The sequence below is a fragment of the Enoplosus armatus genome, chromosome 3 (assembly GCF_043641665.1).
Source record: "Enoplosus armatus isolate fEnoArm2 chromosome 3, fEnoArm2.hap1, whole genome shotgun sequence".
NCBI lineage: Eukaryota > Metazoa > Chordata > Actinopteri > Centrarchiformes > Enoplosidae > Enoplosus > Enoplosus armatus.
Window position 1 is genome coordinate 23,250,135 of NC_092182.1, and position 121,896 is coordinate 23,372,030.

A 121,896-nucleotide genomic window follows, 5' to 3' on the forward strand; every position below is an offset into this window, starting at 1 on the left:
TGACCCAGTTTCTTGAAGAAATGTTGATTTTGCTGTAAGCAGCCCAAACTCAATTCACGGATATCTCCAAACTTGGACAAATAAACCCAAACTATCTGACTGGAGAGAGATAATACTAGCGGGCAGAGAGAATATGAATGCACTGACCCTTTAAGAGACACCACACCAGCTGTAAGAAAGTCCTCTTAAAAAGCCTTTAATCTGCCACTGGTCACGTTCCTCCGGCCAGCAGTGGAGATGACTCGGAGGCTTCACGTTTGTGGTGATGCGACGCTGCGACGCCACCGTGTGGCCAGTCGTACAGGTGGCTGCCCTGCAAATCTGCTTCGGCTCGCAAATTGATTTTCTTCATTAAAAAAAAGAAAAAGAAGAAGAAACAAACAAACATTAAAAAAAAAATTCAGGAAATATTCAGTTTGTCAAATCTGATCATTAATAGGACCTTTAAAAGGAATAGTTCAACATTTTGTGAAATATACTTATTCTCTTTGTTTCAGATAATGAGGTGTTCAGATGTCAATCTTGTGTCTGTGTGTTAAGTACGGATGTGGTTAGCCTAGCTTAGCATAAAGACTGGAAGCAGGGGAAACGGCTAGCCTGGCTCTGTCCAAGGTAAAAACAACACAGACTAGACCGTCAACAGCAGCTGTGTGGGTGACAAGATGAGACAAAGTACCTGGAAATCTCTGATGTAGGTGAGGAAGAAGCTGATGAAGGAGAAGGCCAGAGACCATTCAGACACGGTGCTGATGAAGTGAGCCGTGTAGCCCTGAAAAAAGCCAAGTTACAAACCTAAACATTGTGCAGAGAGCTGCGTTACCAACTTAAAATGTGTAATTATTTTATTTAGTTCTTTTATAGCTGCTTGTGCTCAGACAACATTTAACATCTGAGAAGTAAAAACATGTTTATATTTCCCAAAGTAAGGCATCATATTTAGTATCAGAACTGAACCTTAGATATTATATCAGACTACTGACCGTCTCTCCAGGGGTCCAGTGCAGTTTGTTAGGTACGTCCACTCCCGGCAGACTGCTGTACATGATGACTGATGATACGAACACTGACAGGAGAGGATGCTGTTAAGGATCACAGCTCGGCAAAGCGGCATTAATACAACAGGACGTGTGTTTAGCTAAACACTGCAAACACTGTGTTTGAATTTACAGCTGATATTCTGAATATCCAACATGCATGTTTTGATGTCTTGTTATTTATCGTCTATGTAAAATGTGTGCACGGTGTTGGGGACTACACTACAGAGGTATTTTTAAAATCATTCAACATGATTTGAAGGTATGAAGCAGAGAGAGAGACCCAGACCGGCAGCTGACCTGTCCTGATACAGGTCTTTTTTACTACCTCTAAGTCTGAGGTTCCTATAACCTGAACTTTTAAGAACCTCTAAAACTTTGGTTCTGCCTTGGGTTTCCATTGTGTTTCAAATGCATTATTGAAAGGGTGCCATCGGCTCATTACTAATTGTGGTGTTTGCCATGTTTCAAACAAGCAAACAAACATTTCTTTCTCACCAAGAGTACCTGGGACTTGGATTTCATCTCCTGAGCTTAAAAGTTCTTAAAAGTTCAGGTTCTAGGAAGCTCCAAATCAGACATCTTCCCACTGGCTTTGTATACAGCCAGTCACAAATCTCTTGGCGTTCAGTCTGAACACACCTTCAGGACGAGTTTGATTTAAATATATAATATAAATAATAAAACCTTACTCACTGAGTAATTATGATCTCACTACTAACTCTGGGTTCCATCACAGCTGGACTCGTGTTTCCAGCTGTCACCATGTTAAAGGATACTGCTGATGATGCTGCTCAGGGTCCAGACTCCGATGCCGAAGCGGACCAGGTAGGTGGTCTTGCTGTGGACGTGAGGCTGCATGTGGAATGAGAGCAGCGTCTGAACCAGGATGTAGAGAGCCCCGACCCCGAAGGTCAGCACCGCCCCCACCAGGTGCATGGAGAACAGCGTAGTTTTCTGCTCACACACACACACACACACACACAAACACAGATTCACTGCTGACACGTTCAACACTTCACACACTGCCCAGGTGTGAACTGATCCAGGACCAGCAGCACTCACCTGGAAGTTGGCTACCACGCACATCCCGAAGGAGCTGACCAGGCCGAGCAGCAGCCCGAAGCGGTTCAGTCTGTTGAGTCTGACCTCCTCCGCACCTGTCAGAGCCTCCACCTGTTTGTAACGCACATACACCGTCGCCATACCTACACACACACACACACACACACACACACACACACACACACACACACACACACACACACACACACACACACACACACACACACACATCAATCAATCAATCAAAATCGTCGAAGTCCAATAACATATCATCTCTCAAATTCAGTAAATAAAGAATAAGTTTTAAGACAGAATAACAGCTTTAAATGTGTCACTGTACCCGCTGTGAAAATAAAACAGGTTAAACCTGGAAATTACTGATAAACTGTATGATATCTGTTTAAATGATTTACTTACAAAATCATAAACTATTGATAAATTGTTTGGATAAAAATATGGATAAAATGTAATAATTTAGCACCTATTTACTGAATGAAATTAATTAGTTAATCTAATCTAATAAGGTTACATTACACTGCTTGTAATTTACTTTTTACCTCTACTGCTTTATGTACTTCCTGCACTATTTTTATTCACTTAAAATATATTTATTGTTTAAATAATTTTCTAACGATGTCCTTGGATATTAGTTTTGAAATCGTCTGCATTGTTGGGAAAGCTTAAAGCCTGCAATGGCTTCCACGCCTGTAATTGTGAAGGAAGCAAACCAAATCATCACAACCAGAACACTAAATGAGATTGTTTAACACAATATAGTTTCACATTGTGTGTGTGTGTGTGTGTGTGTGTGTGTGTGTGTGTGTGTGTGTGTGTGTGTGTGTGTTTACCTAAAAAGGCCGACACATCCAGCATGATGCCAAACACACACCTCTCTGGTGCCATCGTTCCTGTGTCGCTGCAACACACAACAAAGTTCATTAGAAGTTTGGCTTATTTTGTTAAACAGGAAAAAAAAGGCTCCTTATCAAAAATGTATGACATGAAAAAGATAAATTCTGGTGTCAGTACTGAAACTCATGTACCACATATTGGCATCAGTGTCCGAATTGTGTCTACTTCTGTCTGAAATCAAGGACCCATCGTTTCAAAAATTAGTAGAAATTATAAAAGCTAAATCTGCTGCCGTCATCATTGTTAACTGCAACAACTGTAAGATTGAGAGATTAAGTAGCAACTGTAACTTGTATTTTTAACTATTCTCAAACGTTGGTTTGACTTAACAGCTGGCCAATTACTTTATTGTACACAATTATGCATTTACAGAATTAAGATTAAAATGATGACAGCCCTCCTTAAAGCTACATTTGAAAAGAAAAACTCAGACAGACGCACAGACTTCAGAGGCGACAGTTATGTATGCGTGTGTCCAGACTCGGACCTGATGTACGGCACCAGAGGATCCACATGTCTCAGCACCACCGCTGTGATGTAAGCGAAGATGAAGGACGCAGCCGTCCAGACGACCAGCGCTGCGGGCAGGAAGCACAGACCCTGCTGGAACCACCACATGGTCTCCTCACTGTGCGTGTGTGTGTGTGTGCTGGTTCACTCTGTCCTGTATGTACAACAGTAGTGATACACACATTGTGAAGCACACACATATACTGTACACAATGGCCATCATCATCATCATCATCATCTGTGCTGCTGTCTCATTGTATTCTTGAGAACATTCCTTAAATATAATAACAAATAAATTACAAAATGAATTGTCATTTTTGAGTGTTGATGCTATCATTAATGTTTATTTTCTGTTTGTCTAACTGGTAAAAACATACAATTTGAACATTAACAATCAAAGCCGAATGCTGCCGTCGACACTGCTCAAAACATCACCTCTGTGTTGCTGAAACCATTAATTGGCGAGCAAATCAACGATTTTGATCCGAGGCCTGTGCAGAATTGATCACAGCACATGCAATCACATGCTGGTTAGATTTCAGTCTGAATGGATCCCGACACAAGATGAAGGCAGCTGCAGTTTTCAGGAAGTGAAGCTGCTGCTTTCCACCAACTGCAAGACCTCAACACTCTTTGTTTTTTACTATGAAAGTTTATTCTATTAAAAGAATGAATGTTTTTATGAGCCTGGAAAAATCTGTCCAAAATAACAGAACTTTAAAAGGTATCTATTCATTGTGATAAAGATGTTGAGCCCTAACTGTCTAATAATACCTGTCAGAACAGATTAATCAATTAGTGGATTAGTTGAAAATTAATGAGCAACTATTCATCAACTATTCATGATCATAAAATAACCAATTTAGTCACTGCTCAAGTAAAAATGCTCTTCTTACATGTGAGTATTTATGCTTTTTTATGTTTTATTGTGGAGTCAATCTGTATGGGTTTTGAGCTGTGTTGGTTGGACATTTGAAGATGTCACCTTGGAAACTGTGATAGACATGTTTTACTATTTCCTGACATTTAATAGACAAAATGATTAGTTGATGCATTGACAAAATAATCTGCAGATTTCTCAATTAACAGCCTATAATTTAACAAATATGAAGGTTAAGGAATAAACACTGTCATTATTATCACCACAGATCATTTTAATATGCTGATCTATCATATGACATCAGTTAAAACGCCAGTTATTGGAGACTGAGTAGACATTGGACAGATTAGGCTGATAAATGATTAATTCATTCGGGATCTGTTTGTGTGACTTCCCGAGGGGGAAAATTCATCTCTCAAATGGGCCTAACAAGAAGCTCCTCCACATACAGCTTCATCTGGGACTTTAGACGTTAATTTACGGTAATATAAATGTAAAAGCCGTTTAGGAAAGTCCCCGTGTTCTCACTGAGGAAGTGAGACAGAGAAAGTCAGAGTTAAGTATTTAAAATTAGCTGTTTCGCAGCTAACCTTGCCGATATAGGGAACCAGTGACCAAACATAAAAACTGACAGTTTACGCTTATTCAAAAACTAAGATTACACATCTCACACAGTACCATTATTTAACTACTTGAGACAATATCATAAACCAAACGACAGCCCACACTGAACTTTTTCCTTGCATATAACAAAACACTTAGTAAGATTAAGCTAATTGGTTAACGACTACGGATGAATGCATTTATAACAACGATCAAAAAATTACGATTAAAGCTAACAGTGAGCTAGCTAGAGTTAGCTAAGCCGATAGCCTTCACCGACAAATGTCAACGTTATATTTCAACGTTTCTTCACTTTTACCTGTTGGACCCTGGGCCACACTGCTGCTAGACGAGGAAATAACGTCACGTGAACCAGTCACACTGACAGAAAGTCTGTTTTTAACATAATGACACTCACGTTATTCGAGTCCTCATGCAACCAAACTGCTTAAATCACCTATTTCCGAACCCGAATCTGGTTTTTCGGATCTCCGCCAAATGCCGCTAATCGTCGGTGTACCACAGGGCTCGTGGGCCACGCTTCCATTCAAAAATAAAGTTTAAAAGTTGTCACAGCGTCGTTTAGTAGCTCAGTCCAGGGTGAACCACGCATGCGCAGGTCGAAGAGAAAATAAATAGGGGACCATCTGTCCTGAGATCTGCCTCGCAGGCGGGAACAGGAACAGCGCGAGGTGTGGCCTCAGTCGAAACTGCAGGTCAAAGGAAGACCATAGAGGTGTTCAGAGACATTTAATGTACTTATATTGATCATTTCAGGATATTCAACAAAGGATATGCAACCCAAATAACATTAATCTGCAAATCTGCACAATTTGTACACACTTTATATTTTCCGTGTATATATTTATTTTTGTCCCCCATATTTTTTATATCTGTATTTATTATTTTATATATTGTTTTTCTTTTTAAAAAAATACTTCTAATTCTTATTGACACAGTGCTTGTCTGCTGTGTTTCTGCACCTTTCTGTCTTTGCTGCTGTGACTTGTAAATGTCCGGCTGTAGGATTAATAAAGTCTAAGTCTAATAATTGTAAATGTTTTGTGTATGATCATGAAACTAGCACATAATACATTGTGCTCCAATTAGTCCTCCAGCCACAAGGAAGTATTAACAATCCTCAAACATAAAGGAAAAATAAATGATTTTATTCTTAATCATATACTGAACGTGAACCCTCTTTTGCATCTTTCACTGAGAAATGTTCATCAAGTCTGTCTGCAGTTTTACACTCACGTTTGTTGATTTTGTTCTGTTCTTGGTGTCTCTCTTCACTTAAGTCAGGCATTAAAACATGACAGCCTCAAAGAGAGGAGGGGGTTCTTCTCATAAGCACTGTCGTACATACTACATTCAATTATTGTGTATTATGGAATTGGGACACAGTTTAAGACAAAAGTTTGACATTTTGGGAAATACACTTTCTGGCAGAGAGTTAGATGAGAAGATTGACACCACTCTCATGTTTGTCTGATAAACATGAAGCTAGCAGCCCGTTAGCTTAGCTTAGCTTAGCACAAAGACTGGAAACAGGGGGAAATAGCTAGCCTGGCTCTGTCCAAAGTTAACAAAATCCACATACCAGTACCTCTAAAATTAACACATTATATCTCAATGGCTTAATCTGTACAAAAACAAGAGAGTAAAAAATACAATTTGCTATGTTGGACTATTAACTGAGCTGTTGCCAGGCAACCGTCAGAGACTCCAGGAAGTTACCAGTCATGGCCAAGAAATAGTCCGGTACATAAGACCCCTGTGAGATGGCAAATGTGCTTTTTTGCTCTTTAGTTTTTATATCATGTTAATTAGAGGTGCTGGTAGGTGGATTTTGTTACCATTGTTATCATTTTGAGCAAGGCTAGCGGTGTCCCTCTTTTTCCAATCTTTGTGCTAAACTAAGCTAACTAGCTGCTAGCCGTAGCCTTATATTTAACAAACAGGAGAACAGAAACAGTGTCTTCTTGTCCAACGCTCTGCCACAAAGAAAACTAAAACTGTTGAAGTATTCCTTTAAGTCTCATGTTGTTGACACAAGATAAAAACATACCATCCTTTGGAACTTGAGGAGCTTCGTACTGAATGTTGTTTTCAGCGGCATCATAAGTGGTTTTCCACAGACGACACAAAGGTGCAGGGACGAGGATGTGAATCCGTCAGTTTGACCGTTTCCAGTAAAACACAAGTAGAAACCTGGTTCCAGGTGGGAGTATGAAATTTATTTGCATTGGTAGGTGAAGGAGAGATTGTCAGGTGATGTTGTCTACTGTATTTGTCTAGGAACACACTGTTCTGCACACTGGTGATATACCTGAGTCTGGCCAACAGAAGACAAACTTTTACACAAACTTTCGAGAGAGAGAGAGAGAGAGAGAGACACACACACACACACACACACACACACACAGTGACAACATGCTCATCGTGAAAGACTTCATCTCTGTACAAAACAATAGAAAACAAACTTGTTTAAGGCAAAATTTTACTAGTAACAATGAGAGACATCAGTAACTATATGCACATGAGCCTCTGCTGTTGATGCTGTATCTCATTATGTTATGAAAAGTTGTTCAGTTGTGGGTTTCAGGTCGTGGGTTATACAAAGAATCTCCAGCTATAGTACAAACTGTACAGCAGTTTAGTACACATGCAGATTAGGGCATCAGTCCAGTTCCCATTTTCTCCTGAAACACCCAGAGTGAACAGACGTGACTGTACAGAGACATCCACTGCAGAAAATAAAGGATTAAAGAAAAACCTAAATGTGACATTCTGGGATCGGCTGTAGTTAACACTGTTGTTTAATGCATAACGTACCATTTACACCCATGTGAGCTGTCAAATTAAAACACCTTAATAGAAATGGACCTTATGTCAACATTGAGCTGTGTTTAAAGGGTCAGTTCACACAAATCACAAAAATAATTTACCCACTAAACACCCTGTCGAGTTCTTAAAATCTCATAAGATTTCAGCCTTCAAGACAAAGACGACGTAGGTGAATGGAATTTAGTTTGTGGTGCTCAACATATTGGAAAATCACATTTAAAAAAATCTTTTCAGAAGCAATATCTCATAAAGTTACAACTTTATTCTCAATATACTGACTTTATTTCTATGACTAATCCTACAACTGTCTTCTCAAAATTACAACTATAGTCTCATGACTTATTTTCTCAAATTATTTTGGGTGTATTCTCCAAATATTGCAACTTTCTTTGTAACAATTACAACTTTATCTTTATCTTTATTCTCATGATTTTACTTTTTTCCTCCAAATATGTCTAAAAATTATATTTCTTTTTTTCCTATTGGCAGTGGGCCTTTCCAGACACGATTATTTCTCATTAAATTATTACTTCCTTCTCAGTGTCACATCATTCTCAAACTTTCTTCTCGTTTCTTTTTTCATACTATTTGGAATTTTTCCTAAAAACATACAACTACACTTTAATAATATTTTGACAAAATTCCAACTATGGTCTCATGATGACTCTTCTCTCAAAGTATTTTAAATCAAATATTACAACTTATGTTATGTCATATTATATTGTCTTCATTTTCGTTTTTTCTCATAAATTCCAGCTTCATTTTATAAATATTTTATATGCCTTACATTTTATTTTTTTTACTAAAAACTACTTTATTTGAATGAAACACAACTTTTTTTTCTCAGAATATTACATCTTTATTCTATAAATCTCATAATATTCCTAATATTTCATTTTAAGATACCACAAGGCATTTGAGGACAAATGTGTTTGTAATTTGGATGAAGTGACCCTTTAACACTAGTGCGTTTGTTTTTCTGTGAATAAGACCAACAGCGTTCAGGTAACTGTGGTTTACGACCAAACCAGGCAGAACCTGAACTCGTCCAGTTAAGACAACGACACTGTTCTGACGCTGTTGTACATCAATGACTCTCACTACAGTCAACACTTGGCATTGTAGATCTTCTTTTACATTTTTAAAACAAACTGTAGCAGCTTAGTACAGATTCTGCAGATGTAACTGTTCCACGAAATATAAATAAAGCAGGCACAATATGCAAAAGCAAGAAACTAATCTCCGTTAAGGACAAACATGACCTCCACATTAACACAGGCCATCACCACAGGTTCTCCTCAGAAGCAGCAACATTAAACACTCAGTCAGTATGTGGCGCTGCAACAGCATCAGGATGATGATGATGGTAGATGTGGAGGCGGAGTGAGCAGCAGCCACTTCAAATAAAACAGGTTTTTATTAACGGTCAGGGACAAAAGTTTGATCTGATTCTCATCAGTCACCACCTTAAAAACTGTGATGTCATCGTGTGACCTCATCTCCTACACGTTCAGTCCATGTGCACCTGTTCTGCTGCAGCAGGTATGTTTTGGGGGAAACACAATGTCAACCAGATTATGTCATTAATAAATACACTTTTTTTTTTAAACCGGGGATTCGATTAAGTAGCGGCGTCTGTCGGCAACACAAGGAGGAGTGTGACGTTCACATGAATAACCGTCATGGCGGCACATAGTCGTTCATTTTAAAAAGGATAAGTCTGGTGATAATTTCTTATATTCAACATATCCCATGGAAAGATCAAAACCCTGTGTGTCCAAAGCCTGATGCATCTTATTCCTCTGAGCCATAGAGCTCCTTTGTTGTCCAAAAACTATTAAAACACATCAATGATGCACTGTTGCACTGATTGTTCATTACCACAAAACACACACTGTACTTTATTTTGACTCACTGTCCCGCTGCCCCAAATACTCACTAGAGCAGCAAATGTGAATTCATCCACTGCTGAAAATAATTCATCCAGTTTAAGTAACATTTGTTAAAAACTCAGTAACCAGCTGTTTTAGTTTTGAGTCTCTTTTTTTTTTTTAAATGAAACTATATATTTGTGAGGTGTTTTTTACATCTTCAGTAGGAATCAATGAGCTTGAGGCTGAGAGCCACAGACAGAGTAGGAAAGTCAGAAAGCTCTGAGAGACAAACTAACACATTGTTGGTTTTGGTCTTTCCATGAGATTTGTTGACATTAAGAAAAATACAGAATAATAATACCAGGGGAGACGAGGAGTGACAGAAAGCAGAGTGACGGCTGGCGGAGTGATCTGTAACTCTGATTGAATGCAGCCACAGCCAGAGGGAAGGACAGACACGTTCACATCAGGCTGCTTCACTGTAAAACATCTTTGTTCCTATAAACTGCAAAATGGCCTGCCTGACCTTTCATCCACATAGCTCTTAATGGTAGTAAGTGGACCTTTGAGTTTAGATATTTTTGTCACATGTGAAAAAAAACTGATTGTGGTTGTCGTGTCTTTCCCTCTTGTGTATGGCGTGTCTTTATCTATTTACAACAAAAAGAAATAAAGTGTAGAGGAAGCCAAACTCCATGACGAATTAACCAAACTATCAACTTCATAATGAATATATTAGCAAATAACATTACACATGACAATAAATACACAATAAATCCATACCCAGACTTGAATAGCCCCCCAAAAAATTCCATGTGTCGTTTTAACGAAGTGCTTTCAGTTGACAAACTAAACGAAAAACGTTGGCAGTGAATATTTTGCAGAAGAACATTCTGATGTGTAAACGAAAAGCGTAATAAAGTCGACTAAAGTTTCCCCCAAAACCGCATTTTTGCTGATGTGAAACAGTTGCACAGCTTCGTGTAATGTGCAGGAGATACAGTTTTAAAATCATATACATGAAGGAAAGGGTTTATAAATGTGTCAAAGCAGGAGTTTTAAATTAAAAGAGAAGCAAAGACACCGTAACAGTTTGGTATTTACAATAGCAAAAGGTAAAGTTATGCAAATATTACAAAAATTATAATCATGAAAAGCAAAGAGTTTGATTCATTTCCTATACATGTTCTTTGCACATGAAACGTTAAAACACACTTAAGTTTCTCTCCTTGAACATACTGAGTAGCACCTGTACTCTCCTGAAATATTTGCTCTGTGTAGCCATGAGTTTGTCAGAAGGAGATTTCTTATTACTGGGGGCAGAAGATGAAACTGGTACAAATTCAATTCTGCACTGGTGAAAAAAACAAAACAATGACAGTAATACTCCAGTATCTTAATATATATTATTTGTCCTCACATTCAGTTGGCAGAAGCACATACTTTACACCACGTCATCCCCTGCATCGCTACGTGGAAAACAGAGGGAAGAAAAGATGAGTGCGACTAACAGGAAGGGACAGAGTCAGTAATGGCCGGCGTGTCCTCAGTGAGGAGCTGAACTGAGCACTGAACAAGGCTTGATTTTGAAAACAAAAATGTGAAGATGGCAGGCAATCTGGTTGCAAACACTGACACAGTAACGCACCAAGTCAAAAAAGGAAATGATCTGCAGGAGAGAAAGAAACACCATCACTCTTTTCAAGCAGAAAAACAGGAGCTGTGCACATCGTGGAAACACAGTACTACTCTCATAGTCATAAAATCATTCATTAGGATTAACCTCTTGAGATGAACCATCTCGTTTTAATTTGAACTCTGTATATTAGTCTAATTGTAAGTTAGTATTTCATCTATAGTACTTCAGCCTCATAATTTTGACTTGGTATGTAAGATTTTTGAAGTTAGTGATAAAATGGACTTAGTGTGTCATACATTTAACTTCGTCTTACTAAGTCAACATACTTTGACTTAGTGTCTCAAGCTTTTGACTTTTGACTCCCATTTTGTCCCATTATTTTAACTTAGTATGTCATACTTTTACTTAATACCTTATAGTCTTATACTTTTTATTTGTATTTCAGTCTTTCAGTATAGTCTTGACAATCTCCATTTCTACTTCGTTTCAACTCGGTTTTTCAGTCTCATTACTTTTAGTTAGTATCTCATAATTTTGACTTTGTGTCTCATAATTGATGTACAGTGTATTTTAGTTTTTGTCATTCCTAACAAGTATTCCATATCACACGAACAACCGCTCACTGTGAAAGTGTAACAATGACTGAGTCAATATCACTGATTAAACATGACCTTAACTGACTACATATATACATAAACTGTATATATATATACACCATGACTGAATACATTTAACCAAAGCTAGCATCATATGTGTACTTACCAATGCAATCCACAGCACCAGGTACTCATCAATAAAACTATTGAAATACTGATCCAGGAACAGTAGTCCTGGTCCCAGGAAGGCTAAATCGTGGAGATGCATCTCACTTTTTGTCATATGTGCTACCTGTGGACAAACAGACAGGGAAAAAAAACAAACACACACAGTCTTAAAGCTTTAAAGGGAAGTTAAGTTCCGGTTTAACACATACATGTTAACTTTCTCAGTCACGGTTTGGTTTGGTAGTCAGACCACCGAACGGACGCACTGAACTCAGATACCAACAACTTTGTCGTGATGGCAATAAAGTTTAACTCATCATGATAACTAATGTGGCAAACACAGGAGGTCAACTGCAAACTGAAAACAAAGATGTACACCAGTTCAAATGGCAACTGGTGTCATTATTGTCTTTTGCCAGATGTTCCACTTTCTCTACCAGCTAGTCGCTAACTTTGTCAACAGTCCCATATTTTCTATGGTCTAAGTCCTCGACCAAGAACTGTTGTTTCATAATCTAAGAAAAGTTTATTAGTTTAATTTTATGGTAAAATTGCTCAATATTGTGTGGCCTCAATTTCCTTAATCACAGCTTAAACTCTGTTGGTATAAAAGTTTTTAAAGCTAAACAAATCAGACAGCTTTGGATTCGTTAGAAGGAGATTTTCTTTTTCTCGCTAAGCTAGCAGTTTCCTCTCCTCCCAGTATTTGTACCAAGCTACACTGAACACGCCCTGGAGCTCTACAGCAGACACACACAGATGAAACTCAAACATTTCAGAACGCTACTTTTTAATTTTACTATCTGAGTATTTGCACTCAGGAGAACAAATTGGCTGTGAACTGTTTCACTAAACTCTTCTGACATGGTTTTGAACATCTGTCCCTTTCCAGGATAAAGCAGTCACCATAAAAACGTATGGACTATTGGGTGATGAAATGGTTTTTATTTTTAGAGTATCCTTCCTGTGACCACAACATTATATTTGACCTCCCTCTTATAAAAAGTAGACTTGACTTACAACTAATTTATTGGTGATTTTGGCCGAGACGAAGCCAAACGCCAGGATGTAAAGACACGGATGTTTCTCGAAGAGCTGGACAGCAGACTTCTTGTATATCATCATCGCCAAAATTATAACTGAACCAATATGTAAGACTGGAGAGAGGACGCTGGTTCCCTGAGGACGGAGACACAAAGACACAACGAAGACACAGATGTTTAATGTCAGTAGAAACATACAGTAGAGCTATACTGGCACATTGTATTTATACAGTTAAGTCCTGGATTGCCTGGGAGGGGGTCAAATGGACCCACTGAATTACATTAAAAAGTACCATAGTATTTAGCAATGACTGCTATATAGACATCAACTCTATTTTCTAAATATCTGAACAATACAGAGTGGTATTGCAAACAGACACTGGCTTGTGATGAATGTTTAACTGACATAATTAATGATAATTAACTACAGCTAATAAAACCTAACAGTCAGCCTAACAGCTTTGACATCCAAGAGGGTGTCGAGACGCAACCCTAAAGGGGGTTTCAATGGCTCGCTCTGGATCAAACTCTACACAGTATTTATAATCAATCTATTAAAGATTTCTCATTAAATAATCAAAGATGTGCGCAGCAGGAGGGTAAACATCTCATTGCGACAAGCACTCTGAGGCAAATTTGTGATTTGGGTTAAATAAATAAAACTGACATCTTGCATATAGACATTTTCAGTATTTGAAAAAATGTTCTGCTGGCTCTGGCTAGCTAACAGCACAATAGCTTGTAGCTGTGATAATGCTAAACAAAACTACACAAAGTTAGCTCTGCAAGTAGTAAGAAACTAACTGTGTGTGTGCCAAACCATCAATGTGTGGCACGGGTTAAAAGCATAAGCATTACTTTTGCGATTCCTGCAGGTTATGGCACAAAAACACCTCTCCTCCCCTCTCTCTCTCCTCATAAGCTCTTGGTCATTGCGGTTTGTTTCCTCCCCCTACATGGCGCACATCTCACGTTGACACGGCTTGTAAGCATTTCTACACCGATTTATCTGAGGTGAAACAATATCCGCCCCCTCTGATATGTCCGGCTCTGGGTGACAGGGCTGCAATCCGTTCTTGGATCACTAACTTATCAGGAAGTTTTCAGACTTACTGCTATTGTGGATCCGTTTTTGCCCACACCTCCCGTAAATATAACTCTGAAGTAATTGGTGCAGGAGAAGATGGCTCCTAAAAAAGTGCAGATGGCAGGAACCATTTTCATCTGGATATTTAGGATCGGAATCTAGAAATCAAGACATTCACACACTAAAATTAAGGAGTGCTAATACAACACAGACATTTACATCAAAAGGTGTGTTGATCATACTGTAATTTTCCAGCTATGGTTGTAATTCGTGAGTTCATTCATCTTTACATCCACAAAGAAAGCATCATGAGTAATGTAAGAGAAAAAGCATGCAGAGTGACACTCTCTGTATTTCTGATAACAATTATAGTAAAACAGTCAAAATAAGAATGTTAGGGCAGAATTTAAGCACCAATATAAACATCATTATACAGTTACGGCATCATCAGTCTCATTAATCTTAATCTGTAGGAATTAGAACCGATCACAATTACCAGTGACTGCCAAAAAGCAGATCCTCCCACGGCGGCCAGCAAATACATGATTATTATGAAGATTTGCACCTCAGTCACATCAATGCTGAGTGGGAGGAGAAAGCAGAGAGTTTACAGTGAGGATTAGTGACGTCTACCAGCACACAGTCATCCTACAGCCTTCTTCCACAACACACTGCTGGAGCTGATGGGACGCTGTTGTGTTCTTCTGCACAACACAAGTTTAATTTGGAGGTTAAAGATCCAACAGGAAAGTAGCTGCATTAAAGATGCAATCAGTAATAATTCACCGGCTCTCTTAACAAAAAGGACTTGGTCACACTCCTCTGTTCCCTCTATGACTGCTGATGTATTTTAGAGTCTTGTCATCACTGTGATGTTGCCAGGAAACCAGAGGACACTCCAGGAAGTCACTGCACCCACTCGAACAGGCTAGGCTACCCACATCCTGTACTGAACACCTTACTCTCAGAAAGAAAGAGAATAAGTAACAGATATAGCCTGTCTGGATGTGTGTGTTTACGAGGGCTGCAACTAACAAACACATTCATAATCAATTAGTCTATAAAACATCAGAAATTAGTGAAAAATGCCTGTCAGAGTTTCCCTGAGCTCAAGAGAAAGTGTTTACTTTGTCCAACCAAAATATACTCAGTTTAGAATGATATAAAACAGAGAAAAGCAGCAAATCATCCCGTCTTGATAGATGATGTAACATAGTATGTTATTCACTAACGTTCAGCAGGTGTCTCATTGCCGTCTTGGTGGTGTTTGGAATTAAATGAATTAAAAAGATGAAACTTTGAATATTAGTATACCTACTTTAGCATTTCCTGCTGGCTTAAGTCTCCTCTGTCAGTCTGAACTTTGTCTTGATATTTGTCAGAGTCTACTTCTTTGGACTAGTTGGGAGTTTTGGCAGAGACTACGCAGACCTGATGTTACTGCAGAGCTGTATTTTACTGACTGCACCTTTAAGCAGAGCAGACTGAATTCAAATTCTCCATGCGACTCCACGGAGGTCAGCGGTCATTGTGGAGGGAGGCAGCAGTGAGCCATGCAGCAACAGCCAGGAGGTTTACCATCATGTTCCACAGGCAGGGACCCACAGTGGCTGTGAGCATCTGTAATCCTGCTAGACAGATCTGCACCTCTGTTATGTCAAATCTACACACAGAATATATCCATATTTACTACAGCTCACCTGCACACGTAACCGCTATAATCTAATGAAATCACTAACACTGAAGTATAGCTAGTTGCTATCCACTTTTCAATGTTTTCAATGTTCAAAAAGTGAACAAAACGTGTTTTCAGATTTGATAAATGCACTTTTCTTGTTATTCAAAAGGTTTCCAGGCACCTGAAAACACTGAAAACCTTTTCATGTCCATGTTGCAGGTCTGTGTGTTAACTCAATATTTCAATGTCCTTTTATTCAGCACTGCACTTAGTCTGTTTAGCCAAACCCACAGGTGAGCTCACTGAATTTGGCAATATACTGGTTTGACTTTTTGAATGTTGAGTGTAATAATAATAATAATTATTTAATAATTATTTAATTAATTATATTAATAATAATAATAATTATTATTATTATTATTATTATTATTATTATTATTATTATTATATGTAGATGGATGACTTGTTGGTTTAACTGAATCAGACTGGGGGGACTTTAAGTGTTTATCTTAACAATATAGAACCACGGCAACAGAAAACTAAGAAAATACCACAACCAAAACGCAGAGAGGCACCGAGCTGTTAACACTTAGCAGCTGCTGCACTGAATGTAAGTCTTGTTTACTTATTTTGGATCAGATGTTTCCAGATTTAAATCATCACTCTGCTCATTTAGACAAAGTTATTCGACTGGTTTTTGTCTTTAGATTATATTAAATACTGATGCATCTGATATATTTCAATATTTTGTTGAATGCAAAATGAATGGAATCAGCACTGAAACCCAGGTATCGTGTTGGTGGCAGTACTGAAAAATAGCAACACTCAGACTGAATTGTAACTCCTGAGATGAGCTTCTTATTAGACAAATGAATGGAAATTATCTTCTTGCTTTTAAAAAAAAGACAACAACAAACAAACAAACAAAAAAACCCAAACAAGCAGCTTTTGTTGACTCACATGCCGAAACGCAGCGTTCCCGACACATATGTTTGCCAGTGGGCACAGTAGAACATAAACATCCCGGCGAAGCAGCAGAAGAACATCCAGTCAGGGTTGGTACCCATTTGCACTGCTATACTGGTTCCCAACACCACAAACACTGCAGAGACAAACGCATGAACACAGAAAGTGTTAAAAGGGCTTCAGATTCACTGAAACACAGTAGATCAAAGTCAAACAGGAAAACACTGACCGGTGGAGAGGGAGTCACAGCCGTGGTCAAACAGCTCGCCCAGCGGAGAGCTGCTATTGGTGCGTCTGGCCTGCTTCCCGTCGATGGCGTCCAATGACTGATAGATAAACAGACCCACAGCACACAGCAGGTATGCCCAGAGAGGAGCCTGAAACAATACACACACACACACACTCATATGGAGTAGGGGTCACGCTGCCATGAAGCCCGCAGACATACAGCTGAATCGCAAGAGCTCCAGTTTCAGAGCGGGCAGCTTCAGATCAGTTTAACCCTGAGCCATATACAGTGTGCAGTGATACTGATGAATAGAGACACACTCTCTGGTCAGTCTCCTTTGAACTTAAATTAATGTATTATTATAGTACTAGCACCATGAGTCCACATATCCCAGGCTGCATAGGGTCTGCATCATAACCCCCCCCGTCACTAGCCTCGATATACTCCCCAGGCTGCCATGAGGACAAGGTCACGAAGAAGGGCATGTATGGCTCTTTATGCTACCTTGTCTTCTTCTCTAAACACCAAAATCCAGCCAGAACCAGTTTCCTTCAAGCATATCGCAACTGAGACACCCCAATGTCGTCTAATTTTTATGACTGGACAGTCTCAACCTTCTCTCACATCAAAAGGTTGCAATGCCCCTTGTGACTTATTCAACAGATTATTTAATGGTGATTCAGCAATTTTACATACACGTTTCAGTTATTTTCTACCACAGATACCCTATGACAAATCAGGGGTCCCTTGTCATTGTTGTGTTGGAAGTCTGTTTCCCAGAACTGCCCCATTAATATAAGACTTGCTGTGACTGTCCCTGTAATCAAATATGCCCAGAGCTGGCCGCTGGGCAGCAGAGGCAAAAGCTCAGGACCCACGACGGCCGGCTCGATACGTTCATTCACTAACCTTGTATGACACACAGGTGAGCTGTTCCAAAAGATTTTATTTGGAGCAAAGAAGACAACTTTTTTACTTTAAGCAAACCCAACTTTGTTTTGTTTGTTCCTTCATATTACTCACTACTCTGCCATCTCTTTTTAATAAAAATGTGTTTTTTTACTCATGAATCAATTCTAATTTCTTCTCATTTTTTCACTACTGTTCAGTTACAATAAAGAAAAACATAATGAAAACCTCCTGCAGATGTTTCACATTAAAATCCCTCCAGCAGCTAAAAATAATCCCTCCCTTTCCTGGTAATCTGTTAACGGGAAACATTTGCAGTATCTTAATACATGCACAAAACAGCAAAGTAGAAGCAGCTGATTTAATTAGTGAATGAAAACAGTATTTGTGTTAACATGAATTGTAGCATGTTTAATTTTGTTTTGACAAGAAAACATTGTTGTTGTAGCTACTGACTAACCTGCTCAGTGGCAGTTGGGCAGTAGTAGATGAGCACGAGGGTGGTGAAGACGTTGGTTGCCAGGCCGATGATGGTGATGAGGTTGGGGGCAATCCAGGAAGGGACTCGTCCCACCAACCATTCCCAGTAACGCTGCATCAGAGGCTCCAGCAGGGAGCGCCCAGCACTGCTGTACCTGCAGGGACGGACAACAGCCAAGTGAGCAGATGGTGACTTTACCCTGGAGACTTATCTCACCCCCAGGAAGGACCAGATGATGACATAATATTGGAATCATGACTAGGGCTGGGTGGTAATTTATATGACAGTTGTTGACTTTCATTAGGGCTGAGCTGTAGCAAGAGACAGCTCAAGCCGGCAACCTTGGATTTCATCAATTTCAGACAGGTAGCAGGTAGCTGTGCAGTGTAACTGACAGACAGCTAGCGGACAGAAATGTCAGAATCTCCTGTTAAACCTTTAATCACATCATATCAGCGTTTTAAACTGATCACCTTAAACGCTCTGAATTGAGAACTCCAGGATTCAGAGCTGTGAAGTTAACGTGAGCTCACGCAGCTGCAGAGCCATCAGTTCATTTAGGTGTCGTCAGTCTAATATCAAATCATTGTCAGACCTGACAGTTTTTTATTTTGACCACAATTGACAACTGTGCAACTGTTATCAATAAACACAGTGCTACTTTTGAATGTCATATTTGAATATTATTTAGTCATGTTACATATACCACGAATGCTATATCCTAATAAATGTGAGCTAAAGTGGTTAGTTTCTCTGACTGACTCTGGAAGGACTGAAACAATAAACAACTGCATTATTTTACTTGATTCTATTCAAGTTGAATCAGAAGTTTGTGAAAATACTTCACCACAATCGTATCTTGATTCGACCTGTGTAGACCACAAAAACCGACCTGGAGTTTAATGAAGATTTTGATTGAGATTGAAGATTTAATTAAATTAAAGATGTCACAATTTAAACAACTAAATTTGAAGTGTCCATTCTGACAAAACTTGATGATGTCACAAACACCCCTTTCATACAGCCACATATGACGCCATCTACTCATCACACACTGAACCCATCAATACCAAACTGCTTAACCTCTGGGCGTTACTGTACAGTTCCATACATATCACATAACATTAAATAACCCCACATAAGATAAAGTTTTACTTGAGTTGGTTTCAGTCAGCAGAGCAGGGATCTGTGTTACCTGTGCTCCTCCAGTCTCTTGAGTTGGTGACGGGACAGGGGGGGTGAGGGCAGCTCGATCAGTCTGCGCAGCACTCCGGGGGCCAGCCAGCAGGCCGCCTCCATGCCCATGCCCTGCCCAGGGTCCTTGTCCCGGCCAAGGCCTCGGCGAGAGCGCAGCCCCCCCGCCTGCTGCTGCCCCGTCGTGCTCATGGAGCCCTTCTGCCTGCTGGTCTGGTCCCCGACGGCTCTGGCTCTGCCTCTGCCACTGTCCTGCCGGAGGGGCTAAAGATCCACAGTGGGGCTGGGTGAGGCTGGACAATACCTAAGAAAAAACAATATCACAACACTTTCCTGCAAGAATATCACAATATATGAATATAGCTTCTCAAAACCCATGAATCATTTTACTCAGGCTGCAACTAATGATTGTTTTCATCACTGATCAATCTGATGATTATTCTCTCTGATTATTAATTGCTAATCATTTGGTCATCATTTAGTTCAAAATCCAAAGATATTCAGTTTACTATGACATGAAACAGAGAAGCAGCAAACCCTCACATAGGAGAAGCTGCAGGCAGAGAATTGTTGGTTCTTTTGCTTTAAAAATGACTGACACGATTAATCGATAATCAAAAATGATCAAAGATCAGTCCCCTCGGGGGCGCCAGTGGACGTCAGCCCAAGAGGAGCAAAAGGGTGAGAAACTGCCCTGAACTGTCACGCGTGTTATTGTCAAATGTTATTGCAATGTGATTGATTCCATCAGGAGTGTACTGGTGGTTCACACTACTGTAACAGGTACCATCTATGACGAGCCAATAACAGCATTTAATCAGTTAACTGATGACACTGTACAAACCAAGGACCGTGTGAAAGATCCACTTGATGCAACCGTATCACTGTTACTAAACTATTTCTTGTGACTGTCAGCAACACATGAGATACTGACAACAAACAACCCGCTTCAACGGTTTGCTAACGCTGGCTAGCATACTTGCTATTAGCTAACTTAACATCAGTATTGCTGATGTTGAAGATTAGCATTAGCTGGGCTGGTTGTAACGTTTGCTCAGCGAGAAGCTACGGAAGTCTAGTGTCAGTTTGGTAATTTAAAGTTACTTGCTTGCTGTTAGCTTATTATCACTTCTTCATACTTGAATTACTGAAAATATCATTTCCCGTTTAAGATACTGATTAAATCAGACTATAATACTGACACCTCCCGTGAAGACTGCGGCTAGCTTAAGCTAGCCTGACTAGCTAACCCAAAGACAGCTAGCGAGGTGCTGAACTGACGGATGTAACACCGACTGACCTGGCCGATTAAAGGACGAGAGCCGCGGACAGTCCGAGGGGCGGTGAGGGCGCTTCAAGCCGACAGATAGTACCCCTCTGTGGGTGGTCAGTTTAGAGTTTCTCTTTAGGACTCAGAATACCAGAGGGACGTTTGCAGCTGTAGGTGGATCACCACGACCGGTGTCACTGTGGTTGTCACAGCAAGCTAGTTAACGTTAGCCATCACGGAAATCTCGCGAAGCTGTGTTGTTCAGAGACTTGGCACCCTGAGTCGGGTCTCCCAGGCAGACATCCTCCTCCTCCTTCTTTTCTTTTTTTTGGCAGCTTAGACTCTACAGTACACATTTCTGCTCTCTGCAGGACAAACACTGTACTACTTCAATCACCATTCAGTCTCTCAGATATGGACATGTAGTGTGTATGAACAGTGTTTCCATTTGGATTATAGATAGAGTCTTTAGTAATTCTCAGGGGTCAAAGTGATGGACGATGAAGCTGAAACTGAAGGAGGCTAAAACAAACTAAACAGGAGAACCTGTGAGAAGGTCCATGTGAGCTGAATGTAAACAGAACCTCACAATTCATTCTTTGTTTATTATCACGTCAGCAGGTATGTACATACTTTAGCTGGACATGCAAATGTTAGCATCTTATGTTAGAACAGATAAACACACAGTTTGATCCATTTCTTATCCTTTTGCTCTTTTGTTTTTGGAAAACAATTAAAAAGACACGACCCTCTAAACTCTTTGTACACAGAGGATCTCTCTTACTACAGCTCTACACACCCGATTCAACATGCGGAGATTTCCAAAAATAACTGACAGACCTATTGTGTAAAGTCATGATTGCTAAGTTATTTGACTGGGGTTCAGCAAATGGTAAGCTAAACAAAAATGTTTAAGCAAAAAGATGACGCACAAACACATTAAACAAAGTTTAATAGAAATTTTCAAAAATGAAAATTACAGGCATTCAAATCACTGTTATACAACCACACATCTCTTTATACATGCGCAAAGAGAATTAATCAGACACTTGGTATTCATTTACATCATTCCATACATCGAGCGTGATCTAGTCTCTAAGTTCAGACCGCACTATGGACTGTGCATATTAAACTCTACACTGAATAAGAGAAGTGAAGATGATTCAATCACTAATTAAAAGTAGTAATCAGAGTATCCTACTGGAGAAACAAATGTAGCATGAAGACAGACTCGACTACACATGGATATTATCATACGCTAAGCAATAACTACAGCCAAGGAAAGATTAATAAACAACATGCACAATTCAGACATGCTGACAGCTGCATTAAGTTGCATAAAATCCAATGGCGATGATGGAAAATATTTAATACACAAACAAGATCTGAACGATTTATACTGTATATCAGTTCCCTCCTGTCTTCTGCCTCGCACACACGACTGCATCAGCTGCAGCTTTAACTACTCTTATCTTAATACAACACTCACATTCTCAGATCTATATATTAAGACTTGTTGGTGTCTGTAATCGTTCCTCCCGTCCACATCTCTCCGTAACACAACTACACTGTAAAATCCATCAGTGTGACGATGAGGTGACGATGAAGCAACCCTGTGTCCTAGAAATTACATATATATACCACTAGTTTGCCAAATTGGTTTTTATTATGATTATGTTCAGGGGTAATGGTTTTCCAGGTAAAGGAAATACTAGTGTTTCTTGTACGACACACAAGTCATAGGAAGGTGGTCAAAGTGGATGATGGACATACAAGGTCCAGGACTAACGCTGAATCCTGAGTGTGGTAAGTTTAGGTTTAGGTTTAGGCTGGAATTATGGTTCTCCAAAGAGATTGGTTGATTCAACCCCTGTCGAGCGGCAGATTTAAAACAGAGACTGTTCTACAAGTATGAAATAAATATCCAAGCGACCCTGTGCACGTTCGCCTCCGTGCAGCCCGGAGAAGCATAGCTCCAGCCCTCACCCTGGTCTTTTTCAGACCCTCATCTTCCCTCAACTGTGCCTCAACTTAACCGTAAAATCACAAAACCATAAAACTGTTTATAATTTTTTAGTCGCTACAAGTGGATATAGTTTTGAAATATTGTACTGAAGATTGGACTTTAGGAAAACAAATGAAATGTGTTGTTTTGCTTATTAATTCATTAAAAAGGGATTCTCATTATGTTTTTTAAGAGACAGGTTTAAACGAAGAGATGCAGCCTGTTACTCTTTCTCTAATGTCACTAAAAGTACGTTCACGTTAGCCTTCTGTCCAACAAAACTGCCCTGAAAATGATGTGAGGTCACATGTCTGATGTGAGGTAATAAATAAAGGTTGAGCAGAGCGATCACAGACTGTGAACTGTGTATGAAAGCGATGCTGCAGTTTGTAGTCTGGTAGAGCGTTAAAACGACAACTTCTTCATTTCCAAACACAGTGTTTCTATTGGCTGAACTGTGAACACGCTTGAATTTGTTTTCAATTGAAGAGAATGAGAAATGGAGCAGATGTAAGTATGCTAACAGTAGGGCTGGGCGATATATATCAAATTAATTCGAGCAATTCAAATTTTACTTTTTGTATGATGTGAAAAATACAAATCAAATGCAGATTCTGCTTCTTGTTCACTCTGTCCCTGACGTCTTAGCTGCGTAGCTAACACCAGCAAGCCATCTGTCTGCAGATATCTGCTGATGTCACGAAACACGAACGGAGCAGATGAATCAGCGAGCGGCCTGTCTGCTGATTGTTGAAGTGGATGTTAGTGCTAAACTTAGTTGAAGCATCTGGTCCTGACAGTCTGTGTGGGATAACCTCTAATTCCGTTTGGAGCAGGTCTTTTATTGTTCCTGCTCTGTTTTGCACATGTAGGCCTAAATATATATGTTTTAGTCTTACTGTGACTTATTTAGGAAAGAAATCGTGAATTGTCTCATGCTTGAAAACATTTTATTTTTTGGTTGTATCGCCCAGCCCTTGACGTATACATTAAGACGAACAGTGTTTTTTTTTAGGGCCGCTGCTAAACTACCTTCAGGCAGCTCAAACTCAAATAATTCACAGCTAATCTGCTTTTAAACTCTTGGAGACATTTGTCCTCGTCTGCAGTTGAATGGGTGTCTTGGCACTAAAGATGTTCTTGTCGTTTTGCTTTTACCCGTTTTATTGTTCAAACGATGGACACATATAAATGTTAAATGTTTTAAATCATGAATGTGTACAGTAGCTTCATGTCTGTGCGTCAGTGTGATGTTAGGGCTCTCTGTCGGACAGTTGAGTCAGGTAGGGATTAAAGAAGTCTCTCAGGAGGCTCTGCACCCGGGCGGGCTGGGGGCTCTCAGCAGCAGGGACCAGTGCTGGATTCAGAGCCAGGTTCAGGGCCTTTGTGGGGTTGAAAGCAGCAGAGCGAGTCTGGGCAGTGTGGAGACCCTCGATGGCGCTGGACAGCCAGATGAGTCTCTTGAGACTCTGGATGTTTCGGCCGCGGTCGTGCATCAGCTGGTGTTCAGTCACAGCTCGGCGACTGTAGGGAAACAGAGGTCTGTTAGTCAGGACCGCTACAGGTCAGGACTCAGTACACGTCAGGACTTAGTACAGGTCAGGACTCCGTACAGGTCAGGACTCCGTACAGGCCAGGACTCAGTACAGGTCAGGACTCAGTGCAGGCCAGGACTCAGTACAGGTCAGGACTCAGTACAGGTCAGGACTCAGTACAGGCCAGGACTCAGTGCAGGCCAGGACTCAGTACAGGTCAGGACTCAGTACAGGCCAGGACTCAGTACACACAGTACGTTACTATTCAATCTACAGAAAATACCAGTATGGAAGAAAAAAAGTCCAGAAAGATTAGAATCTCATTAGCAACTGAATACCTATTCAGTCAATGTTGAAATTTAAATACCGCTGAATTTATGACATTTAAGTATTTTAATTTGAAAACCATCTATCTAAATGAATGTGGTTTGACTTGACTTCAAGTTGCGCAACTTTGAAAACATCAGCAGACATGAATCAAATATCACCAAACATACAAAGTGATATTTCAAGAAATCACATTTCATCGTTTTCACATTTCACTTAAAGGCAGAATGAGTTGCATTTCCCTAAAAAACAATGTATAGACAAAAATAATCAGTCTTTGGGCAGCGGGTGTGAAGCCCCCAGCCAGGTGTGAGGGCAGGAAAACGCAGCGACCAGGTGTCAGATTGTGAGCACCATCCAAGAGGAAACTACGAGGCGGGAGGAGGATCCAACTTTCAACATTGCATCCGACAAATCCAACTCATTCTGCCTGACGTTCTGTTTTTGTGATATTGCTCAGTAGTGACCCAAAAAATGCCTGAATTTGGATGCTTTAATGTAACACACATTTTCAACCAGTCATTTAGCCACACAATGAGAATAACGGTGATGTTATGGTTCTGTTTGTAAACAGGGACATTTTGTTGTTTTGCTGTGATTCTGGGTCTCCATGTATTTGAAAATATAATTTTCAGTCGAGTATTCCTTAAAGCTACAGCTGATGCACACCGAACATTTTGCTACTGCTACACTTCTTAAGGTACTCGTTCAAAATCATTCACATCCTGTAAAAATGTTCTCACCTCTCGTTCTGTTGACACTGGCCAGTTGTAAAGATGACAAGAAGCATGACGGCGAGCCACTGCACAGGTCTGTGGAACATCTGCATCTTCTGTAACAAAACAGCAACAAACACTCGCATGTAACAGACAAAAGGACGGGGAGCATCAAGAAACATTTCGTTTTTTAGATTCATGTCAGCTGTTTAGTGACCGTCATTGGTTACATGTCTACCGGTTGTTATTGCCATATGTGAGTTCTCAGGAAGTGAAATCACCCACAAGAAAAGCACAAAGATGTGAGAAAATTCTGTATAGCAGAGATACATAAAACACTATGTGAGCTCCTAGAAATGCAGATGTCCTTTAATAAATAGTGACAAACACAACTTGACTGTTTAGCTCCAAATACAAAGTGAATGTCCCTGATTGAATCTAAATATGCTGGAATCAGTTTTGTTTCTGTGGATGTTTTCAGACCTGGAGGTTTGCAGCTATGATGTCAGCAGGATGTCATTAAAATTGTGCTTATTAACATCCTGGTCTTTAGTCATTTTGACTATTTGCCTGATAAAGTTGTGTAAAGTAAAACATTTTGGCAGCTTTAATCCAGAACATTTTGTCGGGGCTGAACGCGCTCCAAGTGTGACGATGGGAAAGAAGAGCAGCCCCACCAGCCAATCAGAGGCTTAGGTTCCTCCCCTCTCTGGCAGGAATTACGTTTTACCCGAAGACACGTGTAAACATCTCTGCAGGTCTACGCAGAGAAAGGTATTATGGGTAACTGTAGGTCACAGAGGAACCGAAGAGCACACCTCCTAAATCTCAACAATAAATCATGTGAACCTGAGCAGCAAGGAAGCTGAAGAATATATAGAACTCCTGTCGTTCACAACGGAAAAGAAAAACACGTAAACTTTAAAACAGCCACGTGAGCGTCTCAGAATGACGCCTGTTCAGTCAATCAACGAAACCCACAAATAGAAACGGACACTACTCTGATTTTCTATTCCTCAATTTTCCATTTTTTTTAAACAAAAAACACAATTTTAGAAAGTTAAATTCAATTTTAAAGTTCTCTATTAGTGATGTTTTTTTTCATGGAAAATGCATCACATATAAAGTCATTCTTTTTTAACAGGAAAATGTGTTCGTTCTGACGAGTGGAACATAAACCACCACATTTATAGAAGTAACTTTTAAAAGAAGAGAATAAAAACACAGATCACAGAAGTTAAACTAAAAGATAAAACTAGGAGAAAAACTAGCAAATTAAAATAAAAACCACACTTTGAGCTTTGTTAAGTGATGACGAACGAGTACTTACATTGTCCCTGTTGGTGACAGCAGCTCCTCTAATGATCAGACACTAAACTGACTTCAGGTTCGACCTCCAGACCTTTTATAAAGCCCCCTGACACACACACACACACACACACACACACACACACACACACACACACACACACACACACACACACACACACACACACACACTTGTTCAGACCTCCCACAGGCTTAAGAGTCACAACAAATTCAAAGTGGGCTGTTTGATTTGCCAATGAAACAAACGTCAGCACCGTCATCTCTCTGACATGTGATTCTGTGTCTGCAGAGGGAAAATATCAAACAGTTTCCAGGTTATTTGTGTTAATACAATCCCAAACAGCCTCCTGCACCTCAGTGTGACAGAGGAGGAGGTTTACACACTCGCTGATACTCTTTACATAATCAGGTGTTTTGAAAAGAAGGATGAAATTCAATTGAGGGATTATCATTTTTCTATTTTCTGGTCTAATCCGCCGCGTTCCTCCCGGAGAGATTCAGGCGTCTGACAAAGAGGAATTTAGAAAAATGGGCGCCTGAATGGTTTTATTGATGTTGAGGCTGCAGACAAACAGGAATGAGTCAGTGTGGATAAACTGAACGTCAGCAAACTGTCTGTCACTTCAGGTTTAAACTTTTCTCAACACTTTCTCTCTCTGTAGTTAAGATGCTTGTCGCCTGGAGCTCTTCTCCAGCTCCTTGACATTACAACCACCACACTAATGAACCCAAATAAACTGGAGTCCCTGGTTGCCGCGGTGTCACCACAGTCTCCGTCAGAAACCCAGTCGTCTTGACAACACCTTCCAGGACGAGTTTCCCTCAGCGAGAAATGTAGGCTGCCGTCAGAGGCTCGTGGGTGGAGAGACGGAGCAGAGGAGGAGAGATTTAGTCCATTAGAGAGTAAATGTGAAGAAATCCTGACAAATGAATTCAGATGGACTGAAGAAAGAGAGAAATAATGAAGCTGGAAAAGACAAGAAACTATGGAGGTAAACATTCGTCACAGCAGGAAGCAAAGGGGCAGATCAGCTTAGGCTCTGATCAAGTTCAGACACAATGTTCAAGTTGTGTTTTACAGATTAAATCAGAGCCTGAACTTGAACAACTTTCACTCCTGCTTGCAAATTTAGGAATAAAAACTGTTGATCAAATTTCTTACAACTTAGAGATACTCTTGAATGTGAGAGAGCTCCAGATCCAAGATGGCTGCAGAGCACAAACAGACTTTCTGACACACATGTTTTAGAGTGAACGTATAAAACATCACTGTAATAATAATAATAATACAATAATATGTTATGAAGCCATTATTAGCCACTATTTCAATTGAATTTGAACATTTGATAGGATGTTGCAGTACTTTTTTTATCAGGGGTGCAAACAACACAAATAAAGCTGCACTGATGATCATCATAATTATTGATGCACTAATGTTTGAGCATCGCCTCAATGTTGCAGCTGCTCAGTAATATTTCAGTTTGATTAATAATCTGACGATATTGTTTATGGTGATATTTTTGGCTACAATAATCGTGTGAAGATTTTATAGCAGCACATCCCCACAGCACATTTTATTTATTATTTTGTAATGTTGGTTGGACAAATATTGTGACGGCGTTTCTCACTATTTTCAAATTTCAGGGTACATTTTTCTGTATTGAGTACTTTTAATACTTTAAGTACATTTTCCTGATTATACCTACATATGTTTACAAGTAACATTTCAATGCAGGGCTTTTACCTGTAACAGAGCATTTTGACAGTGTGCTGTTAGTACTTGTACTGAAGTAAAGGTTCTGAATACTTCCTGCACCTTTGTCCAAACCTGGTGGACAGAGCAGCCATGAGGGAGACAGACTGACTGCAGTAATGGTGCTCATCTGAGTGGAGTACTGGGTCGTGGTACTCTGCTGACAAACGGTGGATTATTCTCCTTTTGGGTTGTGAAGGAGTTCTAGTATCTCGGGATCAGTAGAGAGTTAACACAGAGACGAGTTGTCAAAGCTCTTGATTTACAAATCTCAAGCGATGCTACTTTATACTTCTACTCCACCCACATCTCAGAGGTAAATATTGTATATTTTACTCCACCGTGTTTGTCTGACAGCTTTAGTTACTTCTCAGATTACTTTTTCATCCCCTTCCTGTTGAGTGGAAACCACGTATGTCCAAATGTGGTGATTTTGAATTTGAATGTTTCTCATAAACTGAAGGATGAAGTGTTCTTTTATGGTTTGAGTAAATTCTCTTACTTCTTAAACTAAGTAAAACATTTAAAACCCTCCTTGGATCAGCTGGAAGATGCATCGTTATAAAGCTGATTTTGATTTGAGTTTTTAGAGATATGTTGTTCTCACAGGACAGTGATACTACACATACATGATGATCTTATAGAATATGATACATCGCTGTGGATTAAACTACCCAACAGTAAAGTAGTTCAAATGAGCACCTGAACCTAAAACAACTACAGCAGAAATATTCATCCAGAAACATCAGACATAATAAAACACTGACAGGGAACATTGTAGTGCAGAAAGAAGCCAAGTTGTTTATTTACAGGATACAGTTTACAGCTTCGATCTGTAAATCTGGACTAATGCAGCAGGAGGTCCCTCCGGTGTAAAGCAGCCTGTGTCCACATGGTGGCAGTGTTGCACTGAGCAGCCGAGCGAAGGAAGTCTTGTTTCCCCACAACTGGAGACTAAAAACACCAAATCTGTCTTATGTGTAATGGCTGATACCAGACTGCCCTCTCTATTTCTTCTTTTAAGATCCACTGCATTTTGGATCAGGTTTTTTTTACCCTCAAGTCCAGTTCGGACCGGATCTGACTGACTGTCCTCGGGTCCCTTTCAGTCAAATGAATCTATATTCAATCTATAAAGTTCAAGTTCAGGAAGAATTTTTTCATGAGTCTTGTGTGTCTGAGTCTAAAGACCTCTAGTGTGTCCAGAAAGAGAAAATGCACAAACTTGTCAGAAAGGAAATGTCCCTCACTGGCTTCCCCCCACCAACACGACTACCTAGTGGAGTTGGAAACATAGAGAATACATAATAAAACATTTTTTTTGTTGATAATACTTTTACTTAAGTAAAGGATCTGAATCTATATCTGTATCTGACACTTGAGAAAGACCAAGTGTGGCTGAAACGTCGGTAACAAAATCCTTGGAGCTCAGGGTGCAGTCGTCCTTTCATACATATTTCAACACATGACCAGCACCTAGTCTCCTAGTCTGGAGTGCATTCACCAGACAACTCTCACTGACCCCTTTATAGCCAAGAGACATACTTACTCATGACCCTCCATCAAAGGTTGCATATGTCTGCGAGCAACGAGCACTTCAACCAAACACTGATGTTCCCTCCTCAGGTTCAGTCACGAAAGAGGTAAAAATATCAGAATCTTTACATGAAAAAGTCGGATGAAAACTCTATTTTGTGCTGTAAAAGAAGCATTTTTCTTCCTGTGTGAGAATATCAACATCTGGCCAGAAGTTGTTGAGATGTTCCTCTGATCCAAAGTGTTGAACTCACCAACATCATCATCCTCCTAATCGGTGGGAACAGAAGCTATTTAATGGCGTACAGGAATACTCTCTCAGTATTATTGCTCATTGTAACAGGTGTTGATCACAGCTGGGTTTCCATGGTAATGTAGCGATCCAAGATGTTTGGGTTTGAGTCCTGCACAGGAGCTCTCCGCTGCTTATCAGCCTTCACTCTCCTCTCTGGGAAAATTATCTTTTTTAACGTTTTATTCATAACATAAAACACATAACAAAAAGATAAAAGACAGACAAAGAAGGACAGTTAAAAATAGGCAGTAAGAGTAGTCACCGCGGTGCCATCGTGGGGGAAATAACTCAGTAATTAGTTTTTTAAATGACTTAAATGCCAACCACAAATCATTTTGATCATAAATTATTCAGTTGAAACGTGACACACACAATGAGAACAGCTAATGAGGACATTACAAAATAAACCTGTTCAAAGTAAATAAAATCAGTCAGGCTGTTCACTTAAAAAGGTTCTTATTTAAGGCTTAGTCCGCTTTTATTCTATATTTTTCTTACTGTCAACAAATCTCATGAAAAGAACAAAACCAGCGATGTGCTAGTTTGTCTCTTAATACTTTCTGACTTCCTGTCTGGAGGGTCTCAGCCTGATTGGTTCCTACCGAAGATTTAAATCTTTAATAAACAGCCTACAAATACGAAGTTTCATTTTAAAACAGAACTAATTTAAGACTCATTAATTTCCTAAAACAGCTGGTCACTGTAGTTTTTAACAAACGCTACTCCAACTGGAGTAAATACAGAATTTGTTGGGGACTATTTTCAGTGGCGTATTAATCCACATTTGGCGCTAAAAGTTGCTCTCTTTATAGACAGTAAGTCTAATAAGTCTTTAGGTCTCGTTCATGACTAAAGTATCCAGTTTTCTGTGATTTCCAGTTCAAAGTGCACTGACACATTTAATAATTACCATGTACCGTGAAGAAAAAGTCTTGAGGAAAAAAAATCTGTATGAAAATACACTTTAAAAAAAACAACAAAATCACAAATTGACACGGCTTTATTTCAAATTCCAATGGCTTTATTTTATGTATATAGATTTGTATATATTTATATATATTTATATATTTTATATATATATACTTATGTAACAACTTTTACCCAGTTGCTTGATTATCATCTTTTGTTCAGCTTAAGTTCAAACGACATGACACTAAGACCAAGGCATTCCACACGATCATATCTTACAAAAGAGTAAAGAAAACAACATGAGTGTGTGCACCTGTCGCACACACACACATACATACATACATCAATGTACAGGTATCGTGGTTCTGTTTGTAGAAAGAACTGAAAAATAAAAAGTAGATAAAGACGGAGACGAGCAGACAGAGTGAGAGCGAGAGGGAGAGAAAGTGAGAAACCAGATGAACCGCTGGAACTGGAGGATTCTGTTGCATAGATTGAAGCAAACAGGAGGACGATGTTTGATAGAGACGGACAGGATGGGAGTGAACGAGGGAGAAGGTGACACACACACTGAGGAAACACACCTTCGCAGAGCCAACCTGACACACACACACACACACACACACACACACATACAGGGAAGCACAGGAAGTTTTATTTTGGCTCACAAACGAATCACTGCTGAGGCTCAGAATCTGCCAGACAGGAGCGAAGACACCGAGGTCATGTCCTCTGTATGTTAGCATTATGATGACAATGCTAACACGCTGATGTTTGGCAGGTTTGATATTCACCATCTTAGTTTAGCCTGTTAGCACGCTAACATTGGCTAATTAGCACTAAACACAAAGTACAGCCGAGGATGAACGTCACTAGTTTTTAAGGAATTTGGTCATTAAAAAAAAAAAAAAAAGTACTGGACAAATAAAAAAAAATTGGCGCTAGATGAAAAGTCAAAGGATCACTTTTCTGGAGAACATGAATGTTTGTACAAAATTATGACAATCCATCAACTAGTTATTGAAATATTTCCGTCTTTATCTGAAGAACAAATAAAGGATTTACTCTGTTCTCACCAGAACTGTATTCCTGGCAGTGAAGAAGACTTTGAAACAACACTTAAACCTCCATGTTGGGGAATAAACTGCATAGAAGCTGAATAACTGAACACATAAAACAACGTAATTCCAAATAATTAAAAGGGCGACACTACTGTCTCGACACACTCGGTGCATTTTAACGTGACTGAAGTCCAACATTCATTTCCATATCGATGCAAAACTTTAATGCTGTCAACACTGTCACCATGACGGTCACTTCTTCAGCTTGATGGAAACTAAATAGTCAGAAAGTCAATAAATGCATGTTTTTATACAGATTTCTGTAACTGCTCAAGTGTGTTGCTGTTTGTTAATAAAATCTTAAAGTAACATTTTATGAATTACGAGATGTTCGGCTTCACCTCCGTGCGTCCGGTACGTGGATAGGACAAGGTCATGACTAGCCTAGCTTAGCACAAAGACTGGACGCAGAGGGAAACTGTTAGCCTGCCTCCATCAAAAGAGAAACAACTTTAAAGCTTTCTGATTTACATGTTGTGTGTTGTTTATAGTTCAGGTGTAGAAATCTAAATCTAAAGCAAGCAAAGAAATCTAAGCAGTTGTTTTGGTGTCTTGAGGTTTCCATAAAGTTTTAGACTTTAAAATCCAAAGGAAACATTATTTATCTTATCACATCACAACAATACGGCTCTGAACAGTCAGTGATGTGAATTAGAGCCTGATCAATACTGATGTAAAATCTTAATTTCCTGTTGATTAATTAATGAGCAATTATATGTATTTTAATAATCAATTAACGTCAAATATTCTCTGATTTCAGCTTCTCAAAACGTGATGATTTGCTGCTTTTCTTTGTCCCATATGAAGGTAAACTCAGCATCTTTGGGTTTCACTCTGGGAAATCACAACACACTTTTTCCACTATTTCTATAGACAAAATTATATATTGATCAATTAAAAAAAAAGGCAGATTAATCAGTATTGAATAGTTACAGTTGAAGAATAACCTCATCAGTGCGCTCGTTCTGGTGGACAAACTCAATTTCTAAATGGCCATTTCTGTACCAGCCAACACACTGACTTACAGATGAACACAGACATTTTACAGGTGAACAACAAACTCCATCATCCTCATTTTTCTCCCCGACCCGACCCAGCCCGACCCGCGGAGAGAGGCAGGAGCATGATGGATCATGGAGATCAATGGATGTGATTAGTGAGATGATGACACCTGCAGAGCCGAAGCCTACCTGAACCACATGCTGAGTGTTTCAGGCCTGTTAACTGTCACGGTCTCCCTCCTCCTCTCACTGCACGGATGAGTGGGTGATGAGTTCAGGAGAATCTGTAAATCTGAGTGTTTGTATGTATTTGTGTGTGTGTGTGGGTTGTGGGACGGGAGGATGAAACAGGCGGATGAGCGGACAGATCAGTTAGCTATTTTGTTTTTGGATAAATGAGACGATGGAAACAAAAATCATCTTTCATCAATCCATCCATCAGAAGTCACACACGTTTAATTTCCTCAGTGTGTTTCACCTCACAGTGCAAATACGTGTGTGTGTGTGTGTGTGTGTGTGTGTGTGCGTGTGTGTGTGTGTGTGTGTGTCTTTGGGTTTGTGTGTGTTTGTGTAATGTTGCATGTGTTTGGGGCGAGTATTTGAGATTCATTTGGAAAAACAAGTCAACATTTGGGATGTTTCATTCCATACTAAAACATGCAGAACACAGAACATTGAACACATATACCGAACAGTTAGTTTTATCCAAATGCAGTTTCTCTTTTTTTTTTATATATATATCTCTTTTCGCACAGAGTGGCTTTAGGCTACACAGAACACGACAGAACCAATCGCACCAGGTTGGACATATTGCTTTAAACCACCAAAGTTTGTATATATGTCATGCATGCCACATAGATGATATTATGTTTATACAAAAATAACACCAACGCCTATTACTGTGTATCATAGTAATTACAGAAAACAAATCTTTTTCAGTCTTTTTTGCAATGAAGTTCAACTGAGAAACCATATATATATCTATGTACTTATATCTAATACATACATATAAATATATACATATTAGATATAAATACATAGAGATAATATATAAATATATAGATATATATGTTAAGTGGTTATGACTTTTCCAACTGTGATATTCCAGTTCGTTTGAACCCTTTTTTTATTTGTGAATTTTGAAGTGGATGTGAAGGTTCTCCAAAGAATTCCTTAATATCCGACGACAGGAAGCTGTTCTGAGAAAGGCAGTGCTCTGAAGAGGAAGCAGTCAAAATGTAACTGGATAAGAAGCGAGTTCCTTTTCCGTACAGAACTTCTTCTAAACTCCACACAATAAAAAAAAGAAAAAAAAAGAAGAGCCTTCAGGAAAGTAAAACCAGGTGAAGATTTTCAGTCCGCTGCCGAGTCTCGTCCAGACTGTTTTATTTGTGATGCGGCTGACACCAGAACCACAAACAGGTCTGGAGCCTCTGATGGCTGTACTGCGCACCTGGTATGAGACGTGAGGGCAACCAGTCCAACCAGTCCAACAGACGACTACAGCCACACCAAGGCAAGAGCAGAGGGACAATCTTATCCGGGGGGGAAGGGGGGAAGGGAGGAAGGGTGGGGGGGAGGGTGGGGGATCATGTGACTGCAAACTTTCTAAACAAACTTGTGCAGAAGAAGAAATGAAAACAGAGAACGACTTTGGCAGAACATTCTTAAAGCTTTGCTGGGTGATGATTGGCTGATTGCCCCCTCTCCCATTTCCTGCCACCGACAGCGACAGCAGGTACACTTCATTCACTTATATGACAATATTTACATTGACTGTAGGAGCAAAGGTGTTCTGTCAGATTCAGCAGTCGAACAAAACAAAGAGGAAAACGCATCGCCGTTTGTGTCTCATTTATAACCAACGGACACACGGCAGGAAGAGGAAGTGATGTCACGAGCGCTTTAACAGTCCTGCTCTCTTCCCGGGAAAAGTTTCTGAAGTTGGTAGTTGTATAAAATGGCAACGGCATCTACAGCTGCAGCTGCGTCCTGTCACAGGCTCCGCCTCCTTCAATGTCCCAATGACCGAATAAAAAAATTAATTATGAAGCTGAAAAATGTGGCGTCCTTTCCTCCTGGACAACCTGTGATCCAGGGCCGGCCCGAGCCTTTTTGGGGCCCTCGTCATGATTAGACAGCCCCCCCCCCCCTCCCAGTATGTAAACGTGTGCAGCAACAGTTAACTACAATTTATGACGATCAAATCAGAGAAAGGAAAATTAAACCTGTTCTGACCAGAGCTGTTGTTCAAACGTTCAAATACCAAAATTAAAATTGTAACAAACACAAAACTTATTACAGCTGCTGTTCACAGTAATTAATCGTATCTTTAAAGACTGAAATTACAACAAATCGGTTTCTAGCAACTGTGACCCGATTCAAAACCCAAGTCGAGCTGGGTCCAAATTATATTCAGTATTGCAGCAGGTTTCAGATCACTTTTTTGGAGCGTCTCTAATCGTCCTCATACCTGGGTCCAACTTTCCTCGAGTCCCTTTTGGACTCATGGACATACAATGGGACTAAGATCTTTTTAGCCTTAAGATGCTTTTGGGAAACAGGTCCTAGGCCTGTTGTATTATGCACACTGGAAAGGTTTTTGTCGTGGGTCCACTTTGAAGACCTCTAGGCTCAAAGCAACTCATTGGTTTGTTTGTGTGATTCGGGCCGGCTCTGCTTTGGTCCTCAGGTTACTTTCTCAGGTTTGGTCTGTCTGAAGGGATTGGAGCTCGTTTAGGGCGAGGGCGGACACACCTTCATAGGCCACGCCCCTTTCAAAGGAGGCAGGGCCTGAAACGGGACACAGCTTTGATCCTCTTTAAAGTCGTCAGCTCCGACAAAAGCCAGTTGGAAAACAGCATCATTCCACTCATTCAAAGAAAGCAGTCGTAGTAGCTTCAAAGTACAGAAACAAAGAAACCCAGAGGTTGGATAAATAATTATACACTCCCATTTAATGTTTGATACAGTTAGCTGTATTCATGTTGCATTTGCTGAACTCTAATGGAGTTGGATAACTGCGAAATCACATAGCGTGTAGTGTATCACAACATCTTAGATAAAGTGAATATGCTCATGTAAAAGGGGGCTGATGAGACTAGATTGTTGAGATTCCAATTGAACGGCCAACAGGAAGTAAACAAGTCACTGCAGGTTTCTGAGCCCTAACATCAGGTGACCAAGACGACACACGTGGCATAAATATTTAGAGAGCTGTAAAAAGACAGAGTCCACGTTAGATTCATCTCATTCATGTACTGTACTGTCACCAAACTCTTCAGCCTATACATATATATTCATATATCTCCAAAATATTAAAAAGTACTTAATATAAAAATACAGAAGAATTGTAAAAAATGAGCAAAACATTGAATTTTATATGAAAACCATGCAAGAAAGATTCCCCATTTAGTTAAATAGTAACTCTAAGATTCAGGAAAGCAAGGGAATGAAAGGGAAGTGGTCGGATGAGAGAAGCGCAGGCGAACTGCCACCCACTTGCTTTTCATGTAAACATTGTAGAGGTCCTTTAAACTTGGTTCGGCAGTGACGACTGAAGATTTTCTCCTTGCTTTTTGGTCGTGTTTGGAGTAAAGGGCCAGGGGAGGGAGAGGGAGTGGGGAGGGGTCAGGGGTGAGAAAGTCCAAAGGAAACCTCGATAACAATGAGATAAAAAACAATACAGACAACCTATAAAATATGGCTCTGAGTTACATAGAAAAAGCTCATCAGAGGGGAAGAGGAAGAACCTAGTCATGACAAAAAGTTGGAAATATGGCAGTAGTAGCACATTACTTCAATAACGTGTCCTAGTTCATAGATAGGTTGATGGCTGCTAGTCAGACTAAGAGGGGATAAGACGCATCGCTGCTTCTGATTGGAAGATGATTCCTTCTTCTTTTAAGACAGTAATCTGCGGACTACGGCAGGCAGGAAGTACTGAGCGGCAGCGGGGACACACAGTGGATTTAACTCTACAGGCCGACTGGTGACATCATCAGTCTCCCATAAACCTCAGCGTTGGCCGCCACACCGACGTCTGTCAATCAAACACAGCAGGAGCGGAGAGGGACGGCGGTCAAACGCCTTCTCTGCTGCTGGCTGTGTGATGTCACGGACAGCTGATTTAGTTTCTGCTCATAAAATCTGACAAACAAGAGAGTAAAAACTTCAGAACTGGTGCTAAACACAAACAGGCGGTCCAGACCCCGTTCAAAGATCCATTAACTTCCTGTCTGTTGAACTGAACTTGAACAGACCCAAAACAGACCTTTTGATACTGGAGTCATTCCCCTTTTAACGCGTGTAAAGCTAATTTCAGGAGGTGGTGAGATGACATATAAAGTAAACAGAAAGACCCATGTGAGAATGCACTAGTGGACTCGGGGGGGGCAATTACCTGCCCCGTCCCCCCGGTTACAGATGTTCGAAAGGCAGCAAAAGTGCCCTCTTGGCTGTTCCCTCGAGAGTACCCTTCCAGTGGAGATAACGTGATGCAGTGCCAGACAGGCTGCCCTACATGCTAGTAAATGTGTTGGCCTCTACGTGTCTCTATATGATTAAATACTTAATAGTTCCCTGTGTATTTTTATTACAGATGTGTCGTAGTTATACTTTAAATTCAAGTCACAATTCTAATCTTCTGTTTCACCATAAACGCATCACGACTTTCTGCTCGCTGTTGCCCCACCGCATGCAGCTGGTGCCCTTTTGATTTTGTTTCACCCCTGCCCCTCAGACAGCCTGAATCCGCCACTGTGAGCTCTGGGTGGTGCAAACTGAGACAAAGGCCTGAGGTGAAATGGAGGGGAAGGCGAAGGCCAGGAGCACGGAGTAGAACCACTGTCAGCTGAGGGGGTTTACCATCTGATCGGGAGGCCTCCCTGTGGCCGTATACTGGGCACGTCCAACGGGGGAGGAGGCCTGCAGGAATTGTACATCCTGTGTGGTCTGGGAACACCTCGGGATCCACCAGGAGGAGCTTGAGGATACGTACGGGGAGAAGACGTGATAAGCTGGGGCTGCCTTGTTTAGATCGAAATAAGAGGTGGAAAATGGACAGATGAATAAATAAGAACGTATGGACTTATTCTGAGGAGACAAAGGGATGAGTACTTCCTCATCCTGTGGCAGTAGAGTTCAGTTTGGAGAGTCCAAACCTGAAAGAAGTGAGCTTAATGTTTCGTCGACTCTTGACACCGTGTCGGAAAGCAGAGCAGAGCGTCCACGTGACATATTGTCACCTGCGAGGACGGCACAGTGGGGCAGTGGTTAGCGGGGGTCGCCTCACAGTGTCACGGTCACGAGTTGTGATTTTTGATTGGTTGCCAAACTTCAAGAGGGTGGGTCTCATCTAATATGAGTCTGTCGGGGGGTGGGCTGTGTGTGTGTGTGTGTGTGTGGGGGGACTGCATCCTTTCTTGTTCATTTTATCAGTGCTCCCTCTGCCGTGACAACAGCAAGAAAGATACCGCTGGCCGACTGGGGTGCCTTTGGCGGGATGAGGTCCAGTATGGGCGAATCACAAAACTTAGGACCACATGGACTGAACGCAGATTGTCCCCGTATGCAGACACCCACTGTAGTACTTATTTCAGGGCTTTCACTGGCCTGCTACAGTTTTCTCTACGTGAGCTGAGTGTTGATGAGTCCGTTTTCGTCCTGTTGCGGTAACAGGAGGTTCAGTCCTACAGACAGGAAGCTAATGGAGCTCTGAACAGACGCTGCTGCAGACTAACACACATGTCTAAGCAGAATCCCAAATATTCATTCCTAAGTTATCATGCGACTCAACACGAATGAAACATAACATGCATCCTACTAGAGGGGGAAACATGAACCACGCTCCCGTTTCCTACTGACACTGTGGACGTACTGGGGGAGGGGCGGAGAGGACCAGAACCCTGACTGGATGAGATGAGGTCAGGCCCCCATTGAGCAGACAGCGAACCCTCTCTGGACGCTGCCATGTTAGATATTTTTGGGTAGTAAACATTCTGTCCTTCCACATGCAGGTAAAGAAAAAACCAACACATATAGACACGATAAAGGGAAGAACATCTTTTTTAACAGTTGAACCTTAGAGACTGTAGTGTCACACTCACAAAACATTCTCAGGAGTTTGAATCAACCATCAATTAACAATTGTTAGAGGTTTTAAAAACAAACAAAAAAAAAAACATGTGCATTTGCCTAAAAACTCTTCTGATCACCAAACCGGGCTGTTAGCTGTGTGGAGGAGCGAAAGCGTATGTACATGAGAGTCACTGCACTCTTTTTTGAAAAGTTCGGTGCCGTTTCTGAGAGCGTTAACGCAGGAATGAAGCGAGTACAGAACACGACATGCTGCTGCGAGTCCCACAAAGATCGAACCCAACGTAGTTTAAAAGCTTTTCAAAAAGGATCATCAAGTAAAAAATATACATGAATGGACAAGGACAGGCCTTCCACAGTGGAGACTCTGGACTCCACCCTCTACTGATACATGTGTGTGGTGGTGGTGGTGGTGGAGGAGGGACGAACTTACAGGCAGAGCGACGCCACAGTCAGTATGAAAAACAGAACATGGCAGGAATGACTGAGGGGGGTGAAGACGACGTGAAGCATGTGTGTGTGCAGAATGAGGGGATGAGCAGAGTGACGACTTCCCTCCTCAGTGCGACAGTTCAGTTGGTGGGATGACAGATGATGCTGATAGTGAGGAGGAGGAGGAGGAGGACGAGGAGGAGGGAGGAGCTCAGATGGATGACTCGCAGCTGTGGGGGAAGGCGCTGGGCGGCTCTCCTCCTCCCCCCGCCCCAGAGGAGGCGCTGGGGAGGGGGTCGGGGTCGATCTCGTCTCCAGTCTCCTCGATGGGGGGGATGCGAGCCTCCTCCTCGGACAGGGGGACGAACTCAGGATGGGCCATGAAGCTGTGGATGGAGCTACGGGACTCTGGGCTCTCCAGCCCGGCGTACAGGGAGCTACGGAACGCGTTCACCACCTTAATCTGAAACAAAGAAAGAAAAGAAACGTCAGAGGACGAGCACATCGACAGCCACAGACTCCATTTTTATGAAGGGGTCACGTCAAACAGGCAGCAGGGGCTGATGGGACACATGGAGGTCGTGCGTCTGAATCTGGGCGGGGAGGTGCAAAACCACAAAACACAACGTTAACAAGTGAAACAGAAGTCGGCTGGATGAGAACATGACGGGAGAACCAAAAAATAATGTCCACAAAGCATCAACACAAAAGGTCAAAGAAAGGTCAACACGATGTTGGAGGCACCAACAGGCGGCTGAATGTGGAGGGGCATCAAATCACCACGGCTACAACACACACACACACACACACACACACACACACACACACACACACACACACACACACACACAGTCGTGTTGCCATCACTTCAGAGGACATTACATTGACTTACATTCATTTCCTGGAGACTTAACCTAACCATAACGACTACTTGCCTAACTCTAACCTTAAACCAAGTCTTCCCCCTAAGATGTAATGATTTACGTTATGGGGACTTCTGTTTTGTCCCCCAAAGGAAGGTGAGTCCCCACAATGTGACTGTGTAAACAGATTTATGTCCCCATAACACAAGTAATACATGTCCACACACACACTCACTCACTCACTCACTCACTCACACAGTTTTTATCTTTGGCAGGAGTCAGATACACTGACGTTATTTAAATTCAACACAGATGAATGATGTGCCTCCACTCTTCTGGATCCAGACTTTGGACCTTGGCTGCAGGGATTTGCTCCCATTCAGTCACAAGAGCATCAGTGAGGTTGGACACTGATGTTGAGAGATAAGGTCTGGCTCAGATTTGGCGTTTCAGTTTATCCCAGAGGTGCTGGATGGGGTTGAGGTCAGTGCTCTGTGCAGTCAAGTTCTTCCACACCCAACTGGGAAAAACATTCTTTATGCAGCTGGCTTTGAGCGCCGGGGCATTGTCATGTTGAAACAGGAAATGGTCAAGAGTTCAGCCTGCGGGGACAGACTCTTCTGTCCTCGGAGGGTAAACAAGTCCTTAAAGTGTAACTGTGGTGTCGGGTGCGTGACCTCACAAAACAATGAACTCCCAGCAAACATTAAGGACTTGTACTGAACCTCAATACTTTTTTGGCACTGATGGAAAACAGTATCAAAGACCAACAAAGACCGACAAGTCAGATTCAAAATCTTGTTGACTTCTTCTTTGATCAGATCGTTTCTGATTTACATAAAAGGTTTCGTGTTCTTGGATCATTATGATTTTGCTAGTTTTAGACTGTATTTAGTTAAACAAAGTTCTTGCAGAAAAACAAGCGAGTTAAAAAGTATAGTTTTGGTATCCACACTCAATGAACACCCAGCAAACATTAGGGCTGGGTACTGAACCTCAATACGTTTATGGTTAAGAGAGAAATGAGTATAATGAGTATGAAAACCTGAAGTCAGATTCATCATCTCGCCGACTTGAACTCTGATCAGATAGTTCCCGATTTTCCTATTTTCTGTTCAAGTTCTTGTCCAGCTGCAAAAGGTTATCTGATGAAGCAGATCTGTTGATATTACACGTCAGCGTGCAACTTCAGGGCAAATATGAAATGAATCAAATACTGGTGTGTAAATAAATATGTATAAATACTAAAAAACAATTGACATTACTTTCTGGGCCAATGGGGATCTTTGCCAACTAGTAATTCAGCCTCGATGGCGTCAGCACTAGTATAGAACATTTTCAAACGATCCCCGGCCCCAGTAAACAACACACACACACACTCGGGGAAAAACAACAAACGCATGCACACTGTTAAGTATTTATAATCATATTCGGAGCCAGAATCGTTTTGTCCTCTAGCTGCTCTCTTCTCTCTGCCTTAAGTCGTTTCCTCTGTCATGAATCCACAGAGGCTGCAGCTGATCACACTGATTTATACGCACCAGCAGACACTCTTCATCATAATTAATAACCCTGCAGTTCAAAGCTCTCTATTACTGAACCACAGGAGAGCTGCTGGCTTAGAGCATACATGCAACAATCACACACACACACACACACACACACACACACACACACACACACACACACACACACACACACACACACACACACACACACACACACACACACACAAGCTCACAAGTTAAAAAGCTCTTGGCTGTTAAACCATGAGAGACTTGCTGAGCCTGACAGATTTAACCCTGCTCAGGATTAACCCATTAAATTATCTTTCTGCCCAGGCTGTCGCCTCAGAGAAAAAGAGAGAAAACAACAAAGAAAAGAGAAGAGGGATTTTGTTTTTCTCTCTGTCACGAATCAGAACGACTCACAGCTTCTGTCTCTTCTCGTCGGCCAACAGTTGTGATCTGTCATCGACTCGTCAGGCAGCAAGTCACATCAGGGTTAATAGATGCATGTTAAGAGTTTAAATCTCCACGACATGCAGGAGGAGAAGCAGCAGGCCGAGAGGGAAGCGATGAAAGGTATTAAAAAAAAAAAAGCAGGAGGAGATTAAGATGGAGAAAAAAAAAAAAAGCTACAGCAGAGGAAGGTGAAGTAGGAAGCACAGAGACAGTGTGGAGCTCAGAGAAGGAAACACAGATCAGGTGTTCAGGTTGTCTGCACGTTCACTTTTTAGAGCTTTTACATGGTTTTTGGAATAAAGCTGGCCATATTCTGTATGGTTCTTACACATCCCATGAAAAGACCAAAACTAACAACAATGTGTTAGATAATCTCTCAATACTTTGAAGCCTACTGGTTCCTTCTGAAGACGTATAAATTAAAAAATGGCTCGCAAATATATAATTAAATCTATAAAAAGGCACAGTAATTTTATTCATGTTAATGGTTTTGATTAAACATACAAGACACAACATGTTAATTTGTGAGCTTCAGATGTGCTGGTAGGTGTATTTTTGAGCATTGGACAGAGCCAGGCTAGTCTTTATGCTAAGCTAGGCTAACCACGTACTGACTCCAGCTTTGTATTAACACACAGACATGAGATTAAAATCCTTCTTCTCATCTCACTCTCAAAAATAAAGAGAATGAGAAGTGTTCTTCCCAAAATGTGGAGCTATTTCTTTAAAAATCTTGCTTCGTTCAGGTCTCAGTACTTCTGCATCTCTGTGGTTCTTATTACTGCTCACTTATTGTTTTCCTACAGCTGTTTCAGAGGTTTGAATTCATGCGAATGCAAACTGAGTGTTTCCTGCTGTTGCTGCTTCACATTAAAATCTTTCCAATGGAAAACCTTTGGGAGGCTTTTATTGTGAAGCAGCTGTAGACACTGATACTGGTGGAGCTTAAATAAGTGAAACGGTATTTCTTACTATTTTGTCAGCGGATCAGTTTGAAATATTGCCAGTTTTATGTACATTACTATCATGTTTTGTCAGCCACTTATTAAAAATAATCGCTAAGATATCAGATCCTTCAGATATTTCAGATTCAGGATGTGCAGACACCTGCTGACAGAGTTAGTGAGTCATGCAGCGTTCAGTGTTTCATGCAGTTCAAACAGAGAAAAAGAGTCCAGCCGGGTGAAGCGTGGCGTTAGCTGGCCTCTGGTCACCGACTCACTGCCTGCAGTAGAGGAGGAAGCAGCAGCAGCAGCAGGGGGCGGAGCCCCGGCCGAGTTGGTGAGAGAGGAGGAGGAGCTAAGCCCTACGTGGGTGGGGCTAGAGAGAGTTTTGGCGGCAGTGGCGTCATTGTGCTGGCTGACGACGGACGGCTGGCGGCGCAGGGCACCGGGCACCGGCGCCTGGCCCGTCTGGAAGGTATAGACCACATCCATCTGAAGGAAGGACACCCACAACACACCGTTAGATAGCAGAGAGACAGAGGAAACAGGAAAAGGAAAGACTTCTGGAGAGGTTAGAGGTTATTTGTCCTTTCCAGAGGAAGTGCTCCTCTGTAGCTTTTTGACGAGCAGTTTGAGATAGCAGGAAGAGGCGGGGTCTTGTGATCTTTCAACATTTGGTGGATTTTATCGTGAACTAGCGCTCCTCCAGATGTGGTCAAATCTGATTGTTATGTGTTCTGCTGCATTTACACCTGCATTACCATGAGTGGTTCCTGATCTAGATAAGAAATCCAGATACAGATCACATATTAATACCAAGTGGAGATTAAGTCATATTCCCAGATTAAAATTTTATTTAACAGTTTTTCAGGAAAATGTCTTCTGTTTTCAGCAGAAAGAACAGGAGCATGAAGACTAGACCCATTTACTAAAAACTCATCTTCTCGTGGGATAACCTACACAGCAGTGATCTGTCCTGCAGCAGAAAGACACCATCAAGTCGATAGAAAGTGGGAACAGAGACACAGACGGACGTGAGACAGAAACAAAGACGAGAAGAAGTGGACGAGGGAGAGATCAGGAGTGAGGAGGGGAGGAGGAAAGTTTGAGAGAGAAACAAAGAGAGAGAAAGCTGTCGTTTAGTGAGTGAAAGACAGAATGTGAAAATCCAGAAGAAGCTCTGATCGAACTAAGGGATGAAGGAAGAAACGCAACAATGAATAAAGAGCTTTTGAATCAGGCTGAAAGCACTCTGGGAGGAGGAGGAGAAGAAGCGGAGACAGGAGAAAGAGGAGAAAATGTGTCACTTGGAACGACTGATAAAGTTTCGGCAGTGAGGTGCTGCTTGTACCAATTATTCCCCCACTGTGTTTGACTGTCGAGGCGTTGAGCGGCACAACGCTGCCCACCAGGATTAGAGAGGAGGAGGACAGGAAGAGGAGCGTGGAGAGATAAGAACCTAATTAGCTTGCAGCCTTTCGTTGCCTCCCCCCTCATCCTCCCATCCTCCCATCCTCCCATCCCAGGAGGATGACAGACTGATATAACAGATACACAGACATGAAGAGAAAAGAGAGAGCTTCCTCTTTTCTTTGCCGTGTGTCTGATGGTGGAGAAACAGAAGAGGGCACGAGCTTTATTTCTGTTCCTCCTCGCGTCACTTCCCTCTTTCATGAAGCTCAGCGGCTTCACGAAGGCCACAAGGTTACTTTCTGACACTCTACACATCAGAATCAGGGTTTCCACCTCGACTGAAATCAAGCCTGCGCCCGCCCGTCCGTTTGTGGCTCGTGATCATATCACACGATCTTAACCAGCAGATGAAGTTGTCATGTAATTGTTTTTTTTCTGAACACTTGAAGGACTTCTCATCCAGCTTCTACGGTTTCTTAACTATTGTTTCCAGGTCAAGAATGAGCTTTGAACAGTTGCTTATTTACACAACCAGCAGGAGCAACATTATCATTCTTTTGGAGTCATGTCTGCGGCCAACTGGTGAATTAAAGTCCAACATTCACTCTCTTTTAGTTCTGTTTCATAATATATCTGGCTCTTCAGCTGCTAAATGCTCCAGTATGTTCACCAGCTAGTCTCTAACTGTGTCTGTCTGCTGTTTGGTGCTGAGCAGGTCGAGCAGGTGAAGCTGTAGCCGGATAGATAAACGATGAGCTGAAACTCACTATGAAGCTGAGGGGAGCTGAAGATTCAGGTGATAATTCATCAATACGAGTGACACCTTTCACAAATTGTTATTATAAAAATATAATTTATGGCCACTTTAAATAAAAAGTTAAGTATGATGTTGCAGAAACAGTGACTTAAGGTATCAGAAAAGACACTGTTGGTTGTTTCTGGAAAGGACACAGTTGGAACAATATTAAAACGCCAGTCACAGTCTGATATTCTGTCAGTTAGTTTTCAGAGAGTCTGTGTGAAGCTCCAGCAAAGGTCAAGCAGAAGAAGATATTAAGTTATTATTAATTCAGATGCGTTTACCCTCCGGCCACAATAAGTACAAGTGAGTCCTCGGCTGAGAGGAAAACACCTGACCTCTCTGCCCGACTGAGTGTGTGTGAGTGTGTGTGGGAGCAGAACGTCGGCTGCTGTTACTGCAGGTGGGTGTTAGCATAGAGGCTAATGAACCCCATAGGGAAAGAATGGGACTGCCTGTGGACATGCTAATGCTCAGTGAGTGTTGATCTATCCTGTAGGAGGAGGATAACACACACACACACACACAGTAAAGTCCCAGACTGTGAGATGAGTCACAGGGGAAGACAGAGCTGCGAAGGTGCTGCTGGAGACTGGAGAGTAAAAATATCCGGTAAGCTTTTTGTCCCACGCTGGATGCCGTCTTTAATTTCTCTGTTTTAATAAAGTGGTTCTGTACTGAAGCTCTGCAGCAGAGTGTGAAATTAACTCGACAACAACCGCAGTGTGTGTGAGTGTGTGTTAAATATCACCAGTTTAACCTCCACACACTCCACTGTGTGTTAATGTCTCTCCAACACAAACATGATGAACATGTTGAATGTGGAGGACAGTAACAACAGTTACTGCAACAGTAAACCGGTCCGATTGTCTGAACCGGAGGACAGAGTTTACCGGCTTCATCCAGAGTCTGACCTGAGGACAGATGTGAGCAGTGAATGTAAACCAAAGAAACGTATACGTCACACTTAGTCTGGAAATATTCAAGAGAAAATAAGCAGAGTTCAGCTAAGTGAGTCCTCACTAAAGTAGTAACCTCTAATCCAAAATACATTTAAGATGTGTGCATGTTTCATTCAGCCTCTGGTGTTCAGTTACATAAACACGTTGAAGTTTGTGCATGTGCCTTTTCTCTCGAGGACAGAGAAACACTTGTGCGATCAACCGTCATGTCTGTGTTTGACTCCGGAGACATCCTGTACTCTCGTGCTGCTCATTCCACCTTAAAAAAGACTTGATGCCGTTTGTCACTGTGCCCTGTGGTTCATGTGTACTGATGGGGAAGTAGGCTGGTCCTCACCAGCAACAAGAAGAGAACTACACACTCTTCACACCTCTTGTTTTATAAATGTCTCTTACTAAAGCTGCCTCAGTTTATTGCGTCTCTTCTCAAATGTAAAACTACTGTTCATCAGAGCTGATCCCAGAGCTGTTCAACTCTAGTTACCCCAGGAGAAAATAACGGACTTGGGAGGACTTCCTTCTTGTACCTTGCACCTTATAAATGCAATGACTTAAAAAAGGATTTTAAAACTTCCTTTGAATGTTTAATTTTGGATCTTTTTACAGGTGTGTGTGATCGTTTCTGATGCTGTCTACATGTGTGTGAGAGACTTGCTGTGTTTTGCTGTGGCTCTTATTTGATGCGGGTTTGACAGCATCACATTGAATCTGATTAATTTCGAATCCCTTATTGAATCTTTTTAGGTCGTTTGTTTGGTGGAGCACGAAGACTTCTCTTCATAAGAAAGTGTTATTATTTCACTCATACATCATACCTAAACCACAGAGATTCTGCAGTGCTGACAGGGTTTTAGTGCTTTCACTGCATGTTTTATCACTGCTCTGTGATATTCATTAACTCTGTCTTGACTCATTCTTTCCTTTCGCTGTGAGGGAAAACAGTGTTTGCTCCTCACTGAGGGGCTGAGCAGCAGCTGCAGGAGCTGTAGAAGATTAAGTCAAAACAACACAGTGGAAATAATATTAATTCTACTTCATCGTTCAGCAAATATCAACTAAACATATCGTGTTTGTATACGTCAGCAGTTTTTTTGCTGTACTCTGATCGCAATGAGACTAATAATGATTAAAATATGGTGTAGTCGTCTGATCACAGCATTAGTCTCTTTAGAGAGCGTCACTGTGTCAGATTAGAGAGTAAATTCTTGCCGTGAGTTAGAAGTGAAACATGGCAGACTACAGGTTGAACCCAGATTCAACGGACAACAGAGACGATCAGGTGTCTTCAGGCGTCAGAGGCCGACTTCACTGACATCATCTGTGCTCCTGTTCGTCACCAAACATGTCGCAGAAGTTGTCAAACTCTGCATGAGAAGACACGAAACTTCTGACCTGCTCGGCTTCTTGTCCGAGCGTCGTCCCCCACGTCTGTCGGTCTGTTGGTAGTTTTCAAACCATTATATCTGCTACTTTTTTAGTCTGTAATAACAATAATAATAATAGTAATAATAATAATAAGTAAAAAATCGTTTTTTTGTGCCTCTTTAATATAATATAATAAGATACTGTGCTTATCCATTTCTGCATGAATGTTTGCAGTGAATCAAGTCCCTCCTCGCTGTCTTGATGAACGTCTCTGCTGAGACATTTTGACTCTCAGGTCCAGCGGACGTTTGTTAGATTTTGGGAGAATGAAGGCGGGGAGGAGGGTGCAGCTGAATTTGGTTTAAAGTTTGTTTTGTGGGTGACAGCGATCAGAAGTTTACCTGGACAGCTTCAAAAAGGTTTAAACAACAATTCTGACCAGTAATCTTTTTTCTTCTTTCCTCCTGCATCACCATGGCAACTGATGTTTTCGGCAGCTCTCGTGACAGAACAGATATTTGAGCCATGTTATAATCTTCAAATATAATAGATATCAGGAAAACCTTTGAATGAAAAGTGAAGTTAGGGATAAAGTTAGACTCAGGTGAGGCGCGGCGGTCGTACCTGCGTCTGGATGCGGTTCAGGCCTCTGAACCAGAGGATCTGGCCTCTCCTCAGCTCCATCTCGGCGTGGTCGATCTCGTCGGCGCCCTCTGTCAACTCCTCCTCGTGGATCTCCTCCTTCGTGCTGCCGTGACCCGCCTCCTTCAGGAACTTCAGGTGGTGGGTGGGGATGGCCGAGATCAGCTGAAAGAAAAAATATAAACGTTGTTTAAGGACTGATTTTACACATGAATGGTTCGTTCTACTCTCGATAAAACTACAACACTCAAATCACTGGAGAGCGGCGATGAGCAACATCATGAAGAAAGTTTTTCCTGAATTTCAGGGGACATTTGACAACTTAGTTTAATTGTATTTTACTTAAGAAATCCGAACAAATCAACTAATTTTTAGGTCCGTTTTGTTTCATATTACTTCCACAATTCTTTATCAACAAGGAATCATTAAGCTGAACTAATTATTATTATCAGACCTCAAACTTCAAATATAACATATGAGAGCTACAAAAAAAAGTTGCATTGTTCATTTATTTTTATCTTATTATGTTTACATATTTAATCGTATTATTAATCATATAGACATCTGATGTAATGCTCTATTGTATTTACGGTACATTATATTGTATTACCTATTGTAATAAAACATCTTTTTATGATTGGCTTTTGTGTAGTTGTTTGTTCAAATAAATAAAGAGACATCAGCTTTTTATATTTCTGTCACCTTCTCTCTCTGTTAGAAACAAAAGGTGCTTTACCTCTAAAACAAACCACAGACCTCAGATCAGCCTGTTTCTGTCAGCATCTTTCTGTCTCTCTGTTCTCTCTGCCCTCCAAATGAACCCACCAGCCTTCTTATGACTGAACTTTTTCTTTTTTTTTCTCTCTGTAATATATGCTTTCTAAGCCTCTGTGTGTGTGTGTGTGTGTGTGTGTGTACACATGTTAACAGGATCATGCATGTGATGGTGTGTTTGTGTGTGTCCACAGAGGGACTGACACGCTGGGTTTGTTTTCCCTCTGTGCTCGTAAACAGGAGTCGCGCTGCTTTCATGTGCTGAGCTCATTACCATGGCGATGGTCGTGATGGCAACGCTGCAGCAGCGCAAGTGTGACAGGCAACAGTTTGCTGCCACAAACCTCACGTATCCACCTCTTCATCTTCTCCTCTGTACATGCTGTTTATTCACATTCGGCTCTGACGCCGTTTGTTCAGAACAGAACACCTGCGGTTCTGGTTCCGGTTCTGGTCTCACCTGTCCCCACAGCAGCTCGCCCACACCGATGAACACACACCACAGCCACTGGTCGATGGTCAGAGCCGTGCAGGAGAACGGCTTCCCTCCGAACTGCACAATGACAATCTGGGGAGGAAAGGAAACAGCTGAGTGAACAAGTGATGGTCCACGTTTTTTCTTATTGTGAAGCCTGAATAAACACTTCAAACTAACTTCAGCCCGGTGATTATGAAGCCGACTTCAGCCTGGTAAAACTTACTAACAGATCCTGACACATCTCGTCTCATGACCAATTTAGTTAATAGGTTACATCCTCATTAAATACGTGGCCTCTGACATTAGCGTCTTTATATTAGGTGACATGTCGCTATAATAAGCTTCAAGAAGTCCTGAGAAGTTCATAGTGGATGTGAACGACTATTTAAAGACAAAAAATTCCAATCAAAATGTGGACAATGCTTCATGCTGTCCCGGACTTCATGGCTCATCATTGGCCCTGTGTAGGCAGGCCTCTGAGGTCTTTGGCTGGTTTGTCTTATGTCGGCACCAGGGGCGTTTCTAGGAGTTGACAAGGTCTGCGGCTAAGCCCAGACCATCTGGGGCTGAGGTCAGTGTGTGTGCGTGCCCTGAGTGTCAAATCTTTTTTAGGAGGTCCCTTCTGTTCTGCCTGGAACACTGCCGCTTACATTTAATTTAATTTTACTGAATTGTATGACTACTTCGAACATTAAATTTGAAATGTAATGAAATTTTTAATAGTTATGTTAAGAGAATTGCTCTGATCAAAATGGACATCTGCAGGGAAGCTGAGGATTCTCAAAGCACCAGTGTTTAATTGCTACTTTCCTTTTTTATTCTGTTTTAACAGCTTTATTTGATTACTGTAATGTTTGGCATTTTGTGTTGTACAAAAAAAAATAAACCAGCAGCCTGATGACTATTTTTGTACAACCATTTAGGGAATATCGGGTGTTTTGACCATCTCCATGAGCCACGTTCTCCCGCAAAAACGTCAGAATGCACCAGCAGCAGATCACAGATATGTAGTTAGGGATTTCTTAGCTGCATTAGTCAATAAACCAGTGGTTCTCACATCTAGGCGCAGCGCGGTCGCTAGTGGGACTTCTGTTTATACTTTCGTTTTTGGTGTAGCGTTGTTGCTGCTGCGTGAGCCCGACAGCCGAGCAGAAGCAGCATTGCACGCTGCAGATGCACTGACTGAGTGTCGTATACAAGAGGACGTTACCCACCCACTCCCTCAGTCTCTCTACATCCACACGCAGGCAGCAGCAAGGGTTGGGGGTGGTCGGGAATTAAATCATTTATATTTCGTGATGATTATAGATATTTTTCCTCTGTCAAAAAACATTCACAGCCACAGAAGCCCGAAGTTGACAACGCTGTTGTCCAGGGCTATTATATTATTCTTTTTTTGGGGGGGGGGTCCGGGGTTTTTCATAAATCATTCGAGCCGTAGCCTCAGACGCTCAGGCCTAACGATGCCGCCGGTCGGCACGGCACTCAGGATGCAAGTGAACGCCTTCCTTTCTCCCTTTATATCAATGATCTAATTTTAACCAAAAAGAAGGGTGTGAAAAGTTTGTGAATCACTGCATTAGATGATGATGTATGATGATGATGATGGGGTTACCTGCAGGGCGAAGGTCCCCAGTACGACGCTGCAGAAGATGGGGTTCCTGTAGATGCCCTCGAACACGTTCCTCTCTCCGTGGATCTTCCTGGCGTTGATTTCGTTGAAGAGCTGCATCATGACGAACACGTTGAACACGATGGTGTAGTGCTCCGATGGCGGCGAGTGCAGGGGAGTGTTGCGGCCGTTGTCAATGTCGAAAATCGTCTCACCTGAGAGACAACGTAGGAAAAGATCCTCAAAACAAATCTAAATTCTTTTGACAACAAACAACAATGTCCTCTGAAATGGATTTACATACTGAACAATAATTCTAATAAAGACCTCCGACCAGGTACAGTCTACCTCATGAACGTTGTTAGTTGTTTAACTCACCAGCGAAGAGCAGGGTGAAGATGATGACGAGCTGGTACACGGCGTGGCCCAGGATGTTCTTCATCATGGTCCTGGAGATTAGAGGCTTGTTGCGGCCATACGGTCTACGTAACAGCAGAGACTCAGTGGGCGGTTCGGTGGCCAGAGCGAGAGACGCCAGAGTGTCCATGATGAGGTTGACCCAGAGCATCTGGACGGCCTTCAGAGGGGAGTCCTGCAGGAGGAGGAGGAGGAGGAGGAGGAGGAGGAGGAGAGGTCAGAAGTTTGATTTACAGGAAGGAAGGGAAATCTGATCGAGCAAACAACAGGAAAAAAATAACAACCAATAACACGTCTTGTTCTTTCTGTCATTTCCCTCCAGTGTCTCGTCTTTTTCTTCTTGCCTCTGCACGTTGTGAGTGGAGTAATACAGCTTTTCTAAGCACTTTTCACTTTTTTTCTCAAATAAATAATTTTCAACGCCTCTTCACCTCAGTTCACGTTGCTCAGTGCAAAATCTTTGTCTTTGCATTGACTTTACATGCAATTGTGATGTGATGTCTGCAGCCCCTGGTGGTGTCCGCCTTTGGACCCCCGCCGGGCCGACACAGAGAGATTTAAAGACAGATTTGAACATGTAAGCCAAATGTACAGTATATGTGAAGCACAATGTTACTGCATATTGGGGCTGTTGGTTCCATCCAAGCGCATCATTTCCAAGAGGTACATGTGTTGTTGACGTTGTTGACGCCAAAAGCAAAAAGGAGCTGAAGATGTGCAGACACTACTCAGGACTGAAAAAATTACTTTCACCTTGTCTGCATGTTTTTAAGGAAGAAAGAAATGATTTATATTGTTTTTACAGAACATATTCTCCTATAAAGATGAAAAGACGACAGTGCTCATTGTAGTTAGTATGCAAACACAACATTATCTATCAGAAGAGATCAGGTCTCTGTCGAGGAAACTAAACATGATTTTCAAAGAGTTCTCTGATTTAGCACCCGATGGACAGTTTTTAAAACCTGGCATGGGCATTACCCACAATGCAACTCGACTGTCGACAGTTATGCTAGTAGCGGCTAATGGTAATGTTAAGCTTTCAAACACCACACCTCCAAACTTTCAGTCTTCAGCCCCGCTGCACGACGCTGGCTCAAGTACTTCGTACTCGTGTAAACGTAGAGTTCCCCTCTGAGTAGGGTTAGTGCTTTAACAATACAGAGATTTATATAGCATTTCTATTTTATTTTGTTATACTGCCATCATTAAGCACAATAACCAAACAATAATAAAAATATGTTTTAGTTCAGTTTCCAGTTTAGAAAACCTTATTGTCCTCAAAGAGCCACTTTGTGTTACCGCACAGTGCTAGTACAGGCAGGTCAACACATGGACACGTCACAAAAACTACATAGAACAAATATAAAACAGCAGCAACAACAAAACACTGCATCCACGGTCAAGGCAATTCAAATCATGAATAAATACATGACCCCCCCCCCTCAGCATCCTAAAATGGTGAATAAATAAATATCTAAACTGCAGTCTGCCCGTATGATAAAATCATGAATACATACATAAATTGCAGACTCTACCATCTTATTAAACTGCGTTTTTATTTTTTAGACGGTTGGCCCTTGTTTTGGGGGTATCTGTACTGCGGTCAGAAACTGTACTGCTAGTGGACGGGAATGATCCTGGCAGACCTCGTCAGCCTTCACAGTCGGCCTGGTCAGGTACAGGTGGTACAGGTCCGTCTGCTGCATCCCCATGATTTTTCCACAGTCCGAGCTGTTGTCTGACAGACTGATTCAAATGCACATAAACACAAACACACACACACACAAACTTCATCGGACCCCCTCCACATCTGAGACCAAACCTACGACATTCCTCTGTTTATACAATAAAGACATAAATCAGTTCACCATCGTTTAATGATCTGTGCCAACGAAACCAAGCGCTGGATGATCAGTGAGTATAAACTCAGCGCAGAGACCGCAGACCTGCTGAGTCCCTGTTATATTTCAGGATTATGATGGTGACGTGTTGCCATGGTTTCAGGCTGTATCTTAGCCTACTTTGTGCTCTCTACTCTGTAGACGAGTTAGTTATCTGTCCTGCCAGCTGTGAGCCTTTCAATTAATACACAGCCGCAAGTTACTTTTTTTTTTTTTTTATTGTGTCAGGAGTTCAGTTTCCTGATTAGAGACACATTATGAAACAAAAAAAAAAGTGACACGGCTGCCTCGCCTCCTCACAGCGCTGAGGCGGTCACATCAAAATAAAAATGATTTGATCAAAAAGAAATGTACTGATGTAGTTTAAGAGCAGATGCATCAAACGCAAAAGTAAGCCTCAAAATTAAATACAACAATCAAGACACAAGCTTCAGCTCATGTTCAGTCCACAGAGAAGGTAGAAACACTGAGCAGGATGCAGCGCCGCCACCACAGTTCACACAACTCACACAAATGGCAGGGACATGAACCATTTAAACCTGGTGATATTAAAGCTTAAAGTCTGTGGAGGAACATTTAGACTTTTTATAGATCTCAAATGTAGGAAGTCAGACTGAGCTTTAAAACTTTTACAGGCAGGAGGGTCAAAAAAATATAGATTTCCTGTTGTCAAAGAAATGCAGAGTATTTCTTGTCTCTAAATGTGTCTGGAGGGAATATTTCTTTAACCATTGATGAGTTGACCAGACTTAGAAATGCATAATTCCTTCCAAGATGAAAAATAAATGACCCTGAAATTAAAAATGAAACTGAATTTTTCAAACTGGCAGACAAGGGGGAACCTAAATTTGAAAATTACATTTTTATTTGAATTTTGTCCCGAATATGAGTTCAGTGAAAATTAACAGAAAATATTTAATTTAATGGTCCTTTTCATAAAGGCAGGATTCTCCCAGGCCTCTTTGAACAGTCAAAGTCATCCGTCAAAACCACCGGACAGGAAGTTAACATCCGATGGCTGGATGACACCAATCAGAGGACACCATCACACTGCTCTGATTCCTGGCCAGATGTGCCACATCTGTCCATTAGTTTATTTTAAAGTTTACACAAACAATAAGTTAAAAATGGGATTTTTACAATTTGTAGATTATGTGCACACAAATGTGCGAAAACAAAATTTAAATTTGATCATTGATTCATGATGACTTCATTTTGATATTGGCAGCCCTGAACTTCCATAAAAACACCAGCGACACCAGCTGTGACTGAATGGTCGGTTATAAACCGTCATGAGGGAATTGATTGAATTAAACGCGTCACGCCTCCAACCTGCTGGTTAAGTTCAGTTTTAATCCCACATAAACTTCAGTGTGCAGCCTTCAGCCTACCTGTGTGATGCAGGCGCCGGTGAACGCCACGATCACGGCCACCACGTTGACGGTCAGCTGGAACTGCAGGAACTTGGAGATGCTGTCGTACACGTTCCTTCCCCACATGACGGCCTTGACGATGCTCGTGAAGTTGTCGTCAGTCAGGATGATGTCAGACGCCTCCTTTGCCACATCTGTGCCGGCGATTCCCTGACAGGAGGCAGAGGGGGACGGTCAGATTTATGATTTTAGATGAAAACTCAGAATAACAAGCAGCTGAGGCCGAGCTTCTAAAAGGGATAAAAAAGACTTAAGACAAGGCGCTTGGGAGTTTCACTCCCCTGAACAACTACAAACTAAGTGCTCTTAAATAAGGCACTGAACCACAAACTGGTCGTACTGGGAATGTGAGGACGGAGGATGATGGTTAAAAAGAAGGAACATCCACGCTGAACTAAACCTCTTTTCTAAATAAAATCATCAAGAAACACATTCTTAGAGAGAACGAGCTGGCCAGTAGCCCCCTGGTGATTTTAAAGTTTAAAGGATAATGCAGCTAAAGTGTGCAAAGCTCTAAGTGAGAATATGCTGAACCCAATCAACTGACGCAGTGGTAAAACTAAAAAGAGGAGTCTCAGTCTCGTGTTAACAGTAACCATAAAGATATGTGATATGAGTTTCTGAGCCTCTCTGCAGACTCAGACTCTACCAGACGGACGGAGGTGGATCGCTCTCTGTTTTCCAGCTGAACAGGTGATAATTGAACAGGGACACAATGCACAGTGCAAACTGAAAATATTCCAAATGGGACACATTAGGGCTGGAAGGTCACTGGTTTAAATCCCCAGACTGCTTCTGTGATGTGTTTAGGAACAGTAAGTACTGCCAGAGTGCTGTTTGACAGCACAGCAGCTGCTCAGCAGCCTGCAGGAGACACTGGTGTTCAGATGACTTTCCTTAGTAAATAAAGGTCACAACAACACACAGAGGAGGCAGCTGATGTTACTGAGCTCATCCACAGGCCCTGTGCTGTGCTTTTGATCGATCAGTATCAGCTATAACAAATATATTTGTTCAGTGAAACAACGCGCTGTGAATCTTTTCTGATCTAATGAACAAATGATCATCAGCAGCTGAAACATTCAAACATTACATGATGACAAACGCAGACAGTGAGCAGAGCTGCTGCAGAATTCAATCAGTCTCTTTGTCTCAGTATCGTCGCTGTATTTCTCAGGTGAACCACGTGTTGCTGCTGGTTCACAACTGCATCAGAACCCGCAAACCCCTTATTTACATGCTTAATCACAGTCACGACGTGTCTTAGGTAGGCATGTCATATATTATCATTTTCAGACTATGTCGGGCTCTGAGAAACATGTGAGTGCCACACATGTTCTAGGACAGTTTTATAAATGTCCACAGGTTTTCAACACACAGTAAATATCTGAGTGTCAGAGTTTGAATGACACACCAACAGGTGTTATGTTCACTGCGATGGATTATACAACTCAAACAGGTTTCATGAGTTATGCTTATTGTACAGAAAAAAAAGTGTCCAGGATGTAAGACTGATATTATTTACTGTATGTAAGACAAAAATCTAAAGGACGGAACCAGTCTCCCTGTTGTCCCCCTCCGTGTGTTGGTCTTTGGAGAGCAGGCACAGTAATGTGGTTTATTATCCCATTTCACAGCTATCTTAATGAATCCACGGCATTAAAATCAAGAGTTACTGAGTGGATGACGTTTACAGAAAATACCTATTTCATGGCTGCATTAGAAATGTAATTAACTTAAAGAGCTGCGGGACGAAGACGACAGAAAGAAAAGCGAAAGAATGAAGGAGTGGTTACCATGGCAAAGCCGACATCAGCTTTCTTGAGGGCAGGGCCGTCGTTGGTCCCGTCTCCTGTCACTGCCACCACCTGTCGCGTTTCACCCACCGTGCTGTCAATGATGCCTGATCAACAGAGAGGAACAAAAAAAAAAAGAGAACAATTACAACGAAGGCGAATGAAGGAACAAATGAATTTCCTCCTTCTGTCAGAGCTTTAAAAACACAAACAAGTACACAAGGACAAACAAACACGTAAGCAGCAGTAAAACATGTTCAACATCACATGTTGTACATCATGTAACACTGAATCCCTGTTAGAGTGAACCCACCTTTGACCAGAGTGTGTTTGTCTGTCGGCGAGGAACGAGCCAGAACGCGCAGTTTGGGCCAAACTTTGTCCAGACGCTCTTGTTCCACCTAAAAACGAAAAACATGAAAAACTGTTTCATCAAATTCTTCTTACACATTATGGACCAAATACTGACCAATTACAACCCCTGTCTCTGTAATGAATTTATGAAAGAATAAAACCTTCATACATTTAAAGATAACCCGCCTCTTTATTTGTTTATTTACTTTCTAGTATAATGGAGAAAACAAAAACAAAACAATAATTCATTGACAGCGGAGGAAAAGTAGTCTGGGCTTCATCTCACACATCAAACCAGGATCAAACTACCCGAGAATACTGAACTGACACTGGACAAATAATGAGAAACAGCAGCTAAACGAGAGTCGGGCCGATAAATCAGCCGATATTAGCTTATTGCAGATGTATCGTATCTGTGCATATATTGGCTAATAGTTAACAGAACAGTTGTTTTAAAGCTAAAGTCCACTCTAATCAAAACATTGTCACAGAGAGTGACGCTTTAGCATTCAGGTGAAGGGAGATAAAAACTGAGACTAGTGATTAAGAGATCTACAATAGACACATTTATTAAAACAGAATAATAAGTAATGTATGCTTTCCTGTGTGAACTAGCCAACATATGATACTAAATGTCTGTTACCTCATTAATAATACAAGGATCACTTATCGCTCTGTTCTATGGGGAGTATGGCTGTATCACACATAAATATTATAACAATACCATACGTTTCTGTTACAAGTAAATGCAGCATAAAAATAAAAAGGAAATTTTCCTCTCGTTACTATTTTTATAACTGCTCAGGAGGGTTTATGTTTTAAGATCTATTTGAACTGTGTTGTGAATAATTGACATTTAAGGAAGAAGTGTAACTCCCACAGTACGATCAACCTAACTTACACACAGCCTGCTGGACTCGCCTGGGATGCCCATGTTGCTCTCTCCGCAGTTTTTTGATAGCAAGCCAAAACTACATCCAGGCTCAGTTGCTGGGAGTCATCGTGTGGTATAAAAACTTTAGATACATTTTTTATGACATACTTGTTGGCTACGGTAGTGCAGTAAAACGTTTCTGTACTCGTCTCACCTCTCCCTGGTCGTTTCTGATCTGCTGGTTGAACTCTTTGCCCTCCAGACACAGGAAGTCCTCCCCGGGCAGAATGATGCCACACTTGGTTGCGATGGCGCGGGCGGTGTTGATGTTGTCTCCTGTCACCATACGCACAGTGATGCCTGCACGCTGGCACTTAGAAATAGCCTCAGGTACCTGGAAGAGTGTCAGAAAAAAAGAAATGTCATGAAACCTGAAAGAGGAGTACAGATGTTAACGGAGTCCAGCTTCTCTTCCTGATCCATCCATCGCTTTAAAGATTATTTTGACAACTGTAGCCTAAAAGGAAGCTCACTCATCTTCAAACCAAGGTTGGGTTTCTACCAGCAGCTTCTACCTGAGATCCCACTGTGTTCATCTCAGACACCAGAGTGAATAAAAAGAGACGGACCACTGTGAGGAGTCCGTGGTGACATTATGGTCAGCTGACAATCAGAGAGCTGTTGGCTACTTCCCCTTCTCAACAGGTGGCTCAACTGGCATTTGACGGAGACCAACAGGAGTTCTGTATTTGCTTACAAATCCACACATCACATCTTTGATTCATGCAGAGGGGAGTCTTGACCTGAGTGAAGGAGTGAAGGGGTTGGATTGTCAGTCTTCAGATTTAGGTTTTGAAGAGGTGTTCAAGTGGCTGCAGTGAGAGTGTTTAGGGGTGCTGTCCATCAACTGGTGAGGATGCAGACGTTTTACCTGGGACCTGTTAGCTTTAGCTTCAGTCTGTTAGCATAATATCATGCATGTAGCCATCAAGTGCATATCTAAGATCTTTTTACAGGGTTCTTCAGAGTCAGCGTCAGAGCAAACGCTAATTAGCTGGTTTGCAACAGCTGATCAAATCTGCTAGCAACAGTTCAGAAAAATTGACGCTCACTGGCTAAATTGAGAAACTGCTCAGGTTAACTTCCGTCTGAAATCAGGGACCCATTGTTTCACTTTGAATTTTGATGGTAAATCTGCCGCCGTTATCATCTTCAACTCAGTATGTGCTTAGAATGGAAAGCTTCCAGGCATAGCACCAGTAACTAGGGGAGGGGGGGGGGCTTCCTGGGACCCCTGGGACACTCCGGCCACCGTACAGACAGATGAGGAAGTCGAGGTTCAGGCAGATTCAAGCTGCTTTACTGACTAATTGCCGTGTCGTCAAAATGGCGCCAGCGTGTTTTGCCCTTTAAGTCAAGGAACTGTCTATTAATTGCAAGTGGCTTTACAAGGGCTCTGCTCTTTGATGGTGGAATTAGTCCCTTATACTTATATAATGACAGTATTTTGTGCAGACTGCACTCCGTCAGGTCACAGCTACATACATGTTTCATGCTTCAGAATATGAACAGTAAGAATAAGAGTTTTGCGTCCATCACATCACAGCTCGAGTAGAGATAAACGCTGAGCTGCTGACTGACTCCTGCTGCTCTACATTTACAGGATGCAGCCTGGGGGACGGCAGGCTTTTCATCCGGCCTTGATGATGAAATATTACAGGAAGTGCTTTCAGATGGATGTGTGTGGGCGGGGGTTAAATGTGCTCTGTACCTCATGTCTGACGGGGTCCTCGATGCCGACCACGACGATGCAGGTGAGCTCGTTCAGGATGTCGTTCTCGTTGTCCCACTGCGGCTCTCCGGCCTCGGCGGGAAAGTCCCTGTAAGCCACGCAGATGGTCCTCAACCCGTCGCACGCCATCGGCTCGATCACCTTACGCACCATCTCGTCGCGGTCCTTCGGCTTGAAGACGCGAGGCTGACCCTGGGCGTCCAAGATACGAGAGCATCTGGGAGAAGAGAGTAGAGAGAGACAGAGGAGCGGGAGGGAGATTATTAGGTAAGGAGGTAAGGAAATACGTTCCATTACTCGATCCATCCATCCGCCCCTCTTCCCTCAGACAGATTTTCTCTTTTCTTACTTTCTCAGGACGATCTCTGACGCCCCTTTGCTGTACATGCGGAAGCCTCCATCAGCGTTTTTCAGCACCGTGCTCATGGACTTGCGGGAGGAGTTGAAGGTATAAACCTTGTAGAGTTTCTCTTCGGGGACCTCCTCTCTGATCGGCTGGTAGTCCCTCTTCAGGTCCAGCACCAGGCCCAGCAGAGCACACTCCGTCTTGTTGCCCACGTGGCGGGGCAGGCCGCCTTCTTTCTCCGGAGGCTGAGAGGGGACAAAAGGTTTTAATGTGATATTGGAGTTTAAATCAGTTTCGTGTCATCACAGGCAATGAGGGGCACCAAGACTACTTCTGTATGTAAAGGTTGGGTTTGATTTTAATGTGTGTACCCGGAGTTGGGTTCTGACAGCTGGTTTGATTAGTGTATTAGTGTCGTTGTTAGATGTGGCGATGAAGGTCTCACCAGGATCTTGGTGGTGTACGCAGAGTTGATGGAGATGCTGTTGACCATCACCTCCAGAGTCTCTGATTTGATGGCGTCGGGTTCAGGGACGGCTTTGTAGTGCGTGTCGCCGATGTACGCCTGCACCACCGTCATGCGGTTCATGGTCAGCGTGCCTGTCTTGTCCGAGCAGATGGCCGTGGCGTTGCCCATGGTCTCGCAGGCGTCCAGGTGACGCACCAGGTTGTTGTCCTTCATCATTTTCTAAAATATGGAGAACGAGGTTAGAGGCTGAGATTTTATACATAGTTTTGAAAACTACATGACTTAGCCTTAAGGTTAATGAAATGTCTGATAAGAGTAGTTATCAAATCCTCAACAAACATGATCCTCTGAATAGTTAAAAATCTATTAATCTTACATTTCCTACAATCCCCTTCGCTTCCCATCCTGCTTACCTTGACAGAGTAGGCCAGAGAGATGGTGACGGCGAGCGGCAGCCCCTCAGGAACGGCCACCACCAGCACCGTCACGCCGATGATGAAGAACTTGACGAAGTACTGGATGTAGATGGGGGTGCACTCGGCCACCCAGGACCGTCCCTGGACCCCGAAGGTGTCGATCACAAAGTAGAGGATGAGGATGATGACGGTCACAGCCGACATGATCAGACCTGGTTAGAATTAATAAAATTACAGTGATTAGCTTATGTTTCTTGTCATAGTTTTAGTTGCTGTGACACTTTTAAAACATGTCGTGGTGCATTCAGGGACAATCTGATGCCCAATAACTTATTGCAGTTTGCTGAGGCAATGAGGACTCATATTGTTGGAAAATGTATTTAGATAGTTAAAATGTGATCTTGGTTGTTTTGTGTATAAAAAGGTTTGTGGACATGCGTCCCTGTGTCAAAGCAGTCTCAGACTCTTACTATGTAATCACAGCTGGTTTGATTCAGAGCAGGGACCCTTGTTGCTCTCTCTCCATGTTCTATGTCTAAAAAATATATGTAAAAAGTTTAAAAGCATACATTTATGCATGCAACATTTGAATATATCAGGCTTTTAAGAGGCTTATAAGACACACTGAAATCACGGAGGAATCATGGTTAAAAAGTATTATTGGTTTATATTTTAGCGAGGCAGTGAGGTCTGGATGCAAAACAAAGGCAAAAATGTTGTCAGGAAGCGTCAGCACTTAACAATACAAAAGAAAAAAAAGGTTATTTATCTGTAAGTCAGACAACTTCCTGTAAAATCAGAAGCAGGTGAAACAGAAAACTGCTCGTGTTTTTCTGCTTCATCTCTCCCGTCAGTCACCTCCTGTCAAAGAGTTTTGGCCCAAATTCTATTTCTGTCCAGTAATGAGGGGCATTATGAGGGGCATTACCCCCCCTACCGCCCCAGCCTCCACTCTGCCCTGAAAGCCCCTCAGTGTATTAAGGTCAATTGAAATGACACGCAAAATACCTTCAATTCCGGGATGAATCATGTTCCCAATAAAACATCTATCCAATAAAACTGAGTGCATTCTGACCTTCAGCCTCTCAGTCCCCTCACTGCCTGATCACTTTGTGTGCTATAAAAGGAACAGTCCCACATTTCTGGAAATCTTCTTGTTCTTTGTCTTCCAACAACTCCAAAGCGGTTTAATTCATTAACGTTGTCGGTTTTAAGCTAACAAGCTATCACCACTTCATCCTGACAGCAGAGTTAAGACAGAGCTGGCCACCTCACAATGAGCTGCCGGCAGCTATAGAAGATTAATGGAGGCGTGATCAATGACTTTGCAAACATGAGCATGTTAGCGTGCTGACGTTAGCATTTAGCTAGCACAGCCTCACAGAGCTGCTAGCATGGCTGTAGAGATAAGCTGGAGGGGAGGGTCTTGATTCATCATTTTATAACTGTGTTTGAGTGCCCTTAATTATAACATGACAATGAGGTTGCTTTAACATCGTCTATTACGATTATTTATCCATTTATTTTCGTATTTTGGTGAATAAATACGTTTTTAAATGTGCTCCATAAGTAAACTGACCTGACCTGATTGTCCTGGACATATTCCTGTACTGGACACACAGAGACTAAACTGATATGATGTGTGTGTGTGTGTGTGTGTGTGTGTGTGTGTATGTGTGTGTGTGTGTGTGTGTGTGTGTGTGTGTGTGTGTGTGTGTGTGTGTGTATGTGTGTGTGTGTATGTGTGTGTGTGTGTGTGTGTGTGCGCTCCTCACCAGCCTTCCCGATCTGTACAGCCAGTCTGGTCAGTTTGCCCTGCAGCACCGACTTCTCCTTCTTGGTCACGTTGACCTTCTTCACTGGTTTGGCCTCCTCTTTCTCCTCCTTCTCCTCCGACTCGGCAGCCTCATCGCTCTTCAGCGGCTGGATCTCCAGGGCGATGCCGTCCTGGGTTTTGGCTGTGGGGGGCAGGGGGGGGTAAGGTGGTGGTTGTGGGGTAAAAGGAGGAGGAGGAGGCAGGTTTTAAGGGATAAATGGGTGAGGAGAAGAGAGATGAGGAGGTTTAGATTTGAAGAAGAGGTAAAGGTGAAAGAAGAGGACAGAGTAATGGACAGGAGGGAGAAAACAGAATGTGAAAGAGGCAGAAGGTTGTATTTTTAAGAATGAAGATGGAAGAGAGGAAAGTTTGGTGTCGGGAGCAGAGGATGAGTGGAGGCCGGACGGGTTGACAAAAGGTGAATGAATTAAATCAATAAATTATAATAAATTACAAAACAAAACAAAAAGAAGGAGGGAGCAGGGTTCAGGAGTGGTTTGGGGATGAAGGGTAGAGAGGCAGAGAAAACGTTACAGATTCAGTCGCAGGGAAAGCTGAAAACGACCGGACGAGTTTTCTCAGAGATCAGAAAAGACCTCTGACTCTTTATCATTAACATGGTGACCCTTTGGCTGAATGCAGAAAGTAGCATTTCATCAATTTATGATCAAAGAACATTCATGGAAAAAGGTCCAGGTAGCTTTCAGAGAGAGCAGCAGTTCATAATGAAGAGCAGCAGACAGAACAGAGAACAGCAGATACAACAGAGAGGATTTAACCGTGGGGCTGTCAATCACACACACACACACACACACACACACACACACACACACACACACACACACACACACACACACACACACACACACAGTGTTTGTTCTGAAGTCTGACATGGCGTCTGGTTTCACGTCCTGCTCGGCGGCTCCTCATTTGCATAAACAAACTGTGTATTTGCATTTCACTTCATCAGCTGGGATCCTGTTTGGACTGTAGTACTGAACGTGGAGCTTTTTAATCTGTTTGATCTCCGCTGAACAGCTTACACTGAATTCAGCTGCGCTCCCTCCATCCACTGCTGTTTGTGTCATATTTCCATACCAAAGAAATGTGAGCAGGTGATGAATGGAAACAGAACAGATCTACTCTAATCTGACACGCTGAGTTTTGATACGCTGTTTGTTCTCGTGAACAACTGAGCTGACAACGCTGACTGAAGCTGGGATGATTTTTATCTCAAAATCCCCTCAATTCCTTGTTGGTTCATTAACATTAACTACTGGAAATGATCTGACTGGGTCGTTAAATTAATACACAAATACTCAAACGTCGTTCATCTGCTAACTGTATTTTCCCATATTAAACTCCACTGGAGAGTCACTGCTGGTAACAATGTCAAATTCACTTCTGGAACCAACAATACCAACAGATCATGGACATAAAGCAGGTTTAGATTCCTGGATGACCGATAAGAAGTTTCTAAATAACAAGAGAAACTTCAGGTGTTCACTGCAAAACTCTGCCCAGGTTATCTCAAATGTAACCAGGGAATTCAAATAACATTAAAAAGCGACGGGTCAAATGTCTGTCCCTATTTTTGTTACCTACTGAGGTGTCAAGTAATGAAGTCTGTTGAGATCAGATCTATTCCATCTTTTGGTTTCTGCTAGAGAAGATCAAAATAATACGGGCTGGAATCTGGACTGTTTGAGAGTAGAAACCATACAGTCCTCTTTTTGTGCCGTTTCCTCAGTGAGTTTTCAGCAGTGACTTGAAATTAAATTGTGTTAGAACAAACTGACTGATTGGACCTCATGCAAGAACCTCAAGCTGAATGTTCTGAAGTGATTTAAGTGAGAACGTCGTTAAATGACGATTCATATGCAGATACAGTTACTGTGTTACGCTGCGAGGTTTACCGAGGGAAAGCTCAGACTTGTGTATGTACATGTATTTTCCGGGTTAGTGAGCATGTTTTTATTCTTCTATTAATGTGAAAAAGAGGTTGTGGCCAAAGTACTAATGTAGACTTGGAAACCTACATTCAGTGGCCACTTGATTCATTATATTTTACATTGTTTTAATCCCTTTAAATCCTATTTGTGTGTCTTTTTATTGTTATGTTATATTCCCTTGTGTTTCTTTTATATCTTGTCTTAATGCCTTTATGTCTTATGTAAAGCACTTTGCTGAATTGTTAAATGGTGCTATCCAAACAGATTTGCCTCGCCTTGCCTTACATGTACAAGCTAATGAATCCAATACAACTGTTCTGCCATAAATCCTACTTTTATGATGCCTACATAAAGATGGTGTTGGACTGTTTCTAATTATGTGTCCTCCCTTTTTATTAGTGAGATTACACATGAGTGAGGCAGAATATTAGAAACACCTCTCAATATAATGCAGTCCAGTACAACACCACCTTTAACTATGACCTCAACGCTAAAACATATCATTTAATTAACACCTCTATGACAGAAACAAAGCTATCATAGAGGTGCTAGTCCATTGTAAACTGACTGGCCAATTAAGGCGTAACTCCCTGTTGTGTGGTGTGACAATCTTTCCAGTGATTTTCTGATTTTCACCAAGTTGCATAACATATTGCGAAGTATCTTGGTCTGGGAGTTTGACACGTTTCTTTACTGATGTCTGACAGCACGACTTGAAGCTCAACAGTGTGAACTTTTTCTTTTTACACTTGGGTGACATTTTTGTAAATTAAACTTGTCTACAAATGCAGCAAATGCTAATGAGCAAACGTACACCTCCTCATGAACAGGGGGTATCCGTCAAGTTAAAACGAGGGATTTACAACGAGGGACGTTTGCACTCAAGTTCGAACACTCGTACAAACAAACCTGATGGGAAAATGAGATTTAGAATACCAAAATGTTCTTGCATGGGGCTCAATGTCTCTGAAAAAGAAATCTGCTAAAACGACCGACATTTCCACCCAACTCACTGTTCAAGCATCCACAGAGACGTTGAGGAACTTCAAAGATTTAGGGGTGCTACAGCAAAACCAGGGAGTGCATCTTCAGCGTGTAGTAATGTGATTTTTGGACACTTTTATCCCAAAACTCCTTCGCTGTCATCGTCACTGCCTCACTCTGAGTTCCATCAGGTTCATAATGAGAAGTTCCCACAAAGAATTTCGCTAAAAGGGACCTCAATTCATGTCAGCACAACCTCAACATGACATTTAGACAGATTCTGAGTGTGAGGGTGAGTCAGTGTCAAACCAGGAAGCTGTGGAGCTTTATGTACATGGTCCACTCTGGAGACAAGCCACAACATAGAACTAACTGACACAGCTTCACATGAACAGGACTGAGACCCACTGACCAACCACAGAACTGTAAACAGGCGCAGCACTGAACCATGGGAGAGCGCACGGCGGGCAGAGGGGAGGGGGTGTCTGACAATCAAAAAGAAAGCAAGTCAACAAACAGAAGACGAACTGAAAGGATCACCCCAAAAAAACAAAAAAAACGACAGCGATGCAGAACCACGACAGAGAGAGACAGGAGGAGGTAGAGGAGGCTGCAGAGCTGTGGAGGCTGCAGGAGACTTCAGCAAGACATAAAAATAACAGAGGGAGAGAGTCAAACAGTGATTACAAGACAACATGAAGTCCTGAGCAACACCCTGCAAGGAGGCAACAGTGAGAGAAATGAGAGGAGTCAAAGGCGAAAAGAAAAGAAACACAAACAGAACAGACGACAGCCCACAGCCCACTAATACTGCAAGGGTGCAACTCCCACACACACTGACAGCCTCGCTTCAGCCAAAAAACATCACGGCACTGTTTGAATCAGTTGGTTTTTCTCAACAGTGTCAACAGAAAGTCACATTCATCAGAGGATAATAAATGTGTTGAGATGTGTGATGGGAAAACTGAACATGTAGAATTTTTAAATCCTTCACAAATTCTCAAATACAACGTTTTCTTTATCGCCGTCGACTAAACTCAACACTTCCTGCACAGATGTTTCACATTCTTTTATTTGTCTTCCAGCAGCTCAAAAGACAAAGCCCACCCCCCCCCCCTTTCCTGGTAGGCTTTTAATGTGAAACATCTACAGGAAGTGTTGAGATTCATTGATGTTAATTTAACATTAATTGAGGAAACAACAAAGCAAAGTAGAGTGAATGAAAACAGTGTTGGTGTTAACAAGAGAAAGTGAGGGCAGCAGAGTGGTGAGTATGACATGACTACTTCCATCAGTTCAACAACAGTGCATTACATAAATCTGCTGCTCTCACCTTCTCTTTCTAACATTAAAACTGTTTTCATTCACTCATTTTTTTTCATGCTGCTTCTATTTTGCTGTTTTTTCTATCGCCGAGTTACTGTCAATTAAACTTCCTGCACAGATGTTTCACTTTAAAAGCTTCTCAGCAGCTCAAAGGGGCATAATTCCTCCTAGAGCTTAAACGAGTAGTCGATGAATCAACTAGCCCATTTATAGAAAATTAATTGGTAACTATTTTGATAATGGATTAATTATTGAAAGTTATATTTCAAGCAAAAACATTAGTTCTAGCTTCTCATTTGTGAGGATTTGTTGCTTTTGTCTTCTGATAGTAAACAGAATATCTTTGGTTTTTAGATAGTTGGCCAGAAAAAATAAGCAATTTTGAGATGTCAAATTGGGCTTTAGGAAATCCTGATGGACAGATTAATCGTCAATGAAAAGAAACCTTATTTGCAGCCCTTATAGCCCCTTTTTCTTTGTAGGCTTTTATACTGAAGCATCTGCAGGAAATGTTGAGGTTCATTGATAGTAGCTTTACAGTGATCCAAAAAAAAAACGCAAAGGAGAAGCGTTTTTCAAGGTATCAGAAAAGTATCCGTACCTTGTGGTGTGTAAAAGGGCATGAATTGATTTTTTTGGCCACTAGGGGGCAGAACAACTCCACCATGAGCTGACGGATACACAATCCTGTTACAAAGTACAAACAGCTGCCTACTTCTACATCCAGCAGACACAAAGAAACATCATCATCCCATTGGAGTCGTGTGAGAACAGCTGCCTGCTGCTGGTGGAAACGTGACGAGAGCGCTGAAACTAAACCAAACAGTAAATCTGCAGTGAAACCAAAACTCGGAGCTAAAAGAGGCTAAAAGGAATGAAGTCTCTGTGGGCTCAGAGCTCTAAAGCTACAAAGCAGTCCATGCGAATGGAGGCGTTTCTGCAGATTTTATGGGGTTTTTTTTATGTGTTTTTCTTGGAGGTCATCTGTGAATTATTTCTGTGTGCAAAAGTGTGATGAGCATCCAAGAGCAAAGAGTGTGTGTGTGTGTGTGTGTGTGTGTGTGTGTGTGTGTGTGTGTGTGTGTGTGTGTGTGAGTGTGTTTCTGTGTACATCAAGAAGCATTCTGTCTGCAGCAGATGCTTAACCCATGGGAGGTCGGGAGGAGGGGAGCTGTGTGTGTGTGTGTGTGTGTGTGTGTGTGTGTGTGTGTGTGTGCGTGTTGTGCGTGTTGTGACAGCTTGCAGAGGAAGTCGGACATGTGTTGGATCACACGGGACATGGAGGACGGTTGGCTGGTCGAGTTTGGAGGTTGGAGCACTGATGTCATCAACACAAACACACAGTCATCAAATCCATTAAATATCTAATATTTAAAAAGGCACTGATGGAGCGCTTGATTTCCACACAGCGTCACCCACGAAGGACACCTTGGAGGTCAGACTGGTATGTTAGAGTGACCCTCACTGGTGGAGTTATGTTTGTGTCTCTATTCGTAGAGCCCGATGGGACATTTTGAGGGCAGAAAAAGAGCTTTTGCAACCACATAAATTATATTTTGTAGAGAAATTATTATCACTCAAAGAATAATTTTGTTTTGTATTCAATAAATATATTTCGTGTCAGATATTATCACTCTGTTTTACTCATTTGCACTCTCTCAATCTCCCTGCTCTGCACGCTCGCTCAACATAAGCAGTTTATACACTTCTGTTTGCATATCTTGTTCATTTATTAAATTCTGTCTGGACGTTAATGTGTATGTTATCAGCTTGAAGCCTACTTGATCATTGCCGGTTACACAGCCAAGGAATTATAATCACTGAAGTGGTTCCTTGATGGTTGAGTGTAATATTTATATAGCTAACTGGTACACTAAATACTATTAACCACCCTAGGGCTGCAAATAACGAATATTTTCATTATGAAATATGAATATTTTTTTGATTAATCATTAAGTCTACCAATATCCCAAAGCCCAACTGAACATATTAACGTTGCTTGTTTTGTCCGACCAACAGTCAGCAACAGTCGCCGTCATAGAAGAGCAAATATTCACAGTCGGGAAACTGAAACCAACTAAGTTCTAGCTTTTATTAGCTTAAAAAATGATTTCTACAATTAATTGATTATGAAAATAGTTTCAATCAATTGACTAATATGTTCGTTGACAAATCGTTTCGCCTCTAAACCTCCTTATCGCATGCTTTTAAAATGAAATGCAGCACATCAAAATAATTTCTTATGATTGAGATTTATCTCAAATTCAGAGGCACAGTTAAAGTTCATTGTTTTAATGGAACTACATTAATGATTATAATGCGCTGGGGCTAGCCAAGCAGCCGAGTTGGAGAGCAAATGACTAAAACTGAGTGAGAGAGATTATTTTAGTAGCAAACACATATTTATTGGGCACAATGTATATTTTTGTTCTCTCAAATTAAATTATTCTCTGAGTGATAATTTCTCTACAAAACATAATCTATGTGGTTGCAAAAAACTCAGACAGAATTCAAAAAAGGCACAAATATAATTCCACAGCCACCCTATGACAGTTACCATGACAACTGTGGACGCTGTGATTGGCTGTCAAAGACTCGAAGGTTGAGAGTTGCACCCTTTTACAGGTAAAGCAAGGCGAGAGAACGTCCCCCTTTATACAGCAGAGAGAGAGAGAGATGGACTGGACACCCTCCTCCTGCCGCTGGGTGGAGGGTGAGGAGGGGGTGAGTAACAGGGAGGATGGAGGGACAGAGAGGGACAGATGGATGAATGGAGGGGTTACCTTTGTTGCGATTTTCGGGGGGTCCTTGTTTTTTACCTGTTCGGACAGAGAGAGAGGGCGGAATGCTGATAAGATGGCTCAAAGGAAAAATAAGATCAAATCAAACTGAGGGAGAACACAAAGTTCAAACTGATAGAAACCCACAGGTGTGTGTGTGTCGTGTGTGTGTTGTGGGCAGGAATGGACCAATCAGAGGAGAGAGAGACGCACGACTTCCTGCAGCGGAGAACCAGCGGCCACAATGTTTGACAGCAGAAACCGCATCAATTTATCAGCATCTCAGCAATCGAAATCAATAAAAATGTTCAAATGAATGTTGAACTATAATGTATTAAACAAATGTACATTATTGGTTTGTACATGTGGACAGTTTTAAACATACTAGCGTATTGTTTATATGGTATAATGGTCATCAGTGTACCTACTCTATACTGTTTGTCCTTCATCTATGCAATGACAATAAAGTTAGATGTAACCTTAAGTTTGATTTAATCAATTCATATCAACATAGTCACACATTTCAGATCAGGTTTGTTGAGACTGTCGCAGCCCAATATGCTTTCTGAAGAATCTGTCAGCCGCATGGATCGCTGTGACATTGTGAACAGACATTCGTGGTGCCCTGAGGAGGGCTTGTAATAACTGATGATACGATGACTTCTCATCATGTCAAGATTTTAATTTGTCCAGTGCTTCAGTTTATGACCAAATACATTCAGGTGACATTCAGGTGACATTCAGGTGAACAGGTCACCCTGGTGGCCCAGTGGTTAAGGTGCTGACCATGAATCAGGGGACCAATGCTGCATGCCGTTGTCTCTCATTTCATTTCCTGTCGTCTCTGCTGTCGACTTTCTAATAAAAGGCGGCAAATGATTTGATTTGTTGAGGTCGAGGTTTGATTTTATGTGAATTGGTCAACTCTGCAATTATTCTTCCAACTTAAACATTTATTGTGAAAATACTGAACAAAACAGCGCGTTCATACACTGTGTGGACTGGTTCCGGTTGTGTTAGCTGTGACAGTGACTGACGGATTTAGTTGCAGATATCTGAACTCTGGGCTTTATGGCTGTTTACATGTGTACATGTGAATCTTAACATCTGTTATTGATCCTTGTCAGCTGTCATGTATTGATCAAATGTATGTGACAGTATGTGACAGGTGCAGGTCAGGTGCATTTGCCTCGTCAGGGACATTAACTTCCTGTTGCCCTAATGTGGAGCTCTCTGCTTTTATTGTGAAAGGAGGTGTGGCAAGGTCAAAGCCAACATGAACACACGCACACACACACACACACACAAACACAGCTCTTTGTTATTCAGCTGGTGGTTTGTGATTGATGACAGAGACTAAAGTGTGTGTGTGTGTGTGTCTGTGTTTGCACATAGTGGAGACTCTTATGCTTGTAAGATAACCAATGGGTGTGACTTTACAAGAATGCATGAGTGTGTGTGTGTGTGTGTGTGTGTGTGTGTGTGTGTGTATGTGTGTGTGTGTGTGTGTGTGTGTGTGTGTGTGTGTACAGCAGGTTGATGCAGCCATTTGTGACAGTAAAGTCTGCTGTGTGTCTCCTGTTACCAGAACACAAGAGAAAGACAACAATGCTTGTACTTCTATCTTTGTGAGGACCCATTGAAGTTTCAGACTTGGTAGGTGTGGACATGAGGACATTTTTGGAAAATTAGGACATTTTGTGTAGTCCTCATGTGTTTCGAGGGCTTTTTGAGGGTTCAGTCTTTGTTTTAGGATTATGGTTAGAATCAGATATAGATAAGAGTTGTGGTTAGAGGCCAGGCCATCTATTTTGTCAATGAAGGCCCTCACAATTTTCAGTCTAATTTCAGTTGAATCTGAAGATTTGTCTTGTGGTTCTCCTCATTAGGAATTCATTACTGGTTTGATTTTTAAAATCAGTGACTGGAGGCCGAAACGTAAACCTGAGCGTCTCTCTCCGCTGAGCTGGTACATTCAGCCAGTTCACAATGAATGCCTGACAAACTCAAACTTTAGCCAATAAAACAAATGATCAGACAAAAACAAACTAAAGAAAAAGACATGAGTAAAAGGGGGTTAGCATGATCACAAGCAAATCAAAAGCAATAGAGACCGACTGCAGAAGCCTGTTGGTTTACATCAAACTGCTCTGTGATACGAGGATCATCAGGACTTTGGCTTTTGAAGGGTTCCACTTCGAAAAGCAACTGCATGTAAACAAAGGAAGGTACGTTTTGCATTTGTAACCAACATTACATCACTGTCAAATCAATACCACAGTACAGTGGCCATAAACTACCATGAATAAATGAGACCAGGATGTAGTGTTTATTCAGGTGACCAGCCCAACTGATTCTTTGTATTTTAGTGGATTATTTTGTCCTTGACTGACTGAAACGTCCACAACGATGCATTCATTTGCAAGAGTACAACAAAAAATACAAATTTGATTACTGTTGCTACACCTGTCAAACTTCCCATCGAGCACTTATTTAGTTTACAATGATAACAGTGACAGATTAACCATTAAAATAATTAGTCATTTTGAAACTATAGGTCCTTGATTTTAGACAAAAGTAAAAAATTAAAGTAAATTTATCCAGCGACCAACGATTTTGCTGAAATAACAAAATCACCGGCAGACTTTATCAGCTCTAGCTACCTTGCTAACTTACGTTAACTCCCCTCAGTTACTTGAAAACTCTCATTTGATTCTAGTTTTTTTAATGTTTCCAACTGATTCTTGAGAAGTTGAAAAGTTCAAATGAGAATCTCCTAAATACGCATTTAATTGCCATAAACATATTGCGATAACTCAGCATCATGTAATGATGCAAAACAGACTGAGGCTAAAGCTAACAGGTCCCAGGTACAGATACAACATCCACCAGCTGATGATCCATGTACAAGACGTGGAAATAAAGGAGCACCAGTTTATTACTATATTGCAGGAACAGTTTAACAAGGAAAAAGTTATGATCAGATACATTCCTTTCAGTCAAAGCCTCGACTACAACTGTAGGTAGTAAGCTAGTTAGCCAGGCATGCTAACTTAGCAATGACGCCACCATACAAACTGTATCACTTACTACAACCCCATGTAAACCGCATTAACATGTGGCGAACTCCAAACGCTGCCATGCCTTGTTGTGCTTGCTAAGCTATGATTGGTCAATCACTGTTTAGGGGAGGGGTTTAGTGAACGGTCAAGTAGAAGAAAACTTGTGAACTTGTTGCTGTTGTTTAGCAGATATGATCACTACAGGTGAACTCATCCATGGTCTCATTTAATCACTGATGATGTTTTGTGATCAGATTGAAGCTCACTAATGTTAAGATATTATAGTTAGACCCTTCAAACAGCTCAGCTGTTATCAGCTCAGACTGGATGAACTCTACCTGCTGACAGAGTCGGCTTGTAGGACAGGAGAAACTTCAAATCAACACCAGCCGATAAAAAAAAACGTGCAAATATTTCCAATCTGCACTGTTCGCACAGTAGAGTAGAAATATTCAGAAGCTGACACGGTGATAGTCGTCTTTCTAGCCGAACTTTCCTCCCAACACTTCACACACAGAGTCCTCGTATGACCTTCAACACTTCAACATTTTCTGAGACATGGGTGACAGGATTTGTCTCGTGTCTTACTTTTCTTGACCTTCTTCTCTTCGTCGTTCTCGCTGGCGCCCAGCAGAGTAAAGATGATGCCGGTTTGGGAGTTGAGGCCGACGGCTGACACCACCATCCTGCCTGATCCTTCCATTACATGGGTCCCTGAGGAAAGATTCAAAAAGTCACAACTGGAACTTGGTTTTAAACTGTCACTGTGTTACTGTCATTTCTTTATCATTTCATCTGTCTAATCTTTTCTTCAGCTGCATCACTGAATAATTTAAAAGACCGCTGTTGGCATTTTTGTTTGTCGATATCAACTTGCCGAGTTCCCAAAGGATAAATCTTAGACACAGTATCAATAATTGCTCTTTTTAAATTTTTGATATGAGTGCCTGGATGTCACAAAACATCTTACAGCTCAACAAGGATAAACCAGACATTTTGGTTAAAGGTTCTGAGTCTCAGAGAGAGAAATCACGGTTGCCAACTTTCATGCTTTTGGCATGAGACACTGGCTTTTATCTAGAAAAATAAAGCTATAAAGCTTATATAAGTTACCTCCAATATCTGAATGTCACACATTTTCCATATTTCAGCACCATGACTGGTCCATAAATATTATGAATCTACATTACGGACACACAAACACAAAGACCTCTCCAAAACATCTTTCGTGTATGTTGAGGTTTTCCTCTTTCATTGAACTCCACAATTCTGCATCTATTAGAGATTGAAATGTCCATCAAAAAACATATTTTATACAGTTAGATTATCAAAGTACAAGTACGTTTAATGTGATTTAGAAGAACAAACAACAAAACAGAAGCAAAAAAAAATCAAAATCTCACTCCAGCAAGTTGACGAAAATGGACAAGCCTGGAGAAACTGACCATAAAATGAGATTCTCCAGGACTTGCCTTTGTTCTATTTTGAGACACTGACTTTTTTTTTATCTTTAAGTGATTTGATTTCTTTTTATCCTCATGCATTAGTCTCCAATTGTTTTACTGTTTATATTTGTACCTGCCCGGTGATATGGACATAATGCACACTGATCAATAACCAGATCTGGTTCCACATCCTGCTTCAGAGGATTTTCCTTCCAGACAAGAATCAAACAGAAACAATGATGTGTTTGTTTAAGGGCAGTGAACATCGGCAGAGTCCCTTCAAAGATGAATCATCGCTGTGGGCCCACGAGATGAGACTGTGAGCAGGCACTCACCAGACAGCAGCATGGGGTCCTTCTCCAGAGACTTGCGGACCTGATCGGACTCTCCGGTCAGAGAGCTTTCGTCAATCTTCAGGTCATTGCCTTGGATCAGGATCCCGTCAGCAGGCAGCAGGTCTCCTGCAGGCACAGAGGTCAGAGGGTGCGTTTCATTTATTTTTGCTCTTTGCCGCAGTCCTCTCATGCTCTGACGAAGGCCGAACACCAAAACATTAAACACTTCTACCAAACTGCTGAGCACATACGTTTAACTCTCCTATTAATGTGAAAGACATATTTCATTGTAAGAAATAAAAAAATCCACAGCGCTCTCATGCACCACCCAGTCAGTGAGGCTTCAGACCAGAGTTTAACAACACAGACGACGGAGGTCTTAGAGGTCACTTTTTAACTTGGATTCAAATTTTCTTTCATCCCCTTTAAATATGTAATTATGATGCATCACTTTCTGTGTATATGAAGATTTCCCATCAGCCGATAGGACCCCGTACACATACTTGGTCTAGGGAAATCTTAATGCTCCAGCATACAATGATGTTTTACAATGATGTGTGCTTCCAGCTTTGTGACAACAGTTTGGGGATGGTCTTTTCCGGTTTGAGATGGGTCTTGGTAAAACTCTCAAGATGTGCGTCAATGTAGAAACAATCAGAATGAACATTAAACAGAAAATGACAAAAAGCAGGAACCATCCAGTCGTGTTTGAGTCTGCCGTTAAACTTGTGAGGCCGTTATTAATGTCACAGGTTTCGTATTTTCGTCTGGTGTCTGTGGTCTTGTACCGTATTTGATCTGAGCGATGTCTCCCACTACGATCTCGGCCACAGGGATCTGGATGACCTGGCCTTTACGGATGACGGTGAACTTTTGTTCCTGCTCGATGCGACTTTGCAGCCCGCGGAACTGCTTCTCCTTGGACCAATCGTTGAAGGCCGTCACCAAGACCACGATGATGACCGAGAACAGGATGGCGGCGCCCTCGATCCAGCCGGCCTGGGCCTCGCCCTCGTCCTCGACGCCGCCTGCAACCTGACCACATGCTGCGAGAAGACGAGGACACGATGAATTCAAATCACTTTCACCAAACAAATATATCCAAACAGGTCAGAGCAGCTCTGTCAAACTAAAACTGTGCTACTATATTACAGCTTCAAATAGGTTTTATTTTAATACTAGTTTTAACAACAATGTTTTCAACACAAACTTTACTTTTTCTATTTTCTTTTTCTTTTGTAAATTCAATCCCAAGCTAATTATTACCATTTGTAGATAAAAAAACATATTTATCTAATCATTTTGCACAGGGCTGTAGCCAGGATTTTATAAATACTGAGGTCAAATTATATTGCTGATGGGTAAATTAATATAAAATAAATATATGAATAAAGAAAGAAAGGGACGGATACAAATGAATAAAAAACAAATATAACAAACACAACAAATAACTTATTCTATAAAAATATACAGTAAATGAAAAATTACAATTCTATAAAAATATTACATACTGAGTCCCCCCCCCCAAAAAAAATGGATTGTTAAAATAAAATATAACATAATTATAAAAAAAAAAGAAAGAAATCAGATTACCAGAAATTACAGATTTCATTTATTCTGTTAACTATCAATTATATTTTCTGAACATTTTATTTCCCTAAACATGAAGGTCTAAATGGTGTTTCAAGGAATGAAATTCTGGTGGCGAAATACTGAAACCTTGATTTCTGTATTATGCTGTTGGCCCAACAGTGATCAAATTTAAATACATAGAGTCTAAAAATACTGGGATCAGCTTAAAAAAAAAAAACACCCATCATGTGTTTTAATTGTAGAAGGTAAACTCCCCCCAGATTACTAAAACCTCAAAATTTAAACACACATAAAAATATAAAGTAAAATAAATAGCGAGGACATGACCTCAGTGGTCTTTGTATTCATTTTGCCAGAAGAAAGTTCAGACTTTGACTGTACCGACCTTCACTGTCGCCCCCTGGTGGATGGTAGAAGGACAGGCCCAGCGAGATGATGGCGGCGATTTCCAGGATTATAAGCGTGACGTCCTGCAGAGCCTCCCACACCAGCTGCAGGAACGTCTTGGCCTTCTTGGGGGGGATGAAGTTCTGGCCATACGACGCATGACGTTTCTCCAAATCAACGGGGTTACCAGACAGACCTGCAGACACGAACACGTGACATTAATATTCACATCAATACAGAAAACCTTTCTTATATTTGGAGAAATATTTGGAGTGAGTCTTTGCTTTATTAACAAAAGGTAAAAACATTTTTCTGATTTGGCTAGAAGCCTTCTTCAGGGTGCTGAAGTCAATTCAAACACAAGACTGGACACAAATGAGTTTCAGGTGTGTGGATGAAAGCTAAGGGGAAAGCGTTGCTACAGGAGTCCCACAGTATGTACATGTGCAGTATATAGATCATATCATAACTTCTCAAAAAAGATAATACAATAAATTAAAAGAAAAATGACAGGTGACAATTTTAACAAAAGTACAATCGTTGGATTCATTCAGCAGTGTGTCTGTTGTAACTTAAAGGGTTGAAATCCAAAAGGTTTCCCTTTGAAGTCATTTTTATGGTTAATCTCCTCTTCTTATGAACTCAGGAATCACGTTTACCCCTGAGACAAACTAAATTCTTTTATCTGGGCTCCCAGGATATCATGACATTGTAACATCATCACGTAGCAGCAGCAGCTGTACAGAAACATGATGTACCTTCGTCCCTCGTGTACAGGTTCAGACAGATGTTCGTGCACAATAGAGAGCCGAAGTCATGACGTCACATCTGGACTAACCTCTGTTCCACTCGCTTCTGTAACTCAATGATGTCTTTCTTTCTCAAACGTAAGTGTGTTCCTGGGATTTACTTTCCACTACAGCAGTCTTCTGTCATCCTAACTTTCGTCCATATCCATAAAACTCACCAACAGTCTCTAGTTGTAATCTCTGCTGTCTAAAAACGTCTACAGCGTTCACTCCTCTCTGTCCCGTGCTGTCAAGGCTGCTAAAAACCATAAACATTGAAAAAACATTCTGTTGCTAGTCGCAACCACTACAGACACAGTTCCAACTGACACTGTTACGTCAAATATTGACAGGCAACGTTTATCTACGACCCTTGTTAAAACATCATCTCTAAGTTCTCTCTTTACTTCAGCTGTTTTGTGATTTTTAATTTGTAATTAAGTACAACTTAGTTTTCCTTTATCAGCTTACTGCTAACCACGCTAGCCACCATGCTAGCTATTTGGAGCTAATGAGCTGCTAATGAAACATTCTAAGTAACTGATGAATTGGCTACTGTCGGGATGACTTGTGTGTTTGACTCTTTTTACTCTTGTGGACTTTCATTCCTGGCATGAAGCAGTATGTAACACATTTGACAGCTTGTTTTTACTGTACTAACTAATTAAATAACTAAATACCTTTATTCTAACTCACGTCCATGGAATCTCATTGTTTCCTGATTTGCAGTCCCTGTCACTGAATTTGTTGTCCAATACTGATTTCACAGTCTCACAATTCACCAGTGAGAGCAGAAGATGCTCTATAGCTGTGAAAAGTCAAGAAGTTACAGATTTCTATAAACAGTAGTTTTGCAACATGACCTACTTTTGTTGCCATGAAAGACTGCAGTATTTCCATAAACAATATTTATTTGGGAGAATCACCGACACAGATTTGTTCCACCCAGACAAATTATGTATTTTTGTATTCATTATTTCCTCCTTTCTGTCTGGAGACTAAAAGGTCAGACTAATGGTGCATTCAGGTGCAGCCACACAGATTGGAAAAATAACTCCCATGATCAGAGGCGAATTATTAACAGTAGTTGTGACGTTTTCCAGGTTTCACTGTGGTTCCCCAACATTTTTAGCTAGTGACCCCTTAAAACAACCCCTTGTCACCAGTTCCATGTGTCTACTGGTTGGGATCAGTTCAACCACAGAGAGGGTTGACAAGCTAAATTCATACAATAACTCTCAAGAAAAAAATTTAACTTTATATATCAGAAGTATATTTTCTGTGGGTTCCTCTTCCTGTCAATCATTCCACGACCCTTCAGGTTTATCCTGTGGCCCCTGGTGTGGGTCCCGACTCCCAGGCTAGGAACCACTGGTGTGTGTTGTCTGTGGTAATGATGAGTCCAAGGCAGCCTGAACTGACCTGAACCCCCCCCTTGCTGTACACACAATCTGCTGCTCCACCAGAGCCAAAATGCCCCATGTCAACACAACACCACCTGATCAGACTGACCCAGCCTGGATCAGCTGGCTCACAGGAAGACACTGAAGACCTCCGTTATACACTCATTCGGAACTCAAGAATCAAAAACATGAATAAATAAATAAGTAAAATAATAAAAAGTAAAATTGACACATTAAGTGATGATGAAAATAACAGTTACAATAATAGTTGCAGCCTTTTACTTTGACAACCAACAACTAAACAAGTGGAATTGTTGAGATGTATTAAACTAATTTGTGCAGTATTTCTCTTCCTGTCTCTCTGCAGAAAGATCTCTGACAATCCTCTGCTCTCTGAAGACCAAACAATATCTGTGAGTTATTGATTCCAGAGCAGTGACTGTCATTTTCCAACAGTGACTCACATCTCACTGCTCATTCATTCTCCATATAAAGACAATAAAAACAAAAAGATTTCTCCGTCGACATGGAGGCTTACCATGGAGCAGAGCAGGAGGGCTTCGTCTTTAGAGCTATTGGTTTTTATTTGTTTCTAACCGGGTGAAAATCAGATTTAACTTTCTAATACCCATTTTCTGGGCTGAGCTCGTTACCACAGCACCTCATTAACTTTAACTTCAGTAAACTGTTTATTTGCAGCAACCTCTGGGTGCACAGGGACACATCTGAATAAAAACTAGTGTACGACTACTGATTCTTTTGAATAAATCTACGTATTTTTCAGTAAAACCTGAAAATCCGTGACTTCCTCTGCTGTGTGGGCAGCAACATGGCTGCTGTGGATTCTTGGTGGAATTGGGAGATGTGCAGTGGAACGTGACCTGAATGTCAACGCCAGGATTTCTCATGACGGAGGACTCCGTAAGTTTCTGCCTCCATGTGTTTCTTGGCCTCTTATTCCTTCTCTGATGATTCTCTCCAGACAGACTGAATGAAGAGTTCCCCTCCTCTTCCTCATGACAACTCTCCATCTGTCTCTCTTTTCTTTGGAAGCAGTAATCTGCCATTTCAGATTATAAAACAACCACTGCGCACACAGAGGTACTCGTTTCCTCATCACTCATGTCGCGTAGCCTTGATTGGATGGCTTCAATGGAAGAATATTTATATTTAACAATTGACAGCTAAAGGTGACTGAGATGAGATAATGTAAGACTAGATGAGGTGAGGTGATATGAGATGAGAGGCTGCGTGGTGTGAGACGACAAAATGAGAATATATCAAGTGATGTGAATGGACATGAGGGGAAGTAAGATGAGTTCGGGGGGGGGGGGGGGGGGGTTATCTTAGGTGAGGTGATATGAAATAAGGTGATTTGAAATAAGAGGAGAGGAGACAAGATGAGATGAAAGGAGGTAAAATGAGATGAGATTAAATGAGATGGCTCAATCTTAGGTGGGATGAGATGATTTCAGATTGAAAGGAGGCGAAGTGAGGCGATCTCAGGTAGATGAGATGAGCAGAGATGATAGATGAGGTAAACTGATGTGAGAGATGTAAATAAAAAGCTTTTCAAAGTGAAACTTGAAAGCTACACTATTAACACAGCACTCTACCCAAGCAGCAGCTTCCTGACATGTCTGACTGACATGTCTGCGGTTTAGAGCAGAAAACTTCATGATGAGCCGCTGCACAAACACAGACTTTAAAAATACACCGGTTGTCAAAGTCATCATCAGCAATGTTTCTTCTCACTGTGGTTTACTTCAAAGTTTGGTTTGATCATTTTGAAGCCAGTGATTGATGCTGAAAGCTCCTGTCGCGCTAAAATAAAGAAAAACAGAATCACAGAGCACCTTTACTGGCTGTTTGATACAAGTCTGTTTTTCCTGGTTTAATGTTGTGATTGTGGCGGCGGGTTTCATCTGGTGCCTGGCGTCGGCTCGCTGTGTCGGTGAACATCCCCGTGGAGATGCAGATTAAAGCTGTGAGATGATGTTCCAGTAACAGCAGTCTGCTGCACGCTCGCCTGTCACAGATGTTTATGAATTTCAGCTTCCAGCAGAAATGGACTTCATTGGTCCAAAAAAAGAGGTCTCTTTAACACACAGTTTTCACTTTCATTCATTCTCCCCCTGACAGATGAGACTACAGCAGCAGGAATTAATGTCCAGTCTAATTGTTCCGAATGTTTGATGTCCACCACAAAGACAGAGAACTGTTTCTCCTTCTCTCTCCTCCATGTTGTCAGAACTGCTCCCCATTTCCTTTATCATCTCTGCGGTTCATCCACCAGTTCTGTCTTTGTCTCCATCTTTTCTACCATCATCCTGCGGTGCTTTATTCTTTCACTGCTGTCCCACAGCTGGACTGACAGTCACTGACAGAAACAAGTGGTGCTAATGTCAGGCTTCAGCTTCAGCTTCATCTGTATGTGACCAATTTCAAGCAAAAACCAAGAGTATCAACTGTTAAGCAGTTACATATAAAATCAATGCAAAGATGCCAGTGGACACGAACCTGGCTGAAGCCACATGTATTAAGGTGGAAATTGAGTTTCTGCTGAATTCAATTTGAAACCTGACCTACAATTTGTGAGGTTCAAAAGCATATTTATCAAATTAAATTTAATCTGCAGCAATTATCCCAAAATGTGAATTTCTTGAAGTGAATTGAAAGTCTTGACCGCTGAGGCTCATATTTCTCTACTAGATTTTAAACGTAATCGCTAAATGAGTTTGCTCCAAAACCCGACCAGCACCTGTTAGAGGGTTAGGCTGGGCATGGTTACCATTCCACTTCAAATCACACAAACATGGCCTTATGTAGCCCTGATGAAGCCTGCAGCAATACTAGGGACTAAAACGCATTCTCATGTTTATATCTTCCAGCTCCTAGTGGTCTCCATCTCTGATTGACTTTAATGGAAAAGACGTTTCTTGGTTGGTGCAAGCAGACAGAAAATAGGCAGAAAAGAGCTGTTTGTTTTATCTTTATCTTATACAAAGATGTGATAATGTTTGGTTGAAACTAACGTAGCGAGCTCTAGAGTATGTAAGTTTAAATTCTGCATGAAAACAGAAATGACAGACAGGCTGTCTTCTGAGGATCCGTAAGCTTTTTAGTCAAATGTAAAAGTGCAAGTACTTGACACTGTCAGTTCAATATTAGCATTGAGCCAATATAATAGCAAACTTTTTGGCTACTTTGAGAAACCTAAATGTTTTTCTACAAAACTCTTGTTTCCAATAAACAAAAGAAGTCAAAGGTTTCAGATGTTAAATATTGTTTAAACACAAGCAGCCGTTCTTTGGTATAAATGAAATACAATCTAAAATTATGATGTAAACTGGAACTGATCAGAGAATAATTAGATGACAATATGAATCTGACCAGACGTTTAATGTTAACGTTTGATACTGGGCAGTATTTTACAGCACACAGAGACATAAAAGAAGTGGATCTGAGAGCTGAACTGCCTTTTTATAACCCATGTGTGTGATCATGTGCACAGTTGCCATGGTAACGCCTACAGAAGCCATCCTCTCAGCTGGTCAACCCTCTTTATGAACACACTGTACACTAACAAACACTTTAGTTATTATATTTCTTTCTGTCTCCACTGTGACATCCAACTGGACCAAACTATTTTGTAACTATTCCTTTAAAAAACAGCTCTGCACTGTGTGTCACTGTATGTATCTGTCCTTTCTCCAGTCTGTCTGGGAAAAAAAGTCCTTTCAATCTGTTTAAAAATGCATGAAGATATGTGGAGTAATGGCATGCAATGGTATGTGGTGACACACAAGTCACGCACATGTGACACACAAGTCACGCACAAGTGACACGCACGAACGCACAAGTGACACGCACGAACGCACAGACAAATCCATGGCCCATAAGTATGAATACACCAGAGCCATGCACACACCTAGCCCTGCTTGTGCCTCTCATGTATTTTAGTGATGTATATAGTTATTAGATAATCGTGTTCCACCATTAGGGTGAGAAAAGAAAACAATCAAGAGGCAGGAGATACAGCCAATCAAATTACTTCAAAGTGACAACAAGCACCATGTCTCATACCATATAGAGATTTAAGTTTTTGGTTAAGTATCTTCAAAATGATACATTTTGAATAGATTTCTAATAGACAGAAAAAGTACATCAGCTCTAGATGAACATCAGAAATACCTTCATCCAATAAATAAAGCTACATTACAGAAAACACTTATCATAATCTATGTTCCGTCCATGAGGTGACACTTTCTTTCTACTCTCAAGTCTACTTCCAGTGATCAGCACCTCACTACAACCGTTGGTGTGCGCAGCTTTTCTATTATGTAGGAACAGAGAGAAGCAAAACAACACCAGATTTAACAGAAGACTTTAATTTAAAGGCTGACACTGAGGGTGGAGAATGATGACAGTATCTTCAATATCCACAGACTGGCGTCTACAGGAGATAAACCTGCCTTTAATACAGACACAGTCACATCCTCTGCTGCAGGATGATGCAATGACTGAGCTTCATAGGGTGTACCCCGCCTCCGCCCACAGCCAGCTGGGACTGACTCCATCTCCCCCAAAACCCTCAAGGATAAGCGGGTATAACTAATGGATGGATGAATTTGTATTTCTCAGCTATTTTCAGGTTTCTGTTTAGTCTGGAGCGAGAATTTCAGAGGGTGAGACGGACTACAGATAACAGTTTATTTTACTTCTCTATTAGAGACGTGACAGAGTGAAAAACCTGACACAAAGAAAGGAAGAAAGGAAGACATGAAGAGGGTTGCATGTCTTGGTGTCTTTCTCCCTCTTACTGATCGCTCAAAGGAGCATTCTGCTTCATCTGGCAAAGACATGGATGACCTGAGGCCGTGTGTGTGTGTGTGTGTGTGTGTGTGTGTGTGTGTGTGTGTGTATGTATGTGTGTTACAGTAAATGAGACTCGGGTCACGCAGCTCAAGCTGAATCTCAGATTGGTTGCTGACTTCTCACACCACAGAGCATTGAAATGATCTGACACGCCAGCAGGCCGAGAAACCTCTGAACCTTCATACACTACTACTATTGTTTGTGTGTGTGTGTGTGTGTGTGTGTGTGTGTGTGTGAACTGATTTATAGCTTGACTGATGATTAGCCATTTGCTCAGTACATTTCTTGGCAACTATGCTTAGAGAACAAAGAACATTTAAGGGATCTTTATTATGTAAAACAATGAATTTGAGTTGTGATCATCAGATTTTTTTTTTTAATATCGATGTTGGCGTCGACCTCACAAATCCAGTATCGGCTGGGTTGTTACCAAGAGTGGCAATTGCAGCGAGGAGATGAGGACATTTGTCTGTCATTAGTGAAAAGAATCATTCATCAATCATTAACTCCATTAACCGTTCTCCAGTTGCAGCTGCTCCACTGTGAGGATTTGCTTTCTCTGTTTTTATTTCAATGGAAACTAAATATCTTTGGGTTTTGAGCTGTTGGTCAGATAAAACAAGGCATGTCAACAAAAAACAAACCAGTGCGTCAACTTGGGCTCTGGGATGTTGTGATGGGCCTTTTTTTGACTGTTTTCTTGCATTTTATAGACTAAACTAGTGGTTTCCAAACATTTTTGTCTGACGTGTTTAATCTGTGTGGTTGGGCTTTCATAATGTCCAGAGCATCACTTCAGTCCCAACAGCCACACAGGCATTTAACCAGCTGGGGGGGGCCGACAGTGGCTCACTTCCATCTGAAATTTAAGAACTTCCTACATGATTTGAATCACAAAGTAATGTACTGAGCTCTGAGGTCACAGGGCTACCTGTAGCTGTGAGTTTTGACAGTCTGGTAATTTGCCATCTCCACATTTGGACCCATGAAAGACAGCTAAGCTACTGCGAGCGAGACCCTCTCCTTATTATACTGCAGGACGAACACAGCAGCAGTGTGCAGGAGCTGCTGATGACTCTGCAGGTGTTCATATAAAATGAACAAAAAGGTTAATCAGTGCTAATGTTAGAAAGCTAGGCTAACTAGCTTCCACTTTGAGTGGAACACAAACAAAACTGCACGATGGGTCCTCCAAAATGTCGAATATTGTAAATGGACATAACCATAGTGTTGGTTATGTCCATTTACAGTAGTGGGCTTGTTAAAAAAGGGGGAAAAAAATGAATGGCGCTCTCAGTCAGCAGCTGCCATGGGAACTGCCCACCAAGAGGCCTGAAGCTTAGATGCTTTTTCCACAGATCTGCCCAAAAAACAATACAAAATAAATATCTGCACAATAGCAGTTACATGGCTTATATTTTAAATACAAAGTGAAGAGGGTTAGTTCAGTTTAACTACACGGTTTGATTTCTTTAGTTTAATATTCGTACTACCGCTTGACAGAAGTTGGACGTTTCAAGCGTTTGTTCATTACATTTTAATCCCGACTTCTCCGCCCTCTTGCTAACTAGTTTTCACACGTCGCAGCAGGCGGTGTTCAGGTGTTACAACTGACTCCAGCTGGTGGAGATACAGTGCAGTCGGCTGGTCGTTTATTGGTAATTGTGACAATAAATATACAAAAGATCAGCCTCGCAACAATTTGTTATCCTGTTTATGTTAATTGTTCTGTTGAGCTAGTCCACAATCTTTTCCCGTCCCACCTGCACAAGAACCTCCTGGAATACAAGAACGTCCGGTTTGGGAGTCAATGGACTGAATCGTCAGTAGTTGTAGCCATAGTTACAGGTTTGAGGAGGTTCAGTCGGTCACATCCAACACAGAAACATAAACTTCATCTGTCCAGTATCTGTCCAATCAGTTTCATCTGATCACATGTTCTCTGTAGCTCTTATCTGAGGGACAAATATCTGTACATGAGAGACCCAGCACAAAATCTCTGCAGCATCCACACTGTTCAATCTGCACAAAACTGAACTTCTGATTTATCCGCCGATGACAGTGACTGTTCAAATCCATTCTTATCTGACAGTTTCAGCTCTCAGTCCTGGATGTTTGTCTGATCTTCTTTACATGGAGGAATAAAAGTGATGCTACGGAAACAAAAAGAAATCATCTCCTGTGTTCTTCTCACCTGAGCAGTGACAGAACACGCTGCTGTTCATTAGCATTTTCCTAAAATAGTAGTTTATTTTTAGGTATGTATGTGTCTCTTTGTGAAGCTCTTTGTGAAGCTCTTTGTAACCCAGGTCCTGTTTAAATAAAGTTTACATCTGGCTGTGTGTCTCATGCTCAGAGGCTGCGTGTCCTCTCAACATGAAATACACTCAGATTTTGTAAAATGACAAGAATGACAATCAATGACCTCCAAAGAGGCAGCAGACTGATTCATCAATACACATTAACCAGCGGGATGCACAACTGCAGCTGAGCCGTGTGTGTGTGTGTGTGTGTGTGGTCAGGTATGATGACAGTCAGGTCAGTGTCCAATGAGTAGCTGATTCTACAGACTGGAAACAAAGGCAGCTGAAGAAGAAACATCTCATTATCACAGCCAGAACAGCGAGCTGATACAGAAACACAGTTAAATATAACTGTGTGAAGTCGCTCACTGCTAACATAATGCCTCTGTTACTGAGCTAATCAGGTTAACTGGCTATCAGACAGTAAAACAAGTTTTCTGTTGTGTTTTAGGATGTGAGAAACATGATTCATCTCAGCTCCAGTACAGGGCAGACACTGACTGTGTGTACATGTCCACAAGAAACCAGATCAATGTGAGAAATCAGGTGAGAAACGGATAACTGCTGTGTGAAACTCAGGTTTCATGCAGGTTTCCCTTCTGTCACAGAGACACGATACTGACTTGTACTGGCTCTTTATAATGCAAATTACACTCATAATTAAGTTATATTCCTTAAGATTTTCATTATTACAGTCCCCCGCTTTTGATACTATTTATGGTCAACATTTTTCAGCAATCACCATTTGATGTATTTACATACTGTAATTACTTCCCCATTTACTAGTTTCCATTGTTGGTGGTAAGTCCGCCTTTTCTGCACCTGATTCAAGAGACCTTTACATTCACAGGAAACAGCTGTGTTAAGATACTGTTAATGCAAACACACCATTTCTTTCTGATGTTGGGGGAGGCTCATTATTAGACTGATAACTTAAAATCCATCTACAAAACAAGTAATTTTCTGCAATTTATTAATGATCATTTTTAATGATCTGCTGAGAGAGAGTTGTTCCATGAAGAGCTGCAGGTGAGAGGCTCTACTTAGAACCAGCACACCAACACATCATGGCGGTAAACTCCTTTTACTGTGCTGGGCACAGCATGAAATCAGGCCAATTAAAAGGGCCAAAGGCCAATTATTGACTGCAAATTGCCAATTATTTTACTTTTTTCATCAAAACGAAGTGAGGAGATGAATCCTCTCAGCCCACGGTTTGTTTGACGGCACTGTAAACAGATACGCCAGTTGTTCTTCCTCTGTTGCATTTAGTAGCTTCCCCAGCGGTCGATACATGTGTGATTTCCAACAGAACTGTTGGACCCATAGTAGTAAAATACACTTGCCATTGTTTTCCCCCAGAGCTCTCAACCATTAGAACCATTAAGAAGTCCTAATAGTGCTATGTGTTCATCTGTGGTGCTGTTAACGGGTAAAATGCAACACTAAACTATAAATCAATTCCAATACTGGAACAACCGTACAGCGTGACACAGAATCATAAATACAGATTTAAAGGGCCACTTCATGTTTTTTACATGTCTTCTGTGGCTCTGGAGGAAGAAACAACCCTGATGATGTCATAGTGATGTCATCGGGGTGATCTCAGGTTACACATTTACAACAGAAAGCCTGCCTTGCAAACTGGAGGACAGGCGTAATGAAAGGTAGTGTCCAGTTGCATTATGTGAAATGCAGGATCCAGTGGTTTTGGAGCTTTATCTGTCTCTCACAAGCCCAACAACTTCATGGACTTGAAATACTGAATCACTGAAGTACTATAAAATGTTAGCAAACACAGAAAATGCTGCTGATGAAGGACATGATACTGATGAAAAGGACAGACAGCAAACTGGACTGAAACAGGTCTGACCCTTGTCCTGTATCAACCGAGTTAACTGTAACACTCAATCATTGTCTGTGTGTGTTTGCCCTCAATCTTACATTTAGGTTCCCTCCCTTTTTTTCTCCCCCTCCCTCCCTCTCTGCAGTGAAAATATAATTACAGTTTCTTCATTAAAGTGAGTAATTTCTTGCGCGGAGGACGCGACTACAGCTGTCCTCTGATTACTAAATGGAACAGAGCAATGATCTATGGAGCCATTAGGGGAACGGGCTGGAACTAATTTCAATCCTGGAATGGACCGATGGCTGCAAACACAGACACACACACACGCACACACAGAAGGATCAAAAGATGAGAGGGGGACACAGAAACAACGAACAGCAGCATGTCGGCCATTTTCTGGCCTTACATGAAGCTCTGACTGAAATCCAAACTGATCATCTATCGCCAAAAAATATGGAGTGTGTCCATTTTTTTTTTTTTTTTTTAAACCAGAAATGTCTGTTTGTTTGTATGAATCATCATTGTTTAATGGCTCACACACTGTCGCCTCCTGGTGTGTGTGTGTGTTTGTGTTTGTGTGTGTGTTAGGACTGTACCCAAATCAGAATCTACTCTGATTGGCCAATTTGTTTATTGTAATAGTTAGGTGATTCCTTTTTGTTATCTATATATATATATATATATATATATTTGGTTTTTTTCTTCAATAATCAGCATCTTCATTGATGCTTTTTTCCCAGCAGTTAGTCTCTAAACCTTCAGAAACCAAGTCTCAAAATGGCCTGCCATGCCATTATTTTATGCTGCTGTATAATGAATGAATGAATAGTGAAAAAGTTTACCTATTAGGGGGCTCCAGGGCAAAAATTTGCCCTTGTTAAGAAGTTAAAACTGGATTTTTATTGAACAAGTCAAGACAGAGTTACAAGATTAGGCAACAGTGCAAGACGAGCATTTGTTGATACATTGGTGTGAATTGTAGAACAAATTTACATTTAAAACAAAATTAACATGGGGCTTTGGGGGGCCCCGGGTTCAGTTGCCTGCTTTGCCTGGCAGGTAAATCAGTCTTGGCTGTTGATTTGACTGAATTAGATTCAAATCGCCGGCTCTACTTATGATTCACACCATCAATTTTAATATTGCTTAATACGTTCATTGAATAATTAAATATCATCAACAGTGAATTCCCAAACAATATGATTCGGCAAAAAAAGGTGAATATTAATTCTTGTTATTAGGCTATTACAGGCTATGTTTGGGGTAATAATTTTGAACTGTGTCTTTCCTCACCACTCCATAGAAACAGCATACTGCTCTAAATCATCACCCACTTAATAGAAAGTTCAAATACTGGAAGTTCGACAGAGTTTTGAAAATAAAAGGCCTGGTGTGCGCATGGCGTTTGGAGGGTTGGACGTGTCTTACCTTCTATAGGAGATGTTTTCAGCCGGCGGCAGATGCCCTGCACGTCTCCGTACGTGTCCTGTATCTTGTTGACGGCCTCGGCGCTCCGCAGCTCCATCAGGGTCCTCAGATCCGCCACGGTCACCCCAAAGTCCCCGTCATGGTTGCCCTCTGCAACCGAATTCCCCGGAGGGTGGTCCGCCGTGTTGTTGGCCATGTTGGTCCTCTTCACAGCAGTGTTGTTGTTGTTGTTGTTGTTGTTGTTGTTGTTGTTGTTGTTGTAGTAGTTGTTGTTCCTCTGAGTGTCTCTTTGATAAACTGATCTAAATGTCAGAGTGGGTTGTCAGTTCACAGGAATTGTGGGTAGTGTAGTTCTCACAGGAGGCAGGTGGAGGAGACGAGGTTAACTCCTGACCCGGGCGTGCATGCTCCTCTCAGGAAACAGGGCAGTAAACATGTTCTGCTGGCTTGTCGCTGCAGAGGAAACAGAAACAGGAAAACAGGATTGTTATAAACCAGATCCAGGAAACAGTCTGAACACACAGCAGCCAAACATCAGCAGACAGATCAGTTCAGGACTCTGTTTGATTATTACTAATTAATAGCACAGAGACTAATTGGGCCAATTAGAGGACAGTTTCTCATCTCAGATTATTAAAGGAGTCCGCTGAATCACCGAGGTCGTTAAGATATAAACTGATTATCGGTTTGCGCCGCTCCTCCGAGACATGTAATTGGTTAGCAAATAGCTGCTCGCCATGAACTGTCTGCTCTGACTTAATGACTCTGATGTAGAAATAACAGTATTTCTTTTCTTTTTCTCTCATTTACTAATAAGTCATATTTCATCCTTCACAACATCAACCTGGAGTGGATCACCAGAAAATAAAATGAGCGCATCAATTCATCAAGTCTGTTTAATTAAAGTTTGAAAATAATATCTAACACTCATTAACACTCAGATCAAAAGGTGTAAAATGTCACATAAAAAATTAGAGAATCACGCAGCTCAGCATCTGCGTAAATCTGCTAAACACACTTCCAACACCAGTTAAAGACAGAAGTTGGCCCTTGAAATCATTACTGGAAGCAACTGTGAAACAGTACTAGACAACAAATTCAACTGTAGTGATTACAAATCAGAAAAAGATAACATGGCCAAGACCAAAGGTGTTGGAAAAATGAATACAGTTTCAAGTGCAGCAACAAGGACGCTGGATTCTTTTGTCCTGCTGACGAAGAACCAGAGTTCAGGAATGAATACACTGCAGCTCCGAGAGCCAATCACCACCACGACGATACAACCAGAGAGTGTGCGTGGCCAAAGTGTGGCATTCCAACCCATCATCACAGATTATGTAAGTGCACATCAAAGGCTGTCCTCCATTTTTCACTGTTAGTGTTCTGTCACGGACACACACACACACACACACACACACACACACACACACACACACTTACTGCTGTTGGTGCTGGAGTCAGGGTTCTCCTAAGTGGTGGTTTGTGGTATAGGTGACACTAGGTGGCTATTGCCTAAGTCAGCGGTTCTCAAACCTGAGGCGAGGGGGAGGACAGAGCCATTTGGAGAGCATGTAGAGTTGAAAACATTGAATACGTAACGTGGCTGCCGTCTTAAAGCAGTTAAAGTGACGGCTTTTTGTCATTCACGATGGGATATTTACGGATTTAAGAGCCAAAGAGCTGCAACATTTGGCACCAGCGGGAGCGGCATCACTGAGATTAAAAGTTTAATGATTCAAAGGAGGACGAGTGCTTTCAGTTTTCTCACTGATGGATCTTACAACTTACACTCACTGGCCCCTTCATTAGGTACACCTGTACCAAAGAATGCAGTCCAACATGACATCCCTGTCGTAACTATCCTCGCTATCTTTACGAAGCTCATGATGATTCGTTTTTGGTGATTTTGGAGAAATGTTTCATCAGTTTGGCTTTAAATACTAAAAATAAAATACAAAATGCACCTTGCAAGTCGAATTTGACTTCTCTCCTTCGGTTTTTACGTTCCACAGGCTTGTACCTTCTCTTTTTTAGAAAAGAACCAGATATTTTCTAACACGGTTCTTCATCTTTTGTACTGATAACATTACTACTGACATTGTCTGAAAATCCATTTATATTAGCTTCTTTATTTGTTTTTTATTATTAGTCCATTTTGTGACAGAACTACGGCTCAGTATGTCCAACAGTAACAACGTGGTTCTTATTTCCCTGAAACACTGACACTCATTATTCACTCATATACAGATATTTATTGCGTGGACATGCAGGCAAACAGCTCAAACTATTTTAAATTGTAGAAAACATTTCATAAAACATGTCCTAGAAGCAAATGTATTGCATTTTTGAGAAGCCCAATTTAGCCCAACCGTCTACTGGGTTCTGCTGGTTTGTTCCACTGTTAGTACCTCCGAGCCTCTGTGGTGTCTGTGAGAGGGATCTCTGTAGGTCCCTCAGGTACTAAACCCCCGGAACTAAATCAGGAAGTACTGCAGAGTCAGGACTCATTAACTACTCATTAAATAGACTCAAATAACAAGATATAAACTCAGGGACTAAAAGTCAGGTACATTAAACAGATAGAGAAATATTAAGGTCACTTAAGATTGAAGCCGTTTTTGAAAATTTGTTCTATCTAAAGTTGTCATAATTCTCTCGCAGTTAATGTTATTAACTGTCTTGTTAACCTTCCACATATCAGGTTTCACTGTGTGTGTGTGTGTGTGTGTGTGTGTGTGTGTGTGTGTGTGTGTGTGTGATCTCTCTGTGTTCAGTAATTATCCGTCTGTTCGTTGACCAGAAGTTGAGTCATTATTACAATGAGATAACAGAGAAACAAAATGAAATAAACTGCCCACAGACCTCCCCACGTTAATGTTTGTTGTACATTATTATACAAATAGTTGGTGATGTCATTGTGATGAAACGTGTTAATTGTAGATGATGAGATTACTTAATTATACAGGCACTAATTAAGGGGTAATGTACAAGTATTTCATTAGAACAGACCAAATAGGTACATAATTCTACATGAAGGATTCACATTAAAGCAGCAGAATCGGTTAGTGTTCTTATCATTAATGGAAATAATAATTGTGTTGTGTAAATAATGATAATTAAACATGAAGTTCCCAGAGAACTGAGATCAGCCATCTTATCTCAACAGTTTTCTGGCTCTTTCTGACAAAGCCAGTCTTCCAGACAATTTAAACTCTACTTAAACTATCACAATGCTGATTACATGTAGAAGTGACCTCGTAAAGAAAACACTGGCTCATTATGGTCTGAAAAATAAAGTATATATTATATATATTTGCCAGCAGAAGAAGAAGAAAAGGCACGTGAGAGGCATTACCGTCATTATCACCGTTTTCATTGGCCGCCATGAACACGGCGCAGAGCTCCTGCCTTCATTAGCAGTTTAATTTTGATGAACCACGACAGAGCTCAAACAAAGACACTGCAGGACCAGCGACCCAGGCTCCTGGTCTCTCGAGCTGTAGCTACTCTGGCCGTGACTTGCTATGCTAATTCTAGCTAGTCGACCTACTGAAGCGCGGCTAGTTAATGGGTGCAGAGTTGTAACATTAAGTGAGGGCATGCATTTTGCATGACTGACACGACATGACATGACATTACATCACTCCTCACGGGTCAGCTTTAACTCCGGCCTCTGTACTTGTTAGCAGTAATGTGGAGATGGTGCGCAGACGGGTGAGTGGTGCTAGTGGCTTGTGAGAGCCCACTGTAACTGCGCTGCGGTCCACTGCTGCGATGTTCTTACGCTGTGCCTTTTAACTGTTGATACCCAGCAGAAAACACTTACTACAAAGGTCCTGCACTCCAGGAAGTCTTATAGACGGGTGGATTGGATCATAAACTCTGAATGTGACAGAACCAAGAAAATCCAGAACAAAAAAAAAATCTATTTTACCCGATAAAGCACAGAAATTAAAGTAAGTTCTAGTGTTTCTGCTCCTCTAACAGCTATTGACAGAATTTCATGAAGACTGCATTTAAGGTCATTTTCAGTCAACTGTTGAAACAACTAACCTGCTGTTTATAGTGCAGTGCAATAAAGCTTCAATATACAGTTCACAGTTCAGTAAACCCAAGGTCATCATGAAGTGTCAATTTCACTTTATTCTAGTACTAATAGTAGTAGGTTTCATGATAATCATCATAATACCATTTACTGTGATATTTTTGGCCACAATAACCTGATCTGATACTCGACTGTGAGCTGTGGAAGAAGTAGAAGAAGTGTTGGGAGAGTTATGAATGAAAGAACTACACAGCGGACAGATATTGGGTGCAGTTTCACAAACACACACACACACACACACACATTTATTGCTTGTTAACTGCACCACCACACCCACTCCAGTCCAAAGGTGAGCATTCCTATCTTTAGACCTTAATCACACACACACACACACACACACACACACACACACACACACACACACACACACACACACACACACACACACACACACACACACACACACACACACACACACACACACACACACACCTTTTCTGGCCTGTCATGTGACTCAGTGTGCATGTGGCTGTTTTGCTTTAATGAGTGTTTGATTAAAGCAGATTAATATGTACACACACACACACACACACGCTGTTACTTAGCACTTAGCTTGAAACGTAGCATTAGATATCAGAGGAGGGAAAACGAAATGATGCGTGTTTGAGAGGAAGAGAAGGAAAATGATTTGTACAAGTTCTCACAGCTGATCTTCGTCTCATACTGAAGATGTTGCTTCCCGTTTCATTCCTGTTTTATTTTTGACCATTTTCAGTCCCTGAACTCTGTTTCTGTAAGAGTCATGCTGGGTCCAAACATCTGAACTGACTCAGATTCAGATTCAGACGTCGGCTGGTCCTTGCTGGAGAAACAACCGAGCCAATCGGAGTCTTTGTGGGCGGGGCTAACGTTGACGGTTATCGAGCGGCTTTACGGTCACACAGATCGGGATATTTCTGACACAGCTGATAACAGATTACATGTAACACATTCAACATGAATGTTGCTGAAAAACTGAGAAATGAACGAAGTAGAAAGTTGAGGTGAAGCAGAGACAGCACAGGTATGATGATAATAAGTTCTCCACACTGTTGACTTTGATCACAACTACAAACAAGCTGCTGTCTCTCCATGAAAACCAGCTGCAGGTCTGATTAGACCCTGATGGTTTACTAAGTGGAGATTTACACATCATTAAATTCAAACCAGTTTCACCACACAAACTAGTTCTTACATAGAGATTATTGATAATGAAATATTTACACATACTGACTGACTGGTGTAACTGTTGACTGAACCAACTGACAGAACTATCTTTGTAATACACGTCTGGTTTACATTGAAAGAGGAAGAGTATGGATCAAGGTCAAACAAAGGTCAATCAAATAAAAAAACATATTTATTTAAAAACTAAAATATTTCCCAGTGTCTAAACTAGCTACATGAACACTTCTAATGCTGAAACACATTCATATATGCATACGTAAACAGGTTAATAGAACAAACTCATGCCGACATCTTAAAAGGCTTGTCAGGTCACATCGTTTCGCCCCTAAAGCTGTTATTTTTGGATGCTGTGTTACAGCTCGTGATGCAGTGACTTCCTGTTTACATAGTTGATTGCTTTTGATTGGACGGTGTTTCCTAGCAACACATTTACACATTACTAAAGTCTTTACAAGCTGAGACATTTCTTAAATGTTCCTGTTGGAATCTGATTTAGTAAATCACTAGTTTGAAACTAGCCGAGGAAGAATGTACACACACACAAGTGACACTAACATGATGTAAATATAAAATCCTTGCATGTCTTGTTACATAAAAATAATTTAACAACATTGAAGTTTAAACATAATTTCCCTGACTCCATGAAAAGAAGGAGAGTCCGCATATGGACAAAAGGAGAGAGGTGAAACTGAAACTATTTAATAATTATTCAGTGTAATTCTGTGTAAGTGAAGTGAAACAACGCTGCCACGTGAAAATAGCAAGTTTCACTTTTCTACAGAAAAAAAAGCCTCAATCTCAAGCTCGACAGGAAGTAATGTCAGGACTTCAGCTGTCTCTATATATAGATGGAGCATCTACGTGGCCATAAGATAACCAGAACTTCAGGTGTGTGTGTGTGTGTGTGTGTGTGTGTGTGTGTGTGTGTGTGTGTGTGTGTGTGTGTGTGTGTGTGAGACAATGTGTCTGTTCTTTGTCCATCTTATCTGTTTGTTATTGACTCCAGATGAAATTAAGCTGCAGCCACCATGTTGCCAGCCACTCAGCTTATATGTGTGTGTGAGATACAATAAGCCTGTGTGTGTGTGTGTGTGTGTGTGTGTGTGTGTGTGTGTGTGTGTGTGTGTGTGTGTGTGAGAATCAGCAGAGGGGACAGTCTGTAATCCTGGACCTGGTGTGTCTGGATCTGTCTGTGGACTCTCTCCTTTTCATATTTCCGTTTCTTTACAGAATTTCTAATTTATGCTGAACTAATTTGAAATGATTTGTGTCATTTAAACATTTGACATTTTGTTATACAACAAAACCCACAAGCATCTCATGCTGCTGTGTTCATGTCACGTAGAGATGGAAAGACTCCCATGTTAATGACCCCTGGATGTTCATTGTCGTTGGATTTTCCTTCCATATTCTAATATAAATGTGTTTGTACGGCACAAAAGCAGAAAAAGTCGAGGAAGAGATTTACTTCTGTTGTCTGTGTTTCAGTGTGGATAGAAACCTTTTGAAAAACACCTGAAAACATAAAAATGTACTCAGGTCTTCACGTGTAAACAGTTTTCCGGAAATAATCCGCCTCAGTGAGCACAAGATGTGTGTGTTGGCAGAGCGCACAGTGCACTTGTCAGGATTACATTTGGTTAAACTAAACAAAACCAAGAAGCAGAATGACTCACACTGACTAACATCACATGCACCATGTTGTTATTATTAGGATATCTGATGTACATTCACACAACAGACTGAGTAGAAGCTTTACATGCTAGAGGTCTCGTTAAAAAGGCATTTTGCTTTTCTAAAAAGGGTCCACAATTCTCGTTAAAAACTGTCACGAGGACAGTTTCAATCAGCTGTTATCAGTAATCCAGCATTCAAAACTAAACACAACCCAAAAAACTCATAAATGTAATAGCTTTAAAACTTTGCAGTACATGAGCAAAGGGTTTCCATTCTTTATTCTTAATTATTTTGAATCGGATGTGTTAGTTTTCTGCAGGATTTAGCAGAAGACAGATATAATTAGGAATATGTTGCAGAAGGTGTTTCACAGTGTACATAATTACATTTTAAAGTAAAGAGTTTCGTCTATGACAAAGAAGCAAATCAGAGTTAGTTTACCAAGGTAGTAAAATGTGTGAGTTGTAAACTAGGGTTTACTTTCATTATTGATTGATCTGACTATGTTTTTTTAATTAATTGATTGATCATTGTGTCTGTAAAATGATCAACAAAGAAGTAAGAAATGTCCATAACAGTTTCCCAGAGTCTTGTTTTGTCCAACCAACAGCCCCACAGATATTCTGCTACTTCTTGCAGTTCGACATAAAATAAGAGAAAAGCGGAAAGAGGCGGAAACCAGACGACGGCTGGAGTTTTGACTGATAAATAACTGAGACAACTTATCTATTATTAAAATAGTTACAGATTATCTTTCTGTTGATTGGCTAATCAATCAATCAATCAGCCAATCGTTTCAGCTCTAAAGACATGACATGTGACAGCTGTGGGGAGCAGTGGACGAGCGCAGGAAGATCAAGGAGGACATTCACACACACCCCCTCCCCGCCATGTACAACCACCTGCTATCATGTGACTGAAGCTCCACACTTGATAACAACTAAGCTAGTTCCATTTGCCGACATTTCACTGCCATTGATTTCTATCACTGTCTTTACACTCACTACAGCCAATCAGTGTCCCTCCTTCTCTGCTGCTTGGACTATTTCACCATGCAGTTGTAAAACAAGAATATAAACCAACAGTAGTCCCTGAATGAGAGGTCAGACCCACCGCCTCCGTCAGACTGGCTGCACATTCACGTATCAGAATTCAATCAGATTGAACTGTGCAAAGGGAAAGAGGCAGGTCAATTCGTGAGCTTCAGCTTCTGAAGGGTTAATAATCAAACGTGTTCAAAAGCCCTGAATTCAGACTGTTAGGCAGTCCTATCCACTAACTTCAGAATATTTTATCACAAACATTTCTAAGCCGTTGTGGTGTCTTATTTTATATTTAAGTTTACCAAAAATAACAGTCCAGCTGCAGTCACTGACTTGTTTCAGTCACTGTTGCATAAATGAAAAACATGTCACACACACACACAACCAGTTTCAGATCATGAAAAAGGTTTGGTTCTTCATTATATTCAATCAGAGCGTCCCTCTGTTCAGCTGCTGTTATCCTCCTTCCTCTTCCTCCTCTCTGCCTCTGCAGACACACCTGCTCTGCATACTAAACCAGCAGCCTGCACCGCCCTCCACACACACACACACACACACACACACACACACACACAATCCCACTATGCAAACTCGCTGTTGGCCACACCCTCCACACAGAGAGGAACTTTTTTCTTGTTGCACCCAGCAACACATCAAACACAATCCCATTGAATCATGCCACATTTACTTCTCAACATGCAGGGCACGTCGAACTGCCGACACTGAGCCGGTGTGTGTGTGTTTGGTCTAGACGACGAATTGTGTGTGTGTGTGTGTGTGTGAGAGTGTGTGTGTGAGTGTGAGTGTGAGTGTGAGTGTGAGTGTGAGTGTGAGTGTGAGTGTGAGTGTGTGAGAGAGAGAGAGAGAGAGAGAGAGTGTCACAGCCTACCAGACAGAGTAACAAGAGAGCGAGAGAAAAGAGAGAGGCCAGGAATGCAGGAGACCACACCCATATCTGCAGTCATGTGACCAGAGTGGAAAAAGGAAATCCCCACACTGCAGAGAGACGAGGCTGAGGTCTGGACTCACTGTGGAGCATTACACACACACACACACAACTCAAATCTAAGTCGATCCAGGAATCATCTCTAGGACATTTACACACACACACACACACACACACACACAGCTGTTTGTCTCAGTTCAGTTTGTGTCAATGATGCTCTAAGATGGACAATTATTGAGGATCATCTTACAATTCTGCACAAACATGACACCACACACGCACACAATACTTGGTGAATAAGTAAATGAGTCATCACAGGAAATGGTACAGGTGCTGCCAGTTTCCTGTTTGTCTCTTTATTCATTTTAACCTGCTCTCTGTAACCTCACTGGGCAGTCGGTGGAAACTTTATTTAAAATTCTAATGGGGATTGCAAAGATTCCAAAGATGGCAGTCTTGAATTTTGGAGGAAATGGTGCACAAGCAGACACCAGTTTAATGTTAAAGAGGAGACAAATATTTCAAAATCTACAGTTGGAGTTTATTTCAAAAGAACGGGAGGCTGTACCCTCTAATGATTTTTATTAAATCTAGGAAGAGCCAATGCAAAGACATCAAGACAGGATCTGATATGATCAGACTTATATAGCGCTTTTCAACCTCAACAGTTCCCAAGAGAGATTGGTCTCATTCACCCATTCATGACCTCCATCTGACTTAGGCTTCAACATGTGGACAGGAGGGAGCCGGGTATCTAACCACCAACCCGCTCTCTGCTGCTCTACCTCCCATGCGACAGCGCTAACCACTGCGCCACCGTGCCGCCCTGTAAAGATGCTTTGAACCAAATGAGGACCTGTTGTTGCTGTCATGAGTAGATCAGAGAAGAGTGAATTGCAGTAATCAGTTTTGAGGTCATGGTAGCATGTGCAAGGTGTTTACCGCCTGTATCGGCTATAATGGGGCTGATCTTTGCTACGTTACGTGAATGAAAAATGGGTCGGGGTGCGTTTGAATGCATGTTTTCAATACACAGAGGAGGCCTGAGCTCATCTTGATGACAGCAGCTCCTCTCGGCCTCCTGATTGGTGGAAAGCCTGAACAATACTGGAGTCAGACTGAATGAACAGTGCTGAGCTGCTGCCTGAGCCTTTCAACTGGTTCAACTGGTGTCTAAATGATCGATGTTTCATGACTCTCACTTGATACCGACTGTGTTGTGTTGTTGTTGTTGTTGTTGTTGTGTGTGTAGGAATCTCCACCTCACATCTGCAAACATACATTGGTTTATACATATGAAGACTTGTCCATGTGCTTCCGATAGAACAAATACAAGCAGAGATTAGTACAAATTAATTTACATGTACAAAACACAAGGTTTGATCTTAAAGACCATTTTCAGTCAGACATGAGCAGTCAAACTCAGAGCATGAGACTTCAAAACTTTCTGTGTTTTCTGCGTGTTTTAAGTATTTTGGTGTTTCCTAAGCACAAAAAAAAAAAATCATTGAGCTTGCAAACTGCAGTGCTTTCTGCTACAGGCAAGGTTTCCAATTGGCAAACTAACAGCGAGGCTGCCACTGGCACACCAACAGCTCTCTCAATGTGAGCGGCGGACGCATTTTGATGTGTGACAGAACAGCGGAGACGGTGTGGACTGATAAAACTGCAGAAACAGAATCTGATCTATTCAGTGAGACAGATGAGTGATGGACACTCCAGAGATAATACAAAGGTTCAGTGTGCATTGACTATCATAGCTGTTTGAAAACACACACACACACACACACACACACACACACACACACACTCCACAGAGTCATGTAGAAATCTCATTCCTGGGATTCCTGACTGACTGGCTGGACGAGTGGACAGTTTAGACAACCTGAGGCCCCCCCAGTCTATTGTACTGGTGTGTGTGTGTGTGTGTGAGATAAAGCTGAACTGTCCTCTCTCTTTAGTCCTTCCCTCTTTGCAGCAGAGCATCAAACTACGCAAGCTAGGTGGCCAAAATCCTGCAGGTTCTCGTGTGTGTTACAAGTCACTGCTTCTCAACAGGTTAAAAGCATGTTAATACATTGAATTTTGTCATCACAATGTTGGCAAAAGCACAAATGACACTTTCCTCATCCAAGTGTCTGCAAGGGTCACAAGAGTCCTTTCACATGTATCCTAAACTTCATGACAACACGGACTGAACGCGCCAACAAACGCGTGTGAACACATCCGCCTACACAGACAATCGATGTAGAATACGGTCTGTGTCTGATTGGGATTATATCCAGTCGTTGGCTGGCACCACCAGGCCCACCCTCTTTGGACCAATTGCTGTGGAGACGGAGCATTTTAAATAGCTGACTCAAAACTCAGGAATTCACTTCCTCCTGCTGTATGTCTTTCCTTCTTCCTTCCTCTCATTGGTCATTAGATGAGCCAAGCTGAATCCTGTATTTCTCCTGAAGCCTCTGTAGGAGTTTGTTGTTTTGTATAAAATCTATCAGTAATAGCAGTTTGACTTGATGCAAGTGGTTAAGGAAACGTGTAAACACACTTAAGATGACTTACGATGCCAGATTTAAATATGTTTAGGTGATAAAATTTACACACAATTTACACATTTCTCGATTGACAGAAAAATGTATTAGCAACAATTTTGATTATCAATTAATCCTTTGAGTAATTTTGAGACATTTCTGAAGCATACATGCTAAAATGTCACTGATTGCAGCTTCTTAACCAGTGAATTACATTATATATTATTATATTATTATAGAGATTGAATATCTTTGAGTTTTGGACTGAAGATATTAGAATACGTCAACTTGGGTTTGGGAAGATTGTGATGGACATTTTTTACTATTTTCAGGTATTTTATAAATATTTGATAGTTGTAGCCCGAGTGGAGGGAGAGACACTGTTGATAAACTCTAAACTCATAAGGACTCAGGAGACAGCAGAACAGAGGACATGTCCTTCATGTCCTTTAAAAACCAAGGAACGGCACGAGGGAGAAGACCGATCTGAACCAAACAAAGCAGCAGCAACATATGGAGAGCGCCCAGAGACTAAATAATCCTGTTCACAGCCTGAAGCTCTGCCTGTTCATCACTACAGAGTCCACAGTGGACAACACTGTGTGTGTGTGTGTGTGTGTGTGTGTGTGTGTGTACACATCAGACACTGGTGGTACTGGTCAATCCCCAGGTGTAAATGTGTACGAGGACCAGTCAGATAAAAGCCTCCATTGTTGCAGCAGATGAAGGAAAACAGGCTGCAAAAACCAAAACGCACAGCAGGGTTGAAAGATTTAGAGCACTGTCCCTTTAATGTTTGTGCTTTTCATGAAACAATATTGTCCATTAGGGTTTTCCCATAGTAGTTTACGGCGGCCTGATCCACTGACAAAATAATGCAGAAAATGTCCGTATCTGGTTGGTTTTAAATGTTATTATTGAAGAATAGCATCGCCACATCTTAACAGTTCACCACTTGGTCCACCCATTTTTATTTTCTACGGAGCTTTCAGCCAAACACCTCTTGGCCTTCATCAGCGAATAGATTGGATGTAGGTGCTCAGTTGCCATGGAGATGCTGTAGATTAGAACTGATGGTTGATAGTTTATATTAGTTCTGCGGTTTAGCTGTTCGCGCTGTTATCACATGACCACAAATACTTGGGTCACTTCATGGCGACTAAACCGTCTCCATGGCAACTGACCGAACTCAAAGGTCAAGAATGAATTGTCACACTCAACACAAAGAATGTATCTGTATTCATTTAGACTATGATAAAACATTTAATATTTAGTATATTTAAATAAAAAAAACAATAAGAAAACGGGATGAAAAACAGATCATGTTTGTGATTTATTCAGTGGTTCAAATACGCCTGGTGTTGTGTTCACTGACGGCAGGAGAAATAACGAGCCATAAGAGCTTCGTAGGCAGAGAGACAGAAAAATGGCCTCAAGAACGTTTTGAAGTGTGGATGAGATGGTTGCTCTGAAATCGACATATTTCTTTGATTGACATGACAAACGTTAACTGCTCCGAGCAACCGCCACCACGGCTCCCCTTTGCTGATTTGTTAGGGCGAAATAAACGGCCTCCCAAACAGAAAACGGCCAACATGAACGCGGTGTCAGACTGAAGAATGTAGAGAAAAGAAATGGACATTCAAGCCATAAGAATTGATTATTGAAATGCCTTCTCAGTCTGTACTGAGTGTTTGTTTCTAATGACGGTGACTGATGAGCAGCAGAGTCAGCAGATGTTTTCTGGTCTGACCTCACCACCAGATCACCCTGTTTACTGTAAACGCCGCTCAACTTTGCAGCAACAAACACCTCGACTTTCTGAAACCTGGGAACATTTGATCCAACGGCTGAAACCGTTTAAAGGTGAGGGTATTTGTTGAGTGTGCTGGACTTGTCTCATAATGTCGAGTGTAGAGTGTGCGTTTGTGTCCACGATCAACAGTAAACACTGCGGGAATGACGGCACTGCTCTCTGAAGACAGGCTGAGCAACATGCAGAGTCTAAATATCACTGGTGAACTATGTGGCCAAAAATATGTGGACAGCCCTGCTCACATACTTTTCCCACATCCTGCTTTCGTAGCAGCTATTTAATAAATGTGATTGGGCCCGTCTATCATATAAAACCGCACAACTGCTCGTGGATCGAAGCCAGCGGAGTGGTGTCATAGTTGGAGGTGTGCGTTTGAATGTCAGTTGGCAAAAATGAGTTGATGGAGGTGTGGGTGGAGGCCAACAGTCCTCTACAGCGCTGTATCTCTCTACAACTCTTCAGCACTATTTAATAAGCGACGCCCAGTCCTGAGCGATCCAATAAAAATTGGATCAAATCCCTCTCGTAACTATACACCGCCCGCGTGTTTTACTCAGATAAACGTCACATTACAGAAGATAACGATGCTCTCACTGCCGTTTCACTGTGACTTTAATATTGCAGCATAAAATGAAATGTTAGACTTGTGCGGTTCCAACAGTTTTAGTTTGGCCCTTTCCAGTTTCAACATAACAAAGCCAGCTCCATAAAGAAGTGGTTTCCTCAGTTTGGTGTGGAAGAACTTGACTGGTCTGCGCCGAGCCCTGACCTCAACCCCATCCAACACCTTTGGGATGAACTGGAACACCGACCGAGAACCAGACCTCATCTCCCAACATCAGTGTTGGACGTCACGAAAGCTCTTGTGGCTGAAAGATTCCAACATCTAGTAGAGAGCCTTCCCAGTAGAGAGGAGGCTGTTACCAGCAGCAGATTAATGCTCATGGTTTTGGAATCCCATGCTTTTAATTAATATTCAGTATTTAAAGAAAGGCCACTTCTCTCCTGGTTCATCTGTCTGTCACTCTGCTCTGTGAGGGAACCCTCAGAGTCAAACTGTTTAACATGAATTCATGCATATATTCATGTCCCTCCTCCTATTCCCACTCGGACCTGCGTGCTCTTTGAAGGGGAACTCCTTTGAAGTGCGTCAGCATCTGTGCAGCGAGGACCCTCCCAATTAGCCGCGACAGCTAACGAGCTCCGCAGGGCTGCGAGGGCGGGGCATCCCGGCTTTGATACGGCCCAGGTGAAAGTACCTGCAGCTGGGGTCGAAGCCAGCTGACCTCCTCTGGGCTGCGCACCGACATGTGGAGCCCCAAACCAAAAACCCTCTGAGGCTACAATCAAACACTGATGCTGTTCTGACAGACAGGACCAGAAGGTTTACACTGATCATCAATTCTTACCGATTTTAAATTGGACTCATCGTACTTTTAGCAAAGAGCTTAGGACTTAGGAGCAGTAACTGTTGCTGTTTGCTGTAAGATTAGCCAACAGAAAGGTACTGTCCCATTACGCTTATGTTCTACGAATTCGGCACGACGGCCGAATTCAAGCAAGTTTCCCCGTTTCTGTGTGATTTCATCCACAGACCGATGACAGCCTGCAATCCATCTGTTCAACATCTTTAATTTACGAGGGCTGCCACTTTTACTAAAAATCAAGTTCAAACTAATTCTAATATGCAACTCTTTCAAATTCATCTGAACACAACCCTGTCCAGCCAGTTTAAGAGGGGGCGGGACTGACCTGTCACACCCATCTACTGATTGCAGGTCTGCAGGTGAAATAATAAAAGCGGCAGAGCTGTTTGATTTTCAACTTTGTGGACTGCTGTTGTTAGCACACTGGACATGCTAGCTCTCGCAGTTTATATCCGGTCGCACCGTGTTCTGCCTCCACTGTTACTGCAGGCAGTTTTTAAAGTCAGCTAACAGACAGACTTGCATTTTAGGAACTCCCCCTGCTGCAATTACACACTAAGAATTTTGGTTTTGAACAGATTATTACATTTAAAAACATTTGCACGGTAGTTAAAATTTTGAATAAAAAGCCGAATTTATGACCCACATCAGAACCCTGACATCTTTTTTTTGCAACTGAATGCAGCACAATTTTGTTAAACAGAAGTCTATTGTGACTTCCAGTAAATCTTACCAGTCAACATCGTTCAGTCTGAGTCAGGTAACGTTACATCAAACATCAAATAAAATGGGCAGCGCAGCCACACTTTGGGGCATTTGGAGCATTCTTCTCTAAATGTGGACTTGGAACAAGAACACAGACGGAGAAAGGCCTGTTGTTTCTATGAAAATGTGCCTGACTTTTACATTACAATCACTGAGTTTCTCCTTTAAGAACATCACAAAGTAGATTAACAGAATTGTGTTGTGCTGAGTGTGAGACATGGGTAGTGTCTCGAACACGTTAGATAACAGCGGCTGTCTGCAGCTCGTTGATAAGCAGGGCGCACCGAGTGGGACACGGCGACATTTCCTCGTGGAGGTAAATGAAGAAGATGCTAAAAATATGACAGCACAGGGCTGCAAACATCCTGACGAGGTAGCACAAAGAGACAAAACATCCTACAAGTTAAACTTCAGGCCCCGTTCCTTCCTGATGACATCAGTTCATCGCTCAACGTGTTCTAGATATCAGAGAGGTCAGCATCAGTGTCATGAAGGGTTTGAGAAGTTCAGGACAAAGTGTGTACAAACATTTTCATTATAAAAAACTTCAGATGTCCGCGTTGCCACATGTCAACATGTCAGGTGACCTCTGTCTGGAAACAGGTATCAGGTGCCACCAGGAGAAGCTTTATTTGCTCATCAGACTGCTTATTTAGGAACTGATCCTGGTTCACTCCCAACACTACAGCTGCACATCTACAGGTGACCTCTGAACCCCTGTCACCTGTCGACGGAATATCTCTATCGCCATTTTCTTAAATAGGTCATCACCATCAGTCTGCTTCAGGTAGGATCAATATCCTGTTAATCATACCGAGTGTCCATTTAGTTTCTCTTTAGTTTCCATTATTCAGTTTGACCTCATGTTCATGTTGATTATCTTCTGTTTGGGAGGGGGTTCATTTCCAAACCTGAACATGAAAGCCCCAGGAAAAGCGAGCAAGTGGACCTTGAGTTAAGAAATAGTTTTACATCGTATCATATGTCAACGGCATCTGTCGCTCTTAACAATGGAGTTTCATTGTTTCATGATCTAACTGCTGCTGTGGCTGTAAAGGCTCTGTCCCCATGAGCTCTGAGATATAAACTTTCAGGAAACAACTGATAAATGTTTGAAATGGTGAAATTAAGAAAATAAGAGTAGAGAAGCAGCAAGGACGTAATATATACAGCACCTGAACAAATACATAAATATGTAATTTAGCTTCTGTCTCCCAACACCACCACCCCCGGCCCACTGTACTGGGAGCACTGGGAGCGGTCAGCAGCTTCCTGTTCTAAATCAGCAGTTGACGGCTACAGCAGCTCACTGTGCTTTTGATGCTTCTCAAGCGTGAAATGTTGAGCTGTTAGGCAGCAATCAGTTTCTTTCTTTCCTCCTTTGTTTTGTTTTAAGTACCACAACCTGCCTCACTCTCACTTTCACTCCCTCCCTTATATTAGTCATCATCACCACCAACATACTAAACTAAAGGTTAGACATTTAACTGCAGCAGAGACAATAGACACGATGATCTCTCTTTATTAATAAACGTTATTGACACAAATATTTCATCAGCAGCCTGCTGCCATTGAACAAACAGCTGCTTCAGACCACATGATGTCCTCACTGCTGTCTATTGTTGGTGTTGTTGAGTGTCTGTTTGTGACCAGTATTCACTTTTCTGAGTTTGAACAGTGTCATCATAATTTCTGAAACTTAAGACCAGTTGTCGTGTTGCACTCTCCTGTAGCGTGGGCGACTGCAGAGCAGGCAAACCAGGCAACGACGCCACCAACCTTATAAAAGCTGCTACACGTGTGCAGGGGTTCCCACATCGCATTGAAGCAGAGGCACGGAAATAAAGAACTCCTTTAGGGAAAACCAGCAGAGGTGTTACAACACACAGCAACGACTACTTCTTTAATGACCGAGTGAATGAATGATGTTGCAATGTCAGGCAAAAAAACAAAAAACTTCAGGGTTTTTACAAGTCGGGAAATGTCACAACAACCGGCCCAGTCAGTCACAGCCAGGTGGAAATGTACTGTAAATAGCGTTAGATGCTACATCTATATCAATATATAGAGAAACAGGTTTTCTCTTAATGTTGGCTGAAAAGCAGCAGCATTGACTCCATGTGTATCAGAGGAGACGGCCCACATCCTCCACAGGACAACAGAGGAGTTAGCAGAAATTATGTTGTTCCAGTTCCATTTCCATTTTTGTGAAACCAGCCCAACAGTTGTTCTGACACATATCTCTGCTGTCCGCCCAAACTGTCTTTTAATGATATTCAGGTGATAGCTTTGTTGTTGACGAGCAGTCAGGTTGTTTTCTGTTCGACTGGACTAAACAAACAATGATGGTACTGGTTGCTGGGGCAACACGGGAAACAACAACACAAACACAGGGTCAGAGAAAAAGTTGGACAAAAGAAATATATTCAAGGCAACATTTTTCCTGTCAATCAGAGGAACAAATAAAAGAGTCAGTAAAAGAAAAATCAATCTGGCCATCAGCTGAAGAGGTCTACATCAGAGCCCAGGAGTCATTATGATGACCATTATTCACCCGTACAGTGGTCCATCGAGCTCTGTCTCAAGAGAGTCCTGGAAGAGGACGGAGAAGCCACCTGTCTACTTGATTGATTCTGCTACAGCCTCACACTGCAGACCGAAACATCTTCTAGTTTAATGTCCTCACAGTCCAGGAGTCAAAATTTTAAAATGTGATTATTCTTAGGCAGGTTCTGGAGTCATAAAGAGCGTCTTTTTTCCATGGTTTCTAAGAGTATTTACTTACTTACTTTTATTATTATTAAAGGATAAGTGTAAGTGACTCTGAATCTAAAAGTATGTACATCATGTCTGTGTGGTCATTTGAGCTATGCCATTCTTTATGTAAATAGCAGTAATCGGGCACCAGGTGTTTTAAAGTACCATGATTTCACAGGCCTCTGCTGCTGCTGCAGCTGTTGACCGTGTTGATGAGCGGTCCAAATCCGTGGGCCAAATGACAATAACCAATTTCCCGTTGTTTTCAGAACACCGGCACCTCAAAACCTCTGGTAGCATGTATCTGTTCCCCACCTGCCTTTTTAATGATGTACATTTGAAATGTCCCCAAAAACCAGATTCCTGCAGTAGATAAGGACTACAGTATAAATCAAAAAACCTAATCTGACTATTAGTCGACTAAGACTTTCTGGGGCCCCGACACTCTCTGGTGTGCACAACATTTGTTAGGACATTTTCTTTCCTATTGTGCAGTGAAACACCCATCAGCCTCTTCCAGTCCTCAGCAGTGACACAGCACATTACTCAGCCTCAGATGACTGTTGGTGGAGCATCTTGTGACTGGGAGCAGAGCGGAAAAAAAAGCCTCACAGTCTGCTGTTTGTTGGGCTGAAAATCAGTTGGACAATGTGACACCAAACATTCCTGGGTTTTATGAAAAATAACTGTTCAAGCTGACAGAGAGTGTGAGTCTGAAACACAAGCTGCCATTCATGTCGATGGGGTGGGAGGGGTGTATCTAACAGTCCAATCAGAGAGCAGCTGAGTGTGCCAAGACCGTATTCAGAGGAGGAATGTGATGCGAGGAGGTGACAGAAGAATCATGTTTCTGTTCATTATGATCTACAGCGAGTACAACACAAAGCACATGTCCGAGTGTCGCAACCCGAGGCCTGCAGGTACCCGACCTGAGGATGCAGCGGTACTTAATGGTAAAAATAAATAAATAATAAAAAATGAAAAAAAATAAATAATAGATTTACAGTAAAAATTTACTAGACTTAGTGGGTGGTGAGTAAACAGGACAAACAAATACATAAAAAGGAAATGAATATCTTTGTTTGTCTTTGCTTCGTATTGCACTTTTTGTTGGGAGGTCAGTTTGAAACTTTGCACAGACAGAATAAAATAATAAGTTGTTGTTTAGCAGTTTGGATTTGGTCTGTGCTCAGATAAAAGTTGTTTGGTGAAGAGATGCAGCAGCATGTAATTATGCTTAGAGAAGCCTTTTCTGTGCGGACACAGAGGACAGTGAGTGCAGCGTCGCCTCTAATCACAGATTATCACAGCAGATCAGTTCGTCGGGTCTTTACACCAGTAACACCAGTAATCCTGCAGCAGCACTGTGAGCATTACATGCATTAGACATTAACGTGATGGAGAGTCTTTCATCATGAAGTTGATTTATTGTAATGTCACACTTTCATAAACCTTAAATATATATATATATATAATTTACACAAGCCTAAAAAAAGCTTGTTGGGGTGTAAATGTCTCCACTGAAAGTTAAGAAGTAATCTGTTGTTACAGCTTCACACACACATCTTCATCAGTTCAACACTAAGAGGTTTTCATATTTGACATGTTCTTACATTTATTTCACTACCAACACATATCAGGAGCAATTTGGGGCTCAAGGACAAACACATAGAGGTAGAAGGATCTGGGAATCAAACCACCAAGCCGGCAATGTCTTAATAACCGCCTGAGCTACAGCCACCACATTGATGAGAACATTTTTGTTTATACACATAGCATCAAGCTCCATGCAGTTGAAAGCAGAACTCAACAGTGCGACTCATTCAAAGTCAAATGAAAACTGTATGTGAAACTGTGGTGTATGGACGGACACACACACACACACACTCACAGCTCTCATGGGCCTCTCCTCCACCCTCTCTAGCTTTTTTTTTTTTCCTTGTGAACTTTGAAATGAAAAGCCACTTCAGTTTCATTGAGCACATGATCTCACAGAGCTGAGGCCAGACTGTGCTGAGAGTCAAAACGATGAAAAACACAATCGCAGGTCAGAAGAACAAACCTCCAGATCTGATTCTGGTCCTCAGAGTCGCATGTCACCGAGTTATAACAACATTTAGAGTTTGAGAAACTCAAGTGGAACAGCTGAGAATAAATTCAGCCTTTGTAAAAAAAACAAAAAAAAAAAAAGTTGAGAAAAGAGTTGACATTTTTCCAAACAGCAGAGGAGCGAGCAGGTCCCTGTTCCTTTTTGATGTTTTTTTATGTTTTAACTGATTTCATCTTGTCCTAGTTTGGAGCGTCTTGGCTGTGACAGCAGAGTGTGTGTTCAGATCTGAGCTGTGTGTTTCTGTGTGTACAGGCCGTGATGAATGGCTGCGTGCTGATTGTGTGCAGTCACCGTGGCCAAACAGAGCCACGCCCAGCTCTCCAACACAAACACTGCATTCCACAGAGTCCACTCCTCGAACACACAGACCAGAAACCAGGACCAGGACTGTGGTCAGAGCAGGATTTCAGACCTGGTAGACAGAGGTGGCGTTTCGTGCGTTGCAGAGTTCCCTGTTGGCAGAGTTCCCGGTCAGCTCCACATCAAACTGACAGGAAGACAGAAAACAAACCACAGCGGGGACTCTCTGCAGCGCCTGCAGTCTGAACAGGAACCAGGACTGACTGTCAGTAGGGATTCCCCACAAACCCTGACTCACCTCATCTCGTGACCAGTTTCGGAAATGTTTTGAAAACATGTAGGAAAGTGGGTCCATGGCTGCACTGCAAAAACAAACTCATTCAAGAAATGGCATTTGAAATGTACTTGCGGGGTGGGGGGGCTCCCTGAATGATAAATTCAACTGTAGAAATGGGTTAAAAATGGGTTGGTATTAGGGGCGAGGTCTCTTTGACACATATCTAGACACATGGTCCACAATGCAATACAGATGCATTTGTCTCAATATGATACACTGCAGTTTAAAGCCATATATTGCGTGTTATTAATATGGATTAAGCTCAGATTCAATAGGATTTGATATTTTTTCTTGGTCATAAATTAAACTGTATAACTTCAGAGTAACTGGATATTCCATAATATTCCCTCAATTTGTATTCTTTTAAGGACCAAATCAGAAATCATGTCTTCTGCAACAACACAATGTCCTTGGAAATAATGAATATATTCAAGAGGAGGCGCCTCCACAAACATTGTGGGAAACTGAGATATTTAGTTTACGATTATATAATCGCAAAAGTTAAAAAAAAAAAGTGAATAAAGAGCTGAACTGACACACACACGCAACACATGTTGGCTGTGTGAGCACAGGGAAGTGAAATGTTGACTGTTGCCAACACAACATGAGGAAACCATCGAGCCTCCACTTCCTGTTGGCTCTCCATCCGCCCTCCATCTGCTCACTTCCTCCTCAGAACCATGCCTGTCTCTGGGAGGATACACTCACTAACACACACACGCACACGCACACACGCACACACACACACACACACACACACACTATAATAGATGAATACACCTGAGACTGAAAGACTCCAGAGTCTGAGTGGAACCTGGTCCTGCAGCTTTGTGATGAAAGAAGTAAAAATACCCTCTACCTGTCTCATTTGTTTACAATTCTTCTTCTTCTCCTACGTGGACATTTGGACCACAGAGTATGACCACACCTGTATATGCAGTTTGTGATGAGATGTCTCACCATCATCTCCTGATTGGATCACTGATAAACTAACTTTGAGACAATACGCTCAGTCTTCAATGGTCAGGAGTGATCCTACAAACCCAACATTAAATGCAACCACACTCAAACACACAGAATTGGATGTAGACTGGAACCGATTTAGGATGCTGGGCTTCTGAAAATATAAGTTTAGACAGCGATGAAATAATGAACCACTAACTGAGTCAGTTCACTTGCAGCTCTGTGCTGTGTGTTTCAGTTCTGGCAGCCTGTTGGTGAAAAACCTCTCGGCTCTCTGAAACACACTCCCTCTCCTGCAGCATCCCCCTCTTTATTCTCTCATCTTTATCAGTTGTTAACATGCTGCAGAGGGATGCCAAGTAAGCTGCCAGCATTAAATACACACACACACACACACACACAGATACACAGTGGACTACAGAATCTGCACGAACACCGGTCTAAATTACACAGCAGCTCAGTACTGGACCTGACTCCGTTTACTGCAGTCTGCTTCATATCAAATGTATGAAGTTGAACATTAATAAACTTCCAGACAGCGAGCGGTGGCCGCTCCAGCCTCCATTGCTTCTGATGTAAACATGACAGCAGCTGTGTCTCCCTCTCTCTTATTGCCACTGCTGCTTTCTGAACAATATCGATATCATGACATCAAAATAACCATGAATATCAGCTGATTAAGCTCAGCTAACTGATAATTATTGATCCTCATAGGAACTGTTGACGCACATCAACACTGTTACGACCCACAGAGCAGCAAATACACTCACATGTAACATTCCCACACACACACCTATGTCTGTAAGTACACAGCATCACGCACACAGCTCGGCTGACTGCAGCTCATCACATTCACAACAAGCTTCAACACCTCTCTGCACCAACGGCTTCATCAGGATTAAGACACACACACACACACACACACACACACACACACACACACACACACACACACACACACACACACACACACACACACACACACACACACACACACACACACACACACACACACACACACACACACACACACACACACACACACACACACACACACTTGAACGTGCCACAGCAGCACCTTCACCTTCATGAGGTGAGAAAAGCTAAAGTTAGAGCACAGAGAGGGAAAAATGACTTAAAAACAGACACAAAATCCAGAAATCCTCCTTCAGGATTTCAGATCATCAATATATAACGATAAATGATAATAGAGCGAACACAGATTGAGACATTTATAAGACTGCAGATGGCAGGATGCATGAAACCAGGAAGCGACAGCACTCTTATTACATCTGTCTGCAGCATCACGTTTTTTTTTTATGTTTGGTTTGTTATTGAAGATTAATTGATGCTAAGAGCTTTTCTGTTTGGGCTTCATGTTCATGTTCTCACCTCAGGACCTGACCAGTTCGTGTCACATGGGTGTGGTTTCCACAAACAGCACATGCTGGTGGTGTCGACTTACCTAAGAAAACCACACGTGGGGATGGTGAACAGCAGCCTGGTTTTACGCCTCTGACTCATAGTCCACATCTCTGATTTTTCCGTTGATTCAAAGAGGTCTGATGTCGTGCTCTTTGACTGTTTCCCTGGATGGAAAAACAACTGACCAATCAGAGCTTTGGTACTGGTGATGTCATCTTCCTGGGAAGGGTTTGTTCGGATGAGCCAGGCCTGCGATCAGCACAATGCATGCTGATTAGATTTGCTCTGATGTCATGCAGATGTGGGCGACAATAACCTCACGAGAGCCAAAATCCTAATTTTCTGTATAATTTTAATATTTAACGCAAGATTGTAGTCTCATGTTGTGCAATGAAGGTTTCATCTGTTAACAAATATATCTTGTGTGGTTGATGATAATAATAATAATAAGAAGAAAAGGTTATTTCAGCCATAGCTATCCAAATGTGGTTGGCAAACTACAGGCAGGCCAAGTTTAATCGTATAATTTTCAAAAAGTCTAAATCCTAAATAATGAGACTAAGAATGTCTACAAACACCAATGACATCTGCATATACACTCAAACAACCAATCAGCCCACAGTCCAGTCCAGTAATTATGGTTCATCCCACTAAAATAAAACATTTTAGCTCGACTGAGTCATGTATTTGTGTGAGTGATGGGTCGGGAACTGTTGGCAGTTAGTGAAAATACATCATACTTAAAGGGTTGGCTTCTGATAGCCGGTTTCATTTTGGATTCAGTTCCCAACATATCCGGATTCGTTAAGCTCTGACGTTAATTTCTTATCAAACCTTATATCAGCAAAGAGCAAATGTACAAAACAGGAAGCGGCTTCTCATTTTTAGCCAGTGCTGACCATCGCACTCCCCGTCAGCGGCAGCAGATTATATCAGTATGTAATTAACAATTATTCTGTAACGTCAAACTTTTGACTGTTGTCCGGTTAACACACCCTGAGCAGCCGGCGCCTGCTATCAAAAAGAAACTTCACTCTAGGACTGCGAGTGTTTCCTATAATATTCAGTTAAACTTTTAAGCACATGATATCAATTTACAGCTTCGTAGTTGTGAATCATTGGAGCTACAGGTTGTCACCATTAATTAGGCCATAGATAAATAAACAATAAAAACTAATGAATGTGTCTGTTTACTCAGCCAACAAAAGGTGATTACAGATCTATATTTTACTTATTTATAACATTAGTTACCTGCAAATGATGAAAGATGAACCTAATTACATTTGATGAGCAGATCTGATAAAAAGCTCATCAACTCACAAATACCACAACCAGGTAGTTTTGATTAACTTGAGTTCATCCTTTTTAAAAATGCTGTTGTTGAACGTTCATCCTTCTGCTAAAACCTTCCTGTCTAGCTATCACACACACACACACACACACACACACACACACAAACTCCCACTAAACACCTGCCAATCACACACACACACACACCCACCCACACACAAACCCTCTCAGATGGTCCAGTTACAATCATCAATCCTGCTGACGCCTCCACGTCATCTGTGTGGATATTTCCAACAAGCAGGTGCAGAGTGAACCCACAGCAGGAGGGGGGGTCTCCATGTAAGACAGTCATGTCCAGTGAGGAGGAATACTACACCACGATGGGATCCATTAGGGTCTCTACATGGACACCCGGGATCCATTATTGTCACTTCTACCACGTCCACTGACCAGAGGGACAACAGTCGCCTGTGGTTAAATCCTCATCCATGTTTTTAAAGTGTGTTTGTAGTCAGTTCAATCCACGGTTAGATTAGTTTCACCAGTCAGCTCACTGCTAAGGGAGCCTGAAGCATCACTTCTGTTGCTATGGTTACCTGCACTTTAACATACAGCACTGAACGGGCCTTAAATTTGCATGTGTTCTGCTGGTGCACGTGAGATGGGCTGAAGCAATAATATAATCACCATATTACTGAAATGAAAAAATTGAGCCATTTTGAAAACGCTGGTTAAACTTCTGTCCCCATGTAGACCAGAAAAGACACCAGCCAATCATGAACAAGTATTTTCCATGGCCATGGTTCGCTGTTTGCCGCTATTCAAACAATGGCCTGAGTCTAAAACAATAGCAAACATACTCACAAATTCTGAGTTGTTGCATTTCATCAAAGAGAGATTTTTATTTTCAGCTTTAAGTTAACGGTTAAAGGTTAAATTTACAAATAGATAAATAAATAAAAAATTACACACGGTCATTCATCAGTTCTCAGTTTCAGTGGGGTGAACCCTTCCCTGCCAGCAGGGTTATAAAATAATGATAAAGGCTAACAGCTCTATTATGACCACAAACACTGAGGCTCTGCTGAGCAGAGAGCTTCCATATCTTAAATATAGGACTGAACCATTAATAATTGATGTGGACTTACATAAGAGACAAAGGGTGTGCTGCTGGATCTGGTTCACAGGCAGGGATTCCGTCTGCAGAGGGGTTTCACCATTTCACTGAATTTTAAAAACCTCCGTCCACACCGGCATAACGGCCGGTTCATTAGGTCTCAGTTGTGAACAATACTGTAGTGATATATATATATGTATATATACCGTGAGACTTTGCCATACCATTCATACCAAGGTGTCAATCCCTTTAATGTCTCCAATTATCCAAATGATAATATTGGATTGACTGGAAAGTGGAACCACCAAATATATAAATATTAGGGCTGTAACTAATGATTATCAATTAATAAGCCAGTTATTTTCTTTCTGATTGGTCATTTGGTGTATGAAATGCCAGAAAATAGAGAAAAACTGTCATCACAGTCCATCAATCTAATTTGACTTTATGTAATAAAGTTACACATATACAGTACGTGATAAAGGCTTTTATCGAAAGTGCCCACCCCTCATACAGGTGTTCTGTAATTAATAAATATTGTAAGACAGTCATCTGTGTTATATCACATCTGATTCTTATAATGGGACGATTTCTCAACATGCAGGAGTCAAAGACAGCGTTCACTCACAGTTAACAAGTTTCAAGTTCAAGTTTGTCTTTTCAACCGTAAAAAAAAAATAATTTAAAAGAAATATTGTTTCTTCAGGCCGAGTATAAAAACTGACAAAATGTCATAAAAGCATCCAGGCAAAAAAAACATAAAACCTGAGTGCAATAAAAGACACGTTCAAATAAAGTGCATAAAGCAGAGTAAACAGATAAAGATATGTTAGTATTATACTCAGAAGGCCGTCATCACTCAACAGTGTAAACAGTCATAAACTGTCAGTTCAGAGTTCAGCAGTGAGGGAGGAAACTGTTCTGCCTCTGGGTGACAAAGATCACTTCAATCTGTAAATCAAGTCCCAGATGGTTTAGACTCCATCGGGGTCTGAAGGTCTGAGTCACTGAGATCACAGGGACACCCTTGTTTTGCGGCCTCCTTGTCAGTGTAGCAGGTTTGGTCTGAGGTGTTCGCCCCTTCAAACCCTCTTCCAGCGAAGGCCACATGCAGAAAGAAAGCTGCGTTAATGCTCGGATATACATCGGAAGGCCGTCCTCTTGTTTTAAAGTCAAACCGGCAGAGGAACAGCTCGTGGTTACGCCCCGAATGTGACGTTGTTGTGTACTTCGGGGACGTGGAGCACAATACACAGTCACTGACATTTCAGAGATATTGTTTTTGGTCTAGAGGAAGGAATTACTGGATTTTCAGAAATGCAGTCACAATGAACCCTATAGACCAGAATCAGTACAATGAGCAGCCTGTACATATAATTTAATAACTCCAAATGGATTTAGAATCACAGAGCGAGGGGCTTTTTACAGAGCCGCCATTTTGAAACCAACATCTTACACACAGGGAGAAAACCATCAGACAGAATAGGAAACGCAGAGACCAGTTTCTTCAAAGACAACAGCCTCGGACGCCCACAGTTCACTGCAGCCACACATCACATTGATGAACAACAGGTAAAACACAAACACATCCACGATGGGCTGATTGGACATTTCAACAACCAGTGAGACATTCAGCATCTCCTCTTTTCTGTCTGTTTGTTAAAAGGCCTTCTGGGAAATGTAGGAAAATCCCTGCTTTACGATGACAAACACAAGGCAGGCTGAGATACAACGTTAATACAACAGAAGTCTCTGTTAATGCTCCATGGGGGGGGGGGGGGGGGGGGGCAATTTGTTCATCCACACAGAACAGACAAATCAGACGGATCAATTTAAAAAGTCAAATAAAAAGAAAGGACACCAGGAGCTCACACACCACTACAGATTTCAACATGGCTTTTCTTTAATTCAACTCTCTGTCTGATCTCAATCACAAAAGGAGTCCAGCTGTCCAACATCTTACCTTAAGACTCGATGCAGAAACATGTCTCCATCTGGAGATTGTCAAAGAAACTTCAGGCAAGGGTTTCACCTGCAGTTTTAATAATCAATCCATAATTTAAGTCATTTAAATATACCAGACACTTACAGTGTTGGTACAGAGTTTAAAACAAAGATTTTCAGCTTTTGTCTGTTCAATGTCATTAAAAACTCAATACTTAAGTGAAATATCAAATCTATTCTTCTTGTTGCAGCTGAAGGAGTCTGAACCTCCTGCGGGACTTTAAGAGGACAGACACACTGAGTCAGCGCCCGTCTCTTCCTGTGGTCGTCAGGAGCTCAGCAGCAGCTTCAGACACAAACAGGGCGCTCATCTGTCTGCAGGTGAACCTGGCTGCGTGTCCTCCGCTGGCAGGAAGCTCCATGTCGAGGTTGGAGAGATAGTATTCATCACTGAGTGAAAGCTGCATTACTTTCAGGCATTATTAATGAGGATAACTTCAGCAGCATGTAATGAAAGGTAACTACTTTGTGTTTGCTTTGGATCTCGGCTAGCTGCGTCCATCTATTATCTATACCTTTCCATTATCCTGTCGGAGGGATGCAGCAGACCCCAGCTCACAACGGGGAACACCTGGACAGGGCACCACTCTGTCACAGGGACATATACGCTATGAATTGTCATATTAAAGCCAGTTTTCAAATAATCTCAATTAACAGCACAAACAAATAAAGGCTGGTCGCTAATAAAGGCCTGATGAGTCATGTCATACTCACCCTTTCTCTTTTTAACACTAATACTGATTTCAATCTCTAATAATTTCAAGTTTCAGCATGTTGTTGTTTTTCCTCAATCAGTGTTAAGCTACTACCAATGAAATGTGATACTTCATTTGGCAAACCACAATGTAAAGGAAACACAGAAGAAATCAGGATACGCCAGCGTGTCTGCGTAGGTTCGCAAAGACGTTTATCTCAGCAGAAGTACAATTCTAGTTTTATAGCTAGGACCGAAACTAACAATCATTTTCAATCAATTCATCTGGATATTTTCTCAATTCATTGATTAATTACTTGTCTATAAAATGTCCGGAAATAGTGAAAATGTCCATTACAGTTTAATCAGAGCCCGAGGTGACAACAGCCCAAAACCCAAAGAGGTTTACATTGATATAAAACAGAGAACAGCAGCTGGAATTGGCAATTTGTCTTGAAAAATTACAACTAACTGATCATTAAAATAGTTACCAATAATCTTTCTGTCCATCAATTATTCAATTAATTAATTGATTTCAGCTCTAGTTATAGCAGGTGTAGGCCACCTCGCCTAAAGCAAAGACCACCTCTGCTAACTTCATAAAAAATAAATATACATTTATTACAAATTACCACGTCAACCTTCAGGGAAAAAGAGCAGAGGTGCCATTTCTCACAGGAAATGCCATTATATATAGTGAAGCTATTGTTAATCTATTAACTAATAACATCACCTGACAAGATGCATCAGCATCTGGGTGGTAGACCACCTCAACTGAAACATTTAATTGGGGAAACCCTGAACTTGTCATTTTCAGATTTGAGTATATTGTCCTGTGAAGAAACACACAGACTGCCACACATCATTGTTAATCACTTGTGCTGACTATCAAAATCCATCCCTAATATTCTACCTGATGAAGGTCTGAGGACTGAAAACGTATTAATCAAGTGGGAGTTTTTGATCCAATACGCCTGTCAATAAGATTCTGTGGTGTGCACAAACGTTGCCATAACTCTATCGCTCGACAAGGTTTATGAAGTTGTTTTGTTATGTGGATCTGTTAGGTCTCAACACCCATATTGATCTGGTGCATCAGATCAGTGTATCACTAATTATGTGCTTTCTCCCTTAAATTCAAATTAATATGAACACGTTTTGTTAACAAAAGACCGACTGGTGAAAACAAGCCCATTTTATCAAAAGTAGCCATTTTTCCCTTTAGGATGCAGTAAACAGTCTCTCCCCTCCAAATCACCAGAAATTCAACCTAATTCTGTAAACGCACATCAAAGTTTTCCTTTGCTACTGATTTTCTTTGCAAAGAGCTGCTCTGTTTGGTGAATTTAGCAGCAGAGGAAGAAGGAAGGAGCAATGCCCTCGTTTGGAGGTCACAAGCTAAGGAGGAGTCACCATGAGCCAAGATGCGGGATCCCCCCTCCTTCCTAACGCAATAAGGCAGGACACACCCAGATAGAGAGGGGAGGAGGAGGAGGAGGAGGAAGGGAAGGGGGGGATGAAATGAGAGGAGAGGAGGAAAAAGAAGCAGAGCTGCTACTGGTGCTCATCCGCCCATCTTAGCAGATGACGTAAGGACGGTTCATCGCGAGCTTGAACGCCCGTTAATTAAAATAAAACGACCTCGGTAACGATTTTTTTTCCCCCACCCTCGTCCACTGGCGCCCGTCATTATGACAGCCTGAAATGCAGAAGTACTGTTTACAATGCGAGTGCTAAATGTGGGCAAACCACTCCAACAAGCCGAACAAGCTCACCCTGGAGGCGCCGCATTCATGACAGCAGCGCGAGGACTCCACGGTGACACCAGAAACACACATTTAATATCAAAACAGGAGCAACAACCGCAGCAACCAGTGTTCGCTGAGAGGAAAAAAGCCTGTTTTTTCTTTTAATCAAGTTGCCACAGACCGTGTAATTTACTGATGACAAAGGGGTCTTTTGGTTACCAGGGGAAATATCACTCGGAAAACAAAACATTGCAGGCAGAGACTGTGAGCAAACTGTTTCCAGACACTCGGAGACATCCGCAGGCGGTCTGATTCCTGCCTCGCAGCCTCTGCAACAGCCGATACGTGCCGTACTGTCTCCCGGGAAAAACCCGTCACAACAGCGCCATTCACAATCTGACTATTAAATTGCATTTCCTCGTTAGATAGTGGATGTGAGGATTTTATGTGTCTTTTAAAAAACTATCCGGAATCACTGGAAACAGCTCTTCAATTCGGCATGCCTCCACTACACGTACAAACATCTTATTGTACTAAAATGGTAACTTTACCAACTGATACGCAGTCACGGTCCCCTGTCTGGAAAATACACAGCGGCAGGCGACAGAAACGAGCGAGCACTGCGTACCAAGTCTAAAAGTTGATATTTTATCAAAATGAAGTGTTATTCGATCTATTACAGGTGTGTTCCTTTCTAAACGATCGTACAATACCACTGTGTTTGTTTTAACAGACATTGTGATCAGTGGAAAAGCGATGTAAGTTGGCGTTTAACCTCCACATTTTTGAATGGAGACTTGACAGCGTTGACTGCAGACGAGAGGAAGGCACGTATCGGGGCTGTAACCTAGCTAACTGTCGGGACGTTTGACGGGGAGAAACGGGTAGAAGACGTGTCTCGGGAGTTTATGAGACACTGTTGAGATTAACCCCGCGGAAAATACAACGAAATAGAGATCATAATTTCTCTGAACTGTGTAGTTGTGCGTTCACACCTGTGGAAAATCCCAAATTCGCCTGTAGTTGCTAATAAGTGGGTGTCAAGGTAAAGAAACAGCAGTTGTGAAGGTTACCCGGATGCTAAGCAGTGCGGACAACCGGGGACACGACAGACTCCTTAAAACACGTTTTAAAAAATCACTTTAACGGCCACCGGCAGACAAACGACGGTATGTTTCTCGTCCTTCAGCCACAAGTGAATTGAAAGAAATCGGACTTGTGGCGAATAAAGTTTGAATAACACAAGAGAATTGACGTTACCTCCACTCGAGGGGAGATCCTCGTCCAAATCACGTCCTGTGGTTGTTGGTGAGTGCAGAGCAGCGTCTTCAGTTTAGAGGGGTTTGTCCATTTCCCAGCACGGCTCCAACTTGACAACTGCAGTGGTGAGAAATGATTGACAGACCGGGTGTGGGGAAAAGGTCTTCAGCGTCCCTTTGTTCCGGCGTTTAAACCTGTTTCTAATGATTACATTCGTGGAGGCAACGGGCTCTGGTCCTGCAGCTGCAGCCCCGAGGAAGGAGAACAAACCAGATCCAGAATCAGTCAGAAATCAATCCGTTTAAAGGAAGAAACAAACCCCCCTTCTCTCTCTCCTGAAATAAAAGCAGAGGAGGGAAAGGCTCTGATAACAAAGAGCAGATCCAGTAAATGAGGACTGGTGGTGTGTTTGTGTTGGAGAG

General features: G+C 41.6%; 4 protein-coding genes across 4 annotated transcripts in view; all 4 read right to left on the bottom strand.

The window, feature by feature from the left end:
• The window catches only part of dram2b (DNA-damage regulated autophagy modulator 2b), a 7,044-nt gene extending 1,446 nt beyond the window's left edge, over window positions 1–5,598 (bottom strand). Inside the window, exons 1-8 of the mRNA XM_070902615.1 lie at window positions 5,423–5,598; window positions 3,499–3,675; window positions 2,948–3,015; window positions 2,100–2,242; window positions 1,814–1,991; window positions 981–1,063; window positions 677–769; window positions 1–346 (exon numbers count right to left, since the gene is read on the bottom strand). The exon at window positions 1–346 is cut by the window's left edge and continues 1,446 nt beyond it. Of these exons, the coding sequence (XP_070758716.1) occupies window positions 212–346; window positions 677–769; window positions 981–1,063; window positions 1,814–1,991; window positions 2,100–2,242; window positions 2,948–3,015; window positions 3,499–3,629 (831 nt within the window). The 5' untranslated portion in view covers window positions 3,630–3,675; window positions 5,423–5,598 and the 3' untranslated portion in view covers window positions 1–211. The remainder of the gene's footprint in view (window positions 347–676; window positions 770–980; window positions 1,064–1,813; window positions 1,992–2,099; window positions 2,243–2,947; window positions 3,016–3,498; window positions 3,676–5,422) is intronic.
• Window positions 5,599–10,516: 4,918 nt separating this feature from the next.
• cept1b (choline/ethanolamine phosphotransferase 1b) lies at window positions 10,517–21,124 on the bottom strand. The gene is made up of 10 exons (XM_070902451.1): window positions 21,019–21,124; window positions 19,720–20,022; window positions 18,504–18,678; window positions 17,135–17,282; window positions 16,900–17,041; window positions 14,758–14,842; window positions 14,288–14,419; window positions 13,152–13,310; window positions 12,130–12,255; window positions 10,517–11,397 (listed from the first exon to the last, which is right to left on the bottom strand). The coding sequence occupies exons 2-10, from the start codon at window positions 19,908–19,910 to the stop codon at window positions 11,275–11,277; spliced, it is 1,281 nt and encodes a 426-aa protein (XP_070758552.1). The 5' UTR covers window positions 19,911–20,022; window positions 21,019–21,124; the 3' UTR covers window positions 10,517–11,274.
• Window positions 21,125–24,246: 3,122 nt separating this feature from the next.
• pth4 (parathyroid hormone 4) lies at window positions 24,247–26,931 on the bottom strand. The gene is made up of 3 exons (XM_070903539.1): window positions 26,902–26,931; window positions 25,599–25,687; window positions 24,247–24,517 (listed from the first exon to the last, which is right to left on the bottom strand). Exons 2-3 carry the CDS (start codon window positions 25,682–25,684, stop codon window positions 24,247–24,249), a joined length of 357 nt encoding a protein of 118 aa, XP_070759640.1. The 5' UTR covers window positions 25,685–25,687; window positions 26,902–26,931.
• A 13,319-nt stretch (window positions 26,932–40,250) lies between these two features.
• LOC139283491 (plasma membrane calcium-transporting ATPase 1-like) lies at window positions 40,251–121,676 on the bottom strand. The gene is made up of 22 exons (XM_070903516.1): window positions 121,475–121,676; window positions 89,990–90,442; window positions 77,339–77,536; window positions 76,149–76,406; window positions 75,361–75,486; window positions 74,169–74,294; window positions 70,522–70,557; window positions 63,436–63,618; window positions 61,658–61,872; window positions 61,221–61,463; window positions 60,779–61,020; window positions 60,409–60,646; window positions 58,852–59,031; window positions 57,723–57,810; window positions 57,410–57,516; window positions 55,572–55,763; window positions 52,238–52,451; window positions 51,863–52,074; window positions 50,230–50,337; window positions 48,978–49,160; window positions 44,217–44,306; window positions 40,251–40,506 (listed from the first exon to the last, which is right to left on the bottom strand). Exons 2-22 carry the CDS (start codon window positions 90,183–90,185, stop codon window positions 40,255–40,257), a joined length of 3,687 nt encoding a protein of 1,228 aa, XP_070759617.1. The 5' UTR covers window positions 90,186–90,442; window positions 121,475–121,676; the 3' UTR covers window positions 40,251–40,254.
• Between the last annotated feature and the right edge of the window lie 220 nt (window positions 121,677–121,896).

Bases quoted from the DNA above. Each gene is read 5' to 3' on its own strand.
- cept1b (XM_070902451.1), bottom strand. From the start codon at position 19,910: ATGAGCACGACGGGGCAGCAGCAGGCGGGGGGGCTGCGCTCTCGCCGA. The intron at 17,042-17,134 runs GTCAGTGTTTTC...TTGTCTCTGCAG, and splicing joins CTGTGACTCCCTCTCCACCG to TGTTTGTGGTGTTGGGAACC. The intron at 14,843-16,899 runs GTGAGTCAACAA...CCTCCCACTCAG, and splicing joins GGAACGCTGCGTTTCGGCAT to CATTGATGTGACTGAGGTGC.
- pth4 (XM_070903539.1), bottom strand. From the start codon at position 25,684: ATGCAGATGTTCCACAGACCTGTGCAGTGGCTCGCCGTCATGCTTCTT. The intron at 24,518-25,598 runs GTGAGAACATTT...GTTTCCCTACAG, and splicing joins CAGTGTCAACAGAACGAGAG to TCGCCGAGCTGTGACTGAAC.
- LOC139283491 (XM_070903516.1), bottom strand. From the start codon at position 90,185: ATGGCCAACAACACGGCGGACCACCCTCCGGGGAATTCGGTTGCAGAG. The intron at 76,407-77,338 runs GTCGGTACAGTC...GTCTTCTCGCAG, and splicing joins ACCAGGGGGCGACAGTGAAG to CATGTGGTCAGGTTGCAGGC. The intron at 44,307-48,977 runs GTACGACCGCCG...TCCTTCCTTCAG, and splicing joins TGAACCGCATCCAGACGCAG to ATGGATGTGGTCTATACCTT.